This window comes from Styela clava, chromosome 9 (assembly GCF_964204865.1).
Source record: "Styela clava chromosome 9, kaStyClav1.hap1.2, whole genome shotgun sequence".
Classification (NCBI taxonomy): domain Eukaryota; kingdom Metazoa; phylum Chordata; class Ascidiacea; order Stolidobranchia; family Styelidae; genus Styela; species Styela clava.
The window spans coordinates 13,656,475-13,778,920 of NC_135258.1; the positions used below are offsets into that span (position 1 = coordinate 13,656,475).

Here is a 122,446-nt window from a genome sequence, read left to right on the forward strand (position 1 = left end):
AAATGCCTGCCCTATCTATTAGGGGTGGTGAAAATTTGTTTAAATCTGTTTAACTGATTGATAACTAAACGAGAGGTAGCGGGCCACCTAAGATAGTATTGTTGGCGCGTCTGTCCGTCGAAATAAGTAAGAGTATATCTTTTCCTTGGCCAAAGACGTTTAGGGGCTATGCGTTTATAACAGACCGATACAATAATACATTTGTGTTTTTAATCTGAACGACCTCTCAGATTATCTTAATTTATTAGTTAGCGCAGGTCACTGAATATCAACTAGATGTGCGCTGTGGTTGGCCAATGTGATTGCCTATCATTTTCCACTCTCCCTGGGATAACTTTAATAAAAATTCCCTTCAATATAAAATTCTTGATTTTTGGACATAATGTTGAAAAGCTTCTTCTGGTCTTGGCATTTTGAGCAAAAATAAAATAAAGAGAGAGAGGTTGCGAGTTTGCACGATGACAAGACGTGCGTGTGCACGTTAAATTTATTCACAGTTTCGTATAGTTTTCAGACAACTTTCCTTCAATATCGAACATATTGGTGAATTTTGCGTTTATTCCTCTTAAAACGTAATAGTCTTTGCACATTAAAAAAACATACAAGCAGGATACATGGCCATAACATTGTTGGCCTAGGATACATCTGTCCATGTGAAAAAAATATAAATTCAATGGATGCACCAAATGCCTGCCCTATCTATTAGGGGTGGTAAAAAGTTGTTTAACTGCTTGATAACTAAACGAGAGGTAGCGGGCCACCTAAGATAGTATTGTTGGCGCGTCTGTCCGTCGAAATAAGTAAGAGTATTTTATTTCCCTGGTCAAAGATGTTTAGAGGCCATGCGTTTATAACAGACCTCACCAGGACGCCAGAGACTTCACTAAAACGGTATTTGCAACAGTTTCACAAATGCGCTTAACTCATTTAGCCGAGTTGATATGGGTGGATGCCCTGATATCCAGACAAACTATTAACTCTTATCCTGACACGAAAATTATGGCAAAAGCATCCGGTGTTCATTTTCGTAATGCTTTAAAAACAGTCTAACATTTGATTTTTCATGGTTTCAGTTACATGTTGAAGATATAATGATGGCGAAAGCATCAGAGGCACATTTTCTTAATGCTTTAAAAACAGTCTAACATTTAATTTTCAAGGTTTCAGTTACATGGTGAAGATATCCTAATAAGAAGCAAAAAATATGGTACTCGCTGAGAAATTTGCAGGCCCAGTATCAAGTTATATTGAACACAATGAAAAATAAATAAACTCGAACCCAAGAACTTAGAATTGACAAAATCTACTTTTCATGTTTGAAGTCGATTGTGCAAAGATTCCCAACCTCATCAGTTTAAAAATGTTCTGAGTGAATAATAAGTAGAAAAAAATTCAGAATGGTGATTTGCATTTATGTGCAAAATTCAAAATATCTATTGTGATATGAAGATTAGCGATACTGATAAATATGCCGATATATTACGAGTCTCACATACTTTGTTAGATGTCAGATTCAGCAAGAATATTGGAGACATGTAAACATATTGACATTTGTAATGCAGATGTGATTATTCCAAAAGCTCACGAACAGGGGTTTTGACTTTTAGCTTTATTAATGGGAGACAGATATTTGACAAGAAAATGATTGAAAATCGCTGGATTATCCCTATTGTAATATTGACATAAAAGTTGAAAAGCAAAACATTACAGTGACAAGGCACACATAGAATATCTCGGAAAAGATGACATAGTTCATAAAAGTCATTTCCGAGAAAAGTTCTGAGCAACAATAATATAAAAAACCATCGCAAAATTTATGTCATAAGTGGTCATTATTAAGGCACTAAAACATAAATAGAAGAATAGCAGAATGACGCTGTGCTCAAAGAAGTGCGAAGTTAAAAAATCTGAGAGACTTTCGAACTCATACTGCTTTGTTATAATTCATTATGCTTAGAAATAGAAACGTCGTTATCGAATATTTGTAATAAATCTTTACTACTTTTATATAATTGATGATAAAAACTGTCTTTATCTCCTTGTTCTTCTTCAGATTTTGAAAGTTGTTTATATTCCTCCTGCAAAAAAAAGAACAGATATTTCATCATATCATGAGAATTGTGAATGTTCCTATATGAACATAATTGTTGAAGTTGAGTCGTAAAACATTTAACTTACTCAGCTATCTTCCAATCGAGTCATGTTTCATATAAATTCCCAAATTACTAGAAATGGTGTATTTCACCTATGCGAACATACAAACCTTGAAAACTTCCAGGGCGCTTTTAGCAGCATCAATATAATTATTTTCATGCTTGCAAACACCATGTACATTTCCCATCACATTCAGTAATACTTCTCTTTCATCATGTAGTGCAGTATTTAACATTGACATGATGTTCTCACAAAATCCCATTTCATTAATAGCAGATGACAGAGAGAATCTGAAAAGAGCAGTCCAGCTTGTTGTATGCTGCATTTAACAGTTTAACCATCATTTACCGGCAGGAATACCTCCCCAGCGAGAAATTTTATAGTTTTCGAGTAGGGAATATTACTTTATATTTAGATAGTTTATTAACTACTATTGTTCAGTTATTTAGCAATATTTTATACATATTTATGAGCACATTATCAATTATTTAAAAACTAGAGTGTTACTTGCGCATAATGCAAGATAAGGATCAAATAAAGGTTGAACAAATAACAGAAACAAATTTTATGCATTGTGAGGGCGGATGAAGAAATTCAAAATACGCTAAGGGATAAATTTACTGTAAAGGTTGGGAACCACCAGCTTAACGGACACAATTAAAATAAAACAAAATCACGGGTAGTTTTCAGTACCATAACGTGTCTCTGCATGTGAAATAAAAATATCTTCAAATTGTTGGTCAATTTACATAGATAAATGTAATCCCAAAAGGAGACGTTGGTTTTGAATTAACCTGATATTACAATTTCCAAATACATTTTAAGAATAAATTTGGTCATCTCTATGGATACTCACAATTTATATTGTCTCATAAGTTCTTCTTTGTTCTTATTGAGTAAATGTTGATCCTTTCTTTCCACAATCAAATCATTAATTAGAGACAGCACTTTTAATCTTAGTTTTTCATCCTGTGAAAAAAGGCTATTTTTTGTATTTTTGCCATTTGGGATAAAAAAGAATATTTGCTGTGAACAGTAAAACTTTGAGACTAGGTATTTTGACAAAAGAAAAACGAGAATATGGTCAGAGACCGAAAAATTATCATCGAACGTTAGGGGATTCCCCAAAACAGCGCTCTTACTCCACTGTGATACCTTGTGTCCCATCACTAATTAAATAATAACTCGCTAATTATACGACATAATTCATCCAAAATTAATAGGCTTCTGGTCCGACATATGATGAATGCACATGCAAAATCTGGAGCAGATTCAATCTCGCTTTCGTGAGATATCGCGTGCATCTAACAGACAGACAAATACCTATCAACATACTTACCGATTAAAATCTATAAGTAATAACAGTTTGTATAGGCTGTAGTCATAAATTATGAAATTTTTATACTGTTATTTATAATAAAAATGTTTCCTGAAAATTTTTGAGTTAAATCAATAAAACATATTTTATAATAGACGTTGATCCTGGCATATCCCCTTTGTCTCTTACCTGTCTTAGACAGTTAACATGACCAGTGTTCCCTCTAAGGTGTGCGCGTGTGCGCGCGCACACAGCTTTCAGAGGTTGCGCACATGCATAGATTTACTGCGCACAGACGTATTTCGATGTAATGTAACAATGTGCTCGGTTGGCAGGTTGAGAAAGTTTGTTGTTGGCCCACTTATTACCCGGTCAGAACGCCAAAATTTCTTCATTGGTTTTTGCACAAATATTAGTCATTTCCAAAAAAGTGCGCACACACCAAAATTTCTGCGCACACATACTACAAAAAATTAGAGGGAACATTGAACATGACTATACTCATATCACAGATTGAAAAAACATAAATCTTGTTTTTCCATTCTGACAAGTAGTTTCACAATATTTTAATAAAATGGACTCGATTGCGCGACATGTCAAATTGATCATCAATTATCATTACACATTTACCTCATTAAAGCAATTCCTCAAGGCAGTAAAGCCTCCCGCATTCTTAAACATGTACTGAGCAGCAGGAAAATTTCTTATCAAAGAAGACAATGCATATATAGACCTCTTACGAACTGCCACGGGTTGCTTTGTATCTGAGACAATTCGAACTAATGCCGGAAGAGCTCTAATCTCCATTGCCTTTAATAAAAAAATGAATAATTGCAACAGGGTAGGCTATAGTATCAAATCTATGGTTCATTTCAAGATCTATTATTCATCGATGGAATAACACAAGAGATTATGAATATTACTGTATTCAGTTCTCAATTTCTTTAAATTTTTAGAGAGAACTTGGAACTAAAAACAGATTTGAAAAACCAATCATCTGTCTTGTATCACATAGTGATTCCCAATAGGGGCAAACTAGTGCGCCGCGTCGACTTGCTAAGTGCTATACGAAAATTAACAAAAGTATGGTAAACATAACTAATATATGATTGAATATTTTACGCTGACATAGCATATTATTAATTACAACTCAGAAAATAATTTTAAACATAAAATTTCCCAAAATCACTAAATTTCTCTTGTATTGTTACCCAAAATGCCACATAATAATTTGCTACTATGAAATATAGGTAGTTTTGCTTTTATAACCAAACCATTGAATGATAAAAATAAAAAGGTATATCAGTGTTCTAAACTGAATCTTTTCACCATTATGGAAAAGCTTTTTCAGAAATATACCAAATAATACCCATATCATTGGAGTCAAAAAAAGTATAATACAAATGAGTGCATAAATTGAAATCATCTTACTCTAACTTGTACTTTTGGATTATTTTGAACTGCAGATCCTATAACATGAGCAGCCTCTAATCTTATATTTGTGTCTGTATTATTCAATGCACTGATCATTGTGGAAATTCCGTCAAGTTGAATAAAATCAACTGCATTATCAATCTGAAAAATGAGAAAATGTTTTCCTTGTTATTCATGAACTATGCTTTTAGAGAAGAAATACTGATCCGAAAATAAATGAAAATGAATAAATAATGGGGTTAAAGCTTCAAAATTGAAAAAAAAAATATACATTTCTGGCTTCTGCTCATCCTACCCATTTCATATAAGTCTACATAAGCTGGAGAGAAAACATTCCATTTCTCTGTGTAATATTCTGTATTTTGAGAGGTTAAATAATGTATTATTATAAACATTAAGTGCATGTATTGGACAGTCATTCCTAAAATTTCTTAATATAAGAACTGAACACATACCTGATGTACATAGTACTCCAAATCTTGCAGTGCAAGAACTTTAACATCATTTGCAGTATTCACATCTTTAAACTTATTCAACAACATTGTCATTACTTGAAAATCTGTCTCTTTACCTAGTTTTAGTTCATCAAATGCAGTTATAATTTCATCCATTGAACGAAATTTCTCTTTTATTTTCTATAATGATAAACGTTTTTGAATTATTGAAGGAAAAAAAGCGCTCCAGAAGTGCGTGTACCAATATGGAGGTAACTAATTTTGTTCGCCTACCTTACATCAAGTTGTGTAAAGGTCCGGAAGCCTATGGCCAGGGGTATATTCACTTGGCTAATACAGACAGTTCCCGAACTTGTAATAGAATTAAAATAAGGAAAACCAGAAAAAATAATTCTTATAAAAGTCACGATTACTCTTTAGGGAGCCATAATTTGAATCCCACGTAGGCCAATTTTTATGTGGGGGCAGGACCCATAGGCTTTGATAATTCACATTTCGGTGGTCCAACATAATATTCCCTACCAAGGGAGCAATACCATCTGGAATTGTACCTTTTCCTGTTCTTCCGTTGTTTCCTCAAACTTTTCCTTCTTCATTTTTTTCAAAGCAGATTTGAGTTCATCAATTTTAAAATGTTGCGATGAGCCCAATCTGCGATCACACAACATAAAAACGTTTTTATGGTTTTTATCAAAGATATCTCCTAAGCTTTGTACAACTTGCCACTTTGCAGTGAAATCGTGAATTATGTCAACTTTTACAAAACTTAATAATAATTTTTCGAAATTTGTATATTATATTTAAATTATTGATAAGGTTTTGAATTCAAGAACTTACTTAGCAGCATCTGGTGTTTTTTTTATGGGATCATCTTTTATTATTATAGATTTCATATCTGTGTTAGTGTTGCTTTCGCTATCCATTAACTTTGCCCACTTGCCACCTTTTTGTAAATCCATTTTCACATGAAGACCAGGTGGTATCGCTTGACCTAAAACAGAAAAATTTAAATTATGTTAGCACAAATATAAAGCTGAATTTCAATATTATATCAGACCCAAATAATAAATATATTGATTTACAAAATACATCATCATGACTTTTGATCCAGCATACCTGAACGGAGAAAGCAATAAATATTATAGGCTACTTCTGCTATTATCAAAGTAATTTGCTTCACCTCTTGGATGAGCAAATAATAAAATACATGTATCTGTGTATAGCTGAACAACTGAACAATGGTTACCTGGCTTTATTTCTTGCCATTCATTAGTTGGAATAAATTCATCCGAACTTTCCACATCTCCTGTACTGTATATTCCTGGTACACTTAAACAACATACAAGGCAGAGCAAGGAGAGTCGTTCATATTTGATATCGATTAAACTCATAATTTTCATTTTTCTGTTTTTATCAACCAAATTTTAACTGTAGTCTATTACAATTTTAGATGCACAAAATGACAAAACCAATGTCAAATTTACTGATTTGATATATTTAAATATATGATGTATTTTTGATAAAATAGATTAGGATTTACATATTTATTAAGTAAAGAAAAAGGAATAAGGAAAGATGATATATCAGTAGGCGAGCCACATCCACTTCGATTCTACTACACACTATCACAGCGATTAAGGTAGATGTCAGCACAACTGTCCATACAGGTACTCTAAAAGCATTCTAAGACAAAAAATAATTACTCATTATGTGCCAAACTGAATTTCAGTGTCAATACAGAAATTGCATTTTTGTATTTTTGGTCCATAGCCTAGGTATAAAAGTGAATTAAAATTATTTGTATGCCAATTCCAGTTTTGGTTAAAATAAAAATCGGAATACAATTGCATGGTTTAAATTCCGGTTAAGTGAAGAAAAATATTACCCATACAAAATATATGTCGTATTTCACAAAACCGCTGCTCACAAACCGTCCACCTTCTACCAGACTAGTCGTCAGGGTTGCCAGACCCCAGCGATCAAAAAAAGCCAAATCAAGACATAAAAAAAGCCAGAAAAAGCCAACAATTTTACTAAGTACAAAAGCCCCATGATTTGTCAGATTTTAAGCCCTTGGCAACGTACTGATGATGATATAGAGCCATTAGTTCATTCAGTGAGGCACACGAATAGAAAGTAAAGTTCCTATACAACTGTAGAAAGAAAAATAAATATCGAGCGGACAGCATTATTTTACCATTCAATATATATAATACAGGGTGCCGCTTCAGTCTGTCAGTATGTAATATACCTACATGTTTCTACTTAAACTTGTGATATACCTTAAAAAATTCTCCCTATATCGTACTCAACTATTTAAAATTTTTTCACTTTCAAAATTTATAAACCATCAATTTTATTAAAAAATTATCTAACCCCCTGCCGCTCATAGGTGGACCACTGATATCTTATTCAGTAATTTTAGCGTAGTTAATCACATGTACATCGTTACTGCAATTGCAGAATTAAACTAAAGCTCACATAAACCATATCAGGCATAATGAAAATTGAGTTATACAACTATTTTTTTGGAAACAGAACGTAAAACTAACAAATAGCACGCAAAACTATAAATATGAGGCAATGTTTACAACCCAGCTTGAACATGTGTCTGAGCAGCTGCAGAAAGTGCAATTATTTCTTATTGGGCATGGTTATGGGTCAATGTAACAAACAACGAAATCGATTCTCCAGGAAATCCTAATGTTAAATAGCTAAGTACAGGTAATAGGCTATTGTTCAGTTGTTACACACTAAATATTGTATTTCATATGATTCTAATAATAGACACTAGAATAGATTTGAAAAAAGCCAAAAAAACGCCAAAAAGCCAAACGTAAATTCAGACGCCAAACGCGTTTGAAAAAAGCCAAAAATGGAAAATTCGGCGTTAAAAAAGCCAATATGGCAACCCTGCTAGTCGTATTGCTATTTTACTACAAGAGACTCGCTCGGACTCCGCGTCACAACAACTCGTTCCGTACTTTCCCGCTTGGGTATTTAACACAATCACAATAACACGTGTCCAAATCGCAAAAGCGACGTGTCTCGAGCACGTTCTGATGTAACGAAAAGTAAAGCAATGTACTATACGTTTACATTGCTTTGCGCAATGGGTGATGATTAATAGTGTTTATAACTTTTTATTAAACATACCCGCGCAATAAAAATGACCGACCACTGCGTGATGCAAGAAAAGACCTGGTGTCCATAGGCGTAGCCAGGGGGGGGGGGGCAGAGGGGCCATGGCCCCCCCAAAACTTTCAAGAATTCCATTCCTAATCCACCAGTTTTGTGGCATCTTGTCTCGTCAAGCGTGTACACCGCAATACAGATCGTTATGACGCTACTAGCAACCACCGTTGAGGCTGAGCGGTCTTTCTCGTGCATGAAACGGGTAAAGACATGGCTGCGCTCATCAATGACGTCCAATCGCCTTTCTGAAAATGGTCACCGAGGAGAAAATTAATCGAGTTGTGTCCATCATAGTTGGCGGGAAGCGAAGGATGGACTTTTAATTGGGGCGATGTATTTTACTTATTCAAATTGCGTTGTTAATATTTGTTGTTTCAAATGAAAAATTGTTTATTAATGGATTTTGTATTCACAAAAATCCAGCTGAGTAATTGAATCAGTTTGCTTGGTGACCAACTGTTGTTGTTTTGCGCTTGAAGAACCCAATATAATTTCTAAAATTTTAAAATTTGGCCCCCCCCCCAAAATTTTGGGCTGGCTACGCCACTGCTGGTGTCACCGATAGTAGCCGACTCGGAATTTTATTTTTTATTTTTTTATAGATAAAATAATAATATAAATCATTACATACAGATGAGACGGAATAAATTCCATAATAAATATTGAGCATTTGTATCCATATTGTAGCACATCCGTTGTAATTCCCATTTGTTGTCATCATCAATTATATGTTCCATGATGCCATTTATCATTATTTTAATTTCGGAATTTCGATGCTGGTTTGTTTCAATTACAAGTACAGTAAACAAAACTAGAATAATCTGTGATTGACTCCAGCGGATCAGGCAGCTAATATTTTCCAAATATCCGTTTACTCACTCATACATACAATTCTTATTGGGCAATTTGGCATTAGGTGACTCCAATTATAATCAGTTTGTTGATATCTTTTGAGGAATACTTTTTATCCACAGTATATAACTCTTGTTGACTAATTCGGTATCTAATTTGGCAATCCTCATAAAATTATTATTTTGGTGTGGCAGAAGAATTTATTCATTTTTTTTATTTGTTTGGATATTTTTCTTTTTACTGAGTAATTTAATTGATTTTAAGTCTCGCTTTTATCACTTTCGACCTTATCATGTCTCGATCAAAGTGACTTTTTTTACTTTTGGGTGAGCGAACACGTACTACTTCTTTTATCAATACTTTTCCATCTAAAATCTGTACGCTTCAAACCTTACTTGAGGTTTGGTTTGCTCTAAAATCGCATTTGAGTATGGGATTCCTTACACAGAAATTAAAACAGCTTGAATATTCTGGACTTCTGGTATTTCATACTAAGATTATTAATTCAATTCGAACAACTACAGGACACAGTGGCGCAGCCAAGGGGGGGAGGGGGGGGGGGGGTCGAACCCCCCCCCGCTTGAATTTTCTGTGAAAAGTGAAAAAAGTTGCCGATAACACGTGCAATTGCTTTCTGCTAAAGTCGCTGTTCGTTTTCATCAACGCGGCATGTTATTTATGCCGTGAACGCCCTTTACATTGTTGTTTATTTTCTTCAAATCACAAATTTGTGCCGCGGGAACAAAGATAATTATTTTATTTTTGTACCCGCACGAAAATGTGAAAACCGAAAAAGCGTGCAATTGCCTTCTGCTAAAATCGCCCATGTTTTCATCAGCGTGTTATTTAGGCCGTAAACGCCCTTACGTCGGTTTTTATTCTTTTTAAATCATAAATTTGTGCCACGATAAACATGATAATTATTTTATTTTTGTACTTTGCACGGAATTGTGAATTCGTGAGTTATTATACGTTCATCGGTGGCGAGGTTCTAAAGACAAAAGAAGGAGTAAAACCGCGATCTAAATTTGATTGAAAAGCGGCATTATAAAATACTGAAAATAAAACCGTAAACAATATAAGTTTTGTGAGTCCCGCGACAGTCATAAAACGCTTTTCTAGTCGCAAAATCGCAAAATTTCGTGTGCCTATGGCGCACATTATGTTTGGTCGCCGTTTAGGAACATACCGTCACTAAAATCGAAACACGGTTAATTGTGGGTGGGATTTGCCTTTTATCCATTACTTTAAAATAGTCGTAGAAAATTTTCGTGTTATCATTAAACAAGGTTGAAAACGCGATTTTTTCCCGGTTTGTGATGATATATAAGATAATTAATCCGAAGTATATCCATCAATTTTTAATGTACTGAAATATATTTTACTCCATGAGAATTTACAGCAGATTTACGGATTTTTCAGGTTTTATCTTTAAAAATAATCGGAGTGTCAGCATTGCGATTGAACGGAGTCAATGTTACAAGCACATTTCAAATTTGTCGAATTTGCAAAATAGAAAAAATACGGATCAAAACAATATAATGATAGGCGACGGGCAGTTACCACAAATTTTTATTTTTATGTCGGCAAATGGCAAAATTGTGAATTGTAAAAAATTGCTTTGTTTTGTCGACGCAAACGCTGGTTAAATTGAAGACAATTGAATTAATAAAGCAAGACATTTTAAATATGCCCTTATCGGTCACGAATTGATTACTTTGCACAACAGAAAAATCATTTTTCGTTGTAAACGTCGGCTCTTTTAACAAGTGGCGTGATCGCGGCGATGAATATATATTTTTGATTTAACGATATACTTCATATGCCTTTTCATTGTACGAAATAAAATTGTACTTTTCGGGATTTTATATCAGTTATTGAGATTTTTCTAACGGCGATAACGAGTTGGCAAGATTCCAAAAATACGTATTAAAATTAAATACACCGTTTATCTCATATTTTTATGTCCATCGATCACCGTGGCATTTCAGAGAACTAATGTTTTAATTTTGACGTAAGAAGAAGCAACCGCGAGTTACGTTGGACACAATTAAACTAATATATAAAGACATTTTAGAATTTTGTAGTTGTCAGAGATTGAATATTTCACGCGACAAGAATAATCATTATACGCTGAAAAGACGTCACTTTAACGAGCGCGTAATGCGAAGACTGTTACAGACCGCAATGGGAATTCATGATTATGAACCCCCCGCCCCCCCCCTCCCCTCTTGGAAAATCCTGGCTGCGCGCCTGACAGTACACATAGATTGTTTAACGCGAATCAAGCGTTCACGCGAGAGAATTGGTATTTACGCACTCCCAAGATTCTGAATCAGATTACTACAGTGGAATATGCCTATGCTTTGAAATTTAACAACTCAAATCATTCCAAAGTACATACCGTAGTTGGTTTATCTCAAATTTACATTCTTAGACAAAGACTGGACCTTAACACCTCCTTTCACTTACTTTCCCTATTACAATTGTCGCCTTACTTGAGCAATATCAATGTAAACGCGACTAAACTATGCCCAATTCACAAAATGAAACCATTATTACTGACTATATGTTAAATAAATAAATTTTGGGCCTATCAACATTGAAGTCATAACTAGGGTGCTCGAAGAAATTCGAAGGAAATGTCACGGCATTGTTAAGTTCAAATAAACAAATAGACTAGTGGTTCTTAAACTTTTTGAGCCGTGCCCCATTTGACAAATTTTACAAACTTCGCGCCCCCCCCCTTTCTACTATGAAAAAATGCTTTTGTGATGGGCAGGTTGTTTATATTAAGATGGCGCTGTGAGAGTGTTGGTCTCATAGTGTCATGTTCAGATTGTTTAGACATAAAACGCATCGGACTACAACTTCGCCATTCACTGTCGTATGTATAAAGCCATACTCAAATAGTGGTTATCATACATTCTCCCTTTTCCGCTCAGTTTGCAATACCTGGTAAAGTCAAACTAAGTTTTAAGTTAAACTAAACACGCAATAAACGTATGTGTTTTGCGCTTCAATGTATTTTCTGCTTAAACGTTTGCATAAGGCACGTGGGTTCCATTACATTTGAACACACGTACATTTGAACCCACGACGATTGCACCTGCACACTATTGCACCTGTGATAAATTTTGTTGTTTTACGGATATTTGAACCCATACTAACCCTAACCCATGGGTTTAGCACCCGCATATAGATTGAACCCGCGAATATACACATGGGTTCAAATGTACGGTCACCGGCACGTGAAATGTCAATCAATTGTTTACTTCATCACTACTAAGCAATGCAAAAATTATTTACCGTATGTTAAAAATACACAACAATTACAGAATGGTTGGCTTGCCTAACGTCTCCAAAACTCACTACCAATACTTTTGGAGAACCACCAGGTACAAAAATACAGTTTACAAAATGGAGAAGTGCAAGTGAATTGATGTAAATTTTTAGCATAAAGAAAGCAGTTCAATTTTTAATATATAGTTATTATGCATGTGGACGTTTCCCCGGCCCTTGACCGCTGAAAAATAAAGACGCTAATGATGTTTGAGATTGCATTTTCAATAAATCTCGATTGTTTTCGTCAGCGCGACATGTTATTTAAGCCGTAAAAATCTTTATTTTGGTGTTTATTCTCCATGAATCAGAAATTTTCCTCGACATATTTTTGTGCCGCGAAGGCGATGATAATTACTTTTTTTTTTTATTTATCTCGCATGAAACTATGACACCTGTGAGGAGAGCGAGTTAGTTTTTATTATATAATCATCAGCGACGAGATGATAAATATAAAATAAAGAAGTGAATCCGCAACCAAATTTCTTGATTGAAATAGCGGCATTATGAAATACTGAAAACAAAACGGAAAACACCATGGGTTTTGTTTTGGGGTGGACCGCCACACTTTCTTAGACATTGGAAATCTCATAAATTCCTTGTGCCTGCGGCACAACTGTAGTGTTCTCTAAGACTACTTTCCTAAAATTAATCGATGGAGCGGAGTAAGAGTTGCAGGGGCTCATATTGGTGTAATTTGCAAGAATACGAATTCAAATAAAATGTACGGGCACTTTGCTACACATTTTTAAGTCCGCGGATTGACGTGGTATTTTGGAGTAGTGGTGCTGTTATTTTATCGACGCAATCGCAGATTTAATTTATCACGATTAAATAAATAAAGAAACCATTTTAAATACGTATATCGGTCATGGATTGAATATTTTATTCAGCAGAAAAACCATTACATATCCGTTGAAAAAGTCAGCTCTTTTGAGTGGCGTACCGCGGGGATTTCGAGTCGATGAATATGTATTTTTCATATATATACTAATATAATTAATATGTATTTTCATTGTACCAAATTAAATATACTTCCTGGGATTTCATACGAGATCTTTCTAACGACGATAACGAAATCGCTCGAGCGCAATATATATATATCAAAACTAAATATAATCGGGTAGATGATCATATATCATTATGTCCGCGGATTGGCGTGGTATTTTAGATCGGTAATGAGTTTATTTTGTCGTGAGTCGCCGCAACCGTGAGTTACCTTGAACACAGATGAATTAAATTAGAGAGACTTTTGAACTCTTGTAGTTGTCATAGATTGAATATTACGAGACAGGAAAATTTATTATAGCGCACAAAAGGCGGCATTTTTAACGAACGCGGAGACCTTTACAGAAGCCGTTACATGAAAATTCCCGATTCCATCATGTGACCTCTCGCGCACCCCCCCCCCTAACCTCCCCCCAGCTAAAGAACCACTGAAATAGAAATATATAGCGCAGTCAAAATTTTCAACCAAGAACTATCGGAAACGGTGTTCTCAGAATTTCGTTACATAAAATTTTTCGTTTTCTTTAAAATCGCTAATTGGAAGCAAAATGATACGCATTGTTTCGCCTCTTTGCTCGAGCCGAGGCTTCAATTAAACAAGCGGCCACTAGAGAGTTGCCAGAATTTGGATCTAAATTTAACAGGATTGGTGAATAACCTACCGAATTTATTACACCTGCAGGGAGCGCCGTCATAAGATATGAACCTCCAACTGTGGGTGTTCCGACATCAATACGGTCACATTTGAGGCGCTAACGCATCAAGTCAAATGCGCGATAGAAATAGTTAAAATATATTATAAATTGCAAGCAAAAACGTAGAATGCGCGAAAGGGCTGTATTTAGAGTTCCTTCCACAGCAAATAGACATTCGACTTCTTGATTTGACATTTTTTCGCAGGTCCACGAAGTTCATCGAAGTTCTTGACCTCGTGCGTCTGACCTGAATTTCACCTCTGTTTCGTCACAGACAAACAAGTGCAATTCAACCAATTGTCGTACACTATTCATTTGCGATAAATGTTATTTTTACATAACAATCATGTTTAAAATATACAAAGCATGGTTGCTGGGGACGAACAAAGGTCATTATCAGCATCCGTCAGCCTTTGCCCCAACAGCGTTTATCTCGTAAGAATGGCAAATAATGATAAATCATCTCGTGGCTGGAAGAAATTGGGAGGTAAGAGCAATTTATCATTTTTTGTTTCGTGGGTTATGCAAATCCATGCTGCCGATAATTATAAATAATAAATTGAAAAATCTTCTGACCAAATGCTTATTTATCGGACCCATTGCTGTCATTCGACACAACGTGGATTCTCTTTGAATAGACTACATTTATAATGTGCTATTATAACTTAATTTATTCGTCTGCACTATTGAATTATGTCCCATCCAGAAATTCGATTTAATCCGATTCCCGCAAAAAAATTTCAATGCCAATCTCTGAGAACATCTGCAGACGATTTTAACGTTACATAAATTTCGTTAACTGGACTTTTCGTTCGTATAGATTAGAAAATACAGAATGAAAATACAGTATTATCTTTCTCCATGATTTCTTTATTTTATACCGAACTATCTACTGACCTACTTGACGTCAACTTATATTCGGTAGCATCGGTAGGCTTCCGTATCATTATCAATAACGTACAACACCAGTAGTAGATAACTTCTTAGTAACTGTATCTCTAGCCATCTTTTAGGTACCGGCAAGCGGTTAACTCTTTTTTTTTTTGGGGGGGGGGGGGGGGGCGTCCTTCGCTGCAAAGGGCGTTTTTGTTGAGATTTGAGGATATTCAGATATTTAGCCTACTTTTAACTCCGTGAAACATTGTACAATAAAATTACGATATAAAGGATGGGACAGTACTACCATCGAAGGATCAGTACTTAAAGAACAGAGCTAAAGACTTAACGAATCTAAGCATTGTATAGCAAATCTTGTTATTTTCATTGTTGCTGGTTTTTATTATTATGCTTTAAAAATACTTCCCGGTAAACTATACCTTAGTTTTAGTAAACGACATTTGCTCCAATTTAGTCTTTTTGAGTGGAATTTTATTTGGATGTTTTACAGAATGTCAAAAATCGATGAAAACGGTAGAAATAAGAAAACAACAAGATACGGTAAGTGAAGATTACAATTATAATAACAATAGAAATTCACGAATAAGAATTTAATATATATACTTAATAATTATTGTTTCTTTCTATCAACATCATTGAAGCGGTAAAATGTGATTCGGAATAAATGCTTTGAATCTTTTGCTAATTGTTGGTCTATATATAAACTGCAAAGTATACATTTTATTATTGTTTATGCCTAATATTAGTTTTGTTGAAATATGGGTTAAATACGTTGTTCCTCACGAAGCGATACTGACGAAATATTACCCTAGTTCACCGGATGATGCTGTTTTTGTTACTGGGTGTCAATTTTCTCGTAGTTATTAATAAATTAAAAGTGTCTATTTTTGCAGAAAGAAATTATTGTTTTTTTCCTTTTAGTTTTTCCCTAGCATGGAAAAGTTGATAAGCCAAAAAATGTTTGTGCAACGAAAATGGGCCACGAAAGAAACAAGGTTGAGAACCACTGCCCTAGTTTTAACAATATAATTTTGCTATTTTCTTTGGGAATACGTTTCATTTCCAATTCCAAAAAACAAATTTTGGTTATACCTTTTTTTCATTAATTTATAAACTTTTGTGATATAGGGTGAAAAGAAGAAATACCCCGAAGGCACCTGCTTGCCCGAAGGTAAGTGGGTTGTATGTCTTTTGTTATAAGTCAAATTCTAAACGTTACCAGAGACGCCAACATCTGCATAAATTAAAATGAAAAAAAAGGGGTTTTCAATGCTCAATCATCGAATGTTTTATTCAAACTGAAAGAGTATTACTAATATTGTGCCTCATTCGTTAGCGTGAATAAACCTGTCTGTTCAAACTCCTGTAACTTTTTATTGAAATACTTGAATGGTTACTGCTTCACAAAGTTTTTTTTATACATGCATGTATTGCTATAATGCAATATTGAAAAATATATTTTTAGATTCTGTTGCAACGACGACACTTTGCGGAGATATTGTAGCAGACAGGTAATACGATAAGCTTGTGTAAACACCAGGCTTTGTGGAGATATCGTTGTAAAGCAATAGTCTGGCAAAACGTTATCAACGATTTGACCGCTGCTGTAATGGAATGAGCGAGTTCAACGTAATTGGTTCCATATGTTATTTAACCAAGAATTTAAACTTCTGACTGGTTACTAAGTCTCTTTGATTAATCAAATTATAATTCATATATGACTAAAATAATTGAAGTTAGGGATTGGTCCACTGTAAAAATATGAATGGCTTTACGGAATTATTTTTTTAGCTACAACATCGCTACACGGCAAAGCTTTGGTGGAAAAAGAACTGGACATCAATTCCAAGGTATTTAGTGGAAATTCATAAAAGATATTCGCGTGAAACAGCTAATGAAGACTCATATTACATATATACATATTATTGTACGTAGGTCAGGAACGAACTGTGGAGGAGAGTAGCGAGAGCGACGAGGAACAGAGTAAAATATCGATTAAACCCGAGGATGACAAAAACTTTGTTCAGCTTGAAAATTGTGATCTCCATAATATTTGTCAGGATCAAACACATAGACATGAAGCTGTCATGACTGCCCACCCGGTAATATTGCAATTTTGTCTCAACAAAAAACGTGGATAATTCTATACTCGCAGATATTACCTCTGGTTCCCGTACATTTAAACCCACGACAATTGCACCTGCATGCTATTGCACCTACGGAAAATTTTTCTGTTTTGCGCATATTTGAACCCATACAAAACCTAACCCATGGGTTTTAGCACCCGCATATAGATTTGAACACGCGGATATACACATGGTTCCAAATGCACGTGAGTTCAAATGTACGGTCACCATTACTTCTGCATTTAGTGCATCTCTGGTTGACATAGTTTTGTTGGTAAAAATAACAGCTGTGAATTATCACTTTATTTAATTTATAACAGAATGATTTTCTTGGAGACGCTGGAACATCTTTCATTGTTCAGAATCAACTATGGACCAGAGAACCGACTTATGGGCAGAAAAATTCCTATGTTGGTAAGTTAATTTGCTAACAGTCAGGCTACCACTTCAAAAATTTGCTGGTCTTTTTCCATAACTGGTTCATGAGCGTTGCACACCTAGCAAAGCCTGAAATATCTATTAGCGCTGCAATTAGGCTATTTTTGCAAATGAAATGTTCAAATTGGGATGCTAATATACAACACGCGCTTACCAGCTCATCCGTAGTCTCTCTATTGACGAAAAAGGCGGGAGAGGGATATTCACCGTCAGCACATTTGGGCGCCACAAATTTCAAGACGGGTGTGTTGACAATAACTGTGCAAGCGAGAAGAATCATGAGCGTTGAAGGCGATAAGTCGAATACGAGAATCCAACTAACGATCTTTTATTTCAGGCGTCGAATAACTTATCCAGGTGTGTGAATGTAGCATTAGAAAAGTATCTTCATGCGATAACATCACAATATGTATTTTAGAACGATATGCGATTCCGAGCCAAGGAAGTCCAACTTATATACAACAACCTGGAATGATGATCGCAAATGCCAAACCAATGCAAGTACACGGAATGAGGCCTCAGCAGCACGAGTAAGTCCATTTCTATTTGCCTGAAAAGACTTCCAGCTCGTTCAAATTTGACGGACGTTTGCTAACAGAAAATGTTGAAATCGTTTTTCATGAGTTCGCTGCACGTATTTTTGTCCACAACACAATGCCTATACCGGACTTAAAGAATATTGCTACAAATACGATAATGTTCCTAGACAAACAACAGTACTTCAAATTCTCTTTTAGCCCAATGCAACAGAATCCAAACAACATGGCGCTGGGAATGGGATACATTCGATGTGTCGATCAGAACACTTACATCAGGCAGATGGTAAGAATATGAATAATTGGTATGGTACGCAGTTTGATCCCTATTTTAATGATTAAGAAATTTACGTTGGTTGAATATGCAAAATTACGTGGACTAAATTCAGAGATTTCGATTTTCTGAATTTTTGTAAAATGGATTTAAAGTTGCCGTTTACGTAAATTCAAGACATTGCAGAGAATTGAAAACCATTCAACACTGTCCGCTCCAACTGGCATATAATCTGCAATACGAGTACGACAATATAGTAGTTTGAAATTTGAGCAGTTTTAAAGCAATTCGAAATTTAAACAAAATCATATTTTAAAGCCTTCAGGTGGTCTGATTGGTCCGTTTGAAACACACGATGTCAGTGGAATGCAGAACATGCAAGCGTTCAGAATAGCATCATCAGATCAGGGATGTTCTATTCCTCAGGAAGTTAGACCGTTTGAGGCGGCTCACCCGATTATAATTGAAGGTAGAAAAGATTGCTCTGAATATTAGTGAGTGTAACGTTTGAGAGTGTACATCAGTGCTTTAGAAGTATAGTTTTTGATTTAAGTCTAGTCTTTGCATATAATTACAGTAGAGACTCACTAGAGAGCATGTACTCTTCATGGAGAGTGTAAAATTACTAAATAGATGAGAGGAATATATGTTCTTGTTAGCTACGACACGAGCCACAGATAAAAATAAAGGCTTCAATGGTTCAACAGAAAGCGGTTATAGACTGAATCGACTTGCCCTATCGTACCCTTAAAACTCACAGACACTTGCTGAAAAATCGCTAAATCATATATTTGTTGCGGAATAAAATTCTCCTTTCAAGATGGGGAAGAAGGTCTTGATTGTGAGGAGGAGGACGAGGAAGATGAAGGAGAAACTACGAAGAAGAAGAGAAAGCGAACAAAGAAAGTTAAGAAGCCAAAAATAAAGAGACCAATGAATGCTTTCATGGTTTGGGCTAAAAGAAATAGACCAATTTTATCAAAAACATACCCAGGTAAAATCAGATTAGTAAATATAGATAGACCAGGTTCAGAGGTGTTTTGCTCACGGAAATCATTAAAACATTTGTTTCATTGCTATAGGAAGGATTATTAGATGTTTAACGATAGCGAATTTTAGTGCAATTACTGATAAGTGACATCATAGTCAGATTCATGACGGGCAATCAGAATAAGCTTGAGTGAATGTTAGTGCAGAAAAGTGGAAGTTGGATGATTCGGTAGTAAGCCCACTCAAAGCTGTATTTTTAGAAAGACTTATTCGAGGCTGGTTTTGTCCTAAAAGGAAAACAATAAATCTAGGCAGCTTAATTACAAAATACACTCAAATAACTTACTCTCTGTTTTAATATAGGAATGACAAATGCTGATATAAGTGTGATGCTGGGTGAAAGATGGTCGAGTATGAGACCAGAAGAAAAGCAACCATATTATGATGAAGCAGATAAAATTAAGCATCAACACAAAAAGGACTTCCCAGGTATATTTATGATAAGTTAGCTTCTATGAGCCGCACAAGACCACATAAAGTCATAAAACGTGCGCGAACAGAAAGAGATGTATGGTCATGAATTTGGATCAGTTTATTTTAAAAAAATGTGCTTGATAGTTATGCAGTCCCACTTGTTATTCATAAAGATGAATATTTTACAAAAGATTATTGTAGTCAAACTAATCATGCTGTATGAATGTGATACAAATAATAGGATCGGATTTTCGAAGCTGATAATCCATTATATAGTAATCCTAACCAGAGTCACTACTAGTTCACTTATGTCGATTCATGTCTGATATAAAATTGGTTAACCCAATTCAACATGATGGAGTAATTCCCGGTGTAAAATGAATCTGGCCACCACCCACACATTATCACAGATTATTTCATCTTCCACAGATTGGGTTTATCAGCCCAAGCCAAAGCGTCGTAGATTCGCAAACGCATCAGACGGAAAATCGTTTTTCTTCGAAGTGACTAAAAACCCACAAGGAACATACGTAACTCGCCACATCAACGATCTTGTTCTTCAACAATTGCCTCAACAACAAATGCAAACTTCTACTTCATCGAAACCTGGCCCATCAAAATCAATCCCAGTTATGCAAGGCAGTCCAGGTGCTATTCAGTATGTTAGAGCACCAGCGGCCATGATGCATGGAAATGAAAATGCACCGATAGCTTTCAGCTCAGCAAATATTCTGCAACCAATGGGTAAGTAATCATTACAGGCTTGATTGTACTAAATCCGATAGACCGAATTCAAACAAAAAAATAAAATGTATTTCTGCCGCGATTAACCTCCGGGCTGCAATATCTTCCCCAACGATGAAATTGTTGTTTCACTGTGTTTATTGTACATATATTATGATACAACACTTGTTCCTCCAAGAAAATCATTCATTCCTCGTATTTGGTTGGCTGTGTCTGTTATCCTTAAATCTGTTTACTGTCGTTGCAGAGGACGAAGAAATTTTTTTCCATCAAACTCTAGTTGTGTGGTATTCACTGCCGCTTAGCTATTTTCCTGGCCGTTTTAAACTGTTGCAAGTTTCAACCGGCATTTACCGACGCGTAACACGCTATCATAATCCTACAGTAGTTTCAATATAGGTCCTGCATTCACGTAACATCACTCAAAAATGAGTCTCATTTATTACAAGTGCCGCGCTTGTCCTGCTTTAAACAAACTTACTAAGAAAAATAAAAGTTATTTTAAACAGTTAAAATTTAAAAAAAGATTTTTATATTCCACCAACAACATGATGTAATTTCATTTATTTTGGAACAGTTCGATTTCCTTCAAATATGATGCAAAGTGGAGTATTGCTTGCACAACCATCATCTGTACAACAATACCAAACACAGGTATCTGTACCAACATCTTCAATGCATCAACAGCAGCATCAAATGGCGAATTATTCCCACCTTCCAGCCGGAAGCATCGTCATCCCACAACAGGTAAATTATTCGTGAATTTGAAGAATTCAGTATTTCCTAATGTGTTTATTACTTATCGATCTTGAGATCGGTAAGTATGTTGAATGATAGGTATTTGTCTGTTTGTTTGTTTGTCTGTCTGTTAGATACACGCGATATCTCACGAAAGCGAGGATGAATCCGCTCCAAATTTTGCATATGCATTCATCATTCATTCATCAATTAATTATTGATGAGACACAAGGTGTCACTATGGAGTAATAGCGCTGTTTTGGGGGATCCCCCAACTTTCGATCGATAAGTCTTCTGACCGATATTCTCGTACCAATATTATCGCGTAGTGCCTTATAAGGAGGCATCTCAATTTAAAGGTGTTAGGTACAAGTGATATGTAAAGGTTACAGTACCTAAACAAATACAGTATATCATTACCGACTATAGGTTAGTGCTAGTGTACAGTCGTTTTCCGTTAAATGCGAGCGATGGCTCTTAAAAGTGTACATGGGGATCAGTTTGTGAAATCGTTATCAGCCTTAGGCTTGTGTGGCTGTGAAAAACAACGCTTTTCGTGCAATTACTGAACGATTCCATTTCAAATTTCCATTACTTGAAGATAAAAGAAGTCGATAGAAAGCGGATTCCGATATTCTACCCAAAATTTTGCTGTTTTCTTTTAATTCAAGGGAGCACTGTTTTGACATTTGACCCGAGCATTCTTTTTTTGGTAATTATTCGCATGTTTACACGAGTTTTGTCTACTGTGATCACATAAGCCACGAATTCAATAATATTTTTTGCACAGCATTTGGTTACGTCCAGTCAACCGTTTGTTATTGAGACTAAATGTGAGGAACAAGAACAACTGCAGATGCCACAACAACAGAATGTTAATGATGGAAATATGCTGAAATTGCCAATGCAAGTCAGGAACGCCAAGTCTATGAAAATGAAAGACGGACTACTAAATCAAAATGCTCCTGGAAATGCAAGACAAAAACAAACTGGGTAAGGCATGTTGAGTAGTTAAAATGTTCGTTTCATATAGTTTGAAAACCATCACTTATACGGGATGATCATTTTGCATAAATTCAAGATAGCGATATAAAATTGATTATATATATTTTGGAAAAGTTTTTTTGAAAATGTATTCACTTGGTTAATTAATAAGGACATCGTTGGCAAAACTGTAACTGCACTTTCTGTTTTAAAAGTTGTCGATTTTTTATTTTGATTGGCGCGTATCATAAAAGGCCGTGTATCAATGAGTCTTTCCGTCGTAGTATGAGCATAGTCTACCTAGAAAGTGGTTAGAAAGTACGCGCTCACCCACCAAACCACAATGATTTTTAAGCGAGAGGGTAGGGCACTTTTCTGTAAGTATAACTTTTGACTTGTTTCCCTAGTTAAAATTTTCACATTCGGGCTGAGACAGTGAGCCTTAATCTTCTACAATCTGTTTTCTTCAGACAATAACTTCCTCCAGACATTTGATTCACAATCAACTCGGTGGGGTTGAAAATTGACTCCGTGCACAGCTCAAATGAAACTCGATATTGGTGTCCCGGTCAGTGAATTACATGCTGATGGTTTGTTTACAATTTGCTTTCGTGTTAAGCTGACTATTTTCGTTATTGATTTGATGTACTTGTGTCGTGATGTACAAAATTGCATTTGTTTTGTTACGCCATGGAATAATTTCATTTTTGATTGTTTTGTGACTTTGTTTCGTTTACTTCGTTTTTATTGGAAATAAATTTCAAATCGTTGAATCGCGTATTTATATTTGATGCAAAATTGATCGAATAACGCACTCATGACCTAAAAAGGTACTGTGGAATCAGATCCTGGATTGAAATCCTTACGATCCAGTCTATTTTAACGTTTGCTAGCTTTTTCAAGCTCGTTCAACAGCCCGAGAAATCCAAATGCCACTAACATAACTTAAATATCACCAAAATATCAAACTGCAATCATTTAAGTTTATGAGTTATGGAGCAAGTTATTTTTTAACTTTAATGATTGGTATATTTTTTTTCTGGTGACTATAGTTTATTGATAAGAATCACTATTTGACGTGGAAAAGTAAAAATGGTTTTTATTACGTTGTGTCCTAAAACAAAACGGAAGATTCTCATTCAAACCAAATTTATACAGCAAAGAGAATATTTTGATAAAGACAAAATATTACATCATCTAAATTTTTTTTCTCGTGTAATTTTTCCAGAAGAAGCCTGCTGATGTGAAGTAAAATAGCATTCCCATTTTACTTAGATAATTATATTGGGGAACAATTCTGCACATAATAGGATGCTATTTATATTGCTGCAAAACTACCAGCCAGAAAAATCCAATAATGAAATGAGGCAATGGGATTACGTTTAAATAAATTCGGAAAATAAAATAAATAATTTTAAACGTATTGGCGTGCAGAAAGTAGATTATTATTACATCTTGAAATAGATGTTATAAAAGTATTCATTTTAGTTTTGAAGTCCCCAATGATATAAATACAATATCATTTATATCCTACATTGATTAAAAACCATCATGGATTGGTTTTAGAGATATCAAGTTCTGGGAAAGCATGCATGCATATCTTCCATGTGGCCAAATTGCAAACTCCTTGTCGTCAATCAATGAGATATTGCCCGCAGGCTTGAGAAATCGTAGCTTCATTAAATACAAACATCGGAAGGATGACCGAGATGTATCCTTAGTTTGTATTGATAGCCCACGTGTTTGTTATTATGAAGAATTGTTTACACGGTACTCTTGGTGGGTCTGTTATGAAAAGGGAGGCACCAACGACTAAAATTCTATTTGTAGTGTCAGTCTCATTGATGGGTAATTAGAAGCAAGCCTAAAACCTGCTGGCTTTGATATCATGGTTAAAGTTAATTCTATATGATATATACTGTTCCAGTATAAATACCAATACCCCCATTTGTTCGAAAAGCAGATTACGATATTTGGATTCCTAAATAATCTTCGATACAATAGTTTTTCAGTCGTATATTTGTGGTATATATAGTTTTTTGCAAGAAACGTAGCCCAATCGCTGTGAACCCTCACTAAAGAATAAATAATTGAGTATTTATTGACATTTGTAGAATTAAGCAAAACACGAAAAGAACAACAAAAACACCTAAAAGAATTAGAAATGAACACAAAACTTACAGATAAATTTCCGTTTGCGTCCTGCAAGTAAAATTTGTTTATTTGTTTAAAATATGATAAAGAAATATATATATATGTCACGTAGTATGTAGGAATAATTTTTTATTTTATTTCAGTGAGTCTGCAATGTTAGAATTTTAGCTTATATATTCGAGAATTGTCTGGAAAAGAGGGACACAATATTATTGATTCAGATATTCCGAGGAGGGGTTCAGGTTGTATGGGATGTATATCGACGCAAATTCTTCAGTTTTTGTCTGAAATACTTATTGAAATCTTAGAAGCTATTATTGCTAAAATAAATTCAATACCGTTACCGTACTTTGCGTTGAAATCTTAATCCATGGATTGGCTAATTGTCTAGGCCACCGGTTCTCAATCAGTGGGCCAAGGCTCATTGCCGGGCCACAGAAACATTTTCAGGTGCAGGAGTTATTGATAAATTTAGTTTTATTTGTATCACTATAGTTAAATTTTAATTGCAGTAGCATGATGCTGCTGCAGATTGGTAATTTCCTTCCTTTCAAAGTGAAATTAAAGTGTCTATATTGCGGGGAAAGAATTATTTTCTTTTATTGTAGTTTGGTTTCATTCTGGCATGGAAAAGTTAATGGGCCATGGAATTTTTGTGCAACAGAAATGGGCCACGACAGAAATAGGGTTGAGAACCACGGGTCTAAGCAAAATCTAGAACCACACTGGCGAGCTATCAGCTCAGGTATGTCGGTAACGACTGACTAAAAAAGAGAAAATCTAGTGAAAGATATATAGTTTATTTCATTGATTTGAGTAACATCATATAACTGCAACTTTGTAACCAATTAATATCACTATCAAGTATCATTATTGACGAATTAAACCATTTTGTACCTAAATGTGTGATTCTGTGCTAACTAGACTCGCAAGTAGATACACAAAGTCACAGTAACGTAATTGTACGCTTCCGAAGAATGCGCTGTCTGCAATGCAAACACAGGCGTAAGACATGGTGTTATTAGTGTATATTCCCAGCAACAGAACAGCAATTTTGGGCACGGCAAGGCTATTAAGAGGGATTAAAATTAGCATTTTATAAATATAAGATTTTGCAATAAAAATGTCAATAAGTTAATATTAACATAGCAGAATTCTGCAATAGGTCAGTGTGCCCGCAACCGGAATAAACGGTTTTGTCGAAATCGCAAGTGACAAAACGATTATGGTGACAATAACAACAGGGTGTACCCAAAACAACAATGCTGAAAGCAATACAAACATGGACCAGGGTTGTATATTCTGACAGGGTTGTGTATTCTGGCGGCCTTATAGTCGAGTATAGGTAATGCAATAACAGCCGAGTCGGACTTGACTGAGCAAGATTAATCCTTATACTTTGGTGTGAAGCATATTTGAGGGTGTTTTGTAATTTCAATCATGATCAGACTGACAAATGCGATGTCAGCGTAAGCACTTTCATACGTCTATTGTTATCGCTCACTGAAATTTAATCCGACAGCTTGCTACTAAGCTTAAAATTAAATATTCCTTACCCTATAGAATTTACACAATGGTAATTTTATGGCCAATCGATCTTTATGAGAAAATCACAACACAAAACGGCGTTAAACGATTGTTCTGATTAGTCGAGATACTCTAAAAACAGGTAAATCAAATCGACATGCTAAGTAACCAAATTGTGAAACATTTATGACATGGGGCCATGTGAGCGTATTCTAATATTAAAAAATCGATTTTGAATCCTCATCAAAGCCTGGTGAATATTGGGCGCCAAAAAGAGGTCAAATTGGAGGGAATTTGATTTATAAACCATATGCGTTGTGTATTTTTGCATTTTTAATATATTTTCTTATCTTTTCGAAGAGTATGCTTAATTTTCCCCCTCATTTTGTCGACTATAATAAACGTGTGAAAATATATCGATCTTGCTGACCGATATCAATATTTTATTGAGTTTCTACCTTCGGTAAATATCGTAAGGCGGTGTCGACGAGAATGAATTATTCACCATCCGTTTTCATTGCGTAGCCGCAAAAAATGATCATAGATTATAAGCGGCCGTGTGATTATTTTACCAGAAGATCTATTCATGTAACTTAATTTCTTCTACTTTATTAGTTGATCAAGTTTGATTTTCATGTAATCTTTCGAAGTGACACAATTTATAATGCATCTAAAAGCTACCTCGACGGATCGGGCTGTTGTGAAAAGCTCGCATGCTGTCATTAGCCAGACATTATTAATTGCTATACCAGCGCCATACATAATACATACAGTCGTTGGATGTGGCCTATAGACGCTATTTTCTGGCATGGCAGTTTACTAATGGTTTTACATGATATAATGTATTAGTTTCGTGTTGAATGTGTGATGGAGGAAGAAGTCAATTAATCGTTTTTGAATGATTAGACACATTTAGTTAATTTTGGATTTTGCCGATGGTAGACTGAGATACCAAAGAAGGTATTATAAAAGCCAAATTCAAGGATTTTGTAGTCATAAAAAAGTGATTAAATAATCCCATTTAAGATGCCACAGTAGCAAAATCAGACAGGTTCGTATGGGCAGGTTTTTAATCGAGCGTATGTTTTGTAGACTAATCTTGAAATTAATAGTCCTTAAATTATAGTGTTTGTCGATGCTCGCTCAAAGATTCCTTAATGCCTAGTTATAATACTATTAGATAAACTCGACATTTCTCAGTCTCTTTTAGTTTGCAATGGTGTTAGTGTATTACTGGGTGAGTGATGAATATTCGAAAAAAAAGATCCAGTAGGAAAACGACATGCTATCTAAGACTCTTCTGATCTGAAAGACAACAATGTTAGCAGTTTATCGACTAATGTCGAATATAGAAATGTAGTATTAAAATATCATAATAACCAACTTGTGACAATAGTCACGCTCCCAGTATTTACGCTTATTTGAGAAAAATAAGGAAACCCCTATTCGTAATTCAGAATTAGCACAGAAAAACACACCTATTTTTGTTATTCAAACTCTATGGCGAAGCAGATTAGCTTTCAGATATTCAGATAAGCAAAAAGTTGAAATGATTGCAAATTTATGCTGACGTAACAGAGAAAAAAGTCAATTGGTTTCAAAACTAGAAAGCAAAATATAAAACGTGCACATGAGCGCAACAAATAGATACTTTGGGCTTGAAACACGTTCTGGTAGTTGTGGAGTTGTGATGCGACTATACAGTTTCACATGATTTAGTGAAAAGCAACAGCGAGTGTGACTTTCATGAATTATGTAGTGTAGTATTACAAAGTAAATTCAATTCAACTGGTAGGAACCATGGATAATTTTCTAGTTCAAGTTAAATGCAGTGCTATTGTCATTAAGAAAATGATTTCTGAACTTCTGTAAAAAAAACTTTGCTTGCTTAGTCAATGCTTAGTCAATGCTTAGTCAATGTCAAGTTCATATTAATTTCAAGGACGTGATGAAAGTTACCATTTAATTTGAATTACTATCGAGTTACTTCACTCGACGTGGGAATTGGGCTATTTAAAAGTAACATTGAAATCGACGTCAATTTATAGTTATTATATTTTGCACAGTTAAAGCTGAATATTGGGTAGCCAGCGTTTCTAAAGACTTTCTAATCATATTTGACAAAATACTAACCCGTCTTAAAGGTTTGATTCAACCTCCCACCAATATTAATTAAAAACGAAACGAAGTACAAAAAAAGTTTTTAACAGTGATCGGCGAATTCTGTGTTGTCTCAGATGAATGAGATAAAAGGGATTTTATTCCAGAAGGCGCAAAGCCCAAAGGACTCATATTTCATTGATGTCAGAAACCTATCTAAACGCTTGAGTCATATTGGTTGAAATGTTTTAAAAAGAAAAAGAACATTAATTCAGAATTACCGATATTTTTAACGTGTGAAAAAAATTGAAAACATATCTTGTGGAATTTTTTGTCAATTCTTATAAATTCTGTTGAAACTCAATATTTCCTCAAGTAAAAAGTGCTTGATTTTGAATAATAAAATGTTATTTTATTTCGTCGGATAAGAATTCCAAATTTGTTGGTTAGAGAAAAAAAGCTAGTATATTTTTTATGCAAAACAGAAACGGTTTGTTTCGTTTGAGTATTTATCAGGGTGAAAGGAAGTTTGCTAAACAAAAAAACATTCATCAAGGGTCAAAAGTTTTCGTTAACAACATGGGTGGTAACAAATAACAATATGACCACATATAAATTCTTCTGCATTGCCAAATGAAAACAATAAATATTAATTTGAACGATATTTGTATACTCCCGCCTGTTGATTGAGTTCAAGTCGTGCTGGTCTCAGTTTGAATCCAATTTGCTTGCCTTTGGTGGTCTAGCTTCAACTTTTTTTCTGACGGCAAAGCATGCGTGCTGTACGGTCACTTACATCTTCTTTGTGAAATACACGTTAAATGTCATGGCAAGTCTGTCATGCGTCGGATGTCGTTGAAAAGTATCCCAATGATACGTGAACCATGTCATCCAAATAATAACAAATTCCTCAGATCAAATTGGGCAACAAATTTGTTACTTGGCACGTACTTGACACTAAATTTCAATAAGCGCATCATAATATTACGCTATGACAGCGACTTGATGACTTGATTCTGTCAGAAAATTGTTTTATTCTCACTCAAATTTTAGTTAAAAGGCCATGCAAACTTACAGACTTCGTTCGAAAACAGGATAGATGAGAATGGTAACAACAATAATATTATGAAAGTCTAGATAACTGAGGCTGTGACAAATACAAAACTGTTTTTATTTACGTATAATATGCGATTGCAAGTATACTCTATTATATTGTAGTCAATAATTAAATTGACAACCTTCGCGTAGTTTGGCAGGAACACAAAAATTTCAATGAATCAGTGCCAGTCCAAACACCCTTCAATATATTTTATTGGAATATCTATGTCGAACCTGGTTTGAACCAAGTCTTGTGTAATTAACAACGTTGTTGCTAGATCAGTTTAGTATTGAACTGAATCGATGAAATATATAATTTATATAAGCGCAATAAATACTGCTGATTGTACTAGATTAGCGTATACTTTCAATGCAGTATTCCAGTCAACAATAAAAACAATGTGGGGAAATGTTTCATCAGAAAAGCAGGTGGAGATTTGTAAAATCTAAAATTCTTAAAGTACTAGGAGAGAATTGCAACCAAGTTTTTGAGTTCTAGCAAATCAATCCCGAAAACATTCACCGAATCTACTACCTTCGATATTACTTGATCCTGAGTTTTTTCTAGCCATCCTCATTGAGTTGGCGTGTACGTTTTTGTAAATAATCTCTTCCCCACGCTTATGATCAATGCATGTAACAGCTAAGACCATGCATCTGTAACGTGTAACTAATGACTCATTTTCCTAGCTGACATGATTCGTAATTGTAACCATGTACGCCACATCATCCAGTGGCTTTCTTATTGGACACGTAGTGGACATAACGATCGTTTCAATGTTATGTTGTTGTTGTTGTTGTTGTTCTTGTTCTTGTTCTTTGACACGTTTTTGAAAAGTCGCTTTTCTCTTCGAATACTAGACCAATTGCTTTGAAATTTTCAGTGGTTAAAGATAAAAATTTTCTCCAGAAGGCTATTACTTTTTTTCTCGCTATGACGTCATCAAAATTATGTGACTCTACGTGTCCATATATTTGAGCATAGCTCTCTTGTCTATCCTACCCTTCATTCGAAAATAAGCAATCTTATTTTGTTCTGATGAAGTTGTGACAATTCTAATTGATTAGATAATTATTTGCTGGTACTCGTTACTGTGTCTAAGACTTCTGCTTATAATTTTACAAATTAGTGAAACCCAACGGAGACTTGTTTTATGTAGCTCAGATTAACTTTTTTTAACGGGCCGAAATCAGTTAGCAATACTGTATCGTTAAAATAAAATATGCATTGCTATTTCATGAATTAAAATATCAAAATAATATGTAATGATATTATTTTTTAATCATCACAGTATTTACAAATTTATACAACCTAACTAAAAATAATAAAAAAACAACGTGCGTACTGATAACATGACATGAGTAATCTACGAGAATGTTACAGCAGGGATGCCAGATTTTGCGCAAAATGTTTCAATAATAATGACCAGAATGACGTGTTTCAATCTGAGAACGAGACGGACTGGCCAAAAATGAGGGAGCGGTTTTCATCCTTAGGAATAACAAACTACATCTCAAATCGACACGGTACAGCAATAGACAGAGATATAATAGGAGGAGAAAACCAAACAATGAGGGTTTTGGGATTACGCACTCCGCCAGAAAATGGAGACTCAGATCCGTATCCGACAGAGAACTTATGTGTATGCTCACTTGCAAAGTATACTCCAGAGGAGTGGGACACAGTTCCACAGGAAGAGCCGCCTGAAAGATTTGACAGTATATTGATACACGGAAATAGAGCAAATGCTGGCGACTTGGATGAAAAAGGCACGTTTTCTATTTGTTTTGGATAATACGCCATCAATATCTGAATTGTATACATTCTGATTGAATGCATTTAATACACCACGTGATATTAACACGCAATAAAGCTTTTATACACGTAGCCTATATATATTTAATCGTCAAAAAGCGAGATGATATAAAAATGTATTACAGATTACGATATTTGCTGTCAAACTTTTATATTTTCCCAAAGACAGTCGCTTTTCGACGCATCTTCATCAAGTACAAGTTACCGGCACGGGGTTCAATAATTTTTTTTCTGTGCAATAATATTTCCTAAATATTTCTCAAACAGAGATGCAATGTAACTCTCCGCAGGCCGAAATTTTAGAAGAAAATTCCTCTCGACAGTCCACCAGCAAAAGGAAAAACAACGAGCATCAACTATCCGCTGATGTATCTCTGTGGGACTTGAGAAAATCATTTGAAAGCACATCCGTCTCCTGTTCAGATCCTGCAAGCTTAGACGACGATTCTACTCCTCGTGTATCATCACCAGAAACAATCCGAAAACGAGATAACAAGTGTGAGACACAGAATACAAAGAAAGGTATTTTATTGAAATTCTGTACAGCTTCGAATTAAAGCCATATCTCGATTGTATGAGAGTTTCAAAAATTTCTTGCTTTTTCACTATAAAAATACTCATTCGTTCACAATACTCTCATCAGATATAAGGCCTTGAACGGTAGGCTATTTAAACATAGGGCATATAGGTCTGAATGACCTCGCCTTAACCAGGGGTCTCCAATTCGAGTATATATGCACAATATTCACTATCCTGTGCTTCTTTAAACCCATTTTGTGTTTTCAGGATAAACACAGTGTCACAAGATTGCTTTAATTAACAACGACAATTTAGTCATCCAAATTCTAAGTCATTCATTTTGCTGAAAGGATATTTTGAGTCACAGCATTGTTTTCATGCCCGATTGGCTGATTTTTCAGAACATTAGATCTTGTTATTCTATTATGTTATTGTGTCCCGCCGTGAACGTCTTTCTAATGTCAAAAATGTAGGCAAACACAAAATTAATTTGCACTCTCTACTTATCGATCAATAACCATTACGCCTTGAAAGGATTTTCAATGTCCTTGACGCATCTCCTGTGATAACAGGTCACGTGGGATTGATAGATAATTGGATTATTTGTAGAATTTTCTATTTTGATGTATAAATTGGTGTTTGATAAAAGAATTTTAAGCAGATATTGAAAAATGAATAAATGGACAATCTTGATTCGAAAATGTTCATTAAACAGACAATAAAAATTGCACAAATTTCTTAGTTTTACAGAATAATGAATTCAAAATCTGCGAAAAATATTTTTTTTATAGTACAAAATCGACGCTGTTCAGACTGTCCAGAAGCGCATATATATCATACTTAGGCTCCCCTAACACTCGTAATAATTTAGACAGGTGAACATTAGAAATTAGACACGGCGCCAAATATAAACAATAACTTCTGTTGTAGTAGATTTTTAGGTTTCTGATCATTTTGACTTCTAATTAATTACAATTTTAAATTTCTATATTTATTGATCATCACTACTAATTGCTTTTATTCTAAGAAATGCGTAGTTTATTTGCTGTACCTGCCAACAATTTCAAGATAAGGTAATTGAAAGAGGCACTTAGGTCGAGGAAATGAAGGAAATGACACTGGCGTAAAGCCATTGGATCCATTACTTTCCGATGCAGCAAAGATAATGCGACCTGAACTCAAATACAAGCCATATAGATCCTATACATTAACACAGTACAAAAACTGTTGTAGTATTTCAGGTGCATAACTTGTGATTTTACCACGACAAAAAATTCTATCATTTTCAAGGAAAATCGAACCATTTGCCGTTAGTTTGCAGTAAAATAATTTAGGAGTTTTGCGTTAATATGACTGATAATGTTTGTATTTTCGATCCTGGGACAAATACTAACTAGTACATACGCCTTGATAGTGAGCGTAGTTAAATGTCCAGTTTCTTATTAAAATCATCGCGCTAGATGTGTGAAGGGTAATAATAATAATGTGATTTTCTTTTCAATTTCGATTTTTGCTCCTAAAATGATCCTATTTAATTTAAGAAGTCTTAACATACATTACGAATTATTTTAGGTCCGTGCAGCCCTTTAATTGAATCATTACAGTCAATCTGCTGTAAAAACCCTTCTAGGGCATTTCATAAAATCTAAAAGTACATATATATAGAACATAGAACACAATTCTCATTTTATGCATCCTTGATCAATCAAGTGATCCGTAAAAGTCAATAACAACAATATTGGATTTAATAAGGTCGGCCAAAGCCAAAGCAAAATCGCTCATCCGGAAGCGACGAAAGAGTGAAGTCGCGATGAAATGCTAATAAATACAATTTATTAAAGATGACTTAAGGTCGTGGCGCAATAAACGCTATCAAATACCAATCAGATTGAGTGTGTTTAAATATACATTTTAAGCTCGAAAGTCATTATGGATATATCTTAATTGTTTAGGAACTATGTATACTGGATACCAATATAATAATAAAATAAAGTATTAAAATAAGAGAGAGCAATGCTCAAATATATGGACACGAAAGACGATACGAATTAGTACGAGTATTAATTATTTTACATTACCAGTACCGTGGTCTTCCCGATTTCGACCCATTATCAGATTGCTACGATCGCGAATGCGAAACCGCCACACGGTGCGCAATTTTAAATTTTGATGGCGTCACCACACAAAACATCGGAGTAAAAACGAATCCCATAGAGCCCACAGAAATTTTCGAAAGCTATCGACAACAACCGTCTTTAACCTCGAATTAGACATGCTAGGCCTTAGCGACATATGGCCAGTTCAGCGGCCTGTCTTCATCCGACACCGACCTAATGAATCGTCTTATGTTACGTTCTCAATACGATTCATTCATCTGTTTTGATATCTCTATGCTACATTTTCAACTAAATTTCTCCCTTTTCAGAATCAATTGTGAACCAAGCGACGTCTGAGGAATGCGACAATGAAATTATTGTTCTCAATGATTCCAGTAACCAAAATGTAAGTACAGTTAGAATGTTGGATGACCACTACAATCCAGTTGCTTTGGTTTAGTGTTGAACCTGCAGAAAATAATGTAACGTTTTGACATTATTCAATTGATTGACATTATCAATTGATTGACATTATCAATAATGTAGTTGTTCCCTGAGCGTATGCGACACAGTCATCAATGGGTCATGGTGTCCATGACGATGAAAAACGGACTTTTTTATGCGATGTATTCATGTCTTCATTTGAAATATGCTTCAGACAAGCAGCTACAATTATACCATAATCGTTTGGATTGAGTGTGCAGCCTACCCAATTTTTACATCCTGTCTTGGGTAAAGTAGTGGGCAAGGGGTTTGCACTAGAAACCTCCAACTTGAGATCAGCATATTTAGGCCAAATATTATACATCCCTTCGTCCAGTGGTCCCCAACCTTTGTACCTCGGCGGAACGGTAACATCAAATAAAGTGACTGAAATGACTGACACGAATCATAAATTTAAAATAGGAAAAACATACGACGGTTTATTTTAGTGAAAGCCTTTTTTGCTTGTTTTGTTGTTTTGACTGTGTGAAACACTTCGAAATTATAAAATAGGATAATATAATAGCAAATTGTTACATACAGTTTTCGACAAAGGGTTGAATTCGTCTCTAAAAGCAGTACAGGGGGCTGAATTTTTTTTATACAATAAATCATTCATTTTGAAAGAAGTTTGTAAAATCATGAGATTATCAAATATCAACGTATCAAATAACAGAACATATAAGTATGCTTTGCGACGTACTCGAAATGAAAATTCATCAAAGTTTCGAAAGTTGTACGCTTCCACACCTACCGATGTTTTACGCTTTACCGAAGCATGCAAAGTGACCAAACCAATCCTTTGTAGGCTTTGTGAATCGCTCGGCTTTTATTTGAATAATGGGACATTCTTATATTTCAAAGTCATGGCCTTGCTGTTTTGTTATATTTAAAAAATTCATCTTTATATAGCATTTTCTATGTAATATGGTATCATGCGTCACCACTTGAATTAAATTAGTCTTTGCTCGCATTTGAATGTAAATTCGAGTTTACTTGCTTACTCAGTCGGGCATTTCGAGTTTGATAATGTGTTCAAATGCGAATGTAAAACTTAATCAACCTAATGGTAAAATAAATTTTGAAAGAAGTATTCTGGTCTAAAGTACTTCGATACTTAACGTATAGTTCAGAAAAAAAGGAATACAAAAGGCTTAATATTTTTGTAGAAATAATCGTTTATTTTATTGTCCAAGTACTATAATACTGTGTATTGTGGACTAAAACGCAATTGCAGATTTAACAAAGCCCTTCCGAGACAATTAGGAACATGGAAAGCGAAACGACGATGACGACGAAGAGAAATAGCCTGTTATGCCACCGCAACTTTGCTTTTTGGTAATTAATAAGCAACAACAAAGCAACGAAATTTCTCACGGAACGGCGATAAAGCTTTGCGGACGAAGTTGGGAACCACCGACTTAGCCTAGCAATCATGAAAAATGAATATATATATATATATATATGAAATTACTAAATCAACATTGGTTGATAAATTTATGTTTTATCAACTTTTGCAACAGCGAATACTGATTGTTTTTAGACGCCAACTCGCCGAGGTAATCCCAAAGTTTCTCACACTCCAAGGAAAAGTATACACACACTTCGTGACGTCAGGAAAAAATGTAAATGGTTTTCAAAAACTTGTTACGATTCTCCTGTCGATGACGACATCGAGCTTCAGCCACGTAATCTTAATCTGTCGCGAACGACAGCGATCGTTGAAAATTGTAGCAGAGATGGATCTGATAGAAGCAAAGATGGTAAAACACAAATGAAATTATTAAGTCCAACACGGGATCAGACCATAAGTTCAGGTTAGTTGTTGTAAACGCAGATTCGGAACTTGTACCCATCCCCATAGCAATGGAAGTAAATGGAAAAGACATATATTATACATTAATAAAAATATACAAAAAATGGGTTTCAACGAAAACACTAATTTAATTTGTCAATGACACTTCCGCGTCAACCGACTTTTTCTGGTACGTAATGCAGTTCATAGGTCGCCAGTTGTTTGTTTGCTTTGACAAAAGTCTCCTTTACTTTCGAAGTTGGAGTTGCTTTGAGCAAATTATCTCACAAAATCCCACTTTTAACAGTTAATGAATGGGAGTGTCAGTTTTACAGAACCACAATACTTTCTTTAGTTTAAACAAGAAAGCCTATAAGTAAACAAATTCTCTCGAATAAAACATTACTATTCTTCTCCAGGTATACCAATACCAGGTGAATCATCATCTTGTTCCATTACACCCGATTCAATATCATCGGAATCAGCTTCTAAACAGACGACAAATTCATTTCCACAAGATGATACTACATCTAATGAAAGTTCCGAAGCAAGCAGCAAATCGCCTAAATCGGATAGCATACAAAATTTAACACGAATCTTTCGTCGATCTCATTTCAAGCATCGAGTGCCTTCACCGTCTTTCTGTGGATATTCTCTGGAAAGAGACTACTGGTAAGTTTTAGCGGTATTGACGTTATTGAGTTAGTTTTAAGAGTGTCAGGCTAAAGTGCAATGTAACTGTCATGACTGTCTTCAGCCATGGCATAGAATTCACTTGAATATCTGAAACTCCCATATTATAAAATAAGTTTTGTATGCGTGTAGTGGGGCAAATGTGTCATATTGTTCAAACGTACCAATGCAAGTCGAATCACACAGGTAGCAATTATACTGTGTTCCTTATCGATATTTGGTAAAGTAGGCCTGCTTTGTGAATATTACAATTCTCACCGACAATGAGAATTGAAAGGTTGTCGGCACTACACTTTTACATTTGTAGTTTTTACATTATTTTATCGCAACAATAGGAATATGAATATTGTTTTGTATAATAATATACCGGAGTGGACAGAAATCCTTAAATTTAATATTGGGCATTTCAAATTCTTTTCATTTCGGCATTATAGATTAATTGTAAAATAGAAGTACCATATTCTCAGCCTTTGACATTCGCCTGAACAGCTTCATGAAGAAATTTGTCATATGTTTTTGCAACTGTATACGCCAGTTCTTTTAACCACTAACAAATATACACTCGAATTACCAGCGTGGACGTCCAAACAGATCGAATTTTTAAAGAATTCTTGAAGCCTGATCCGAGCATGACAAGTGACAGAACAAGTTGCTTCAGAAGACCACCATCGTGTAGAAGTAAAACTGCAACACAGTTACGTCGCCAAGTAATGAGGAAACAATATAGTGATTCAGTTGCAGTTTATTATGGGCAACGTATGCGTAGATGGAGAGTCAAAAAACAGGTATAATTTTCATTATTTATATATCAGCAGGAAATTTGAGATTCTCAAATTGTCGATTTCACCGTACCATAAGCATAGAACAATGACGTTAAAAGATTTTCGGAATGGCATTGTTTAAACATATTGAACAGACCGGCAAAATTGTTCTTGTTGATTGTAAGAGATGATTGAAAAATTTACAATAATTGTTAATTAAACATAGCATACTGTTTATTTATTATAAGAATAATTAAATTAGTAATAATTATAATTCATTTAAGTAGATAAATATTTGAAAAAATTTATTGCATAAAATCTTTAGCTGCTAAAAATTTGAAAACCATTGGCCGTGGTATTAAATAGAAAATATTCTTGTCACAGTAACAACAATATGAACAACAACTCAGAAAAACGAAATATACTTTGTTTAAAAATGATACTTTCTTCCGGACTTGGCACGTTCTGGCAACCTTCATTATATTTTCAAATTTTGTTAAGCAACATTAACTGCATTTTGAAATATTTATATGCTCATGTTGTCTTGGTTGATAGAATTTCGAGGACTAGAATTATTTATGAAACCAACAATACTGAAAGTAGTTTTTGGAAGTACCCATTTCAATCGCTTTGTAAAACGACCTGCAGCAAACACCTATTGTAAGAGATAACTGAAGATTTTATTTAATCAAATTGATAGTTTTCAAATTGAAAAGTTTCCATTGAAAAGTAGTTCAAGATTAATATTATTCTAATGGGTTCATTTGGATAAATATTGGTTAACTAGCTATAATATTGTCTGGCCTGATTTTAAAATTAGGTTAAAACATTTTGTAAATACCATTTTGAGCAACTGGGTTTCGTAGTTAAGTCAATGAAACAAGCCAATGGAATATCACCAAATTAATTAACGTTATGTAATTTATTGGGTTATTTTATCATTCGACCCCCTTTTATTCCTGTTCAGGTATGTATCACGCCAGACTCAGTCCTGTTTTTGTTTTTTGAATTCGTGGAAGCTTTTAATACTGTTTCTCAAATTAAAATTCGTCAACAGAACATTTCTAGGCTTGATGAAAAAGGTTCATTAAAATTTAATTTTCTTATTCAGTTGCGTCTCGGTCGATATTACAACATGTGATAACAGGAATTTTATTTCCTCATGTGGTTAAATACATGAATATTGACACAGTGCATGAAATTTAAAAGCTTTTACATCCAAAATAGGCAGAAAATATGTGGGTTTGAGTGTATCAGTTCCCAATGCAAATATAAAGCGACAGAGGGAAAATATGGATATCTGATACCTTGTTATTCCATAACTTCTGCATAAACACTCTGCATAAATTCAATATAAGCTGTATGTGGTATTAAAATAACTGTGATCTTATATCACTGAAATCTTTTTTATTATTTAAAGCAAATCTCATGAAATCTATGAAAAGAATAAATTCATTTGGTTTTCTGGGCCACTGAGGCAAAAATCGCAAATTTTGATAAATTCAGATTGAGATCTCGATGACTGAATGCTATAGGCGCCCGTTAATATAAAAGGTTCATATTCATTTTGACTTCGCGGGGATCTAATCTGACGCAACTGCGAATATGAGGAATATTTTTTCAAAAAAGATAAATTTATGGACCAGTTGTTTATTGTTAGCGGTAAACAATTCTGCTCCTCGAATAAACTTCAGATTACACATTTTACTTCCCGCTATTTCACCCAATCATTAGTATGAGGCAAACCATTTAGGCTATTGCATGCCATCCGTGATTGGGTCATATCACTTATCTAAATCCGGTCAAGTTAAATATTCGCAATTCTGAATCATACCCGAGTCCGGTAGCCTTAAATCTAATTATTATCCATTTAGCGAAAATGGCTGAATATTTCAAAAAAAAAAAATATTTCAATTAAGGTTTGAACTACAGTGTGAAATATCATGCATCGAACACATGAGGAAGATTAACTATTCATTTTGTCAGTTATGTTCTGGACGCTGTGTTATGCTTTGAAACACAAACGAATTCGATTGATTACTTTGGTGCTCATCGTTGATAGCGCCTATCTCGCTGATTTCAAACAGAACATGAAATTATGAGATCGATGCCAACACGTATCAACATTATTTGATCTCTGATGTGGGCTCAAAAGTTAAGAACAAAATCAAACAAATAGTGCCATGCCTTTTATTACAAAGGCTCTGCTTTTATTTGGTCAATCGAGAAGACGACCGGACTAACAGTACGAGTACTAAGAGCAATAAAATGATCATACGCGTTTTGGTCTTACAAATATAAAGAAAACGTTTATATATATTCAATCTTCTCACCATGGTCCTTCCACACATTTGATTATGAAACCTTTTTATTAAATGCGTACGACGACCATGTTTTGCATCTCTTCTAATTATCTTATACTCACTTTTGTATTTATTTCAGAGAAGCGATAGCGTGAACTGCCCCGTTGATCGAGCTGTTCTCAGAAGACAGGAGCAAATTGACGAGGAATATTATCCTAATGATTTGGAAGAAATATCGAACACTTCACGTGACAGCCGAATTTTACCGGAACAAAATGAACATACACGGAGCCGGAAGTTTAGATACCGCTCGCAATCAACTGATGTTGACCCTTGAACTTGTTTTCAACCTTTCTTACCTTCTGGTGCTTTTCCGTTCACTCAACTGGGCTTATAGGTACGGGTATGCTATGCAAGGATGTGTTCTGCAAAAGTTTATTCCTCATGATACGATTTCTTAAGCAGAAAGTAAATTTATTTGTCCAGCTTTAAATATGAATGGTCTGTACTCTGTACCTCGTTGTGTTTCAACAAATCACGTTTTGGAGCTTACTCTATTTCTAGCAAAATATGATTCACATGAAAAGTCATCGAACATAATATGTTTCTATCTTTTTATTATGTGTCTAATTCTATTTTTATGTTGTTGGTGTTGCGTGGAAAACATTGAAAACTACAAAGATATGCTGGAAATTGATTAAAAAAATCAAGATGAGTTTCATATGAGTTCGATCGATTTTAGTTTTTAGCAGAACATAATGTATGTCGCCATACCGCAACTGGTAATGGACGCATTCTTGTTTTTGTTACTTTTACGTATGTTACTTTGTATAATTATCCGCGCAGGACAAGTTTACAAGACCTTAACCAGAAAAGGGGAAAATTTCATTTGAAAGTTCAGTTTCAGGCAACCATAGCATGTGAAGTGATGAGAAAATTTCATCAAGTGTTCGCCAAGAAAGACGTCGAACAGCAGACTAATTCAGCACATCGTCTTGCTAATAAATGACGACGAGGTCGCTCTTGTCAACCAAAGGTTATCTATAAAATTTCTGTTACCTTCAAGATTCTTTTTGTATATATATATATATAATTTCTAGCGCACCTTTCTAACAGTCTAAACAAAACCGCCAAAATTTAGTTTTGTAGAACTTTTGTTCAGCTGTTTTATTTTCATTTTGTTCATATGGACTAAAATTGCACCAAGTGTCGCAACAACCGACATTTACTGTCACATTCATTAGTTATTATATTTCCAGTGATTTACTCTTTTAACTTTGCGAAGAGGTTATCTACTTTTGACTGAGTGTGAGTAATATTGCGTTGAAAAAATATTCATATGCTAGATGAGATCAATGCTTAAATATATGGACATAAAAGCCAAACGACAGTACAGAACAGTAGTGCAATAGCGATCATCATCCTTCATAGAAATCTCTTATTTGATCATTTCAATTTCAAGACGAGAGATTATTTTTAAACATCCATACACATCCCAACATCATTGGCACGTTTCATGGAGGAAAAAACCATTAACTCCTTGCTACTACAATAAATACACACTAGGATAATTAATATATTGGATAAAGTATTTTTAATCAAACAACTGTTTCTTTTCGTGATGTATCATGTCAACTACTAATCATTTAATATAGCGTGATCAGCAGATGACTTGAATGGACAAATAGAGAAGAATACCTATTAATATAGCCAAACAAGCAGCAACACAAGATAATTCGTGGTCCATTTTACTAAAAACCATTGGGGCAATATGTCTCTCTCGTACCGCAGCCCCTTTGTTAGAATGAGGAAACGGTACATCAGGAATATCTTTTTCTAAAAACTTACAGAGTGGTTCCCAGCCGTCGGAAAACTTAAAAATAAGTAGTTTGTCTTTCGGGATCTCCTGAAAGACGTATAAAAATGTTATGTTATTACACTGTATTTTAAATTTTATTCTCTCATTATGAAAACTGATATATATGGCCGCGAAATAAAGTTCCACAATCGGGAAAGTATCGGAATCTTTATATAGAATTGTTATTCGCTTCAACGCCATCTGTTTTGTACTCGTTACATTTAATATATATATTAAATCCAAAGTATAAAATAAATATGTAGTAGATAATCAAATGTCCGAGTTTTAGGATGGCCTGGTCATGGTTGACAGAAACACCAAACACTCGACCGAATATATTTTCAACGCAATGTCACTCAAACCGTAATATATAACAAACAAACAGACAAATACGTTTTCATACACCAATACAAACCACTGACCGGAATGCACATACCTGTTTTACTGCACTATTGTGCATTCTGTATTCCCGTTTCAATGCTTCCGCATCCTGAATAAAATACTTTGACTTTGGCATTCTTGAAAAGGCCGATTCACCTTCAAATAAAGAACTATAGACATCAGTAAATAATTTATAAATGGCAAACGATAGCATGAATTTTATTCAGAAAAACAAATTTCTTCTGGTTGGTAAAATAGATAAAGTATCGTATCAAACCTATGCTGCAACTTAAAACAGTGTAATAAATTTGGCAGACTACACCAAACTGGTGAGATTACTATGCTTAAAAAATATATATATATATTAGAACCGTACCGGAAGGTTTCTTGTGATTCAGATCTGAACTTTGGTTTAGATCAAATGTGTGAAACGCATTAGAATAAATAAAGTTCGTATTCAATTGTTTGAAATAAGCGTCTCCTCTTGGAAATGAAGTAAAATTCTAAACCGTCTAATTTATGTCCGGTGACCATGTAATATAGGACATAACAATTCGAACGAATAAAACGAAACAAACGTCTTTGAAAGCTGTGAATAGTCAATAATGGAGTTACGATTAGAAGCAATTTACAAATACCGTTACCAGATTTTTTCATAAATTGTAGGAATTTTCGTCCTGTCGGAGTGAAATGAAAATTTGCGAATGACATTTTAGATTTGTGAATCGCATCGACTTGAGCTAGCCATGACTGTAACCACTTTTCTTCGTTTCTTCTAGTGGTGAGAACAATCTTGGAATGAAAATTAGAAAAGGAAAACGTTTCAGTGGATGACACCTACTTGTTCACTTTTTGTATTCCATAAAGTCGCTACGGCAGTATAAAACAAAAAAGTTTAAAAACGTTATCAGAAAAGATATGTCAACTGAATTTGACTCTTTAGATCTCATGCTTAGAGGTATTGGAATTTGATAATTTGGGAGAAATGGAATTTGAAATAAGACAAGAGGGCAATGCTCAAATATATGGACACGAAGATCATCAAAATCTGAACGAGGAATTGGAACTGTGGAACAGCTATCGTTCCGAAACTTGCCCGTTCCGGAATCCGGACTGTCCCATGTCCTCTGACGATACTGATTCGTGCGTCCATTGTCAACGTAAATCGAAATGTCAAATGATCCGACTCATAACTGTAGTATCAAGTCATTTACAGTACCGCGGGAGTCCTCTACGCCTACGGCACTCGCTGACCACAAGATCGCTTGAATGCGAGTGCGGAACCGCCACACAGTGTGCAATTTTCAATTTTGATGATATCATCACACAGAACTTCGGAATGGAGAACGAATTTTATGTAGCTCAAAATTTTTTCAAATAAATAAATAAAAATGTGTATTTTGATCTAATGGTCTAGATTTTTACCAATCAGTGAATATCTTAAAAACAAATAAACAAATCGTGCTCCACTTGAATACAAAGATATTTTACCAATGTTGCAAAAAGCACCCATGTCTTCAGCTTCAAATAACAATGCCTTACGTTCAACCAAAACACACACTGAACTTGAAAGGAACCTAATAGCTCTTTCATATACGTGTCTAGTCAATTCTCACCTTTGCCTCTGGAAAAGCTTTATGTAATGTTCTCCAGAATGTACTGGCGGGAATATCACTAACGGCATCGACTCTTTCATACATTTCTTTAAACATCCGAACAGAAGGTCCATTTTTAAAAACTTTCGCCCATTCTTCTCCAAGGAAAGTAAAATTCTCATCAAAATCGTACACAATGTAACCCAAAATTCTCAGACAATCGCGTAAAGTCTTTGTCCCACATTTTGGAAAACTTGCAACAATTATTTTCATCGTGATAGGCTGTACAAACTGACATGAGAAAGTACGATAATTGCAAGTACTCCAAAAAACAAATTGTAGAATGAAGGTTACCTATCTTGATGTTACCCTCGCCGCAAAGGTGGCCTACTTCACTGTTTGTCGAGTGCTCGTTCTCGTGAACGCGTCGATGACATTAAATAAACATGTGCATTAACTGGTGCTCTTGATTCGGAATCTTATGAAACATGTATTTCGACGAAGACAAAAAAGCTACGCTTGAATTTACGGACAAGTGAAACGTCATGCCGCTCGCAGAGCACGAGCTCAACGGAATTGATCTGCGGAAAAGTGCATGAGGCCGCAATTTTTTTTTAAAGATGTATATCTAACAATCAATAATATATCACTCTAATATTCTATTCGTTTGAGATTGCCTAAAATTTCTTTGAAATAACATTTGTTCGTTTAGATCTTAACTCGACGAATTTAGACTTATTCGCTACATCTATCACAATTACATTGTTTTTTTTTTAATTTTTAACACAAATCTTTTCACGAGATTCTGCAACCGACCAATTTTTCCATGCATTCGTCTTCTTCTATCAATTTGATCGCATTATCAAGTTTACGCCACGTCGATAATTTGAACGTATGGTAGCAATGACTGCCATCTGCTATAATCAAATTGATTAGATAGATTAGTTTAGTCATTGATCTTTTCTGTAAATTACAATGATTATTTGGTACAATTCATTGTTTTTCAATTTTTTTTTACTCCTCTAAGCACTTATAGTGTTATTTTTTTTTAATTAAGATGTGTATATTCATAGTCTCCGGCATTACCCTTGCAAAATTTGACCGAATAATCTTTCAAATTGTGGGAAATCTTTCTTAAAAGCAAAATCGACATAAAACTCAAAATATTATTGTGTAGCGAAAACAACAATAATTTTGCTTCCAATCACAAATGATAAGTAGATATCGAATTATCAGAAAGTTGTTGAGAAATTTCGTCTTTCGGTAATTCCTGATTTGTCCCCGCAATTGGCGTACCTAAATATACATTAACAGTATTTCAGTAACTTCAAACTTTCTAAAGTTATTGTTTTGTTGCAGCATATTTCTCATATTCATATAGTCATTTAATCAATTGATTTTTATCTTTTTAGGGATCTTAGGAAGGAGGTTGGCCCCACATATAATGACGAGCGGACTTTCACCATACTGTCATGCAGAACCGGATCACACAAATTTCATTTACATATATGTACGTAAAATACGAAACTCAAAATTGGCCACAAATATTTGATATATATATATCTGGGTCATTGGCGCAGTTTACAGTTGTTACGCCGGAATATTTTCCACCAGAAGTTAAAACATACGACGTGTCTTGGAGAAATATTTTATATCCCGCTTTAACGTAAACATAAAAACTGGGTATAGTTTCACAAATATTTAGTATTTATACCCACAAAGCAGTAGTAGTACATTGTACCTGAAGCAGTAGTAGGCTACGGCCGAGCCATGATTGCGTCGCGTGGGTATTGCGGCATAATGCATCACACGCGCAATCACTAGCCTAACTCGCGCATTACGTTTAACGAGAACAGTCTAACATTCTCCATATGAAATGAAAAAATGTTCATCAGTAAAATTGTATTTTTTTTCAAAAATATATTTCATGAACATGCAAAAAATATATTGAATTAATATAATTAAATATACGGATCTGAACTAGGAAGTAAACAAGAAGAAAAGCTTGTGGTTCAGTATAACATTCCCTTATCCTAAGTTGGGCAATTTAATGGTTGTGGTACAGACATTTGATATGCTTGGCACTTACGGTACGGTATCAGAATGAAATCTGGAAGCTTTCCTTATCAACATAAAACTTGCGACTTACCGTACCTCGATGAGCAGTTACGGTATCAGAACTAGGTGGCGACATAGAAACAATTATCCCTTTTCTGTACAATGGAGCACATTGGTTTACAGTGCTGCCACATATTGTCTTTTCTTATGTAAATATTCTGATGTATGTGTCCCCATACACTGGTATTTACATATTATTTTACCCATTTAAAACTATGTTGGGCATAGGCTTATATATATAGGCTTTGATATCTCCTATTCGATTGAGATAATAATTTGTAGTTGCGATCTAGTTGTATTTCTTAACTAGACATTTGTGCATATTATGGTAACCTTTTGTGACAGTCTCCTTGTTCTCCAGGATTTGATGAAAGAGACATCGTTTTTTGTGTTGTAGACTTGGTGTTAACTTATAGGAAACGTAGGATTGTCTTTCATGCAGAGCTGGGTTAGGATAGGTCATTGGGTTTGTACTTCAAAGTACATTTAGTTTTATATGTATCAGATTAAATAGGGTTTAAAAGCGTAATCCAAACTATTTTAAATCACATGACCTCGCACGATTGGCCACAATATCATGTTGAGTGGAGTGAATAAAGCAAGGTCATTTCGATGACCACCACATGGCTAAATACCGGACGGCCGAACCGCCACAGTGTGCGCAATTTTGATGACGATTGACCAATCAAAAATTTCAAGTAAATTAGTTCTGCAGTTGAAAACGAAATATAACAAAAAAAATATTAATAAGAATTTACCAAAACGATTCGTAGCTCCAGTTAAAAAAAAGCACCCGCGCCATGTTTTCTTTCTAGGGGTGACCGTCATCTACTTTAGACCAAGCGTGGTTATCATTGCGTCAAGCAAATACTAATAGAGAAATGGTCATATATATTAATATAGAAACGATCATATATATGACCACGAAGGCCGCATGACTAACCGCAGTATAGCAGTAACTTATGATCCTATCATCCTATTTAGAAATATGCTTTTTGATCATTCAAAAACGAATGATTTTTTTCACAACAATATCCCGAAGCATCCTAGTACACCTTTCGTTAAATACAGTAAATAAAACATTTTTATTAGACCAACTCTGTTTCGGGTTCTTTTCTTGATATATATATCATATCAACTACTAATAATTTAATACAGTGTGATTATACCATTCAGATGACTTGAATAAACAAATAGAGCAGAATACTTAATAATATTGACAAACATGCAACAACACAGTATAACTCGTAGTTCATTCTACTAAAAACCATTGGGGCAATATGCCTGTCTAGTACCGGAGCCCCCTTGTTAGAATGAGGAAATGGTACACCAGGGACGTCTTTTCCGAGAAATTCACAAATTGGTTCCCAGCCGTCGGATAAATTGAACATAAGTAGTTTGTCTCTCGGTATCTCCTGAGATGTATGTAAAAAGGAAATAGTTGTATTATTAAACTGCATTTTTTATGCTCTTTTTTTTATAAAAACTGATATGGCCGTTATTTGTGTTATACTCTTTTACTAGATTATCATCCAAAGTTTATAATAATGGTAGTAGATAACCAAATTTCCAAGCATCGACATAGGCTAACCTTGGTTACATACTGATTCAAATGCGCATACCTGTTTCACTGCAATATTGTGCATTCTGTATGCCTGTTTCAATGCCTCCGCATCGTGATCAAAATACTTTGACTTTGGCATGCTTGAAAAAGCTAATTCACCTTTAAATATAGAATTACAGACATCAGTAAATCAATTACAAATGGAAAACAATAGTGTGAAATGTTTTCATTCTTCAAAGAAAAACAATAGCCTTGTGTTTGTCGAAACAAGTCAGTTACCGTATCAAACCTGTGCTGCAACTTCAAGTCGGTGTAATAAATTTGGCAGACTACACCAAACTGGTGAGATTACAATGTCTTAAAACATATATATGCATATTAGAAACGTAACGAAAGGTTTCTTGTAATTTAGATCCAGACTTATGTTCAGATCAAATGTATCAGAACAAGAGAGCAATGCTCAAATATATGGACACGCTGAACAATTCCCAAAAATCATATGCGGTGCCTCATAGTACCTGTATAAACAAAGCACCACATCACAGCAATCAAACAGACAAAAAAACGGTGGTCGCAAATTGGTTGACAAAGATATTATCGACATATTAGAAATGCGCACCTCCCTATTCCCCCCTCCTTTAAATGTTAAACCGCGAAACCTTTAAAGATGGCTAAAAGAAACACAACTCTACCCACCTGCCAAGTTTCATTTTTTTATCTCTTATATTTGTATGGATTTTCAAGCTTTTGACAGCTACGAGTTAGTTCAGTGTCACCGCGCTGTGTTACGGTACCAGAACTTCTCTATCTTTAAAAACATTGGGCTTCTAATTGCATTTCTGATCGTCATATATTTTAAGAACACGGTTATTTCGAACAAAACTCGTCGAATTATATTCAAAGCACCACCACAGTACAGTGAAGTACGGTTTGCCGTACCTCCAGACACCAAGCGAAGCAGTACAGTACGGTATACCGTGATCAAAAAGAGGAGTGCCTGCATATGCGTTTGCAGAACGTTCAGTGACGTTATACCAAACAAAATCAAATCTCACAGAGCTAACAGAAATATTTGAAATAAATTAAAATAATAGCCTTCCGGAGAAAAATATCATCTTTCACCACTAAAAATTTCAAAGCAATTGGTCCAGTGATCAAAGAGAAAAGCGGTTTTTTAATATTTCCACTAGGTGTCCAAAAAGTGTCAAAGAACAACATAACAACACAAGAGAGCTACGCACAAATATATGGACACGTTAGACCAGAGCGAATCAGTCCTTACCGGTACCTTTGACGCTACCGGTACCCTCAAAAAAGTTCTGAATTTCCAGTAGCAAGAATTTTGCAGAATCAAACCAGTCATGACACTGACTAAAATCCGTGTTCCCATGGATAAAAAATAATACAGCAAAATATTAGACGAAATATCAAATTTCATAGAATTCACGCAAAATTTTTAAATAAATAAAAGTAATAGCCTTCTAGCCTAAATTAATCTTTAACCACTGAAAATTTCAAAGCAATTGGTCCAGTATTCGAAGAGAAAAGCGACTTTTTAAAAACGTGTCAAAGAACAAGAACAAGAACAACAACAACATAATATTGAAACGATCGTTATGTCCACTTCGTGTCCAAAAACGATCGTTATGTTCACTAAACTTGTCCAACAAGAACAACAAAACGATCGTTATTTCCACTAAACGTGTCCAATAATGAAGCGCTCACTCAATTGTTCGAAATATACGTCTATCCTTGTGGAAGAAGTGAAATTCTAATTTGTACATTTCGTTACCGTGACTACGCAGTATGAACCAAAAAATGTAAGATCATAACGAGCCAAAGGTTTTGATGTATAGTTTCCAGGTTTAAAAAACGCACCAGATTTTTTCTCAAATTGTAGAAATTTTAGTCCTGTTGGAGTGAAGTATAGATTTGCGAAGTTCATCTTGGATTTGTGAATCGCATCGACATGAGCTAGCCATGATTGTAACCAATCTTCTTCGTTTTTTCTAGTTGTGAGGATAATCTAGAAATAAAAAAAATGTTTGTTGCACGTTTTGGCTATTCAAATTTTTGTAAGCCATAATGGAACGGGATCTCATTCTGGGATTAAAAGCAGCCGAGTGTCTCCGTTAAAAGTTGACCACGAATTCATAATTGTAAGAGTCGCTACTTTAATATATAACCTAACCTAAACTATCCGCGGCTTACCTTTCGAACGTTGGTCAGAAGAAAAGACACAATGCTTAGGTACGGTAACAAACATGCCTTTAAGATGTGTGTGACATGTTTTCTATTCCTGGTCAAGATATGTTAATTACTTTTGACTTTTTAGATCTCATGCTTAGAGCTGATGACATTTGGTAAATAGCAAAATATATCATTTTGAGGTAGGATAAACTCACTCGAGACTGATACAAAAGGTATTTTATCAACGCTGGAGAAGCACCCACGTCCTTAGCTTCAGATATCAATGCCTTACTCTCTGGTAAAACTGTGTAGCCTAATATTTTTATTTCATCTATTTCTCGTTAATGTTCACCTTTGCCTCTGGGAAAGATTCATGTAACGACCTCCAGCATGCACTCGCTGGAATATCACTAACGGCATCGACATCTCCATACATTTCTTTGAAAATCCGAACAGAAGGGCCAGAACGATGATACGAGAGAAACGCGCATTCACCGCCAAGCGGAACGTTATCTTCAATCGGTAGGCTATGTTAGTTATTCTTGTTGCCTTCAACATACCGAGATTTTAGTTCATTTGACTGACTATGAAAAGTTAAAGTTTGATTAACGTAAATAGGATTATAAGTTTCGTGCAAAATCGAGATGTATTTCAACAGTCGATAACCTAACCCACTAATATTCTGTTCTTCTGAAATTGCTCGAAAGGTCTTTATAATAGCATTTGTCGTCCGGAAATTAACTCGACCAATTTAGCCCTATTTGTTTATCTACAACACAAACATCACAATTCTATTGTTATTTATTTATTGACACAAATCTATTCACAAGATTCTGGCAACACCGACCATTCTTCGATGCATTCGTGTTCCTCTATCGATTTGATCGCTTCATCGAGTTCACGCCACGTTGATAACTTGAACGTATTGTAGCAATGATTACCATCTGCTAAAGCCTATAATCAAATTGGTTAGATAGAGGAAGTTTAGTCATTGATTTTTTTCTGTAAATTGCAATGATCTTTTAATACAATTCACTATTTTTCAATTGTTTTTACTACTATAAGCACTCTAGTGTTATTTTTTGGATTTAGATGTGTATATGCATAGTCTCCGGCATCACCCTCATGGAAATTTGCCCGAATAATCTTTCAGATTGTGATAAATCTTTTTTAAAGCAAAGTCGACATAAAATTCAAGATACGATTGTGTTGTTAAAACAACAAATTTCGCTAACCGACAAATTTTCGATACATTCATTATTGCTTCCAATAACAAAGGAGAAAATTGATATATGATTATCAGAAAGTTGTTGATAAATTTCGTTCAGTTTTTCGGTAACTCCTGATTTGTCCCCGCAATTGGCGCACCTGAAAATACATTAACAGCATTTCAGATACTTCAAACTTTTAAAAGTTTTTGTTCTTCCGCAGCATATTTTTCATATTCGTATATATGCGAGTCCTTTGATCTTTGAGGAATCTTAGGTAAGTTAGGAAGGAGGTTGGGCTCACATATACCAACGAGAGTACTCCCGTAGTATGTGTACCGGATTAGGGTTAGGCCATAATTTTGTTCCGATTTTCCTTATTTTTGATCTATTACGAGTTCGGGACTGACTGTGTTAGCCAAGTGAATATACTCCTTCCTCCCCTGAAGGGTTCCAATGCCTTCACACAACTTGATGTAAAATGGGCGAACAAAATTAGTTACCTCCATATAGATACACATACTTTCACTATATATATTGCCGAAGAAGATCGCACGCATTTCATATACATAAACGGACATAACAATGTTGCGTTTGGCTATCAAATGTGGAAGAGGAAGACAAGTTGGATAAAATTTATGATTATAGAAAATGAAACGATGTTTCAACAACCACCAAGGAAAAGTCGCATACAAAAGCTACTTATATTCCAACAATGAGAAATAAGCTGAGAAACATCTTCTATACACTTCCTTTATCGTTTATCAGGTGGCACATGAGTGAATCTATCTATGAATAGACATAATTTGGAACACAACAAATACCAGGCAATCTAGAATCAAAATGACACCATATATAAACAGAAAGTTTAGTTTTGAAGTATCGTGAAAAAATATTTCTTCAAATTACCCGTCAGTAATCAAAATTACAAGCCGTTCTACTCCTATCGACGGTGGTCTCGATCCTGCTGCAGCGGTAAACATCTTTGTATCTGCATAATCTAGAGCACTGATCAGACATGTGGCCCCGTGAGTAGTTTCATTATATCTGTGAAAATGTTTTTATAGTTTCGTGTTCATATATTTGAACATTACGTATTTGCTTCAATTACAAAAAGTAATAATTGCAATGGTTAGACCGATGAGACAAAGCTCGATATTTACGGAAATAAGATTAATTTTTTAACTTCTGCACCCCAACATACTAAATACTACATATAAACGTGGCAAAATCCAGTAATCCTGCATATCATCATTCCAGTTGGATTAGAAATCGCGAACTAACGAGTAATTAGGTGTACGGTGATGAACGCCTTCGTAAATTTATCTTTTTTTGGCATAAATCGAACCAAATAGATATTTATATATACTTACTGGATTCGCGACATCTCGTCTAAAAGTGAGCTTCTTTCAAAGTGTTGATCAAATGTTATGTGCAAGTGATTTTCTTTATCGAACGACATCAAAGCAACTCGTGTTTTATCTTTTCCAACGGTTATATCCTGACATAACTCTGTTAGTATAATAAAAATATTTTATATATATAATATATGTAGCACTTCAAATTTATCTATTGACGCAATTAAAAAAATAGGACAGTTAGAATACCGACGCGTTGCTGATTATCAATTTTGCAATTAAAATCAATCCAATAAAGTATGGCAGCAAGTATTCCAAAATGTTTGCGACCGCACACTGATCCCGCACAGCACTTGTTTACATGAGGCATATAAATTAGATGACTGTGTAGTTGCTATTGGTTACAAGTTTTTCGTGGTTGGCATTTGAGTCTTTGCCGCATTTCCTATTTGAAAAAAGCAATTTAGGAAGTTTGCATTGGTTTGATACGTAATAAATATAAGTTTTTTCATTTTCACTTCATGGAATTACCGAAACATATAATATAAAAAAGTGACCACCAAATCAGAAACCAGGTTATTTGGAACATATATATATATATATATATATATATATACTAGGGAGGAAATAAGTTTTGCGCAAATAGTCCTAAGTTAATTTAATTTTTGGTTACAATTACACAAAAACAAAAATTCAAGCGTTAGACAAATTTTTCTTCATTTTCGTAGAATGAAAAAAAAGGTGGGTTTTGTTTTATTGCCGTCACCCTGGATATTACGCTCTGTTGCGTGTGCTATGTACCCTTCACCACATTTCGTACAATAATTGTAGCCAAACAACACAAATATAATACTTGAATATATATATGCGATATATGTGATAAAAAAAATGATGCTTACTAGTAATTAATGTCGAAGCCAGTTGCACTTCCTTCTCAAAAAATTTTCTTTGAATGCTCGCGCTCTCATCGATAACAAAGATAACGTCACGGTATCGTAATCCATCGTCTTCGTACTAGTAAAAAATATGAATAGTTAATTTGAAGGTCACTTTGTAACTTTCTTCCGCAGCAAGTTTGCATATTCTTTTATAAAAGTAGGCAGAATATTAATAATGTGTGTAAAATTCGTTGTTAAGTAGAGTCTCGAGTGCGCACTTTGTTAAATAGGCCTGCGTATAAAAGGTGATAACTCTCCTGTACGTAAAGTAGATATTCAAACTTTGCTTGTTTTCCTACAATCCCCAAGTTTACAACATACGTCATGGAATGCCTGTGCTACACGTTTTCAAACTTGCTTGAACGTACACTCAAACACAGAGCATAGTTCAAATACTATTTAGTATTTAACTATTTATGTATACATAGAAGTACCTTGTTTTATCGCTAACATGACAGAGCTATGACTACCTCGCGTGTCATGGAGGAATTTAGTCATATACACCACACGAACGAGCACAAATAAGTCATTACCTCGTAATCGATTTCTTCAGTTACTTCATCTATTACTTCTGCTTCATATTCATATTCTTCTTGAAATTCTTCGGATATCTGTCGTTTCTTTCTACCCGATGAATCACATTTTCTGCCGATCATTCTTATGCTTCCTTTGCTATCTCGATAAGGAGTGGAGCACAAGGGAGTATTTGGTTTACGAGATCTCTTCTGTGTATGGAAAATATACACTGTGCCAATTTGTACGTATTATGTTATTCCAGGTAGAAAATATTCTTCTCAGCAAAACTCTAGCAAACAATTATCTAATAAAATGCATACCATCGCAAGTGAGTTAACTATGAGTGGCACAGACTGTGAAAAAACAGGATAACTACGACGAAAAGTCCATTTTAAACTCAATGTTTACGTCCAAAAGGATTCCGTCCGGTTTGCCCACAAAATAAAGAGCGAAGCCTCGCAAGCACAGTTAGAATGCCATCAAAATTTAGGTACCAAAAGATCATTATTTAACCTTAAATCGTGACTTACTCTTATTCCAAATTCCCCAAAGGTTGCCATAAATGTCGACACAACATGTTGAGCTTCAGAACATTCTACAACGAATATTACATATATTATTATATAGTAGTATTTTTTTTTATCTAATAAGAAAATTAATATTATTTGCATTACCCAACTCTCTCTCAGCGGGTCCAACACACGCTTTTCCACCCCTTAACGCATCAAGTTTTCTACGCGTCTGTTTGATTCGAAGTTTTCCGTCAATGCTTCTAGTGCACTTTCTACCTTGCCAAGCCCGCCATTTACAATCTTGTATAAAAGAATTTACATATTAGTGATTTCAAAACGTCCTGTCAAGAGCACTCTTAGATAAATTATTTCGGGAAAATAGTACTTGGGATCAGCTGTTGAAAATAAACGTCACCCGAGCCATGCATGCTATTTTATGATATATATATATATACTGCAAATTTGGATGACTAAGTCTAGAACACAAGTCCGATAGCCGATCTAACAATCAGTCGGATGTATTCCTACAGTTCAAAACAAATGATCCATTTGTTTTTATTTGAATAAATATGAAACGCAATTTGGCAGTAGATTATAAACGAGTTACCAACGCAAATCACACGGACGTGAATTAATACTTCTATATTTTCGCGATCGTGAGCAATTACAGGTTTTTACAATTATAGTACTTACCTCGAGGCTCTTTCTTTCGATTTGACCATAAGAAACCTTAAGAAATACATTCATTTAGTTATTCTATATTTATGTCGGGTATTATCAAATAAATATGTTTGCATGTTCGCAAAAAATTATACAAACATTTATTTGAAGCATTGTGTGTATTATGATCGAATTGCTTTGGAGTACGAGCATTTATGACAGAATTACTGTAATCTTGCACGTCTCTAGCACACCTTGACAGAAATGTGTTTAGAGACTATATATATATATTGTGTCAACTCGTAAAACTTTGTGAACCTTGAAGCCACGTGCTATAACAGTACTTCTTGAACTGGATGATCGCGAACACTTAGGGTTTCACCGGAATATTTCTATGGATATCTCGACGATAATTGAGTTTTTTTAGTTTTTTTACAATGTAGGGAATCCCTTGCGCATGTGCCTGTCTAGTACCACTAAGCGTATGGCAAAAATTATTTGCATTGAACAGGCGCATGCTGCATGTAATATTTAGTTAGTGTAAAGTGCCTTTAATAAATAAATAATCTATCTGTCCGTCTCACCACCGCCAGATGTTTTACAAGTCTCCAAATTGCAGTGTATATATTCATCATTTGGTCCTTCACATTTTCTGGCAATAGTGCATTTCCGAGAACGCGTTTGTTCACCATCTCCACATGTTACGGAACATTCACTCCATTTTGTCCAATCTTTCCACTCTAACAAATCGAAATTAATAAAATATATGATATATATCACCCCGAATTCATTCGAAGTCATTATTTTTTCAAATTCCATCTAATAATTTACCAGGGCATTTTCTAACATTGCACGATCTTTCTTCAAATGATTCTCCTTTACAGGAACCCGGAATTCCTTGACATATTCGAGTTCTCCTCTGTCTTCCTCCCCCACAGAAAACATCACATTTTGACCAATAATTGAAATCGCTCCATATGCCTTCTGTGGTGGTGGTGGTGGTGGTGGTGGTGGTGGTGGTGGTGGTGGTGGCTTACAATTACGAAATACAGTATTTAAGTCAAATAATTACTGAATTGGTGCAAATTTCCATCAATTAGGAAAAATTTTCGTGATATCCTATTTTTTTACAGTTTTTATACAGTCGCACACAAATACGTATTTAAATAATATCCAATACATACTCTCATCGTATCTGAGAGAAGAAGAATTTTTCTTCGATTTTATTACAACCATCAATCTTCTGACTCAATCAAATTATTAAGTTTATTTAAATGTGTAAACACAGATAAAATTTCAATGATAAGTTACCATTTGTGCTCACAATCAACGCTATAAGTGGTGATCCCGACGTAGTAATTTATACGAAATTATAATTAATATTAGGGAATAAGGTTATGAAAGATAAAATAGATAACTTAAAATCAAGATTCTATTTCTCCCTTTTATATAAGAAGTAATTTTGAGAATAGGTAAGTTCAATATTACCAACAATTAATAAATTTTCACAATGAAACGTTAGAATTGAATATATCCCATACTCAAAGTGAAGAAGCATAGGATTAAGCTGCATTTACTTACTCAGTTTGCAGCGTTTGCATGATTCCGGACATGTTTTCACCAGTTCTGAGTCTGAGTCACAAATATCAGGTATACCAGCTACAACAGCAGAACACCAAGTTTGTGCATCTTTGCACTCGTCCTCAATGTCTGATTATGCAAATAATTTTGTAAAGTACGTAATATGTAAATTATATAATGAAAACAATTCGTGATATTGTGAATAATAAATGAAGTATCGAAAGGAGTCTTAAGCAGAAAATAGGAAACGTATTGTCCACCAAAAGTTTTTTTTTGATATTTTGAAAATATTTTTAAAACGTCAACTTATATGTCCTGTTCCAATGATACTTGCATACTTGATTTTAAATCCTAAATCGCCGACAAATATAGAATGGAATTATATTAACATCAACTTCCATGCGACTGTCGATATTTCTAATTTATCAATATACGTAATCATATGTGATAAGATACTTTAAATACGTGATCGGTGCCAGCCGAGGCTGTGTACCGGGCTTCTACTCCTTCAGGTTAAATGCGTTAGATGCCACCTTTGCCGGGCGTTATAAGAAAAGACTTGATTGCCTGCTTTTTACAAGCTGTAATGAAGTAATACGAGTGTACACGAAATAATAAAATCAATAACGCAAATTTATCGTCACAGTGATTAGAATTTGTTACGCAATAATTTGGTTTAGAATAGCAAGTTAAAAGAGTTTTGAAGGCGGGCGCAAGAAAAAAGTTCAGTTTGAAGCGGTCCACACTGCAAACAGGTTGACCACAACGGCAAGACAAACAGGGTCACGCCGCGTTGATAATTATCATTGGCGATGATTTACCTTAAATATGTATCAAGCATATAATTTAAAAACAATACCCACGTTCACACTTTGGTAAATTTGGTTTCCAGTTTCCATCATTCTGACAAATAGAAAACCCAATCGATAGAATCATAGTATTTCCTGATCGGCATTCAATTTCAATTTTATCATTTTCTGCGTAAAATTGCCTATCTGGTTTGATATCTGCATCGTTTATTAATGGCGCTAAACATCCTAAAAAATATGCAAATATTTTGAATGAAAGACACTATAGTACAATAAAATCAGCTTGTTTTAAAACGGTGGATACCAAGCAATTATAATAAGGAAAACATTGTACCGGGACATTCTCGAGTATTACATTCCCTCTCCTGTGTGTCAGGGCCTGAACAAGGTTCATATCGACATTGCCTTCTACGAATCTCGATTCCACCACTGCATGTTACGTCACATTTTGACCAAGAGCCAAAGTCGGTCCACTTTGAATCTTTTTCTAAATGGAAAAAGATCGAATCACAACACTTGCACAAATAACACTACACGTTCTTACTTACGATATTTAACATACACTCCCCGAATTAAAATATCGATATGAATATATTTCCCACCATGGTTATACTATGTTGGTGTTTTAGCAAACAGGGTTCAAAATCCATGCCTGTATTACATCCCCTGTTTAATCAGCTGGGCAGGCTATATTGTAAAACAATTTTGGCTTTTTAAAAAAACAATACGTGTTTTTGCTACGTGTCCCTACTGCTCTTTCAAATGATCGTTCCTCAAATATATATCATTGAATAAACAGATCTCGCAAGCATCCAAAAATCGCATCGTTTATTCTTCGCATTTGCCGCCTCGTTTACAAAATACCATTTTCGTACACATGTTTTTAAATATTGCATCAAAGGTTGCAACATATCAATAATATTCACGCTCTAATAAATACATCAAAAATGCCATTTCACCCTTGGTTCGTTCGTCTTTTCGCAACCCTTTATCTTTAAACTGTCCTATCTGCCCCCAAACTGCCCACATCTCGCTCTTCACCAATTCCACTTGTATTGCTAACTCGAATAAGACTGACTTGTGGATGTACCCTTTTTATAGGCCACGAGCAATATGTTTCCGAAATGTGTTTCGTTTGCTCTTTACCATTTTCCGCTTGCAGTTACATGAATCTCATTTCTCCATCACGATCTTGTTTTATTAATATCAAATACCGTGTTTCATCCTCCGAACTTTTCTGCGGACGGCTATTTCGCTTAACATTAACTGTCACTCTATCTAAACCAGAGTATTCAAGAAAATTGGGCAGACAGATGGAGGTGCTTTTGTACACAGATATATTTGAAATAGGCGACAAATGACTGAAGGCAAAAAGATGTCGACAAACGCGGATGACTGAGATGGAATGAAGTGGAGGCGCATCATTATTGTTCTTTTTACAATCCCCAAGGATCAGAGTACGAACTAGCGGAGAATTAGAAGCTGTGTCTAAAGCCAAACGTCCATTAGACATTTATGCCAAGATTCCTACACGCATGAGGTGTGAAAAATGCAATCATCGTGCAAGCATTTAAGCTACCAATTATGGTGCTTGGCTATCCAAAAAAGTATCAGACAGCCATGATTAAAAAATTTGATTGCTCAATCAAGTTGGAAAAACGCCATTTCATTTTTAAAATGTCTACCGATATTAATTTACTCCACAACGTATTCAAGGCATTGAAAATCTTACAATTGGTTTTATTTCAAACAAAATCATGGCCTAAAATATATGCAAGCATATATTGCTTCTAAGACGATAAACCCATTCAACATTGGCATACTTCCGCCACATATGGATCACAAATTGCTAATGCGGTTGTAAAATAGTTCTGGTCGTAATAGCCGTTGATTAATTAGCCTAATGAATCGTTCAGGTAGAGATGTAAGGTTCGTCCCTCTAGCGGAAGGGACTAGACACCGGGAGCTCAGGTAAGGTTAGCCGGAGGGAATAGACACGGGGAGCTCAGGTGGGGTTAGCGGGAAGGATCAGACACGGGTGCTCGGGTAGGTCTAGCGGGAGGAATCGGACACGTTGAGCTCAGGCAGGGTTAGCCGGGGGGATCAGACACAGAGAGCTCAGGTGAGGTTAGCGGGAGGTATCGGACACGGGGAGATCAGGTTGGGTTAGATGGAGGTATCGGACACGGGGAGATCAGGTTGGGTTAGATGGAAGTATCGGACACGGGGAGATCAGGTTGGGTTAGATGGAGGTATCGGACAGGGGGAGATCAGGTAGGGCTAGCGGGAGGGATCAGACACGGGACGCTTAGGTAGGGTTAGCGGGAGGGATTAGGAGTACGAAGCTCAGGTAAGGTTAGTGGAAAGGATCAGACGCGAGGATCTTAGGTAGGGTTAGCGGGAGGGATTAGTTACGAGGAGCTCAGGTAGGGTTAGCGGGAAGAATCAGACGCGGAGAGCTCAGGTAGGGTTAGCGAGAGGGGTCAGACGCGGGAAGCTTAGGTAGGGTTAGCGGGAGGGATTAGGAACACGAAGCTCAGGTAAGGTTAGTGGGAGGGATCAGAAGCGGGAAGCTCAGGTAGGGTTAGCGGGAGGGATCAGACGAGAAAAGCTTGCGAGATGGATTACACGCTGGGATCTCAGGTAGGGTTAGTCGGAAGAATTAGAGACTTGAAGTTCAGGCAGGGTTAGTGAAAGGACTTAGACACGGGGGGCTCAGGTAGGGTTAGCCGGAGGGATTAGACACTTGGAGATCAGGTAACGTTTGCGGGATAGTTTAGATGTAAAGATCTCGGGTAAGGTTAGGCGGAGGGATCAGACGCGGGGAGCTTAGGCATGGTTAGCGGGAGGGTTTAGACGCGGGAGCTTAGGCTGGGTTAGCGGGATGGATTGGACGCGGGGATCTCAGGTAGGCTGTGCGGGAGGGATTAGACAATGAGAGCTCAGGTAGGGGGAGCAAGAGGAATTAGACAAGTGGAAATCCAAGGAATTAAAAAGAAGGTTGATGTAGACTTTCACGTATTGCAACATTGCCACCTGCATGTAACATCACAATTGGACCATGTCCCATAGTCAGTCCAAGTTTCCTATATGGCTCAAATAATAGAAATCAAAAAATTAATACTAAATGTGAAAAATAGTTTTCAATTATTTACTATAGCCTACCTACCTTGACAGGTGGGAATATCAGGGTACCATAATCCTGCATTGCACGTAGAAAAATTGGCAGGAGGATTCAATTTATACCCATCATTACATCTAAATGAAATTCTGTTTTCAGAAATACGAGTATATTCTCCGTTGGTTATAGAAAATTGTCTGTCACATTGTCCTATAACGGTAAAAATGTGAATTTTAAATAATGTTATTGTGTTTCTTAAAATAAAACAATACAGTTCTCCAAACTTCACAAGATAGCTCGATTGTGAGATTCATTATTTTTATTCCGAATTTCCAGAGGAACCTCATTTGGTATCTCATGAATATTGTTGTATCGCAATTCAACAAATTGTCTCGAATAATACAATTTTATATCAAGAGCAGACATGACTAACTACCTCATTTCCTCCTAGTTTACTGATACTTTCGGATTCACTCCGAAAACAACGTTTTATAAATGGGAATATCTTGTATATATAGAAGAAAACAACTAACTTGAAAAAATACTGTTCCACTCATTTTAGTGACAACTCTAGTACACTTACAAAAGTTACGTAGAATAAATAAAACTCATCAGAAAATTAGCATGAACGCAGAAAAAACTCACTTTCACATTTAGGAATACTTGGTTTCCAGTCGCCAATATTCTGGCATATAGAATACGAAATAGACGGGACGAGAACGTATCCGGTTTTACATTCGAATTGAATTGTGTCGTTTTCAATGTACCGAAGCTTATATGGCATTATGCTTCCTGCGTCAAATTTTGGTGCTAAACAATCTAAATTGATTATAAAAAAATTTGATTAATATTATATAGCTTGTCAATATTTGCCATCGTTATGTTTCTCAATTTATAATACCGAGTTTAAGCTTGATTTAATATTCAACAGCCTAGCTGGAACATTTTCGTTATTCGGGGAGATCTTTTAATTTGATTTACACTTATGATCACAAAAACAAAATTTACTCCAGCATGGTCGAAGATTACACGGTCTTCGCTCTATTGCTGCTTCCGATCCTCCTGGACAGTTCATTGTATTCGAAAGAGCATTTTTGCACAGACGCTCGCGAGTTTGTGTTCCATCGTCACACGTAACATCGCAGTCTGACCAATCACCAAAGTCACTCCAAACCCCTAGTGTAGCTGTAGGTATGCAAACAATTCAGTCAAATTCCGGGGATAGGTGACCCTCTGGACGATGGTTAACTTGTAGCTGTGTAACCACTTTCCCCATGGTGCGATCCAGACCATTACATAAACATAGTACCTTCAAACATGGACTGCTTTTACAGAGTATAGTTTGGTTTGTGAAGACTACATAGAAACTTGTACAAATCTTATTTCACTATTCCTCGAACACGAATATTGTCCTCTTTTTCAGGATAAAGGAGTTCGGAATTTGTCCAGCTCCATAAATTATGTTTTGCTAATATAATTACGTGTTCCGTAACGAATTACAATATTATAGTTATAATATTATATATATCGCTTGCCTCTATATACCTATTTAAGATTCCTGCAAACAATGAAGTAAATAAAATGAACGAAGGTTTAAAAAGGTAAATAAAATCACGTTGAGAATAAGATAATGTTCACAGTTACTTACGCTCACAACTTGGTATGTCTGGTTTCCACTTATCGCCATTCTGGCAAATGGAAAATAAAACTGGTGGAACAGCGCTGTACCCTGATCGACATTCAATTTTAATCTCTTCACCTTCAGCGTAAACTTGTTTATTAGGTGTTATATTTGCATCATTTATGAATGGAGCAAAACACTCTAAACAAATCAATTAAATCATTTGAATTGATAATATCTCAGTTGTTAGTTACAGCCGCATTATTTTTGCGTGATTTCCGAATTTTCGACAAATATGGTCACAATTACGCTGGCATTTGCGGGTATCTGGGTAGAGTAATCTTTTCGGTTTGCTGTAGCCCAATGGATATTTTTTGCCGCGGGTGAGCTATTGTCTGGATAACTACTAAATCGATAATAAAGGTTTTGAATTAATTCATTAATACAGATACTCGTGATTTAAACGAGAAAAATAATTCTATACATCGTCAATATTAGGTTCGTTGCCATCTGCCTTTTGGATGGGATAATACGAATAATACGCGAAAATGGTTTTCTTGATGGTCAATAATATCAGAATCATTACAAAAATTTCGTTGTTTTACGCTATGAATACCAAGTCTAGACTACACAAATAATACGATAACAGGAAGAAAAATAATATACCAGGACATTCTTGAGTATTGCATTCTCTTTCTTCTGTTTCGGAGCCGGAACATGGCGGAGAAAACTGCCCATGTCGACATTGCCTTCTACGTATTTCAACTCCGCCATTACATGTTGCGGAACATATCGACCAAGGTCCAAATTTTGTCAAAATTGTTACGGTATCTTCAGAATTAAAGTTTAGTAATACAATTAATACGATTTTTTATATAAAGAATTGATGTCGAAAACATGTCGTCAATTTCTAATTACCTGATATAACCCTCATGTTACAAGAGCATAGGGCGCAAAAGGTGCATTTCAGTGTACAAATTCATTTCTTATTTCACGTTTTTATTTCTAGCAATAGCCTGGCAAAAACTGTTTTAGCTAGAATTTGTATCATCTTTTAGCTTCCCCAAACCTTTGCAACCATATACATCTGTGGGGGCAAAACTATCCAGGTGCAAAATGTCCGTAGGTGCAACGATAAGAGAACCCAGGATTCCACAATAAGAAATTCGAATAATTTTGCTGATAGATAGTAAAACTACATACTCACTTCGACATTCAGGAATATTAGGAAACCATTTTCCATCACGACAGATAGATGTCGGAACAGGTGGGTGTAATTTACGACCTACGTTACAGGTAAACGATATTTTATTTCCCGAAGAATATACATTTCTCTTAGGACTATGCCGACCATTTCGGATCGATATAAACGGACTGCATGTACCTAGAAAAATTGTGATATAACATTGGATCAATACCCCGTTTGATTGGATAAATGCGGCCCAAATGGGAGCTTAATTATTGCTAGGGAAAAGTCAACAGTTGAAATTAATTTTCTACAAAATTTGGTCCTAGTTGGTGTATATTTTACCCAGCAGTGTAGAAGGTACCCGGGTGACTGGAAGTAGAAAACATACCCATTTTGAAACGAACGGCAATTTTTTAATATAGTCAAAATGAGACCTACATTTAAAATCTAACTAGTATTAAACAGGAACAAATGTAGGAACTCACGTTCACAGCGAGGTATATTTGGTTCCCAACTCGTGTCAGGTTGACAAACAGAAGTAGAGATAGACGGAATCAAAATATATCCACTCCGGCATTCTATTTTTATTTCCTCTTCTTCAGCATAAATTTGTCTTTTTGGTACAATGACTCCAAAATTCAAAACTGGCGCAGAGCATTCTTAAACAGATATATTAGGAAAACATTAAAAAATTATTTATAACATTTTTCATCAAGAAAAGGTGAGGAATATCAATTAGCAGCCATGAGTGTATTGGAAATGAAATATTTATATATAATTTCATTCACAGGCCTAATATAACAGGCTTTCGAAATTTGGTAGGAGTTTATTATTTATCGATTTTAATCGGTAAGTATGTTGATAGGTATTTGTCTGTCTGTATGTCTGTCTGTTAGATGCACGCGATATCTCACGAAAGCGAGATTGAATCTGCTCCAGATTTTGCATGTGCATTCATCTTATCTCGGACCAGAAGCCTATTAATTTTGGGCGAATTATGTCATATAATTAGCGAATTATTAATTAGTTAGTGATGGGACACAAGGTGTCACTATGGAGTAAGAGCGCTGTTTTGGGGATCCCCTAACTTTCGATCGATAAGTCTTCGGTCTCTGACCGATATTCTCGTTTCAATATTTGATGAATTTTTCATGCAGTGACAAACAAACTGTTGTTATTTAGATTAATTAAAAAACTAAATAAAATAATTTTTCTATTAAGGATGAAACGAATATTTGATTTTTAATGTTCACGAATATCAGAATGAACTTGGTACAACACCTCTACTCAGTATTCATCTTTATTGTTCCCTGGTGAAATTATGTAAAAATACGTTAAATGAAGAAAGGGAAGCGTCGTTGCATGCAAGTAAAGAACTAATTAGTGATTCGAAAGGATTCACTGTAATTTCATCCCGTAATATAATTGCGGTAAATTCGTCGTAAGAAAATTAAAACGTTGGTAGTTACATTATCAGTGATATTATCATTATTTTTACAGCTTGAGCGAAACGAACAAAACACAGCTCGAGTAAATAAATAAAAAATCAGATAAAATCGAATTGTTTTTGTTTAAAATTACGATCATTAATAGTGTCACATATTCATGATATCCCATATCTTTAACTGTTAATGGTGAATCTGCTTGCTAACACTAACTGTGCCTTGAAATTTCCAAGCGCTTCAATTACTGGCAATGATTTTATTTTCCTTGCAATAAAATTACCAGGTAAAGTTACCAAGTAAAATTACTGTATCACATTTGAAAGTTTTATTTTGTATTTGTGCGATGAAGCGATAAACATCGCCAATAATTCACTTCATAGAAAATATATTCAATATAATTACCAGGGCATTTATCAGCATTACATTCTCGCTGTTCGGTCTGAGGCCCAAGACAAGTTGGAGAAAAATGCTCCCGTTGACAACTTCTTTCACGTATCGAAATTCCACCGCCGCACGTTACGTCACATGCTGACCACGATCCAAAATCAGTCCAAATACCTTCAATCGCTTCAAAATCATTAATAAGAATATTAATTACAGAAACAGATGCAAAATGAATCAAATGTATTAGTACATATTGTTGAATATAACAAATTAGCGCCATTTATTGCTATCAGTATAAAACTCACGTTGACGAAAATGTGTATCATATACAAATATGAAAACCAAAGCCAGCCAGCCAAACCTCTCTTACCTAAGATCGGTAAGATTTACTGGTAAAATGGGTAAATTTTTCTAAGGATATTGTATTCTTGGATATTGGTCAAGTGTAGACAAGAAGTGTACAGGAATATGCCGAAATGTGTTATCTTACCCTCCGTACTTTTGCAAAATGGTATGTTAGGAGTCCATTTTCCCGCTCGACAAACAGATGACTGAACAGTTTGAGGATTAAGTCTATGTCCGAGGTTGCATTTAAATGATATTTCATCTCCAGAAATATACAAAGGTTTTGATGGACTATAATTTCCATTTAAAAATGCAAATTGGGTGCATTGTTCTATAAAAAATAAGCTTGATTAACTTAATTTAGGCAAAACCATATCGCCGCCACCCGAAAGATGTGGCTACCACTGTCTGTGATAGCTATTTTACTATTTAATTCTAGTTGCGTTCTCAAATTATTAGGAAATTCTTCAATCTTTACGTCTGATTTACATATTCATATTCTCAATATCAATAATCTGAATATATTTTAGCACAATTGTGATATTTTATTATCTATATAATCATGCTATGTCGCCACGAACTTCGAACTGACGTCATAATGCAAAACTCACTTTCACATTGTGGAACATTTGGTTTCCATTTCCCGGAATGTTAACATTCTGAATACCTTATTGACTCCGTTTAATGCGTAGCCAGGTATCATGGTTCAGTAAATACTAAGTCAATTATGACGTCATACAGATACGTACCGCAAGCCCGCGTTTGACTGAAGTGTTTGCGTTTGACCGCCTCACACTCAAGGTCGATTCGTTGTTTCAGGTTGCGCTTCGTATTTGGCACCACCTCCCTAGTTTAGGATCTACTATACCAATGTAGCGTTTTGTATCAAAATATGCTTTACCGTTGGTGGATGACTATTTTATGTTTATTATTGGTATGTAAGCTGTTTATTTACTTTGTTTAAAGTCAATTCTCCGAATATACGACAATATATAGCAAGCACTCGGCGTTATACAGAAACAACTGAATCTAATAAATTATCTTGCACCGCAGCATGCATTGCTGAGCTGTAGCTTATTCGCCCGTTTGGTTTGGCCAATGAGCTAGGCTTACCATACGTCCCGCTTTAGGCGGGACAGTCCCGCTTTTCAGCGTTTTGTCCCGCCGTCCCGATAAGTCAGCCAAAAGTCCCGCTTTTCCAGCATAATGCACAAACATGTTCTCGTTACTGTTGTTTCTGTGTAGCGCAGCGCTAGTCTACTTACTGAAGGTAAATGCGTTCGTTTCCCGCTGATTCCCATTGATGGCAGACGTATCGCATGTAAAACCAATACTAATTAGTCTAAATTCGCATTATTTGTACCGGTATCGTTAACGTCAATTCCTTCCTATTTTTCGAACTGAACCCGATATTTGGACAGAGAATATGCGCATGAAATTTCGATAACAATATGGTCAATAAAGACAGCCGAGACAGCTTTAAATGTAGGAATGTAGGCCTATGTAGTAAAATCGGAAAATGTGAAGTTATAAAATCACAGCTAAGGGGTCGTTGTCTTTCGAGGCGTCCCGCTTTGAAGTCACAAAAATATGGTAACCCTTCAATGAGCATATATATATATATATATGCTCAGCTACATAGTATACAAGCGCACACGGTATAAATGTGTTGATAAGGTAAATGATAAGATAACTAAATTTTGGCATTTCGATGTTTGAACTAACGTACACAACTAAATATCGTCACGCTAATAACCGAATTGCGTAAGTCATTTTTAGCAGTTTTGAGAAAAACGTAAAAAACTTCCTAATGATTTTGTTATGCAATTGAGAGTCAATAATTTTCCATGGTTCAATTTTTTGATCGTAGCCGGATTTAAGTTAATTTGTATGACGCAGTTAAGTGACGTCATAATGGCGCACTGTGACTTAGGCAGAAATATGTCTATGACTTGGTGACATACGCAATTTTGCAACTTCACGATATGCACCAGTCCTGAAAACTAAACATTCCAAAAACGAATGTAATTCTCAGTATCTACAATGTCTAATCCCCAAAATAGCTAATCAGTTTCAATTACATCATTTTTTATGTTTAAAAATATATATTTCATCAATATAACACGTTCTGCACACCCACCGAAATAGGACTAAGATTAAATATAAAGAATAAAACAGCAATGCACCCAATATAAAATCCAACCAAGGTAAATTGGACTCGGACAGTGAATATCACAAGTGCACGTCTTCCTATACTGTAGTAAAAATTCAAATTAACACGCGCTAAGCTAGAATCCGAGATGCAAAAACTCGAAAATACTTCGCCGAGGTTATTTTGCCTTTGTGACGTCACAACAGTACTGCGATAACAAGGATAATTCATTATGACGAAACATATGCACAAATGTGCATGTCATACTAAATCTCCATTTTTATGGGTTTCGGAATTCCTAAAATAAAATCTGATTTAACAGACAGGTGCGCAGCATTACATAAATACCTATTTTATTAAAAACTCAAAATCGCCAAAAATGACATACGCAATTCGGTTATTAGCGTGACGATATGTTACTGATAACTAGGCCGGTTGGCATACTAAGTTCTTCTTAAATGAATTTCCACTAACTTTCGCATGTTGGTAAATTCGGAATCCATATTCCATCATCACTACATGTTGATAATGTGGATTCAGGAGCATATCCTGGACTGCATCGAACAAACACTTCTTCGCCAGCAGTAAAAGTTGTTTTGTCCGGGTTGTACCTGCCGTTGTCGTCCGGAAAGAATATCGAACACTGCTTGGGAACTTCTATACATGCATAATTAACAACACGCGGTTAGTGCCCGCATGAGCTCAAATGCTCAGTGTTACAGTCTCTCTCTCTCAAAAAAAGATAGACTGTATTCCAGTTTGTACGATACTCAATGTGATTTGGAATGAAAGCGTCCGCTAATTCTCTACTAAATTGGCTATGTCCCTATTAAAATCGCCATCCGATATTTACTATAATGGCTATGTTCCTACTTAAATAACTTTGTCCCTTCTGAAACGGCCATGTTTACCATGTTCCTACTAAAAATGCCTATGTCTCTACTACATTTTAGTAGGAACATAGTTAGATCGCGATTTTAGTAGGGGCATAGCCATTTTAGTAGGGACATATCTGGATCGCGATTTTGGTAGGGCCATAGCCATATTGTAGAAAGAAGGCGGATATAAGGGACATGGCCGTTTCATGAATACCGTTAAAGAGCTGGTACTTCGGCTGTCAGCAAACTCGGTATGGGGAGTTTTGTTCTAAACAGCCATAAATTGCAAAGACGTGCGTATTTTTGTTGATTAACCCAGCGCAATTGGGTGTGCTACTTAAGAAGATCTTTCTGAAATATTTAGATGTCGTTTATTATATAGCGTGAGAAGTAGAATCTTGTTGAGGATACGTATCTGTAACGCAGAGTTATCGGTTTCAAAAGTACCTTCCTCGAAGCTTCGTTATTACTTCACAACACAGAGGCTTACGACAACAGAAGAAACTGGCGAGAGACGCGATCGCGCGGGTTAAACACTGGGCAAAATGGTACAATCAATAAGGCGATACTCGACGAGGCACCATTATTGCTATTTGCCGTCATCATCAGTCAATTTTTGGTGTGCCAAATGGCATGAAAACTGACTGCCTGGTCAGTTGCGTGTCCTATATTTAGTATCTTTGGGCCTTAGTTAATGACATTAACAAGTAAGGTAATTACTTATCGATCTTAAGATCGGTAAGTATATTGATAGGTATTTGTATGTCTGTGTGTGGGTGTGTGTGTGTGTGTGTCTGTTAGATGAACGCGATATCTCACGAACGCGTGGTTGAATCTGCTCCAAATTTTGCATGTGCATGCACCTTACCTCGGACCAGACGCCTATCGATTTTGGGTTAATTATGTCGTATAATTAGCGAGTTATTAACTAATTACCGATCTAAGATCGATAAGTCCTCGGTCTCCGACCGATATTCTCGTTTTAGGTTTCGGTCATTTTGGCGTTAGGACAAATATCTCATATATATATATAAAAGTTCCGTGAAAAGTGTTTCGTACTAAATGAAAATAAATGTATTTTATATATCTTGCCATTGCAAGCTGGTAATCTTGGAGTTCACCGTCTTTTTGAAGAAGGTGTTATCTACAGAAAAGCTTGCTTGGGCGAATAAGTAAATTCTTAATGCTTGAAACTGTGGACCATTTTATCATTTTTTCTTTCTTTTACTATACATAAAAAATCTAAATTCGAATTATTTGTATCGTTAACGTCAATTCGTTTCTATTTTTTGGATTGAAACCGATATTTGGACATAGAATATGCGCAATAACTCTCGATGACAATATGATCGGTGAGGACAGCTGGGATGACTTTAAATGTAGGCCTATGTAGTAAAATCGGAAAATGTGAAATTACAAAATCACATCTAAGGGGTCGTTGTCTTTGAAGGCGTCCCGCTTTGAGGTCACAAAAATATGGTAACCTTAGCTCAGAGTGATGGTTGGGCACATCGAGAGCCTGAGATCTCATGCTGCTAAATCATCGTCTTAAGACGCCGAAATGTTTTTGAAGTTTCTCTCTAAATATTTATGTTTGTGTTTTTATTTTAACTCATGACAAAATGCCTATTTAGCTTACCTTGGCAAACTGGTAAATCTGGATTCCATATTCCATTCTGGCATGTTGTAGATTTCAAGTTGGAATTTAGTTGATAACCAACATTGCAATTGATTGAAATTTGTTCCCCGGATGAGTAAGTACGTTTGAGTGGGAAAGGAATGCCATCGAGAGTATTCGGCAGCTTACATGGTTTTGCAATTTCTGAAAGATACGTAAGTAATTATTTGTCTATCATGATTAGAATACGAGACAAGTTCTCTTTTCGAGAAAATTGATCAAATATCATTCCACATTATATATATATATATATACATATTTATACATTGACAACAAAATTAAACGGACAACTAAAAATACAAATGCATAGTTGGATAGATTAAAGTGGAGTTAGAAAAAGTTAACCCCTAAGATATATAAGAGCGACTGAATGCATTTTAAGGAAATGTCCAGGCTAGCAAGGTTAGTTAATGTTTTGCGGATCCTACATTTTCGTTGTGAATTGTTATTATTGATAAAAGTAAAATATAAAATACTCGCTTCTACAAACTGGTAAGTTTGGAGTCCATCGTCCATTTTGACACGTTGAATACATCAAGTTTGAATTTAGTTGGTAACCAACATTGCAATCGATCCGAATTCTTTCACCAGTTGAGTAAGTTCGCTTGGACGGAAAGGGATTACCATTTGAAATGAGAGGCGCTGAGCATGGCTTTGCAATTTCTGAAGTTTATAGAAATCGTGATTTACAACCTTTCTCATTATTTTGGATTACTGAGATTCCGAAGATAAATCAGTCTTAAACATGTAGCATACATTGAACACTTATTTTGGAGAAATGGGTCCGAAAATGTTTTATTAAAAATAAGGTATGAGCCGGCCATTTTGACTTTCAATAAAATAAATCAGGCTCCATTATAACAGGAAAATACATTAAAAGTATGTTTTGGATATATTTATGTTCATATAATCTACGCCCAAACAAGTTTAGTCGAGAGATTAATACGGTGTGCTGACACGCGTATAATATGTATTATATCAAACCTGCCTTTGCAAGTAGGTAAGCTTGGGGTCCAAATTCCATTCTGGCATCTTATATATTTTAAGTCGGAGTTGGGTTGATAACCGGCATTGCATTTGATTGAAATTCGTTCTCCAGATGAGTAACTGAGTTTGGACGGTGAAGGATGCCCATTAGGAATAAATGGCGATGAGCATGGCTGTGCCTTTTCTGAATTATACACGATAAATTGAGTGTCTGTTCGATAACCACACAATTTTCTTTTCACTAGCCTACGACTACTGTCAACATTTTTGTATTGTCTCAATATATTATACTAGCCTATACAGAGTGAAAATGTAGATTTGTACAATGTAAGGCAACAACTTTGTCCCAGGATACGAATTTACGATTGAATTCATAGTAAGATAGCTTCCATGTTAACAATGTGGCAACGATTCACTTTTTTCTTATTCTAATATATATGTGTTGTGCTGAATACAGTAATATTAGTAAATATATATATAACTTTCCATTGCAAGCTGGTAAACTTGGACTCCATTTCCCGTTTTGACATGTTGATGACTCAATATTGGAATTGAGTTGATAACCAAGAGTTATCGGTTTCAAAAGTACCTTCCTCGAAGCTTCGTTATTACTTCACAACACAGAGGCTTACGACAACAGAAGAAACTGGCGAGAGACGCGATCGCGCGGGTTAAACACTGGGCAAAATGGTACAATCAATAAGGCGATACTCGACGAGGCACCATTATTGCTATTTGCCGTCATCATCAGTCAATTTTTGGTGTGCCAAATGGCATGAAAACTGACTGCCTGGTCAGTTGCGTGTCCTATATTTAGTATGTTTGGGCCTTAGTTAATGACATTAACAAGTAAGGTAATTTTAGGTTTCGGTCATTTTGACGTTAAGACAAATATCTCATATATATATATAAAAGTTCCGTGAAAAGTGTTTCGTACTAAATGAAAATAAATGTATTTTATATATCTTGCCATTGCAAGCTGGTAATCTTGGAGTCCACCGTCTTTTTAAAGAAGGTGTTATCTACAGAAAAGCTTGCTTGGGCGAATAAGTAAATTCTTAATGCTTGAAACTGTGGACCATTTTATCATTTTTTCTTTCTTTTACTATACATAAAAAATCTAAATTCGAATTATTTGTATCGTTAACGTCAATTCGTTTCTATTTTTTGGATTGAAACCGATATTTGGACATAGAATATGCGCAATAACTCTCGATGACAATATGATCGGTGAGGACAGCTGGGATGACTTTAAATGTAGGCCTATTTAGTAAAATCGGAAAATGTGAAATTACAAAATCACATCTAAGGGGTCGTTGTCTTTGAAGGCGTCCCGCTTTGAGGTCACAAAAATATGGTAACCTTAGCTCAGAGTGATGGTTGGGCACATCGAGAGCCTGAGATCTCATGCTGCTAAATCATCGTCTTAAGACGCCGAAATGTTTTTGAAGTTTCTCTCTAAATATTTATGTTTGTGTTTTTATTTCAACTCATGACAAAATGCCTATTTAGCTTACCTTCGCAAACTGGTAAATCTGGATTCCATATTCCATTCTGGCATGTTGTAGATTTCAAGTTGGAATTTAGTTGATAACCAACATTGCAATTGATTGAAATTTGTTCTCCGGATGAGTAAGTACGTTTGAGTGGGAAAGGAATGCCATCGAGAATAATCGGCGGCTTACATGGTTTTGCAATTTCTGAAAGATACGTAAGTAATTATTTGTCTATCATGATTAGAATACGAGACAAGTTCTCTTTTCGAGAAAATTGATCAAATATCATTCCACATTATATATATATATATACATATTTATACATTGACAACAAAATTAAACGGACAACTAAAAATACAAATGCATAGTTGGATAGATTAAAGTGGAGTTAGAAAAAGTTAACCCCTAAGATATATAAGAGCGACTGAATGCATTTTAAGGAAATGTCCAGGCTAGCAAGGTTAGTTAATGTTTTGCGGATCCTACATTTTCGTTGTGAATTGTTATTATTGATAAAAGTAAAATATAAAATACTCGCTTCTACAAACTGGTAAGTTTGGAGTCCATCGTCCATTTTGACACGTTGAATACATCAAGTTTGAATTTAGTTGGTAACCAACATTGCAATCGATCCGAATTCTTTCACCAGTTGAGTAAGTTCGCTTGGACGGAAAGGGATTACCATTTGAAATGAGAGGCGCCGAGCATGGCTTTGCAATTTCTGAAGTTTATAGAAATCGTGATTTACAACCTTTCTCATTATTTTGGATTACTGAGATTCCGAAGATAAATCAGTCTTAAACATGTAGCATACATTGAACACTTATTTTGGAGAAATGGGTCCGAAAATGTTTTATTAAAAATAAGGTATGAGCCGGCCATTTTGACTTTCAATAAAATAAATCAGGCTCCATTATAACAGGAAAATACATTAAAAGTATGTTTTGGATATATTTATGTTCATATAATCTACGCCCAAACAAGTTTAGTCGAGAGATTAATGCGGTGTGCTGACACGCGTATAATATGTATTATATCAAACCTGCCTTTGCAAGTAGGTAAGCTTGGGGTCCAAATTCCATTCTGGCATCTTATATATTTTAAGTCGGAGTTGGGTTGATAACCGGCATTGCATTTAATTGAAATTCGTTCTCCAGATGAGTAACTGAGTTTGGACGGTGAAGGAGCCCCATTAGGAACAAGAGAGCAATGCTCAAATATATGGACACGCAGAACAATTCCCCAAAAATCATATGCGGTGATCAACGACTAACATACCGGCGGTGACTTACCAGTACCTGTATCGGGGTACCGTGACGGTACAGGGACTGTCATAGATATTTTAGGTCCTGTGACAATTGAAACATCAGTTGAAATATCTCGTGATATGAGTCAATTATGTACCGTATTATCGGATCAGGTACCGAACCACAGTCAAACATTTCACATAAAAACGTTACTAAATAACATGCGTCAACTTAACACCAGCCGAATCGGGGTACAATTTTTGGTACAGTGACTGTCATAGCCGTTTAGGGCTGATGGACAATTCGACTACACGCAGACACGGACAACTCACCAGGCCTAGGGTGGTGTAGCCAGTCTGCGGACAATTTCATTCAAACCGCTATAAAACAAAAACCAATATATCTAACCCGTTAATTTTTCCACCGTGGGTGCATTGGCGGCATTTATTCTACACGCTAAACCTCCTATTAACTTTCTACGACAAAGGGTTAAAGCTATACAAATCCCCAAAGTACGGCATTCGAAAGACGTATTTGCGACCAGTGTGCGACCACGGATTTCAAGCCTTGATCATCGTTTCTGCTGCGTCGAGACTATCGCATACGCAGCCATACAGCAATCAAACAGACAAAACACGGTGGTCGCAAATTGGTTGACAATTGTTGGTCTTGTGACAGCGTGAAAACATTGGGCTTCTAATTGCATTTCTGACCGTCATATATTTCAAGAACACGGTTATTTCGAACAAAACTCGTTAAATTATAAACAAAGCACCACATCACAGCAATCAAACAGACGAAAACACGGTGGCCGCAAATTGGTTGACAAAGATATTATCGACGTATCGGAAATGCACACCCCCTATTCCCCCTCCTTCAAATGTTGAAACGCGAAACTTTCAAATATGGTTAAAAGAAACACAACTCTACCCACCTGCCAAGTTTCATCTTTTTATTCCTCATATTTGTATAGATTTTCAAGCTTTTGACAGCTACGAGTTAGTTCAGTGTCACCGCGCTGTGTTACGGTACCAGAACTTCTCTATCTTTAGAAGGTCATGTCTTGTGACAGCGTGAATTGAAATTGCAAGATGGTCCGTTGGACACAAAATGGCGTCCGATAACCGCAAAACGTTTAGTGACGTCATAGCAAACAAAAACAAATCTTACAGAGCTAACAGAAATATTTGAAACAAATAAAAGTAATAGCCTTCTGGAGAAAAATTTCATCTTCAACCACTGAAAATTTCAAAGCAATTAGTCCAGTAATCAAAGAGAAAAGCGACTTTTTAAAAACGTGTCAAAGAACAAGAACAAGAACAACAACAACATAATATTGAAACGATCGTTATGTCCACTACATGTCCAATAAATGGCGATGAGCATGGCTGTGCCTTTTCTGAATTATACACGATAAATTGAGTGTCTGTTCGATAACCACACAATTTTCTTTTCACTAGCCTACGACTACTGTCAACATTTTTGTATTGTCTCAATATATTATACTAGCCTATACAGAGTGAAAATGTAGATTTGTACAATGTAAGGCAACAACTTTGTCCCAGGATACGAATTTACGATTGAATTCATAGTAAGATAGCTTCCATGTTAACAATGTGGCAACGATTCACTTTTTTCTTATTCTAATATATATGTGTTGTGCTGAATACAGTAATATTAGTAAATATATATATAACTTTCCATTGCAAGCTGGTAAACTTGGACTCCATTTCCCGTTTTGACATGTTGATGACTCAATATTGGAATTGAGTTGATAACCAAGAGTTATCGGTTTCAAAAGTACCTTCCTCGAAGCTTCGTTATTACTTCACAACACAGAGGCTTACGACAACAGAAGAAACTGGCGAGAGACGCGATCCCGCGGGTTAAACACTGGGCAAAATGGTACAATCAATAAGGCGATACTCGACGAGGCACCATTATTGCTATTTGCCGTCATCATCAGTCAATTTTTGGTGTGCCAAATGGCATGAAAACTGACTGCCTGGTCAGTTGCGTGTCCTATATTTAGTATCTTTGGGCCTTAGTTAATGACATTAACAAGTAAGGTAATTTTAGGTTTCGGTCATTTTGACGTTAAGACAAATATCTCATATATATATATAAAAGTTCCGTGAAAAGTGTTTCGTACTAAATGAAAATAAATGTATTTTATATATCTTGCCATTGCAAGCTGGTAATCTTGGAGTCCACCGTCTTTTTAAAGAAGGTGTTATCTACAGAAAAGCTTGCTTGGGCGAATAAGTAAATTCTCAATGCTTGAAACTGTGGACCATTTTATCATTTTTTCTTTCTTTTACTATACATAAAAAATCTAAATTCGAATTATTTGTATCGTTAACGTCAATTAGTTTCTATTTTTTGGATTGAAACCGATATTTGGACATAGAATATGCGCAATAACTCTCGATGACAATATGATCGGTGAGGACAGCTGGGATGACTTTAAATGTAGGCCTATGTAGTAAAATCGGAAAATGTGAAATTACAAAATCACATCTAAGGGGTCGTTGTCTTTGAAGGCGTCCCGCTTTGAGGTCACAAAAATATGGTAACCTTAGCTCAGAGTGATGGTTGGCCACATCGAGAGCCTGAGATCTCATGCTGCTAAATCATCGTCTTAAGACGCCGAAATGTTTTTGAAGTTTCTCTCTAAATATTTATGTTTGTGTTTTTATTTTAACTCATGACAAAATGCCTATTTAGCTTACCTTCGCAAACTGGTAAATCTGGATTCCATATTCCATTCTGGCATGTTGTAGATTTCAAGTTGGAATTTAGTTGATAACCAACATTGCAATTGATTGAAATTTGTTCTCCGGATGAGTAAGTACGTTTGAGTGGGAAAGGAATGCCATCGAGAATAATCGGCGGCTTACATGGTTTTGCAATTTCTGAAAGATACGTAAGTAATTATTTGTCTATCATGATTAGAATACGAGACAAGTTCTCTTTTCGAGAAAATTGATCAAATATCATTCCACATTATATATATATATATACATATTTATACATTGACAACAAAATTAAACGGACAACTAAAAATACAAATGCATAGTTGGATAGATTAAAGTGGAGTTAGAAAAAGTTAACCCCTAAGATATATAAGAGCGACTGAATGCATTTTAAGGAAATGTCCAGGCTAGCAAGGTTAGTTAATGTTTTGCGGATCCTACATTTTCGTTGTGAATTGTTATTATTGATAAAAGTAAAATATAAAATACTCGCTTCTACAAACTGGTAAGTTTGGAGTCCATCGTCCATTTTGACACGTTGAATACATCAAGTTTGAATTTAGTTGGTAACCAACATTGCAATCGATCCGAATTCTTTCACCAGTTGAGTAAGTTCGCTTGGACGGAAAGGGATTACCATTTGAAATGAGAGGCGCCGAGCATGGCTTTGCAATTTCTGAAGTTTATAGAAATCGTGATTTACAACCTTTCTCATTATTTTGGATTACTGAGATTCCGAAGATAAATCAGTCTTAAACATGTAGCATACATTGAACACTTATTTTGGAGAAATGGGTCCGAAAATGTTTTATTAAAAATAAGGTATGAGCCGGCCATTTTGACTTTCAATAAAATAAATGAGGCTCCATTATAACAGGAAAATACATTAAAAGTATGTTTTGGATATATTTATGTTCATATAATCTACGCCCAAACAAGTTTAGTCGAGAGATTAATGCGGTGTGCTGACACGCGTATAATATGTATTATATCAAACCTGCCTTTGCAAGTAGGTAAGCTTGGGGTCCAAATTCCATTCTGGCATCTTATATATTTTAAGTCGGAGTTGGGTTGATAACCGGCATTGCATTTGATTGAAATTCGTTCTCCAGATGAGTAACTGAGTTTGGACGGTGAAGGATGCCCATTAGGAATAAATGGCGATGAGCATGGCTGTGCCTTTTCTGAATTATACACGATAAATTGAGTGTCTGTTCGATAACCACACAATTTTCTTTTCACTAGCCTACGACTACTGTCAACATTTTTGTATTGTCTCAATATATTATACTAGGCTATACAGAGTGAAAATGTAGATTTGTACAATGTAAGGCAACAACTTTGTCCCAGGATACGAATTTACGATTGAATTCATAGTAAGATAGCTTCCATGTTAACAATGTGGCAACGATTCACTTTTTTCTTATTCTAATATATATGTGTTGTGCTGAATACAGTAATATTAGTAAATATATATATAACTTTCCATTGCAAGCTGGTAAACTTGGACTCCATTTCCCGTTTTGACATGTTGATGACTCAATATTGGAATTGAGTTGATAACCAACATTGCAATTGATTGAAATTTGTTCTCCGGATGAGTAAGTACGCTTGAGTGGAAAGGGATTGCCATTGAGAATGATGGGCGACCTACATGGTTTTGCAATTTCTGGAATATATATATACAAGTAATTATTTGTATATCTTCAAAATTTCATTCAAGTTATCTTTTCTGAAAAAAATCTGTATCTATTGTATTCTTTTTGTTAATGTACCAAATAACAAGATTCATTTCCAGAAATACAACGTAATTTATTTTTATAAAAAACTAAAAAACATTATACTTAGAAAACATTCCAAATTTAAACTAATATTTGTGTGTATTATTTGATAGCGAAATTACGCACAAAATTAAATAATAACGAATGGATTCATTTTCACGGCATGTCCGGGTTAACAAGTAAAATAGTCTGAGGATTATACATTTTGGTTGTAGATTGTTATCAATGATAAAAGTAGAATATCAAATACTCGCCTCTACAAACTGGTAAGTTTGGAGTCCACCTTCCGTTTTGACAGCTTGTATATTTTGAATTGGAACTGAGTTGATAACCGGCATTGCAATTGATTGAAATTCTTTCTCCATTCGAGTAAGAGGGCTTGGAAGGGAAAAGATTTCCATTGAGAATATTTGGCAATGAACATGGTTTTTCAATTTCTGAAATATAAGCAATTTATACATACGACTATGAGTAATCAATTATCTATCTAAAAATAACTTTTTTTGCAACAAATTGTCAGCGTTAATGCAATATTTCCATATGTATGCCAATGAACAAATGAAACCATACAAACATTCATGCATTTCACAAAGCATCACAAAAAAATTTAAAAAAATATATTATTTTAAAATAGTTTAAACTCTAACTTAAATCCTTCATTAGAATTCCAGTCTTAAAAATAAAATGTGAAAAGTACCCTAGACTTGTAATGTATCTTGTGTGTGAGATAGTACCATTCTTACAATGTAAACAAAAATTCCATGAATTAATATTGATGTGATAAAAAAATATCAAACTTGCCGATACAAGCCGGTAATCTTGGTGTCCACCTCCCATTTTGACATCTTATTAATTCCCAGTTAGAATTGAGTTGATAACCAGCATTGCAATTGATTGAAATTTGTTCTCCGCTTGAATAAGTGTGTTTCGGTGGGATGGGATTTCCATTGAAAATATTTGGCAGCGAGCATGGCTTTGCAATTTCTGAAATACACATGAATAATTGTCGATCCATTATCACATATTTTCAGTTTCATCAACAATTGTTATCATAACATAGGATTGAAATCATTTTAAAAAGTACCACATTTTTTTATACCAAAATAAAATGCAAAACAAATTTTACTCCAAAAGCATTTCAAATCCACACCTAAAGCAACATTTCAGATCACTAGAATTTAAATGAATTGTCATTTGGATAAAAAGGCGGGACAGTTCCACTTTTTACCGTCTTGTCCCGCTGTCCCGATAAGTCAGGAAAAAGTCCCGCTTTGGCATTCAGCCCGTCAGCAAAATACACGAACATTACCAGTGAACATGTTCTCGTTACTGTTGTTGCTGTGTAGCGCGGCGCTAGCCTACTTACCGAAGGTGAATGTTTGTTTGTTTCGTTGTTTTCCAATGTATCACATGTAAAAACCAGTACTAATTGGTCTTGTTCTGACGTTTACGTGATTGTAACATTGAATAACGTCTTTTTAAAGAAGGTGTTATCTACAGAAAAGCTTGCTTGGGCGAATAAGTAAATTCTTAATGCTTGAAACTGTGGACCATTTTATCATTTTTTCTTTCTTTTACTATACATAAAAAATCCAAATTCGAATTATTTGTATCGTTAACGTCAATTCTTTTCTATTTTTTGGATTGAAACCGATATTTGGACATAGAATATGCGCAATAACTCTCGATGACAATATGATCGGTGAGGACAGCTGGGATGACTTTAAATGTAGGCCTATGTAGTAAAATCGGAAAATGTGAAATTACAAAATCACATCTAAGGGGTCGTTGTCTTTGGAGGCGTCCCGCTTTGAGGTCACAAAAATATGGTAACCTTAGCTCAGAGTGATGGTTGGGCACATCGAGAGCCTGAGATCTCATGCTGCTAAATCATCGTCTTAAGACGCCGAAATGTTTTTGAAGTTTCTCTCTAAATATTTATGTTTGTGTTTTTATTTTAACTCATGACAAAATGCCTATTTAGCTTACCTTGGCAAACTGGTAAATCTGGATTCCATATTCCATTCTGGCATGTTGTAGATTTCAAGTTGGAATTTAGTTGATAACCAACATTGCAATTGATTGAAATTTGTTCTCCGGATGAGTAAGTACGTTTGAGTGGGAAAGGAATGCCATCGAGAATAATCGGCGGCTTACATGGTTTTGCAATTTCTGAAAGATACGTAAGTAATTATTTGTCTATCATGATTAGAATACGAGACAAGTTCTCTTTTCGAGAAAATTGATCAAATATCATTCCACATTATATATATATATATACATATTTATACATTGACAACAAAATTAAACGGACAACTAAAAATACAAATGCATAGTTGGATAGATTAAAGTGGAGTTAGAAAAAGTTAACCCCTAAGATATATAAGAGCGACTGAATGCATTTTAAGGAAATGTCCAGGCTAGCAAGGTTAGTTAATGTTTTGCGGATCCTACATTTTCGTTGTGAATTGTTATTATTGATAAAAGTAAAATATAAAATACTCGCTTCTACAAACTGGTAAGTTTGGAGTCCATCGTCCATTTTGACACGTTGAATACATCAAGTTTGAATTTAGTTGGTAACCAACATTGCAATCGATCCGAATTCTTTCACCAGTTGAGTAAGTTCGCTTGGACGGAAAGGGATTACCATTTGAAATGAGAGGCGCCGAGCATGGCTTTGCAATTTCTGAAGTTTATAGAAATCGTGATTTACAACCTTTCTCATTATTTTGGATTACTGAGATTCCGAAGATAAATCAGTCTTAAACATGTAGCATACATTGAACACTTATTTTGGAGAAATGGGTCCGAAAATGTTTTATTAAAAATAAGGTATGAGCCGGCCATTTTGACTTTCAATAAAATAAATCAGGCTCCATTATAACAGGAAAATACATTAAAAGTATGTTTTGGATATATTTATGTTCATATAATCTACGCCCAAACAAGTTTAGTCGAGAGATTAATGCGGTGTGCTGACACGCGTATAATATGTATTATATCAAACCTGCCTTTGCAAGTAGGTAAGCTTGGGGTCCAAATTCCATTCTGGCATCTTATATATTTTAAGTCGGAGTTGGGTTGATAACCGGCATTGCATTTGATTGAAATTCGTTCTCCAGATGAGTAACTGAGTTTGGACGGTGAAGGATGCCCATTAGGAATAAATGGCGATGAGCATGGCTGTGCCTTTTCTGAATTATACACGATAAATTGAGTGTCTGTTCGACAACCACACAATTTTCTTTTCATTAGCCTACGACTACTGTCAACATTTTTGTATTGTCTCAATATATTATACTAGCCTATACAGAGTGAAAATGTAGATTTGTACAATGTAAGGCAACAACTTTGTCCCAGGATACGAATTTACGATTGAATTCATAGTAAGATAGCTTCCATGTTAACAATGTGGCAACGATTCACTTTTTTCTTATTCTAATATATATGTGTTGTGCTGAATACAGTAATATTAGTAAATATATATATAACTTTCCATTGCAAGCTGGTAAACTTGGACTCCATTTCCCGTTTTGACATGTTGATGACTCAATATTGGAATTGAGTTGATAACCAACATTGCAATTGATTGAAATTTGTTCTCCGGATGAGTAAGTACGCTTGAGTGGAAAGGGAGTGCCATTGAGAATGATGGGCGACCTACATGGTTTTGCAATTTCTGGAATATATATATACAAGTATATATTTGTATATCTTCAAAATTTCATTCAAGTTATCTTTTCTAAAAAAAATCTGTATCTATTGTATTCTTTTTGTTCATGTACCAAATAACAAGATTCATTTCCAGAATAACAACGTAATTTATTTTTATAAAAAAATAAAAAAAACATTATACTTAGAAAAAATTCCAAATTTAAACTAATATTTGTGTGTATTATTTGATAGCGAAATTACGCACAAAATTAAATAATAACGAATGGATTCATTTTCACGGCATGTCCAGGTTAACAAGTAAAATAGTCTGAGGATCATACATTTTGGTTGTGGATTGTTATCAATGATAAAAGTAGAATATCAAATACTCGCCTCTACAAACTGGTAAGTTTGGAGTCCACCTTCCGTTTTGACAGCTTGTATATTTTGAATTGGAACTGAGTTGATAACCGGCATTGCAATTGATTGAAATTCTTTCTCCATACGAGTAAGAGGGCTTGGAAGGGAAAAGATTTCCATTGAGAATATTTGGCAATGAACATGGTTTTTCAATTTCTGAAATATAAGCAATTTATACATACGACTATGAGTAATCAATTATCTATCTAAAAATAACTTTTTTTGCAACAAATTGTCAGCGTTAATGCAATATTTCCATATGTATGCCAATGAACAAATGAAACCATACAAACATTCATGCATTTCACAAAGCATCACAAAAAAATTAAAAAAAATATATTATTTTAAAATAGTTTAAACTCTAACTTAAATCCTTCATTAGAATTCCAGTCTTAAAAATAAAATGTGAAAAGTACCCTAGACTTGTAATGTATCTTGTGTGTGAGATAGTACCATTCTTACAATGTAAACAAAAATTCCATAAATTAATATTGATGTGATAAAAAAATATCAAACTTGCCGATACAAGCCGGTAATCTTGGTGTCCACCTCCCATTTTGACATCTTATTAATTCCCAGTTAGAATTGAGTTGATAACCAGCATTGCAATTGATTGAAATTTGTTCTCCGCTTGAATAAGTGTGTTTCGGTGGGATGGGATTTCCATTGAAAATATTTGGCAGCGAGCATGGCTTTGCAATTTCTGAAATACACATGAATAATTGTCGATCCATTATCACATATTTTCAGTTTCATCAACAATTGTTATCATAACATAGGATTGAAATCATTTTAAAGAGTACCACATTTTTTTATACCAAAATAAAATGCAAAACAAATTTTACTCCAAAAGCATTTCAAATCCACACCTAAAGCAACATTTCAGATCACTAGAATTTAAATGAATTGTCATTTGGATAAAAAGGCGGGACAGTTCCACTTTTTACCGTCTTGTCCCGCTGTCCCGATAAGTCAGGAAAAAGTCCCGCTTCGGCATTCAGCCCGTCAGCAAAATACACGAACATTACCAGTGAACATGTTCTCGTTACTGTTGTTGCTGTGTAGCGCGGCGCTAGCCTACTTACCGAAGGTGAATGTTTGTTCGTTTCGTTGTTTTCCAATGTATCACATGTAAAAGCCAGTACTAATTGGTCGTGTTCTGACGTTTACGTGATTGTAACATTGAATAACGTCTTTTTAAAGAAGGTGTTATCTACAGAAAAGCTTGCTTGGGCGAATAAGTAAATTCTTAATGCTTGAAACTGCGGACCATTTTATCATTTTTTCTTTCTTTTACTTTACATAAAAAATCTAAATTCGAAATATTTGTATCGTTAACGTCAATTCTTTTCTATTTTTTGGATTGATACCGATATTTGGACATAGAATATGCGCAATAACTCTCGATGACAATATGATGGGATGGGATGGTTTACGTACATATACATAAACATGGTTTAAAAATTTCTGAAATATACATTGGATAATGAATATACCTGAATGTGTTACAGTATTAAATTCGCGTTTATACCGAATTGAAAAGCATAATGCATCTTAATTCAGAAGAATTTCAAATCCACACGTTAAACCTTAATCTAGAATTAACCAAATAAAATTGAAATCACTGAAATATAATTGAATTATTATTTCGGTGAAGTCAGAATATATGTTGCATAAGTATCAAGGGTTGAATACGTCGTAAAATTGGGATCCCGTGTTGCTAAATCATTGTCTTCAAATGAGTAACAAAATAGTTTTTGCCCACTCCCACACCCTTCACTCTCTCTTTATTTTGCATATAGTTCGATTAGCTGTTGCTATTTCAATTAACTAGAAGATTGAATACTTAACTTACCTTGGCAACTCGGTAAACTTGGATTCCATATGCCGTTTTGGCATGTTGTAAACTCCACGTTAGAATTCAATTGATATCCAAAATTGCAATTGATTGAAATTTGTTCTCCATTAGAATAGGTGGATTTGGAAGGAAAAGGATTCCCATTAAGTATATTTGGCGACGAACATGGTTTAAAAAATTCTGAAATATACATTGAATAATGAATATACCTGAATGTGTTACAGTATTAAATTCGCTTTTATACCGATTTAAAAAGCATAATATGTTTTATTTCAAAATAGTTTCAAATCCACTTGTTCATTCTTGATCTGGAAGTAACCCAATAAAATTTAAATCTCTCAAATATAAATGAATTGGTAAAGAATTCAGTCGAATTCGGTCAGACGGAACGTTACAAAAATACATTTGTGTTAGTGCGCAGCAAGACTCTTGAATCCAATAGTATAGTCTTCTTTATCCTTGTGTTACACGCATATACGGATCCACTTCCACAAAGGCATAGCACAAGAAAAGGTAGCAGCTAGTCTTGCCTAACCCCAAATGATTGTTACTTACTGGCATCCTTGATGTGATAGCGAAATTTTAGACATAAAATGGAATACGTTGCGTCTGGTTCATGATCACATCGTGGGCGTAAGACTTCATTACCCACTATGTCTTTTCTAGGCATTATTGAGGATCATTTGTGAAGATGTGAAGAATAAAAGAATAAAAATTAACTTAACAAGAAAGGTACAGGATAGGGATTATCAAGCTGGTACGGGAGAAATAGCTTGCTCGATTTCGGATGATCGTCTGCGCGTTTTGGACTACCTTTCGCATACTTTGGTGGGCCTCATTACGCCACTGTGACGTCGAAATGACCTAATTTTTCGGTGACGTAGTCAGGTAGGGGTTAGGATTGACATATGCAAAAATGGTGACAGCACATTTGAACCTACGTACATTTGAACCCGTAAATCTGAACCCGTAATTTGAACCCAGGACAATTGCACCTGTATACTATTGCACCTATGGACATTTGCACCTACGGACATTTGAACCCATACATTTCCACCCATGGATTTTAGCACCCGCATATAGATTGAACCCGCGAACATTTGAACCCGTGTACGTTTGTACCCGCGTATATTTGAACCCATGTACATTTGCACCCGCGGACATTTGAACCCGTGTACGTTTGCACCCGCGTACATTTGAACCCATGTACATTTGCACCCGCGGACATTTGAACCCATGTACATTTGAACCCACGAACATTTGCACCCGCGGACATTTGAACCTACATACATTTACACCCGCGTACTTTTACACCCGCGTACAATTGTACCCACAGATATTTGCACCCATGAACATCTACACCCATGGGCATTTGCATTTACGGATATTAGCGTCTTTACATATACACCCTTATCCTTCCATGCTATATACTATAGTATATAGGATTGGAAGGTACACCTAGGATTCTTTCTCCAAATGCATACGTTTCGAAAACACCATGGAATTCTCGATTATATACTCGAAGGCTTTATTACAACTATTTTCTATATATTTAAATTATATTATATATTTATATTATACTCCGTCTGTCATTGTCATCGCAATTGTCGATATCATAAGACTCAATGGACAAAATGTTCCGCTGTAGAATGCGAGCCAAAATTGGGGAGTATGATTTGTGCTTTGAACGGTCGACTACTCTTGAAGAGCGCGATCAAGAATTTTAATTGATATGTTAGTTCGATCCCGCGCAAAGTTTTTCCTCGCATCAATGCCCTTTTTCCCTCGCTGATAGTTCGATCCCGCGCAAAGTTTTTCCTCGCATCAATGACCTTTTTCCCTCGCAGACAATTCCAAACTGTTTCTTCAGGACGTTGCAGCTGCGAAGATGACAAGTCCCTTTGCAAAAATAGGTTGGAAACTTGGCGCCTACATTTTCCAAGACCACAAGAGGAAACGACTTACTGATTTACAAAGGCCACGAATATTGTAAGCGAAATGATCGGGTTTCAGATGCTACTCATTGGCGCTGCCGTCAGTTTAGGAAATTTCGATGTAAATCGACTGTTGTTACGATCGGTGAAAATGTAATACAAGAACTAGGATATCACAGTCATTCTGGCGACAGCATTAAGACTGAAGTTGGGATCATCCGTGCAACATTAAAAGAAGCAGCATCAACACCATCAAATACATCGACAAGATATATTTTAGGTAATCAGTAATCAGTAATCAGTAGTTTATTTCTCACCATACTTAAAATAGGCACAAACATACAAATTGCAATAAATTAAATTATAAATTGGCCATATTTCAGGGTGAAGGAGACGCGAGAAACCAATACTGGTTATCGAGCAGCGGCACCTATAAAATAAGTCTAACACTATAATATAAAAAACAAAAACAAAAAAACGAACTAAGTTTAAATAAATTGAGGATTTTAGGTGAAGTATTGAATAATAGATCAACAGATGTGCTAATGCGCTTGCCAGGCAAGTCGACTCTGGAGGCCAATATACGCAGAGTAAGGCGACAGAAAAAGTGTTCACGTAACAATCCTACAAGTGCTAGCTTTGATATTCCGAGCGAATATTTAGATATCATTTTGCATGACACTGGCCCGGAGGATCGTCATCGGATAATGGCCATCGTAGATCGATTACTACTTGCACATCTAGATAGTGACACATATCTTGGCGACGGTACATTTGATGTGGTGCCTGATATTTTCTTCCAGTTGTATACAATTCACTGTAAAGTGGGAGCATCCTATCCACCATGCGTATATTTCCTATTACGAGACAAGCGACAAGAAAGTTGGAAGTGTTGAAAATCATTTTCCCAAATGCTAACCCCACCAAAATCATTGTTGATTTTGAAATAGCAGCTATCAATGCATTCCATGCACAATTTCCTCTGGCCGATATTAAAGGATGTTATTTTCACCTGTCACAAGCTCTAATTCGAAAAGTTGGTTCTATCGGATTAAAAGAGAAGTTTGATTGTTAACCCTCTTTCAATCTGAAAATTAGAAGTTTGGCAGCTCTGGCTTTTGTTCCCATTAACGAGGTTGCCGAAGTCTTCACCTTGCTTTGCGACACCTTCGAAGATTTGCCCGAATGCAATCAACTTTTTCAATATTTTGAATCTACCTACATTCGTGGACCTCAAGTGGGTTCACGTCCAAGAGAAGCAAGATTTCCCCCTCGGTTGTGGAACTATGCCAAAGAGATTGAAATGATGCCTTCGGCCCCAAGAACAACAAACGCTGTAGAAGGATTTCATCCGAGTATATGGGGTTTGCTGAATGGCCTACAAAAAGACATTGCGGTCCACAAACTGACTGTGGCAAATGCTCATGTAAGAGTTACGGCCCACCAAAGATCAAAGTATGTACAACTTGCTGTTAGGTTGTCAATTAAAGTTTTTTCATATGGAACTGAAACCGACAAGCTGAGGTATCTCCACTCAATAGCTCAAATGCAGTCTATTTGAATTTGACTTTGATCGTGATATAGTAAAATTTCGTTTATCGTCATTATTTTGATTTGTTGTTTAACTATTGTATCATAATTGATAAATTCCTATTTGTAAAACGTCCATAGCTACTCTATCTCAAAATTGATCGCCCATTCGACACAAATTTGTGAGTGATAACTTTATTGATATATTAAAATAAATGTAATCCGTAACCTATGACGTCGTTTGTAAATTGCAATATCATATTTAACAGACCCTATATGCTGAATATGTTCGATTTACTCTAAATAGTGTAAACAGCAAAAACCATTTTTGGCCACGATAATGATTTTAAAACTTCTTCACTTTCGAATATTTAACATATTTACATGACTCACGATTTCTATGTATAGTTTTGTTCTGACATTCTAATGAAACAATACTTCAATAAAACTGGCATTTGGCTATGAACATGTTGTTACAAAAATGGCATAGTTTCATTATCTTAATTTCATATTTTCTTAGAAACGAAGAATTTGTGCGTTTATTTATTTATATACAGACAATAGTATTCAATTTATAGATTGATTTTAGGAAAAATGGCAAAACCTGATTTGAGACAACACTCATTTTCAACAGTAAAGCGTGGTCGTGTATGCATACATATAACAATTTTGTAAACATGCTAGCAAGAAAACATGAAGTGGCCACAGAGCTCCCAAATCTCATGCTGGGCGGGATATCATAGTAGGCGTTTTCGGTGAAATAATTTTAGAACAAATTTATAGGACTTGACCACTAAAAATATTACTGTAAAGCTAGTTTTAGTAAGACCCTCATTTAAGACTTCATTGGTCTGTGAGATATTTGTTCCGTATTAGCCCTGGTTTCAGGTATTTCAACGAAATACCGCTTTCTAGGTCATCGTCTGTTTTGGAGATCGCGGCTAACGAATGAGATAATGATTTACAAATGTCAATGTAAAAAGAAACAGCAAAAGAATGAAGACCTTGGCAGAACAATGTTGTTTATATCGTTAAGAGACGTTTATCTCTCGGACTACAATGACACTCAAAAATGCTTGCTTCGTAGAAGCGGGTAAATGCATATACACCAAAACTAACTACAAATGAAACAGTGTTGAAATTTAGAATATTGAGCTTGAGCCTGTAGCATGAAAATTATTTGCGACTGGAAATTATTTGCGCGGCGGTGTGGCTCAACGGGCTAAGCGTTAGGAATACGCTCGCCACCGCACCTCTAACTACTCTGCGTGGGTTCGCAGGTTCGAATCCCATGCAGGGATGGTTATGTGCGAGAGGATTTCTGGACTCCTCGCCGTCGTTGGGTGGTTCACGTAACCGCTGGTCGGTTACGGCTTCCTCCACCACCAAGTCCATGCTTCCGAAAACAAACAATACAGTAAATCTAATCCCATACCCGACTTGGAATGGTAACCGGACGAGAGGCCGTGGTTCGCCATATGGATAAGCCGTCTTATCGGCTTTCCTCTCCCCCGGGATAAATATGTAAATCCTATCCTATCCTAAATTGCCGTTGGGGCAAACATTTTTTGTGAAAATGTGCGTGGGTTCAAATGTACGCGGGTTGAAATGTATGCGAGTTCAAATATAATATACGTTGGTTCAAACATACGCGGGTTCAAATGTCCGTGGTTCAAATGTACCCGGGTTCAAATATACGTGGGTTCAAATGTCCGCGGGTGCAAATGTTCGTGGGTTCAAATGTACATGGGTGCAAATGTCCAGGGTGCAAATGTACATGGGTTCAAATGTCCGCAGGTGCAAATGTACATGGGTTCAAATGTACGCGGGTGCAAACGTACACGGGTTCAAATGTCCGCGGGTGCAAATGTACATGGGTTCAAATGTACGCGGGTGCAAACGTACACGGGTTCAAATGTCCGCGGGTTCAATCTATATGCGGGTGCTAAAATCCATGGGTGGAAATGTATGGGTTCAAATGTCCGTAGGTGCAAATGTCCATAGGTGCAATAGTATACAGGTGCAATTGTTCTGGGTTCAAATTACGGGTTCAGATGTACGGGTTCAAATGTACGCGGGTTCAAAGATAATGGAACCTGCAAAAATAGTTGAGCCAGGCCAACTAGAAGTGCATGTGGTACTAAACTATACCAGACCCAATAACTTGACTTGATTGGGAAATGATTTCCATTGAAGATTTGAGGCGGTGGGCATTGTCTTAAAATTTCTGGAATATAAAGATGTTAAAAATTTGATATGTTTTTTCCGTAATTCTTATCTCAATTAAATATTTCACATTCCCTCAACTTCACAAGAAATTTGATATTTATACTCTATTTGTACAAAAAATTCACGTATCAAATTAATTTTCAAGGGAAGACTTTAGTTTTGAAAAATATGATGAAGAGCTTTACATGTTTTTCGCTAATAGTTTCTTAGATTTTGTAGTTTATAGAATATATTTTGACGGTTTTGTGGGTCCATTAACTGAGCTTATTTAAAAGTCAGGTTTAGGAACACGTAATGGGATCCCTCAAAAACGAAATTCTGAAATCCCATTCAGTGAAGATCTCGTAAAGATGTGACGCGTTTTCATATATTACATTCTCTCGAAATCTTTTTTTTTTCTTCTTTTATCTACAAGCGTGATCTCTCATCCGTATCACTTCCCGCCGTTTGTCGCCTGAAGCAGACTATCACATTCTGAAAACACCTGTCGTCTTGCCCTACATTACTTTAGTAGTTGGTGCTTTCGTGTATGTGGAAATTTGTTTATTATAGCTATAAGTCCAGTGGTGGGATTCAAATTTTTTATCAGCCGGTTCCTTCACAAAAGTTATATTTTTCAGCCGGTTCTGTTACAAACAGAACATCGACCGTGACCAGTAATGCTTACCGGTTCGCTAATTTCATAAAATTCCTTGAGACGGTTCTATAGAACCGATGCGAACCGGCTGAATCCCACCACTGAGCCTATAACCGATAGATATTGGACATGGACTTAATGTAGGTATCGTGAAGCTTTTGGTGAATAGGAAATAGCCCGTTATCATAAATCAAGACGGTTTTATAATTGGGCTGAGCCTGTGTACATAACTGTTTTCCAGTACCCGCTGCTCTAGCCCCAGAGTAGACACAGCTGAGAAAACAATTTTGTGTTCTTTTGTTTTGTATACTGCACATATTGTTTATGGTTGATAGAATTAAGATCAATACTAATCAAATGTAGACAAACTTTGGATCAGGATTACTGAATTACAATTTATAGTATTTTGCAAAGGTCTACATTTTAAATAACCTATCAATTTAGGTCGGATTCATTTACGTATTTTGAAAATATACGTTGCAATGTAATGATTGGTATCTAAAGAGAAGTATGCAAATGTTTTATTCACTGAAGGCACGAATTCACGAGTGAGAAAATATCCCAAATTCACCTGTGCAAGCTGGTAACTTCGGTGTCCATATTCCATTTTGGCATGCTGAATATTCTAAGTTTGGATTTAGTTGATAACCGGCATTACATTTGACTGAAATTCTTTCTCCTGACGTGAAAGAGGACTTTCGTGGAAAATAAATTCCATTAGGAATAGAAGGGAAGCACCGTCTTCCAATTCCTGAAACAAACAGGTAATAATCATTTTTATAGGTCTCGATCGATAAGTATGTTGATAGGTATTTGTCTGTCTGTTAGACACTTTCGTATGTTACGCGATATCTCACGAAAGCGATGTTGAATCTGCTCCAAATTTTGCATGTGCATTCATCATATCCAGGCTATTGATTTTGGATGAATTATGCCGTATAATTAGCGAGTTATTAATTAATTAGTGGTGGGACGCGCGGTGTCGCTATTGAGTCAGAGCGAAGGATACACGCCGCTAGATCGATAAGTCGGCAGTCTCCGATCGCTATCTCGTTTTAAGCTTTTGTTGGTTTAAAATTGCTGAAGCAATTCTCATTTAAACTACATAACAAACAATATGCATAGATATAATTTATTTTAGTATACCCGAATCATACAAAAAAGTAGAATAATATCTTGAAATCGAACGAAACCCATAATATACACGAACACATATTTTCCATTTACCACACAAAGTAGTGCAAACAGCTAAATCAGGATTGTTTTCAAATTAAAAAATAAAATCCATTCCGGCGTTCAAACTTGGGACTTGAAAAGTAATCATCGGTCAAATAAAAAAAAAATTAGTTACTTGACCAATTGTTTTGAAATTTTAGGGGATTCAGTGTTTCTCAACCCGAGTCCGCGGTCTCAAATGAGTCCGAGGAGCGCTTGAATGAGTCCGCAATGAGCCAGAAATTCACTGCGGGGCGCAACGTTTTTGAGAAACCTAACCATTAGCCAAGTTACTATTTACGTTAGAATTTACATAAAAATATAAAAGCAAGTTTATACATATAACATTAATCGAGTCAATAATTACTGGGTACTGAGTAGGGCTGGGCATATATTCGAATATTCAACTATTAGAATAGCAATTAACTATTCGAAAATTTGGTAACAGGTGACGCGACAGTTCATTTGCGCATCGCTTAATCAAACGATTGGGTTCATAACTCACATGCGGATTTTCGACGAAAACACGAGTCTGTATAGACTCTGTACACGCTTCGATAGATACCACTGGTGTTTCTCGCGAGCTCGAACAACGAGGAACAATGTTTTGTTCTGGTAGGTGTCAATGGTGGCAACCTAAATTTTCTAAATTGAAAAGCGGCAATACAAAATACTAAAAATAAAACAGAAAACACCATAAGTTTTGTTTTATGATGGTCCTCGACCGATTAAAAACGCTTTTTTAGACATTGCAAATCGCAAAATTTCGGGTGCTACTGTAGTATCCGTATCAGGGCACTGGAGCGCCGTAAGTGTTGTACAAACAGCTCAGATTTGTCAAATTCACAAAAATACAAAATATAATTGGACACTTTACCACGCATTTTTGTGTCCACGGATTGTCATAATATTTTCTGAGTAGTATTGCTTTTATTTCGTCAACGCAACCGCAGATTAAAATTATCACAATAAACTTAATATTAAAGCAAGGCGATGAAATTTTTTTTTTTGATTTACTAATATACTTTGATTATATTTTTAATAAATACTAAATCAAGTTGTACTTTTTGGAAATTTATAGCATATAGTAGGATTTTTCCAACGGTAATAACAAATTCGCAAGATCGCAAAAAATATGTATCAAAACTAAATATAATCCGGCAATATATTCTCACATTATTATATTTGCAGATCGCCGTGGCATTTTAAAGAAGTAATGCTTTCATCTTGTCATAAGTCGACCCAACCGCGAGTGACCATGAACACAATTAAATTAAAATAGAAAGTCGTTTTATATTCTCGTCGTTGTCATGGATTGAATATTATGCGACAGAAAAGGCCATTTATATACACTAAAAAAGGCGGCTCTTTCAACAAACGCGCAATTGTGACGAATTTCCGGTTTTGAAATTTGTTAAAATTCTCTTCTGTTTGATTTTATTACTTCTTCACGCAGAGTACTTTTGCAATAAACGAACGTTGAGTCCGCAAAGGTTTTCGCCGGTGAGAAAATAGTCCGCGACCAAAAAAGGTTGGGAAACGCTGGGATAGATAGATATTGTTGTTGTCGCTAGAAGGCTATTTATTGGACACGTAGTGGACATAACGATCGTTTCAAAATTTTGTTGGTATTGTTGTTATTTGTCTCCATCAACACGTTTTGAAGAAATCGCTTTTCTCTTCGAATACTGGACCAATTGCTTTGAAATTTTCAGTGGTAAAAGATAAAAATTTTCTCCAGAAGGCTATTACTTTTTTTTCGCTATGACGTCATCAAAATTATGTGACTCTACGTGTCCATATATTTGAGCATAGCTCTCTTGTTTCAAATTGTGTTGTGAGCTTTATGGCATTCATAGTTTTTTTGTGTGTGATGAGGTCATCATAATCAAAATTTGCACAACACCCGGCGGTTACGCGTTCGTTACTATCTGGTGGCCAGGGGAAGTCGTGAATACTGCGGTACCGGTAGTCTACTGTAAAAAACTAGATAGATACTCGCACTACATCGTTTTGGTATTCGTGTCCATAAATATACTTGAGTATTTGTATGTTGTTGTCATGAAAATGAAATTTTTCTACGTATTATGAGATTATTTTACCTGTACATGCTGGTATACTTGGGGACCATATGCCATTTTGACAAGCTGAAAACGCAACGATCGGGCGGAGCTGAAACCCGGTATTACACTTAAATGTAATTCGATCTACTGTTGAATAAGTCCTTTTAACTGGACTGTGTTGTCCATTGTTTATGTTTGGCCCAGTACATGGTTCTGCATTTTCTGAAGTTATAATGGTAAATAAAAACATGATGGGGGCAGATAATCGTATAGGGTAATCGTATGGTATAGGGTAGTTATTAGTTGCATCAAAGGACAATATATGTATATATATATATATGTTGAAATCATTCTTGAGGAAAAACTAAAAACGTAATCAATTTTGGGTCAATTTAAAACATTCACTATTATTCTAGAGAAATTCAGATAATTAGTATAAAAATGGCGATAGCCATTGGATAGGGCCGGATTTAGCTTATGAATGGCCCAGAGCTACGTCATTTCTGAGGCCTTGGGCAATGACGTCATTAAAAATACATTATGCTGTCATAACAGGTCTTTGCAGTTTATATAAAACGTAATATGACGCCAGGAATAAAATTGTAAATTGCTTGAAATTCAAAAGTTTAGTTACAGGCGAAAAAATATGGTTATGCTTATTGGATAGTAAATTTAAAAACGTAAAAAATCGTCATGACTGCAGAATGCAGTTTTTTGAATTTAGATTTATTTAATTTTGTAGCCTTCAATACGGTACATAATTGGGACAAGAATTATTTGCCCAACTAAAAAATTAAACAAATACCAGTTTTATAAATTCTAAAACAGATTTTATTCGGGAACACCCCTTTACAATTGAAAAACGACTTGAAATGAATAATTGTTTAAAAATAAATGTCGAGGCCGCTATCTGCTTCAGCTCACCTGGACTAATGCTGAATTCGGCCCTGACTATGGATTCAAGTTTTAAATTTTAAAACTTGCATATGATTCTAAAATTCACGATGCTAAAAAATTAAGTTCTGCATAGCATTAATCTAGTTTAATTTAAATTACTACTATGAAATTTGTAAAGTGATTGTGGTCTGCAAAAAATCAGCAGTTGCCTCATCAAAACGACACATACTGTACTTAACTCTTGCAATGACAATTCAAAGAACTTCTAAAATAAAATATAAAATTTCGGCTTTGCTTCGGCTCGGGTCGAGTTTAATAGCCACGGGCCTGGATCGGGCAGGGCTGAAATTTTTGGGCCCGATCTTACCTCAAATAAATTGCCTACTCACGTGATATGGTGATCGTGCCAAAAGATCCTATAAAGGAAAGTAAAATGAATTTGGAGATAAGTTAGAATTGTTGTGTTGTTATTGATAAGTATTGAACTGGATGACCATGGTGCATACCATGGCGACCGTCACAATGTATTTTAGTTGGTTCCAAGTTTGGTCGTCGTTTTAATGTACAATGTGAAAAATTAATTCAAAATTTATAAAGAAAATAAATATGTGCATATTTAGAAGTGACAAAATCGAGCATATTTTAATTCATTCAATATTTATTTTAAATTTAACAGATCATAAGCGGTCGTGCATACACGTTATCATTATTTCCAAAATGATGTGTTCCAAGATACAAATATTGACGATAAAGACTTGATATAAAACAGTTATTTCATCATTTTGTAAATATATACCTGGAAACGGCGGTGCTGGTGGTGGCCTAAATGTTCCTAAAAAAGGAAAAATTAGCGATGCATTACATTAATCAAATATGTGCTTAACAATACGGTACTCCCGAAGTATGTAAACCAAGATAGCGAACACCGGTACTTAGTATGTGTAGCAGGTTAGGGTTAGACCATAATTTCATTCCAAATTTCCTTATTTTAGTTCTATTACGAGTTTGGGGACTAGCCAAGTGACTCCCGTAGTAAAGTTTTGCCTAACCCTAACCTGATACACATACTACGTTTCGGTGTCCGCCATCTTGGTTCACATACTTTGGGAGTACCAACAATACTGCATATTTTTACTTAAGGTTGAGTTGCATGCATGTTAAAAATCGAGTTGTATGTGTCAATGTGTAAGAGGGTAAATCAAAACTGTGTAGTCGGATTAGAGAAGACAATTTGTACTCCCGGAGTTGAAATATTCGACTTCTTATGTACGTAAGTGAGGCACTAAATTGTTAACTAAAATAAATCACAAACTCCTCTCACAAACGCCTAATTTTTCAGAGCCATACTTTTGTTATCTATTTAAGACAGCTGGCGTTAAGGTGAATTCCAAACTAGAATTCGATGCTGAAGTCGAAGTTAAAAATTTTGTTAACCGGATCCGGAGTTGATTTTTAGTTGGTTCAGAAACGCAAGACGTTTGAAGATATACCTTGAAATCGAACGAAACCCATAATAAACCCATAAACCAGACTGCCACATACACACGCACACACACACAATTTCCATTAACCACACAAAGTAATGAAAACAGCTAGATCAGGATTGTTTTTAAATCTAAAAATAAATTCCATTCCGGCGTTCAAACTTGGGACATGGGAATGATAATGAAAAGTAACCATAATTTTTTGTGTGTGATGAGGTCATCACAATCAAAATTTGCGCAACCTGCGGCGGTTCCGCGTGTAAAAAACTAGATAGATACTCGCACTACTTTGTTTTGGTATTCGTGTCCATATATATACTTAAGTATTTCTATGTTGTTGTCATGAAAATTAAATATTTTTACGTATTATGAGATTATTTTACCTGTACATGCTGGTATACTTGGGGACCATATGCCATTTTGACAAGCTGAAAACGCAACGATCGGGCGGAGCCGAAACCCGGTATTACACTTAAATGTAATTCGTTCTCCTGTTGAATAAGTCCTTTTAACTGGACTGTGTTGTCCATTGTTTATGTTTGGCCCAGTACATGGTTCTGCGTTTTCTGAAGTTATAACGGTAAATAAAAACATGATAGGACCAGATACTCGTATTGCCATTATTCGGTATGAAAAGATCGAATATTTTTTTTTTATAATTGGAAATGTTAAAAGGTAGGAATAAATGTGAAAATTTGAATTATTTTCTCTATATTGAAAATTTAGTTTTGAATTCCAATTTAGCGAACATTCATTTAGTACGAAATAATTCATCATAGTTACAAAATCGCAATACCCAACTTTAGGATTTTGATCAGATCAAACAATGGTATAGAGTAGTTATTAGTTGCATCAAAGGACAATATATGTATATATATATATATGTTGGAATCATTCTTGAGGAAAAACTAAAAACGTAATCAATTTTGGGTCAATTTAGAAACGTTCACTATTATTCTAGAGAAATTCTGATAATTAGTATAAAAATCGGCGATAGCCATTGCATAGGGCCGGATTTCGCTTATGAATGGCCATGAGCTACGTCTTTTCTGAGGCCGTGGACAATGACGTCATTAAAATACATTTTGTAGCCTTCAATACGGTAAATAATTGGGACAAAAATTATTTGCTTGACTAAAAAATTAAACAAATACAAGTTTTATAAAATTCTAAACAGCTTTTATTTGGGAACAATATTTTACCTGGTCTAATGCTGAATCCGGCCCTGGCTATGAATTCAAGTTTTAAATTTTGAAATTCGCATATGATTCAAAAATTGCTAATGCTAAAAAATTTAGTTCTGCATAACATTACTCTTGTTTAATTTATATTACTAAAATGAAATTTGCAAAGTGATTGACACTTTGCCGCACTCTAAAAGAACTGGTAGAAATAGGCTATACTCACGCGATATGCTGATCGTGCCAAGTCCTATAAAAGAAAGGAAATGAATTTGGAGATAAGTTAGAATTGTTTTGTTGCTATTGTTAAGTATTGAACTGCATGAACATGGTGCGTACCATGGCGACCGTCACAATGTATTTTATTTGGTTGCATATTGGGTCGTCGTTTTATTGTACAATGTGAAAAATAAAATCAAACTTCGTAAAGAAGATAGATATTTGCATATTTCGAAGTGACACAAATCGAGACTACTTCAAACCATTGTTTATTAACTCTTAGATTTAACAAATCATAAGCGTTCGTGCATACACGTTATCATTATTTCCAAAAGGATGTGTTCCAAGATACAAATATTGACGATAAAGACTTGACATAAAACAGTTATTTCATCATTTTTTAAATATATACCTGGAAACGGCGGTGCTGGTGGTGGCCTAAATGTTCCTAAAAAAGGAAAAATTAGCGATGCATTACATTAATCAAATACGTGCTTAACCACGCGGTACTCCCGAAGTATGTAAACCAAGATAGCGGACACCGGGACTTAGTATGTGTAGCAGGTCAGGGTTAGGCCATAATTTCATTCCAAATTTCCTTATTTTAGTTCTATTACGCCTGGGGACTAGCCAAGTGACTCCCGTAGTAAAGTTTTGCCTAACCTTAACCTGATACACATACTATGTTCCGGTGTCCACCATCTTGGTTCACATAGTTTGGGAGTACCAACAATACTGCAAATTTTTACTTAAGGTTGAGATGCATGCATGTTAAAAATCGAGTTGTATGTGTCAATGTGTAAGAGGGTAAATCAAAACTGTGTAGTCGGATTAGAGAAGACAATTTGAAACTCCCGGAGTTGAAATATTCGACTTCTTATGTACGTAAGTGAGGCACTAAATTGTTAACTAAAATAAAACACAAACTCCTCTCACAAACGCCTAATTTTTCAGAGCCATACTTTTGTTATCTATTTAAGACAGCTGGCGTTAAGGTGAATTCCAAACTAGAATTCGATGCTGAAGTCGAAGTTAAAAATTTTGTTAACCGGATCCGGAGTTGATTTTTAGTTGGTTCAGAAACGCAAGACGTTTAAAGAAATACCTTGAAATCGAACGAAACCCATAATAAACCCATAAACCAGACTGCCACATACACACGCACACACACACAATTTCCATTAACCACACAAAGTAATGAAAACAGCTAGATCAGGATTGTTTTTAAATCTAAAAATAAATTCCATTCCGGCGTTCAAACTTGGGACATGGGAATGATAATGAAAAGTAACCATAATTTTTTGTGTGTGATGAGGTCATCACAATCAAAATTTGCGCAACCTGCGGCGGTTCCGCGTTCGTTGCTATCTGGCGGCCAGGGGAAGTTCCGAATACTGCGGTACCGGTAGTCTACTGTAAAAAACTAGATAGATACTCGCACTACTTTGTTTTGGTATTCGTGTCCATATATATACTTAAGTATTTCTATGTTGTTGTCATGAAAATTAAATATTTTTACGTATTATGAGATTATTTTACCTGTACATGCTGGTATACTTGGGGACCATATGCCATTTTGACAAGCTGAAAACGCAACGATCGGGCGGAGCCGAAACCCGGTATTACACTTAAATGTAATTCGTTCTCCTGTTGAATAAGTCCTTTTAACTGGACTGTGTTGTCCATTGTTTATGTTTGGCCCAGTACATGGTTCTGCGTTTTCTGAAGTTATAACGGTAAATAAAAACATGATAGGACCAGATACTCGTATTGCCATTATTCGGTATGAAAAGATCGAATATTTTTTTTTATAATTGGAAATGTTAAAAGGTAGGAATAAATGTGAAAATTTGAATTATTTTCTCTATATTGAAAATTTAGTTTTGAATTCCAATTTAACGAACAGTCATTTAGTACGAAATAATTCATCATACTTACAAAATCGTAATACCCAACTTTAGGATTTTGATCAGATCAAACAATGGTATAGAGTAGTTATTAGTTGCATCAAAGGACAATATATGTATATATATATATATATATATATATATATATATATATATATATGTTGGAATCATTCTTGAGGAAAAACTAAAAACGTAATCAATTTTGGGTCGATTTAGAAACGTTCACTGTTATTCTAGAGAAATTCTGATAATTAGTATAAAAACCGGCGATAGCCATTGGATAGGGCCGGATTTAGCTTATGAATGGCCATGAGCTACGTCTTTTCTGAGGCCGTGGACAATGACGTCATTAAAATACATTTTGTAGCCTTCAATACGGTAAATAATTGGGACAAAAATTATTTGCTTGACTAAAAAATTAAACAAATACCAGTTTTATAAAATTCTAAACAGCTTTTATTTGGGAACAATCTTTTACCTGGCCTAATGCTGAATCCGGCCCTGGCTATGAATTCAAGTTTTAAATTTTGAAATTCGCATATGATTCAAAAATTGCTAATGCTAAAAAATTTAGTTCTGCATAACATTAATCTTGTTTAATTTATATTACTAAAATGAAATTTGCAAAGTGATTGACACTTTGCCGCACTCTAAGAACTGGTAGAAATAGGCTATGCTCACGGGATATGCTGATCGTGCCAAGTCCTATAAAAGAAAGGAAATGAATTTGGAGATAAGTTAGAATTGTTTTGTTGCTATTGTTAAGTATTGAACTGCACGAACATGGTGCGTAACATGGAGGCCGTCACAATGTATTTTATTTGGTTGCATATTGGGTCGTCGTTTTATTGTACAATGTGAAAAATAAATTCAAACTTCGTAAAGAAGATAGATATTTGCATATTTCGAAGTGACACAAATCGAGACTACTTCAAATCATTGTTTATTAACTCTTAGATTCAACAAATCATAAGCGGTCGTGCATACACGTTCTTCTTATTTCTTAAAGTCATGTGTTGCATGATACAAATATTGATGATAAGGTCTCGACACTAAAACAGTCATTCAATCATTTTGTTTTTAAAATCCAACAATATACCTGAAAACGGTGGTTGTGGCGGCTTAAACATTCCCAAAATAGAAAAAAAGACTCAGCGTTGCGTTACATTATGAAATGAAACACAATCTTAACAATACTGCACATCTTTAACTACGGCTGAGTTTCATGCATGTTAAAAAGCGAGTTGTATTTGTCAAGGTGTAGTATGACAAATCAAAACTGTGTATAGTTGGAGTAGGAATAAAGATTTAAAACTCCCCGAGTTGAAATTTTCGACTTCCGACAAGCTTGCAAACGTCTAACTATGTTTAGGACAGCTGGCGTTAAAGCCAGAATTGGATTTGAAGTAAAAAAATTTTTTAACCAGATCCAAAGTTTGTTTTGAGTTGTTTTGTAGCCGCATAAAACAGCACAGTCTTATGAAAAATGAATGTCTTATTTTTCTAAACACAAATTTAATTTTACGATTTATTCAATAAGTGAGAAATTTGCTGGTAGGATGCTTTAAAAAAATTAAACAATTTTTTTTTTGTTTCAACATCAGAAATATATAGAAAGATGATTTTTAATGGTCGATAATAAGCTTCCTAATATTCGATATTTATTTCGCTTTATCAATAAGTTCGTAACAATGACATCATCTTATTCCTGTAGATCCGGGAATCATTTTCAATACTCTACCAAGTGGAGAATTTGACCGAATAAAAATAATACTCTATACACGACTCCTGTAATTTGCTGAATATCGTTTTTCTGAAACATATCATACCCTGTAATTGCAATTCTAAGTAATACCACAGGAGAAGAAGAATCAAATGCATGTCCAGGATTATATGCGAAAAGTGTGTTACAAATTCACGTACACTGAATTGTTGTGTTAGGGCTGTCCAAGCGAACCAAATATTCGAAATCGAATCGAATCGCAAATTATTCAAATCGTTTTTCGGCTAATTTTCGAATCGCTAAAATTAGGTACCTGTACATAAAGCGGAAACCACCTTTACGGGATGTTTTTCATCGGGCAAGCGGCGGCGCTCCGAGCTCAGACCACTCTTGCTCCCGGCTTAATTGGTTTTCCGATATTTCTCTCGCCTTCATTTTGTGATAAACATGTCATTACTAATGCCCGCCCGGTGGCACGTGATTAGCCATTTCATGCATGGTCATCATAACAAGGTATAATTGGTCATGACGTTTTTGAGAGAGAACAAGGAGAAAAAGGAGACAATTTAGAAAACGATAGTTCTATAAATAGAATCGATTTGAAGCTGTTGAGTTAGTTATCATAGGAACATGGTACAGGCAACTCAAAGCTGAAACAGGTGTTTTGGGATCCTTATGATGGCAATACCTTCTTTGAATGGAATTTGTAATTTCTTATGAATTACTGTATTATCCATCTATATACCAAGACAAATAATTGAACTCTTGCATTTTGATGGCTGTTGTACACTTCAGTCATTAGGACCTGGAGTCGAAGTGAACATTTTAGTTGAACCTAGATTTTGGACGAAGTTGACCTAAACCGTGAATCAGACCTGTGACAAACAAAAGCAGGCCAAAATTCGGCACACGAAGCAGTAAAGCTGAACATTCTCCTACATTGGTTTAAAACCCCCAAATATCCACTTATAGGCACACGGACACAAATCTTTAAATTTGACACAAACTATTGGAAAATTGCCATTCTTAATACGTTGATTGATGCACAAAAAAAGGTGTAATTGTACTCATTATGCAATGTTTTGTCATCATTGCATGAGTTTAACATTTTGTTATAGGTTTCATTGCTTTTGCAAGAAAAACACTGAATTCTCAGAGTGTTGCTTGTTAGTTGTAGCCATCTTTTTATGTGAAGATTGAGGAAACATCGGTATCGTTATTGGCCTAGTTTTAGAAAACTATCGGTATCGGTTTAATAAGGCAGTATCGGTCGAGTCCTATTCATAATACTCACGTGATTGGGTAATCCCACCAACAAGTCCTAATCCTGAATAGAAGCAAAATGAAATATGGTGAACAATAATTCGACTTATTATGTTGTTATTATATAGTGTTTTTAGATGGATGTGCAAAATAAAACATATAGTTTGTTATAAATTTCGTCGTCTCTTCTTTGTACGATGTGGATAATTTATTGTAATCTAGTTATTCGTACATTCAGAGGTGAATAAAATTAAAGCATTTTCGTTTCATATTTTTGTAATTTAAACGAATTACTAAATTCATTAACAAATCATAAAATGCCCGGCATATACTTAAATGTAAATATATACCTGTAAGAGATGGCGGTACTCCAAAAGCAGTTTGTTCTAGAATAGATGAAATATACAATTAGGTCTATATATTATACACATAAAAACATGCTTACAATTGATATTGCTTCAATTTTGGCCAGGGTGCAAATATGTTTAAATGCTCAAAAGTGGTTAGTTAGCAAGTGTAAACGTATATATGACATATATCAAAATCTAATTTGGAACTTCATGATTTATATCAGGGGTGTGCAACCTTTTTCGCATGCGGGCCAAATATCAATAGCCGGGTGAAACCGCGGGCCGCACCTACATTTAACACTTTTCAAATTCAGCTTTCTATTAGTTGCAGGCACAAAATGATGTCTTTTTTTTATTGATCTCATGTCATCATTAGGGTTCCTTGCAGAAATGATGAGTTAAAACGCATACATTTTTTTAAACGGTAATTCAAATGAAGCGCTAGCAATTCGAAATGACGCCCATTTTAGAAAAAAATCTTTTACCGAAAAGTGCCATATTTGAAGCCATGACTTTTTTCAAATGTGGAAAGTTATCTTGGTTGAGATGTTTTCAGTAAAATACGCCAAGATTCATTTCCAAATAATTTGCTGTCAAATCTTATTCTGGGTTAGGGTTAGACAAAATCATCTGATAGGCTGGAACCAAAACTCAGTTAGCTTTTGTATCTTTTGATATTAATTTTTTTTTAAACTGCTCTCCAGTTGCCTCCGAAGGCCGCACAATTTTCCTTTGCGGGCCGCATTTGGCCCACGGACCGCACTTTGCACACCCCTGATTTATATAATCGGATTCTGGAATTCAAATTAACGTAATATGAAAAAGCTTGCAACACCAAACAATTCGTAATGAAAATTTTTGTTAGCATTGTGCGAAGTTCTCGAGATTTCAGTTTTTAAATTCTTCTCCCGTGAACTTTCCCTATTCAGGATAAACCATCAGTTTTTGAAGAATTGAGTAAATAGACGAATATAATATCATGCTGAATATTTCGGGCGTACAAGCTCATGGTTAAATACAAATTCACAAATACTAAATAAAGTGTTATGCAGTGTGTACTCACGAACGGGTGAACACGTTTGGATTTCTGGCAACCATCGACCGCTGTTACAAGTGGACCGCTTCATGTTAAAGCCGTTGAGGCATATGACGGTAATAACATCACCGGATGAATAACTACTCTTCATTGGCGAATATCGTCTATTCGAGCCGGGCGGTAAAACTGAGCAAACAGCGGTCGGTGCTTTAAACTGAGCTGAAAAAGATAGTATAGTGAGAAATTTTTAAATCTATCTTGATCTTACAGTAGCAGTTCAATAAAATAGTAGTTTCGAATCTTGCAGATTATCTAAAATATAATGTTTCTTAATGTCTGGTTAAACTTATTTTTAGGATAAAATAGATAAATCAATTATATATATATGTAAAGATACAAAACAAATATTTCTCGATTTCAAAGCGCTACTAATAGGGCTACTATTAAACATTAAACAACAAGCTGCAGATTACTATCCTGATTGTACCTGGAGTTGGTGGTGGTGCTCCAATAAACTGAGCTGAAAAAAATGTACAGTTCGTGAAAAATTATTAGATTTATCTTGAGCAGTTCAATGAAATAATATTCATCATTTTGAATTTTTATTTTCGGTATGTTCTGAACCAGGGTGGTCCAAACCCAGGTCCGCGGCCATTATCTGTGACCCGTGTCGCATTCGGAGAGTAAAAAAAAATTGCATTTGTTGTTGTTTCGTCATAATAATTAACCAGAAAAATCTTTTACCTTATTGAATCATGAATCATGTGCTTGGCAGTCTTAAATTGTTATCTGGCTTTCTATTATTTTAATCAGGAATATACGAGGTGCCGCTAAAATGAAACGGGACTGACGTCACAGATTGCGCAACACGATTAACCATCGGTAATCAACACTTTTGCAGTGTGGCGTAATATGTGTTCTTTGTTTAACAGCTGTTTTGACACAATATCGCAATTATTTTTGCTTTTCAGGATCCATAAGTGAATGTGATAAATTTCTTGTTGAAAAAAAAAATGCTGTGCCAGGTCTGATTAAGTTTTTTGGCGATAGGGGGTTCAATTGCAGAATAACAATTAAGCAAAGAATTAACATTAAATTTTGTGTCAAACTTGGAAAAATCCATGTCAACTCGGCATGCATTCAATCGTTGAGCTTTCTGCTCCTCAGTCAACTCAAGAGCCTTTGGCATCATTTTGGCACACACCTTCCGCATTCCCAAAGTGTCAACCAAAATGGTGCGGACCGTTTCTTTGTCCATCCCAATTTCGTTAGCAATGACGCAAATTGTTAAGCGACGGTCACTGCGAACCAACTGCCAAACCTATTCGATGTTGGTATCAGTAGTGGAAGTGCAAGGCCTCCCTGACCTCCTCCCTGCCTCCACATCCTCTCTGCCTTCCACAAATCGCTTGTGCCATTCAAAAACTCTTGTTCTGGACATGGAAGAATCTCCATAAACATCACGCAACATCTGCAACGTCTCAGTCGCCGTTTTTCCAAGTTTGACACAAAATTTAATGTTAATTCTTTGCTCAGTCGTCATTCTTTAATTGAACCCCCTATCGCCAAAAAACTCAATCAGACCTCGCACAGCATTTTTTTTCAACAAGAAATTTATCACATTCACTTATGGATCCTGAAAAGCAAAAATAATTTCGATATTATGTCAAAACAGCTGTTAAACAAAGAACACATATTACGCCACACTGCAAAAGTGTTGATTACCGATGGTTAATCGTGTTGCGCAATCTGTGACGTCAGTCCCGTTTCTTTTTAGCCTTACCTTGTATGCTAACAATTTTAGCATCATAGAAAACTAAAGTTGAAAACTAAAAATCGAATGCGGATTCTATTAGCCTAGATTGGCTATGCCTGATAACTAAATATTAATGTTATGGTCTAACAATATAATTCATGCCGGGTGTTTTAGCAACCAGCCTAAACAGTATTACAAAAAATGCTGCCTATATGTCAGAAAATTTAGTAATTACCCTTCTGTACCTCAAATTTGATAATCAATCAATATACAGGTATTTGTAAGGTATTTTGTAAACATGAGCTTGAGAAGAAAGCTGACGAATTCAAACAGATATTTAACTGAATATGAGAAAAAATATCACAATGCTTGCTTGATATGTCGTCATGTTGTGTCGGTGACAAGAGAATATAATCTAAATCGGCATTTCAGAATCTTGATCTTGTGATCAAGGAGCATGTTCCAAAGTTAAGATTTCGCTTTATAAATGTTCAAAAACACTTACATTTGCGGAAGCACTTTTCCAGTATCAAGAGTTTGAAATCTTACACTAAATATAGATATAGAAAGACTTTTGCAGGTTTTAGTAAGTTTTTTGTGTGTTTGCACAATAAAAGCGTTTGTTTTGTACACTGTTTACCCAATATTGGCACTATTGTGGCCCGCCAACAATACAAAAATATTTTTGTGGCCCCCGGACCCGAAAACTTTGAACCACCCTTTTCAAAACTATCTAGTTTCCTAATGTCTGGCTAAATCTATTATATATATATATATATAGAAAACTAGATAAATCAAGTATCATATATATATATATATAAATAAAGCTACAAAACAATAATTTCTCGTTACGGCTCTTATTAAAAAATTCCTGAAAACTTTCGGAAAGTCTACAATATAAATAAATAAACTATATAATAATTATATATATATAATATTTATACAGTTATATAAATAAAGCTACAAAACAATAATCTCTCGTTATGGCTCGTATTAAAAATTTCCTGAAAACTTTCGAAAGTCTACAATCAAGAATCCTCTGAACTATACAAACCATTAGCATTCACCATAATCGAAACACTGGCAAACAACTGCAGCACTTTCGCGGTATCCATATCATTCTTGGATACACACACAATTTATATAATAACATGTAAGCTCTATATATTGTTTCAATCTTTAAAAACACGATAAAGTAACACAATATTAAAAATCAACGTTTTTATATAGAGTCATTCACACTGGTATTTACTACTAGAAACTTGAAGATCGACTGAGATAAATTGATATTTATTTTTCAGTCGCAGTGTACCAGTTTATTAGGGAGTGTATGGGACGCTGTCAATTTGAGCAAGACGTATATATATATATACCCATAGAATTTGACTTGCAATACTAAAGAAACATGAACCCAAATTAAATTCTACTAAGAATTAAAAACCGAATAGAGAGATATTCTTGTATAATCGAACACAAAGACGTATGCAAAATCAAGCCGTTGCAACTGACATGGTGGGAAATTAAACAAAATTTTTGATAAAAAACGATTTATTGCCCCCCCCCCCCCGGCGTATTCTTTACATTATCTACTCTAACACTACTTTCCTAATCTTGCTTTGTGAACATAATATAGGCTATCTTATGCATTGCCTATGAGTTTATTATTTATGCAAAAACATGAAAATATGCAATACCATCAGTTTAACGTGAGAAAGATTTTATCGATGTACATGCCCGGGGCTCATACGACTAATTAACAAATTTGGTAGGAATTTATAATTCTAAAGGGAAATTCAAGGCCTTAGGCAACTCAATGCATGCATAAAAATGTAACATATTCAGAAATGTAACCTATTTTTAATATAATCATTGTATTTAAATAAATAAATGCATAGTCCGTGAAACATTTATTAAAACATGCATTTTGACGCAATTATGATGTAATAGTGTGCAGAAAAAGCTCGTATTGTTCGGCAATGCAATTCTTAAAACCAGACTTCTTTAGTTTCAAATCTGTGTATGATTGAATAGTTATAAAATTCTTCGTACAAACAACCCGTGTAATGAATATACAGGAATGTTGATCGTAGGAACTCATTTAATACTGTATTCAGTCCATAACAAGACTTGTGCTTTGAAATCCCAGTAATACGATGGAGGAATATCGTATAAATGTATACTTTCATTATTAGCAATTCGTGATTTATATCAATATCTTGTTTCATAAACCATTTTTTTGCAATTGTCTGCAAACTATGTAGATGTCAACTAACGGGTTCTGAGGTCAACAACTTCTCGTCTTCAAATGACTATACATATATATGTGTGGGAGAGTGGCAGGATACATTTGCCAAGTATAAATTGGAAAACGACATGCGTGTCATCTCTTGGCATCACAAACCGAATAATCTATTTATTTTGTCTTCTCATGTTGCGAAAAAATAACATAGAAGGTGTGCATGCTTCCACTTTTCCAAGCCGTGTTGAGGGGCCTCTTGTTATCGAGTGGACTGGAGTTGACCTGTCATTTTCTTAAGCTTGAATTGTCTCGAGTTCTCTTGACGAAATGACCGATTCGAATTTGGACGACTCGAAATATTAAAACATATTTCTGAATATGTGACCAATATCCGTTTAATAGTTGTTAAGACGGACTAGCCTGGCGATGAGACTACATAGATTCAATGGTAAAACACTGTCCCCATGAGTTAAGTGAAATATCGTGCCCCGCATGCAGCAGAATAAAAAATAAAAGTAATAGCCTTCTAGCTTTGTAGCTTCGAGTACTTGAAGCTTAAAGTTTGGTCCAGTAGTTGCAAAAAAATTTTCTAACAACAACAATAACATCAGTATTGTGAAAATATCCAATTATGAGATAATGATTACGGCAGGATTCGACCAGACTCTTTAAAAACCCCTTCAATGTTATTAATACAAAAATGTCAAAGTATGTTCACCTCAAGTCAAAGTTATATTAGGCATGATTGCCTCAAGGCATATTTTCAAATGGTAATGCCTGCAATGACTAGTTGGACATGAAGTGTACACATGAGCCGTTTTATTTTTATTAATATGTTGATGTTCTCATTCTACATAAATTTCCATAGACAAATCTTGAATGGGGCATCAGTGTTATCTTGCCCGACTTATTTTGAATATTTACATTTCCTTGTTTTGAATATTTACGTTCTATCCACCTTTTTTTCAACGTGTTTTTGAATAAAACATACTTTCGCCTCACTATCTGTTACTTGTAGCTTATTGTTAGCTAGTTATTGGACACGTAGTGGACATAACGATCGTTTCAATATTATGTTGTTCTTGTTCTTTGACACAGAATAACACACCTAGTGGAAATATTAAAAAAACGCTTTTCTCTTCGAATACTGGAATCAGTGGTTGGAGATAAAATATTTCCCCAGAAAGCTATTACTTTTTATTCATTTTAAATATTTCTGTTAGCTCTGTGAGATTTGTTTTTGTTTGCTATGACGTCATTAAACGTTCTGCGGACATCGGAAACCATTTTGTGTCCTACTGTACTGCTTCGCTTGGTGTGAATATATTTGTAGACTGTGATCTGACGTACGGTAAACCGTACTGTACTGCGAACAGACGTGTCCACTGTCCATATATTTGGGCGTAGCTCTCTTGTTTTTGAGGTGGGGCGCGAGACTTGACAAATCCGAAAGTGGGCGCGGGTCAAAAAGTTTGAGAACCACTGCTCTAATATGTTTGTGAGCATGAGAATTATTTAAAAAATATAATGCAAGTTAATAATACCTTGGCACTCAATTAGTAGTGAATGGATGTTACCTTCGTCCTTGACTCCAGAAAAATATCCCTATGCTTTGTTTGTTGCTTTGAGAGTGTTCTGGAGAGTTGGCGCTTACTATATGGTTAACATGTAATGTTCAAAAAGAAACACGATTTTCATCAAAACTATCGGACCACGTGCCGCTCTCAGGTCGCGCTAGTCTGTTCCAGCTAATGTGGGATATCGTTTTGATTATTGCAACTAAACTGAGGATCTTTGGAAGACATAATTACTAAACCACTGATCTAAACTACAGCACTTGGCAGATGATGATTCCAAGCCAGAAGTTCCGAATGCAGAGACATGGTGGCAAGCTGCGACCGTTCCGCTACCGCCTGAACAATTTCACAAACGCAATGAATTCGGCAATGAGAATAATCACCAGCAACCACGGGATTGGCTGCACGCTAACACAATATTTTTCTGCAAAAATATACAAAAATAGATCTGTGCAAATGTGCAGCAAGACTCTTGAATCATCTATAAAGTTATCTTCACTCTTAATTCATCATCCTTGCAATATATGCATACGGATCCACCCAGTGATGATGAGCTGGAAAAATCGTAACAACCGGAACGCACTTAATTCGCAAAAATGTAATATACCGTATTTCCCGGCGAATAAGTCGCTTTTCTAGACCCAAATTTTTGGCCTGATTTTTTTGGGGGTTGGGGGTTGTCTTATTAGGCGAGTATGATAATATTTTATTTTTTGTGTGTCGCTTATTATTCAATTCGGACCATAAAATAACTTAGGCGATAGCATTCTCCACGTCATCATCAGGTTAGTTTGAATAAATCGGCATTCTCGCGCTGTGAATCTGGAATTTAATGCTGTGATTATCGAATTTGAAGTTGCGCTTTTGTGTGTGCATCACGAGTGAAGGGTTACTACCGATACGCATGGGATTGCAATTTGTGGAAATCGCCAATTGTTTATGTCAGCGTGATGTCTTATTTGAGCCGTAAACATGTTTCATTTCAGAATTTATTCTCCCCAAGTCACAAATTTGCCACTCAAAACGCCGCTCTAAAGCTTTTGCATGGTAATTTTAGATTTCGATATTGATGCGACTTGATACTCCGTCTTATTGGCAGGTTATATGCAAAAACCCATTTTTCCAGGCTTTAAAACGGGCCTCGTCTTATTTGCCGGGTAAACTAATTCGCCGGGAAATACGGTATTTACAACACGACGCGTACGTTTACATTTACAGAATGTTTTGACTGTCTTAAGATAGAGTCGAAAAACTGCAATGAAATATGAAGAAATTTTCTGAAATATGTTCGTGTAGAATTATTACAAGGATATTTATAGCAATTCAATACAAATGTTATTTTAGAAAGGTACCGTATAGGATGAATTTTCACGGGGTCAAAGGTCTGGGATATATCTATTACACGTTACTTTTGTACTAATTATTTGCGTGATGTTATGTTTTGTAAAAAAAAAATACGAACTATATTGTAACAAAACATGAAACAATAACTAGTTTAACCAGAGAAACTAGACTTTTTGTACCATAATTTTATTTTAACAACCGAAACGCAAATGCAATAAAATGTATAACAACCGGAACGCCGTTCCGAAGCGTTCCGGCTACAGCTCACCACTGGATCCACCGGCATAGAAATAGGATAAGTAGTTAGTCTTATAGAAACCTAATCGATAGTACAAGCTCACATAGAATAGTTACTAACAGCCGCATTTCTAGCCCGCGTCAACCGATTATGTCTGAAAAGACACGCAATCTGAATGTAATTACCCCGGACAAGCGAAGGCTCGAGCGAAGAGGTAGAAACGATTTCAAAGGACATGCTCCATTCAAGTCTGGCTTTCAATCGGGGTTCCGCGACAACCCAGTACAGTTCAGGTTTCCCCTAAATTTCCATTCTAATCCAAGAGTCAATAAATATTATAATCATTATATATTAAGAGTATACTATATTATGATATGTATATTGTTAATCTATTAGGTTTACCTACTAGGTTTGTCACCTTGCTCCACCATAAGATAAAGCCGCCTCTTCCATACGAGATAAATAGACTTATCTACCTTCACAATGCTTAGAAATATTCAACACTAGCTTATTTCATGCGTACGTTTGCTTCGGGATTGATATCTGAACAAAAACAAACCAACAAACAGACTATTCAGACCTCAATATCGGTCCGTTTGAAATAAATATTGCTTGTATTTCTTTTTCAAGTTTCATCTTACCTCTTTATAAATGTTTGAGACTTATTTCCAAAAGATATCATTTCAATTAAACCTAATTTGGCTTTCAATCAGCAATGAATACTTAAACTTGGGTTATTAAGTTTTAGATAACACGGTACACCTATTTTTTTATTATATATATATAGGGCACCAAAGTCTTAAGTGCCTAAGGCAGGGTGGTCCAAACCCAGGCCCGCGGGCCACATGTGGCCCGCCACTTTATTATCTGTGGCCCGCGTTGCATTTGCGAGAGAGTAAACAAAAATCTCATTTGATGTTGCTTCGTCATAAAAATAACCAGAAACAATTTTGACGTATTGCAACATCACTAATGTCATTGGATTAGCTAGCTGAGGCAACTGGCCAGGTTAATGTGCTTGGCTCGTCTAAATTGTTAAATGGCTTTTTATCTTTTCGGTCGGGAATATATGCTAACAAAATAGACTTCATAAAAAATTTAAAATCGAATGAGGAATCCATTAGCCTAGGTCGGCAATGCCTGATAACTAAATATTGATGTTTATGGCCGAACAATATAATTCCTGCCGGGTGTTTTTTTGCAATCCGCATAAATTGTATTACAGAAAATAATGCCCATATGTCATCTCAAATTTGATAAAATTCGGTAATCAATCTATCTGCAATTATCTGTAACTAATTTTGTAAAATGAGTTCGAAAAGGAAACTGACCAACTTAAACAGATTTCAGACTGAATATGGAAGGGAAAATACCAGTGGCGGCGCGTGGTCATTTTGACAACCGGGGCAAGCTACTGCGGGACCAAGTCACCCCCATCTACGGGGACAGGATGAGAGCTGTAAGTTCTCCCATCATTTTATGAGTATAAACCCATTCCATCGGTAACAACCAATCGGCAAAAGCGACAATTTTTAACGATAAGAAAGTGTCTTTAAAACCGGTCCAAGTCAAGGGATTAATAAATATAGACATAGTTTATTTTGAAACCTCTTTCAAAAGGAAAGGCAATATTTACCCAGATAAATACAATGACATATTAACAGAAACTTCGGGAAAGCAGACAAAACCTAAAATAAGGTTTAAAACGTTACTATGAAGAAAGGAAAGTTAATGCAAAGATAAGGACATGCGTCGCTGACTCATAGATATATATGCTGCTAGACTTCTACTGCTTGAACATATATGCAACACGCCGCGGTTTCTTGGAAGCAAAATGCTCAATAACGCGCTGATTGAAGTCATGCATCCCAGAAATAACGTCTCTGTGAATGGATAAAACAGCCAAGGAATTTAATCTATCTTGCTTCATTGTGTTTCTGAGATACGTTTTAATACGCTTCAGCGTGCTGAATGTTCGCTCTGCGTCGGCGGAAGAAATAGGCGTCGTCAAAATGATGTCCAGAAATTTTGCAGACGCCGCAAAGGTAGTTACTAGAGTGTTATCTATGAGGAACCCATAGAGCGCGCAAGTTGATGTGATGTTCAAAAAAGTTTGATTGGTGTATATACATCGCAATTCATTTTCCAATTTACCCACGTTTATCATGGAGACAGTAGCCAACAAATGGATGGGAAATTGACGTGCAAACTTTGAAAAATTTTTGGGGTTCATCAAAGAGAACGCGGCAAGGTGTTCAGTGCGCAGACGATCGCCTATTTGATTCACCAGAATGTCACAGCATTCCTTTGCAGACAAAATGAAAAGCTGCGTTGTTTGCCCGCGGCGTAAAGAAGCACTCCATGTGTCGTCGTATTTTATTGTTTCCCGGATACGAGATACAGCATCGCAGAAGTCTGAAATACACGACTGCACAGACGCTCCATCCATTAGCCTTGACTGCAATGCGTCGTATAATACATCCGCGTGATAGAATATTGTGGAGAAAAAAGCGAGAAAAAATGAAAACTCACCATCTTCTAGCAGACGCTTTAGACCTGCCGCCTCCCTCACAGAGCGTCCGTCCCAAACCGGAGAGCTCTGAATGCCATTGAAACACTCAATGAGCTCAGACCTAATTTCGGACACGCCCTGCACCACGCGTGATTGGAAGTTCCAACGTGTTGGTGCACAAGCTGGGAGACGGCGGCTACTTATCTGGCGAAGGAGGTCAGAGCGCTTCGGCGAAACGGGAAAAAATGAAGAAAACCCAAGAGAGGGTATCAAGACACATATTTTTAATACCGAGGTTAAATTGGTGTGCATAACAATGTAAAAAATGCGCATGAGGAAAATCTTCCTTTATATAAACTTGAACACCATGTTTCGACCCACTCATGACTGCCGCGCCGTCATAAGTTTGAGCTATCAATTTTGACTTCGCGTTGTAAGGCTGTAACACTTCTTTCAGTACAGCCGATATCCCGCAAGCCGTGCGATCAACGATTGGTACAAAGCTGTGAAATCTCTCGGTAGGTTTACCATCTTTCACAAACCGAAAAATCACAGCCAGTTGGGAAACGCACGTGATGTCAGTTGTCTCGTCAGGCTGAATCGAAAGGAACTGGCAATTCTCAATTTCCAGAGCCAAATGTTGTAAATAAATTTTATACATTGAGTCGAGCAAATCATTTTGGATATCCTTAGATGTCCCTTTCGAAACAGTTGCGGCATCAAGATGATCTCTCAATACTGTATCTAGGGATGCGGTGTATTCCACCATATCCAAAAATACCCCTCTATTAGAAGAGCCAGCCCGTTCATCGCTCGTGACAACCAATGAACTTCAAAACATCTATCAATCGACCGAGAACATAGCGGTTTTTCTCGACGTTTTGGTTGTGCCGACGAATAGAAACCGCGCGTCCTTCATCCAACTGTGCCGCAATATTAACATTTCCGAATGTTCGGTATTTTACTGCATTGTCCAGATGCTCCATAGAAGATTGATGATCCCTGGCACGCTCGGAAAGATGTTTAAGATCTCTAAAACCAAATTTACACCAACGTGAGTCACGAGCGGTAGCAAAAAGTAGGCAATAAAAACAAAAAAGTGCATTTTTGTCCTCGCTGTAACACAACCATTCGTGTTTTTTATACCAAGTTTCTGCGCAGAATGTACGCCGACGCTTTCCTCCGTCATGGGATTGTTCCAGTGAACAATTTTTTGGTTGATAAGGCCCAAGACGTTGTACCTCTAATTTTTGTTCCAGCGGCAGCTGCGAAAACGGAGTGCGAAGTAGTGCATCAACCTTATTCATTATGAGGTCTAAGGCTAAGAAATGCGAAGCCGGAAAGAAGTGCTCAAAAGGAATGTGGAAAATCGAAAGCAAATGGACTAAAGGTCTCTAACTGATTCAAATAGCGAAACAAGCGACAAAAACGAAGGCGAGGAAACTATCAACTCTTTAAGCAACCAACGAACGAGAAGGAATGCGTGAATATGTCAACACGTTGTTGTAAGAAACGTCGGCATTGTGTCGTCATGATTTCGGGGCTAGCCCCGATCGGCCCCGATGATTTAGTAAAAGAAACAGAAAACAAACGAGACAAACGCGGCGAGTGGAAGATAAAAGAGAGAATACGATATACAATGAGCAACCGGGGCAAAATCGGCGTCGCCCCGTCGACGTTCGGCGAAGGCTTTGCGAGCGAAAAATGAACCATGTCGGGAGAATATGGCTAGTGTAGACAGTCTGTGCAACCGATATTGAGGTATTTTTCGAATATTTTTTATTATACCGAAAAAACAACCGGGGCATTGCCCCGGTTGGCCCTATTGACGCGCCGCCACTGGAAAATACCACAATGCTTGCTTGATATGTCTTCAAGTTGTGTCGGTGACAATGAAAACGGCATTTTCGTCTTGTGACAATCTCTCCGTTATGAAGAGTTTGAAATCTTACACTAAATGTAGCTATAGTAAGATTTATACACGTTTTAGTGAGTTTTTGGTGGATTTTGCATGTTTTAGATTGATAAATGACAAATAATGATCAATGTGTTTGGATAATAAAAGTGTTTGTTTTGTATTGCACTGTTTACCAATTCTTGGCACTATTATGGCCCGCGAACAATACAAAAATAATAGTGTGGCCCTCGAGGCCGACAGCCTTGGACCCCGCTAGGGCCTTGAAAGGCCATGATTCGACGCTGCTAGCACTCCACTGTGACAGATTGCACACCTGCACCACTTCGTCGTCTCGAAAATGTCGTATCCCACGAGTTCCACTTATCCCCCATGTCCCGCTTGTCCCACTTAACCTATGTGTCCCACTTCTCCCACGTGTCCCAGGTGTCCCACGTGTCTCACTTGTCCCACGTGTTCCACTTGTCCCACGTGTACCACTTGTACCTCGTGTCCCACTTGTACCACGTGTCCCACTTGCACCACATGTCCCAATTGTACTACATGTCCCCCTTGCATCAAATGTCCCACTTGTACCATGTGTCTCACTTGCCCCCCGTGTATCACTTGCCCCACGTGTACCACTTGCACCACATGTCCCACTTGCACCACGTGTCCCACTTGTACCACATTGTGCCATTTGTCCCACTTAACGGATTGTGATGATAAATTAATTAATCCATTCAAGTTTCATTGTACTAAAATAGATTTTACGTCGTGAGATTAAAACGGTTATATCTTAAAAATAATCTGAGTGGCAGCATTGCGATTGATCGGATCGGTGTTACAAGTACAGATTTCTCCTATTCGCAAAATGGCAAAAGTACGGATTTCTAGCGGCGATAACGAATTAGCAAGGTTGCAAACATACCTATCAAAACTAGATATAATTAGACAGTTTATCTCAAGTGTTTATGTCCACCTATTACACGTTTTTTTTTGAGTAGCATTGTATTTGAAAGTCGCCACCGCGAGTTACGTTAGACACAATTAAGTTAATTACCATGGATTGAATAATATACGCCACAGAAGATTCTCACTGAAAAAGTCTTTTCTTTAACGAGAGAATATAACGGCGACTGTTTTATGAGGGAAACGAAATATATATAGATAACATATCTGCTGAATGAGATGTATGATAAACGGGATTCATGTGGACAGAATGTTCGGCGAATGAGATATATGTGGACAAAACTCCTGGACGGAATGTATGAAGAGAAATCACTTCGCGAATGAGCTGTTGTTTCATCAGGGAAACGAGATATATATGGACAGAATATCTGGTTAATCAGATGTATGATAAACGACATTCGAGTGGGCAAAATATCTGGCGAAGGAGATACATGTGGACAAAACCCCTAAACGACATGTATGAAAAGAAAACACTTCACGAATGAGCTGTTGGTGGACAAAACATCTGTTAAATGGTATGTATGATAAATCAGTGCTCTTCAACAGGGGTTCCGCTTCTTCATTCTTCGCGATTAAATAAAGGGATAACGAGATTTCTGTTGTGTTGCGAGATTTCTTACTCACGTTTGATTCGAGATTACTATTAGGATTACTAAAATGGAATAATACTATTCTAAAATAACATAAAATATGTGATAAACTGCCAACTATAAATAAATTGGAGTCGTATTTTTGCGATCTTGGGATTTGTCAAACTTGATTTGTTCTTTCGCACTTAAGATTATTTTTAAGCAAGATATCGCCGTTTTAAAAATCTTAATGTCTGGGCAAAATACGAACAATTGAAATTTATTTTATTGCATTCGGCTCCGTCGGTAGTTTCAGAATGAAAAAAAAGGTACATCGCGGATCGCGCGCACAATTGATTGCGTGCGGCTCTTGTGATTTACAATGTCTATAAAAGCGTTTTCAATCTGAGGTGAGTCTGCTGAAACCAAACGTGTGATCTTCCATTTTAATTTTTAGTTTTAATATTTTAGAATGCCGCTTCGCAATCAAGAAATTTGAGTTGCGGATTTACCTTTTTATTAATTATTATTTTTAGCATTTCGTCGCCGATGACTATAATATGGTGACATGTTTTTCACATAGAACTCATAATTCCCCACAAGAACAAAAAAGCAATTAACGTCGTCATTGTGTAACAATACATGTACTCGTTGTGTAACAATACGTGTACTCGTATATGCCGAGAGAAATTTTTGATTTAGGGAGAATAAACACCGGCGTAACGAGGTTTAAAGGTTCAAAAACATGCCATGCTGACAAAAAAAAATTGGCGATTGTAACAAAATACAATGGCGCACGTTATAAGCGGCCTTTCAAGTCTTCTAAAAATGTCAAAAGGTAAAAGATTCGACCCCTAATTTATTCATATGTTTGTCAAGTGTCAGATTTACAGCTTTAGTATATATAATTTATGTTTCAAATTTAGAAATAATTATGACTTGTATTAACCCTATTAAAAAGGTTCAGCATTTAAATTAGGTAAAGTACTTTTAACTTGCTCAGGAATATTAATCTGAAAGTAATAATTTTAACATTTCTTTTGGGGCTCCGTGAATAATAGTCAACCTTTTCAAGGGCTCCGCAACACCAAAAGTTTGAGAACCCCTGCCTTAGGGGTTCCGCGTTTTTTTTTTCATGTAAAATCATTTCTTGCTTCAGCATGTTGATGCGTCATTATAAATATTATATATTATATATTACTCTTAGACCACCGTGTCTCCATTCAAACTCCAAGTAGGCCAGTTCGTTAAACAGGAGGTTTAGTTGACAAAACAGAAATATTTTCGGTTGTTGTGTCACTTTAGTCATTGTATGCAACTAATAAGAACGCTATTGTTGCACCATAGTTACATGATGTTCAAATTATGTAGATATTGCTCGAGACTAGAAAGAGTATGTACTACAAACTATATATGCTCTTATGTGAGGCGAAACAATAACAACGGTGAAGGTCAGGACGGCAATGAGCAAAGTAGTTCAAATGCAAAAAGAGGCAAATGCTCCTCCTCCGAAGCGAAACAAATGTAATTCAATTGCCAAAGTTAGAAAATGGGATGAAACATATTTGAAATACGACTTCTTTTTGCCCAATGACCAGATTCTGAATGCAGCTCCACAGTCTGAATGTCTCATTTTCTGTAAGAGACTTTTTATTCTGCACTAGCTCCAAATTACAAAGACACTTGGAATACATGTGGGAAAAATACATATTGTACATGTGGACAAAACATTTGATGAATAAGATGTAGGTGTAAAAGTCATGTGATTCCAAACCTTTTCCGTTACAATTCTTCCTTTATCAAATCTTTTACCCTTTTTATTCTTCCCTCACTATGCATAAAAACTACTGTAATTATTTAAACCTTAGATCTTTGTCTAGTGTCATAGTTAAAAAACAGATTTTGTACAGTTTCAGTATTTTCTAATTGAATGTGTGCATTGTATTATAGTAGGCAGAGCGAACTCTGGAAAATCAGTAATGCTACAGCAAATACGAAGCCGATTCCTCTTCAAAAGAACAAAATTACTACCCATTGGATCTTGTGGATAAATCCAGGAGCGGCACATTGCTGGAGGGCGGCAAAATGTGGCAAAACGTTTTAAACGAAGCGGAAAGACGTTTTAAATGAACCAAGGCAGTCACATTAAACGACCTTATTTACCAATGAAGCCAAAAAATTACACAAGATATACGTCTAAACTAGGTGTTTTATGGCTCGTGGCCCCCTTCCAGCGCCTATTTGCACTCGCGGTCTCCGTGTTCGCCATTCCAAATAACGAAACGTGTTGGATTGTATTATGTGTTTACGACCTATTATGGAATGCAAAAGCAAACCACAGAGAAGAAAGTAAACGCTCTCCAGTATACAATCAAAGGGAATTTTGCGCTTAGGCCTGTCTGACGAGGTTTATCGTATTAGGAGCAGTCTTTTTTTATAGCTAGACGAATGTCAACATCAAGACGGTTTATAAATTTACTTTGGTAAAGTCAACGGAACTGTTGTTGTTGTCGTTGTTAGTACATCTTTCTGTGCCTGAAGGCCCAGGAACGCAGCTATTCATGTGTTCATCCAAAACGGTACTGTAGTTCAATTTTCGTAATTGCGTCTATAATATATGCGCTAGCGAAGGTTATCTCGCAGTCGAGTGGAACTGCCATTCTTTAGGTTAGACCAGACGGCCTACAGGCGAGCTATTTTCATTGGTAGATTTCAAATTCCATTATGATCAAACAACTCACGCACAAGAAAGTGAATACACCCTGACCCTATGATCGCAAATAATCCCATTCAGGTAATGAAACTGCCGTGAAAAGTATGCAAACGAATTCGCTATATAATAAATTATTAGTCTTGTGTCGTGGCCCCCCTCGAACTGCTTCGTGGCCCCTGTAGGGAGCCCTCGGATGAGAACCACTGCACTAGTACAATCAAGTGATTTTACATTTAAAAATGACGCTACAGCGCTGGACGTCCTGCAGTGGTTTGCAAACATCGTTTATGTAAATCAACACCTTATTTATTCACGAGTCTCAAGCTTTACCCACTGTTGCCGTTTCTTTCACAAGCTGTGAATAACGAAGTCGAAACCCAAGTTGATAAAGTTTTACTCGAGATCGACTATGGGAGAAAGCAGGCTGCCTGTGCCAGCAATACTGCCCATTGAAAGTGATTTAGTCGAGACATTATCTTTTGACGATATAATTTCTGAATTTGCTTCAATGAAAACTAGACATTGAATTTGGAACTTTCGATAAAATTTACTATTCACTGCTTTAATTCTTCTGTTGTGTGGAATTTTATTCAGCTTTTACGACGGTGTTGAGGGGGCGGCCATTCGCGCAAAGATCCGGGGGCGCCACATTGCGTTGTTACGCCACTGGTCTAGTGTCCTAGTTAAAAAACAGATTTTGTACAGTTCCAGTATTTTCTAATTGAATGTGTGCATTGTATTATAGTAGGCAGAGCGAACTATGGGAAATCAGTAATGCTACAGTAAATACGAAGCCGATTCCTCTTCAAAAGGACAAAATTATTCGCCAGGTATGAATTTTTTTCCAGTTTGGAAAACGTGCCCCCAATGAATGAGATATTTGTTGACAACTTACGTAATAAATAATACTATCTTTACATATAGTATATATGCCCAATCAGTCAATGCTCAATTGAAACGATTCGTTTATTTTTGTTAGAAAGACGCATTTGTGAAGCAGACTAATTCCATCAAAAACATGACTTTATGTTTTTTTGTAGTGAATGCGCCAATAATGTATGATTACAATGATTTAAGAAATTGTGATTGTAGTATTTTTTCAAGTATCATTAGTAGTATCATTAAGTACGAATGACTTGAAGATGAAAAAAATAAGGAAACTTAACATAGAAATAAAAAGAAATTGGTATAAAATAGTAAAAGCAATTGAGGCTTGCAATAAAATAACAAACATCTTTGCAGAAAAAATATAAGGTATTGCAGTTACATATAAAATCGGAAAGGAAAATGCAATAGAATGATGAAAATATCATAAAATAATATGGTAGTATTCATGTTAGATGGGGCAACAATTTCTTGGTTCGATAGATAATTTCAACATCTGCTCGGGACAATATTAACTTTTACAAATCATATTAGTCTACAAACTACCTGAATAATTCTCTTATTGCTCTAGATTTAAAAAAAGAGACAAAAATCGCATGTAGCGCCGATCAAATGCATTAAATGTGAAACTATTACTTGGATTTTAATGTCAAACAAGTTGATTTTTAATTGCTATTCAATGATAATAATCAACATACACCGTAATTAGTTGTGGGCAAATAGTTTTTTTAGTCGGATTATTCGAATATTTTCAATGAACACAACACCGAATAATGAGTATTGTCGTTTCAAACAACCGTAATTAGGATGTTGGCCGCCGAAACGATCGCCGTGACAATTTTATTTTTCGGAATTTGCTTGAGGACTGAAAACTTTGCAACAACTCGGCATTCTTTATTTTCATAATGTTTTTCATAATCCAAGGCTGCAGTAAATATTTTTGTCACCGCGATCCTTTCGGCGGCTTGACATCCCAATTAATGATGATAAACTATATATTAAAGCACTTTTTATTCACTAGTGAATATAAATTCTCATGTAACGGCGGATATCGAAGTTTGGTTTTTATTTTTTGGACAGTTATTTGATTTCACATCGGCGACGATGTCAACTTAAGAAGTGCATTTCAAAACAAATCAATTTTATTCTGCTTTTCATCTTTTTTGTAGGATTTGTATCACAGTTTGTAAAGTAAGGTCCCAATTTTAAGCGAACAGTATTACTGACGAAAATTTTCATAGATTACAAAATTTACCAGTCCTACTTATCTGGTTCGACGATTCTAAGTTCCAAAAACGGTGTACGCGCTTTATTCATAATTAGAAATTGAAAAATATGATAATTTTTTATTAATGTAAATTAATGTTAATAAATTCTAATTTGCTTTTCGAATCGCTGTGATTTGTATAATTGACGTGATTGAGTCAGGAATGAAGGGGAGGAAATACCGCTTTACAAATTGAAGTATTATGCTGTTAGAATTCTTTTTCTTGCCGTTGTTTTGAAGAAATCGCGTTTCCCATTATCTACCTGACCAATTGCTTTGAAATGTCCAGTGGTTAAGTGTGGTGGCCGTGGACCTACGACTTTCTACGGCCGACAGAAAAGATATTTTATTTTAACATAATCTGGCTCCTTTCTCGCATGGACTGGTAATCGGGAGAAAGGCCGTGGTTCGCCATATGATTAAGCCACTTTAACGGCTTTCCACTTTCTCTGGTTAAAAATGAAATCCAATTCGAAAAACCGGCTAACTAATCCCATACCCGACATCGAC

The 122,446-nt window shown here is 35.6% G+C and overlaps 6 protein-coding genes and 1 long non-coding RNA gene across 10 annotated transcripts; 2 read left to right on the forward strand and 5 right to left on the reverse strand.

Moving 5' to 3' along the window:
* Positions 1-540: 540 nt before the first annotated feature.
* Positions 541-6,878, reverse strand: LOC120339936 (nucleotide exchange factor SIL1-like). The gene is made up of 9 exons (XM_039408176.2): positions 6,608-6,878; positions 6,199-6,352; positions 5,913-6,012; positions 5,362-5,541; positions 4,904-5,047; positions 4,103-4,282; positions 3,011-3,123; positions 2,264-2,444; positions 541-2,078 (listed from the first exon to the last, which is right to left on the reverse strand). Exons 1-9 carry the CDS (start codon positions 6,759-6,761, stop codon positions 1,938-1,940), a joined length of 1,347 nt encoding a protein of 448 aa, XP_039264110.2. The 5' UTR covers positions 6,762-6,878; the 3' UTR covers positions 541-1,937.
* Positions 6,879-14,811: 7,933 nt separating this feature from the next.
* Positions 14,812-23,427, forward strand: LOC120339935 (uncharacterized). Its single transcript, XM_039408175.2, has 16 exons — positions 14,812-14,940; positions 15,841-15,890; positions 16,479-16,521; positions 16,816-16,861; positions 17,142-17,200; positions 17,286-17,452; positions 17,797-17,890; positions 18,333-18,444; positions 18,652-18,736; positions 19,043-19,193; positions 19,545-19,718; positions 20,078-20,203; positions 20,618-20,932; positions 21,510-21,679; positions 22,461-22,663; positions 23,125-23,427. Exons 1-16 carry the CDS (start codon positions 14,820-14,822, stop codon positions 23,129-23,131), a joined length of 1,923 nt encoding a protein of 640 aa, XP_039264109.2. The 5' UTR covers positions 14,812-14,819; the 3' UTR covers positions 23,132-23,427.
* Positions 23,428-30,792: 7,365 nt separating this feature from the next.
* LOC120340160 (uncharacterized) lies at positions 30,793-40,714 on the forward strand. The gene is made up of 7 exons (XM_039408444.2): positions 30,793-31,303; positions 31,617-31,871; positions 34,294-34,370; positions 35,991-36,264; positions 36,662-36,914; positions 37,510-37,720; positions 40,139-40,714. The coding sequence occupies exons 1-7, from the start codon at positions 30,892-30,894 to the stop codon at positions 40,334-40,336; spliced, it is 1,680 nt and encodes a 559-aa protein (XP_039264378.2). The 5' UTR covers positions 30,793-30,891; the 3' UTR covers positions 40,337-40,714.
* A 641-nt stretch (positions 40,715-41,355) lies between these two features.
* Positions 41,356-50,162, reverse strand: LOC144427207 (uncharacterized). 3 transcript variants are annotated; one of them, XM_078116055.1, is made up of 7 exons: positions 49,727-50,042; positions 49,394-49,541; positions 47,574-47,674; positions 43,855-45,129; positions 42,883-43,030; positions 42,294-42,394; positions 41,356-41,905 (listed from the first exon to the last, which is right to left on the reverse strand). In XM_078116055.1, exons 4-7 carry the CDS (start codon positions 44,104-44,106, stop codon positions 41,660-41,662), a joined length of 747 nt encoding a protein of 248 aa, XP_077972181.1. In that variant the 5' UTR covers positions 44,107-45,129; positions 47,574-47,674; positions 49,394-49,541; positions 49,727-50,042; the 3' UTR covers positions 41,356-41,659. The 3 variants fall into 3 exon arrangements, with proteins under 3 accessions (XP_077972181.1, XP_077972180.1, XP_077972182.1); XM_078116054.1 differs by having other exon boundaries at positions 42,877-43,030; XM_078116056.1 differs by lacking the exons at positions 41,356-41,905; positions 42,294-42,394; positions 42,883-43,030; positions 43,855-45,129; positions 49,727-50,042 and adding exons at positions 46,829-47,366; positions 50,058-50,162.
* A 151-nt stretch (positions 50,163-50,313) lies between these two features.
* LOC120340149 (complement factor H-like) lies at positions 50,314-81,861 on the reverse strand. The gene is made up of 33 exons (XM_078116573.1): positions 81,382-81,861; positions 80,874-81,056; positions 80,357-80,539; positions 77,588-77,770; positions 77,080-77,262; positions 76,563-76,745; positions 72,605-72,787; positions 71,089-71,271; positions 70,062-70,244; positions 68,019-68,201; positions 65,538-65,723; positions 65,066-65,230; positions 63,704-63,877; positions 63,237-63,413; positions 62,696-62,860; positions 62,057-62,230; positions 61,417-61,593; positions 61,054-61,227; positions 60,457-60,618; positions 57,622-57,774; positions 57,342-57,515; positions 56,479-56,607; positions 55,729-55,929; positions 55,482-55,637; positions 54,931-54,966; positions 54,400-54,537; positions 54,256-54,320; positions 53,743-53,934; positions 53,171-53,285; positions 52,287-52,425; positions 51,823-51,960; positions 50,941-51,073; positions 50,314-50,659 (listed from the first exon to the last, which is right to left on the reverse strand). The coding sequence occupies exons 1-33, from the start codon at positions 81,620-81,622 to the stop codon at positions 50,525-50,527; spliced, it is 5,346 nt and encodes a 1,781-aa protein (XP_077972699.1). The 5' UTR covers positions 81,623-81,861; the 3' UTR covers positions 50,314-50,524.
* A 1,103-nt stretch (positions 81,862-82,964) lies between these two features.
* LOC120340166 (uncharacterized) lies at positions 82,965-99,360 on the reverse strand. 2 transcript variants are annotated; one of them, XR_013477762.1, is made up of 4 exons: positions 99,231-99,354; positions 98,104-98,139; positions 97,699-97,722; positions 82,965-83,147 (listed from the first exon to the last, which is right to left on the reverse strand). It is a non-coding gene; the product is annotated as an uncharacterized LOC120340166 (long non-coding RNA). The 2 variants fall into 2 exon arrangements; XR_013477763.1 differs by lacking the exon at positions 82,965-83,147 and adding an exon at positions 96,690-96,857 and having other exon boundaries at positions 99,231-99,360.
* A 3,457-nt stretch (positions 99,361-102,817) lies between these two features.
* Positions 102,818-106,887, reverse strand: LOC120339265 (uncharacterized). Its single transcript, XM_078115953.1, has 4 exons — positions 106,781-106,887; positions 104,458-104,490; positions 103,998-104,189; positions 102,818-102,970 (listed from the first exon to the last, which is right to left on the reverse strand). The coding sequence occupies exons 1-4, from the start codon at positions 106,839-106,841 to the stop codon at positions 102,819-102,821; spliced, it is 438 nt and encodes a 145-aa protein (XP_077972079.1). The 5' UTR covers positions 106,842-106,887; the 3' UTR covers position 102,818.
* Between the last annotated feature and the right edge of the window lie 15,559 nt (positions 106,888-122,446).

What these genes read in the sequence shown, in the direction of transcription:
- LOC120339936 (XM_039408176.2), bottom strand. Translation starts at nt 6,761, where the DNA reads ATGAAAATTATGAGTTTAATCGATATCAAATATGAACGACTCTCCTTG. An exon ending in TGGAGTACTATGTACATCAG is followed by an intron (nt 5,048 to 5,361) that starts GTATGTGTTCAG and finishes CTCATTTTTCAG; the next exon opens with ATTGATAATGCAGTTGATTT. An exon ending in ATCCAAAAGTACAAGTTAGA is followed by an intron (nt 4,283 to 4,903) that starts GTAAGATGATTT and finishes TTTTTATTAAAG; the next exon opens with GCAATGGAGATTAGAGCTCT.
- LOC120339935 (XM_039408175.2), top strand. Translation starts at nt 14,820, where the DNA reads ATGGTTGCTGGGGACGAACAAAGGTCATTATCAGCATCCGTCAGCCTT. An exon ending in CTGTCATGACTGCCCACCCG is followed by an intron (nt 17,453 to 17,796) that starts GTAATATTGCAA and finishes AATTTATAACAG; the next exon opens with AATGATTTTCTTGGAGACGC. An exon ending in ATGAGGCCTCAGCAGCACGA is followed by an intron (nt 18,445 to 18,651) that starts GTAAGTCCATTT and finishes ATTCTCTTTTAG; the next exon opens with CCCAATGCAACAGAATCCAA.
- LOC144427207 (XM_078116054.1), bottom strand. Translation starts at nt 44,106, where the DNA reads ATGAAAATAATTGTTGCAAGTTTTCCAAAATGTGGGACAAAGACTTTA. An exon ending in TATGAAAAAATCTGGTAACG is followed by an intron (nt 42,395 to 42,876) that starts GTATTTGTAAAT and finishes CTTTATTTGAAG; the next exon opens with GTGAATCGGCCTTTTCAAGA. An exon ending in ACAATAGTGCAGTAAAACAG is followed by an intron (nt 41,906 to 42,293) that starts GTATGTGCATTC and finishes TACGTCTTTCAG; the next exon opens with GAGATCCCGAAAGACAAACT.
- LOC120340160 (XM_039408444.2), top strand. Translation starts at nt 30,892, where the DNA reads ATGAGTAATCTACGAGAATGTTACAGCAGGGATGCCAGATTTTGCGCA. An exon ending in TGGCGACTTGGATGAAAAAG is followed by an intron (nt 31,304 to 31,616) that starts GCACGTTTTCTA and finishes TTTCTCAAACAG; the next exon opens with AGATGCAATGTAACTCTCCG. An exon ending in GGATCAGACCATAAGTTCAG is followed by an intron (nt 36,265 to 36,661) that starts GTTAGTTGTTGT and finishes ATTCTTCTCCAG; the next exon opens with GTATACCAATACCAGGTGAA.
- LOC120340149 (XM_078116573.1), bottom strand. Translation starts at nt 81,622, where the DNA reads ATGAAAAGAAAATTGTGTGGTTGTCGAACAGACACTCAATTTATCGTG. An exon ending in TAATACTCGAGAATGTCCCG is followed by an intron (nt 57,516 to 57,621) that starts GTACAATGTTTT and finishes CATATTTTTTAG; the next exon opens with GATGTTTAGCGCCATTAATA. An exon ending in GTAATTTTGATTACTGACGG is followed by an intron (nt 51,074 to 51,822) that starts GTAATTTGAAGA and finishes ATGTATTTTCAG; the next exon opens with GTGCGCCAATTGCGGGGACA.
- LOC120339265 (XM_078115953.1), bottom strand. Translation starts at nt 106,841, where the DNA reads ATGGATACCGCGAAAGTGCTGCAGTTGTTTGCCAGTGTTTCGATTATG. An exon ending in AGCACCACCACCAACTCCAG is followed by an intron (nt 104,190 to 104,457) that starts GTACAATCAGGA and finishes TATCTTTTTCAG; the next exon opens with CTCAGTTTAAAGCACCGACC. An exon ending in CCAAACGTGTTCACCCGTTC is followed by an intron (nt 102,971 to 103,997) that starts GTGAGTACACAC and finishes CATCTATTCTAG; the next exon opens with AACAAACTGCTTTTGGAGTA.